The sequence below is a fragment of the Heptranchias perlo genome, chromosome 3, assembly GCF_035084215.1.
Source record: "Heptranchias perlo isolate sHepPer1 chromosome 3, sHepPer1.hap1, whole genome shotgun sequence".
Lineage (NCBI taxonomy): Eukaryota > Metazoa > Chordata > Chondrichthyes > Hexanchiformes > Hexanchidae > Heptranchias > Heptranchias perlo.
Window position 1 is genome coordinate 7,662,739 of NC_090327.1, and position 101,859 is coordinate 7,764,597.

Here is a 101,859-nt window from a genome sequence, read left to right on the forward strand (position 1 = left end):
TCAAATTTTGCATCAACAAACGTAGGCTTAAATATCACTCTAACACTGCTATAAAACTCCGAGACTGTATTCAGGGGGGATTTTTTTTGTTGTTGTTGGAATTTCGATTAAATAACCTTTTCTTTGAGTTACTGATTCTCCTGCTGTTTGCTAAGACAATAATCCGAGTCAGCAGTTTGGAGGTCAGAGACCTGGTGACCCTCTGCGGGACTGAACTATAAAATAACCCCAATCCAAAAAAAAACTTTTACCTTCCCGCACTGACCAACGGAGGAAAGAGCAGAATGCTGCGGCCAACTTTGCTACTCGTCTTGGCTCTAGTGGCCTATGACGAAGTAACAGGAGTGGTAAGTGTTTATAATGGTTTTTTTGGGGGGAGGGGGAGATAGTATCAGCTTCTCTTATTATTTTTTTTTCTTTTTGCATTAGGCTGTAAGAAGCAAACACATTTTGTAAGACATATCCGGGATGAAATAAGTAGAGCAAGACGACATTCGTAGGGGCTATTCCAGAGAGTTACAACTGATGGTGGCCATTTTGGTTTTCCAAATTTACTAAATGTACAGTGCAATACTTTTTAACAGTGTCAGCTGTGGCGCAGTGGGTAGCACTCTTGCCTCAGAGTTAGAAGGTTGAGGGTTCAAGTCCCACTCCAGAGACTTGAACACAAAATCTAAGCTGAGGGTCCAGCGCAGTACTGGGGGAGTGCCGCACTGTTGGAGGCGTCGTCTTTCAGATGAAATGTTAAACCGAGGCCCCGTCTGCCCTCTCGGGTGGATATTAAAAGATCCCAAGGCACTATTTCAAAGAAAAGCAGGAGAGTTCTCCTGGTAATGGGAAAAAGAACCAGAGGACTGAGACTTTTTTCCCCTGGAGAGTAGGAGGTTAAGGGGTGATCTTATAGAAGTCTATAAAATAATGAGGGGCATAGATAAGGTCGATAGTCAAAATCTTTTCCCAAAGGTAGGGGAGTCTATAACGAGGGGGCATAGATTTAAGGTGAGAGGGGAGAGATACAAAAGGGTCCAGAGGGGCAATTTTTTCACTCAAAGGGTGGTGGGTGTCTGGAACGAGCTGCCAGAGGCAGTAGTAGAGGCGGGTACAATTTTGTCTTTTAAAAAGCATTTGGACAGTTACATGGGTAAGATGGGTATAGAGGGATATGGGCCAAGTGCAGGCAATTGGGATTAGCTTAGTGAGATAAACTGGGCGACATGGACATGTTGGGCCGAAGGGCCTGTTTCCATGTTGTAAACTTCTATGATTCTATGATTCTAGGAAGAGATGAAGAGAATTTTATTTTGCGCTGCGAGTTGTTATGATGTGGAATTCACTGCCTGAAAGGGTGGTGGAAACAGATTCAATAATAATGTTCAAAAGGGAATTGGATATATATATTTGAAAAGGAAAAAAATTGAAGGGCTATGAAGGAGCAGGGGGGTGGGACTAATTGGATAGTTCTTTCAAAGAGGCTGAATGGCCTCCTTCTGTGCTGTATGATTCCATGCTGTGTCCATTCATGCTCTTAAAAAAGCAGCCACATCAATATATGGTTAGGGATTTGTTAAAAGACTAGGTACAGATAGAAATGATGGAATGCTGTGTGGAACTGCTGGGATTGTAAAAATGTCACTCCACATAATTTAAGCTGACGCTCCAGTGCAGTACTGAGGGAGTGCTGCACTGTCGAGGTGCCATCTTTCAGATCAGACCCTTCCGCCCTCCCAGGTAGACGTCAAAGATCCCAGGGTACTATTCGAAGAATGGCTAATATTTATCCCTCAACCAACACCGGTAAAAAAGATGATCTGGTTATTATTACATTGCTGTTTGTGCAGAAAGGTGGCACGTCCAACAGTGTCGGCCGAGATGTTGTGCCCAAGTCTCTGGAGTGGGATTTAAACCAACTGAGCCATGGCTGACACCGTCCAATAACAATTGTGCAAAAACAAAATGACATGGAATTCAATGAAGGGTTAATGCTCTTGGACTCAGTTCCCATTTCATATTTTTCAGCGTAAGATTAGATAGATTTTGCACTGAGAGCCACTGTTGTGCTTTCTGGGCCAATTTAAAATGTTTACGACCACACAAAGCATAAACAGTACAACTATTTCAATATTTGTGTGAATTTTTGGGAGAACCTCCTACAGATAGCGATAGATTCTTGCACGTCCCTTGTGGCAACTTCCAGAATGACTAGCGGCTAAAGATATTGCCGATATTCAGCAGACGATTGCTCAACACATTCCTATGTCAGCAACTCAAAGATGAGTACCGACGAAATGTCATCGGCCTGAAACGTTAACTCGGTTTCTATCTCCACAGATGCTGCCTGACTTGCTGAGCTTCTCCCAGCATTTTCCGTTTTTATTTCAATGAAGATTACAACCCTGTTTAATTTTCTGGCCATTCCATTGCCGGTGAATCAGTGAAGCAGGGCTTTTAGTGGTTAAAAGATAAATTGTAACAATTCTAAATGCTGCTTTAGACCCATCCATAGATCTAGAATCTCTGAACACTGAGTGGGTAGAAGCTGTGGCTTCGTTCAGGCATTCTGATGACAGAGCCCTATTTACATTCACTGCTTTTGTTACCCTTTGCTCAAAAAAATTATAAAATCCAATTTTCTTAAATAGTACTTTTCTTAAATAGTAGTTTTTCCTCACTGTAAGGTGGGAATAAAGTGAAATACATTGACGATCACACAAAGCGTAAAGCACTACTTTATTACATGCAGGGTAATTCAAGAATCTTTCAGTGCCTCATTAAAGTCATATTTTTGTAAAATGTGAAATGAGGAATTCTTGAAAAACCTTTCATCTTATTTAATGAAATCCGCTTTTCTCTCGCATGTTTGCCTCTACTAACCTTTTTTAATTCGTCGTCTCTGATTTGTTTCTGTTCAATTTAGGATCATGGTGGCAGTAATCGCAAATGCCCTATCGTCGTCAAAGTCCTTAACGCTGTCAATGGGACACCGGCTGCAAACCTTAATGTGCAAATCCTCAGACAAAATGAGGACCTCAGCTGGCACCAGTTCAACACCGGGTGAGTAAAACAACTGGGTGTAGGCTGCTCAGACTCCTCCACATCTGGACCTACCTCCTACTGGGACTCCATTTCCTGTCCTTTTTGACGAGCAAAGTTTTTTTTTTGAAGAGCTCATCGAGCGACCGTAATCCAAGAGCGCAGTGTAGTGCTCATCCAAGTCTAACAAGGCAGCGGAAAATGTTGCCTCCAGGACCCTTGCAGCCTTCTCAATGACCAGCAACGTGATAGAAATGAATTGCCCTGCCTTGCTGCTGCCTAGGAGTCATCCCAAAATGGATGAGTTACCCAGCTCTTTCCGGAGATGGTATCGGTGACCTGTCAAGTGCAGGCCTGGACAGCACAAGTTCTCGTTGCAGCTTAGAAGGTGCCGTGGCATAAATTTTGAGAGCCACTGGTAAAACTATTTAGGCACTTCATCTGGGCTACAGGTCATTGTGCAGAAGTTGGTATGATTCATCCAGGACTTTCTTAGTAATATAAATTAAATGGTACATTTTTAAAAGGAGTGCAGGAACAGAGAGACCTAGGGGTCTATGTACACAAGTCTTTGAAGGTGGCAGGACAAGTTGAGAAGGCTGTTAAAAAAGCACACAGGACCCTGGGCTTTATTAATAGAGGCATAGGAAGTTACGCTAAACCTTTATAAAACATTGCTTAGGCCTCAGCTGGAGTATTGTGTTCAATTCTGGGCACCACCCTTTACGAAGGATGTCAAGGTCTTAGAGAGGGTGCAGAAGAGATTTACTATAATGGTGCCAGGGATGAGGGACTTTGGTTATGTGGAGAGACTGGAGAAGCTGGGATTGTTCAGTGGCAGAAGGGTCAGTGACCAGAGGACACAGATTTAAGGTGATCGGCAAAAGGGCCAGAGGCGACATGAGGAAACATTTTTTTACGCAGTGAGTTGTAATGATCTGGAATGCGCTGCCTGAAAGGGCGGTGGAAGCAGATTCAATAGTAACTTTCAAAAGGGAATTGGATAAATACTTGAAGGGAAAAAAATTACAGGGCTGTGAGGAAAGAGCAGAGGAATGGGACTAATTGGATAGCTCTTTCAAAGAGCTGGCACAGGCACGATGGGCCAAATGGCCTCATCCTGTGCTGTACCTACTATGATACTATGATAAGGGAAGCAAAGTCAATGAAGGCACAGGTCCTCCCTCAGTCCCTCATCAGATCTCCGAAGCCCATCGATTCATTGTGTGGGGTTAGAGCATGTTGTCTTCACCCTCCTTCAGTGCTGCCTTGCTCTCTTCCGTTCTCCTAATCCTCCATCATGAGTGCAAACAGGGGAATCCCCATAAGGAAACTCACTGCCACATTACGGTATCCCTTACTGTGAGTTGCCAGTCAAAAATGTGCTGGCAATTAAGAAAGCCCCTCACGCTGGCAGCTTGAAAAGCAGCTCAGTAACTCCCCAAAGCAAAAAAAAAAATCAAAAAATCCTGAAATATTGAAAGTAACCTGAGATATGAGCCAATGTTGTCCAGGCTGTCGGGACCTTCAAATGGATCACCTCTGCCGGTCAAGTCTTACACCCTCTTTTATCCGCTTGTAAGTTACACCCATGGAAATGATATCGCATGGGAGCAGACATGACAGGAATTCTGACACCTTACGCCATCCATCTCATTTGCATGTTCGCCCCGACGACGGGGTGGGTGCGGGAAATGGCCCCTCCCACCTGCGTTGGCGGAATGAAAAGGGGGCGTAACATTGGTGCAAACGGGTCCTGTCTGAAAATCCTATTCTCAAAATAGAGATGCGCCCATGATTATGTCCCCCATCTTACCAAACAGATCACAAGACTTTCAGTCTCCCCCCCACCCCCTTAATCTCGGGCAGAGGCATTTTAAATCAAAATGGTAGAAAATACCCTATCGTGTGGCATCCTGGGGAAATAAACGCTCTTTGCTCTTCGCCTGTTCCACATGTGGCAATGCAAAATACTTACAGACAAATGTTCGTGTGCCTCTCCTTTTCTAAGTTTCTAGCGTTTAAGCATTTTAAAATAAGCAGTGACTGACAAGTAAAATGGATTTTGCAAAAAGTAAAAGTAAAGAAAATGTGATTTTTATTCAAGGTGAATACATCTGATGTTTTTGGTCCCTCCAATTGGATGTCCATAATTATAAATCAATTTCCATGGTAGAGTCAAAGGTGTTGGGGCTGGGGTGGCGGGGTAGTGTCTAGCCATGAAGTGGCTAGACATGATGTTTCAGCCGTCAGGAGGTGTGGGCCAGGATCGATGGACCAGCTGGCCTTTTCCTGCCCGTCAATTTCGTATGTTCCTATGTGCTCATTTCTTTTGGACAGTATGGAAGACCTGTCAGATACATCAGTCTCTCTGGTCATCCAGGGGCGTAGATCCATCCACGAAACCATAGAAGTTTACAGCACAACAGGAGGCCTTTCAGCCCATCATGTCTGTGCTGGCTCTTTGTTAGAACAATCCTAAACCGATCCCTGCCCTGTTCCCTCCTTATAGACCTCTGCTTCAAATATTTAGCGACTTTTCCCTTAAAAGAAGCACTAGTTTCTGCCCCAACTGTTCCCTGTGACAAAACATCCCGTGCTCTTTCTCTATATAAAGTGATTTCTCCTATTCTCTCTCCTCAGTGCCTTTGTGAGAGTTTTAAATTGGTGATCAATGGTCACTGACCCCTGAATAAAAGAAAACACTGTTTTCCCTATTCACCCATTCAACCTTTTGGAGATTTAGTGAGGATATCTTTCTGGAATGGTTTTCCTGACAGTTTAGGCAGGATCCCTCAATTGGCTCCCTCATTCACTAGCAATTTGTTTTAAAACTAGAGCACAATGAAAATATGCCAGCTTTTAACATGTCAATGGGGCCAATTTTCCTTGCTTTTGCCCCCAGGAAAGGCACAGGCCCAGCATGGATGTGGAATTAAGGCGGGAGGAGGCCTTCTTGCCTCTCTTTCCCGGACTTGCCCGTGAGACGCCCTGGCACAGGAGCACATCGAAATGCTGGGTATTAGGCACATGCCAGCAACCGCCCTCCCATCAGAATGGGCCCACCAGCAAGTCGAAGAAGAGCCCAAAAGCCAAGTTTTTAAATAAAAAACTTACTTACTCATCAAATCTTCAGGTCTTAGACCTTTCTGATTGTTGCTTTCCTGTTTCCTGCCCCGGGGCCTCCAGTGCTAGGTCCAGCTAGGGGCAGATACGTTCTTAGGGGTGTCTCGGGTCAGAAATGTCTGCACTCCTGGGCCTGGACAGAAGCAGCACCCTTCAGTTGTGCTGCTCCAGATCAACATTAGGAAAATTGGCCCCGTTACATTCACTGCATGGAAATTGAACAATAAACAAATTGATTGACAGATAAAAAGCCAGGGTTAAATTATTCACTGTGATTCCAGTTGCCAGTTTTGCACATCTTTCGCAACAATGTTATATGATCTCGTGATAGGATCAGACTGGCCTGGAAGTCCTTTGGTATTGAACAACATAGCAGCAGGAGTAGGCCATTCAGCCCCTCAAGTCTGTTCCGCCATTCAATTAGATCATAGCTGATTTGTATCACAACTCCATCTACTAGGCAAGTTAAATTAACTTCAGAATAGGAAGGCTTTGCCTTGGTTTACCCCAAGCACTTAATTGCTGGCTTATACACAATTTACACTTCATATATTAATTGTAAAGCCACTTCAAAATCATGAAGGGGCTAGACAGAGTAGATAGAGAGAAACTGTTCCCACTGGCAGAAGGGTCAAGAATCAGAGGACATAGATTTAAGGTGATTGGCAAAAGATCTAAAGGTGACATGAGGCAAAACTTTTTTACGCAGCAAGTGGTTAGGTTCTGGACTGCACTGCCCGAGGGGGTGGTGGAGGCAGATTCAATCATGGCCTTCAAAAGGGAACTGGATAAGAACTTGAAAGGAAAAAATTTGCAGGTCTACGGGGATAGGGAGGGGGAGTGGGACTAGCTGGATTGCTTTTACATAGAGCTGGCACGGACATGATGGGCCCAATGGCCTCCTTCCATGCTGTAACCTTTCTATGACTCCATGATTCGTTGATTCTAAAATCTTTACTTCACTGGCTTTTTTGTAGGGTGACAGGAATAAATGGAGAAGTCCACAATCTTACCTCTGAGGAGAACTTTGTTGCAGGACTGTACAAGGTTCACTTTGACACTGGTGTTTACTGGAGGAGTCTCGGGTTCACACCCTTTCACGAATGCGCTAATGTAAGTCCCGTTTCAATTATTTTTTTTAATCAGCACAAAAGAGTAATTTTGTACAGTGAAACATTAAAGGCTTCAATTCTACAATAACCTTTACAGTTTTGAAAAGAGAAACCCAGTCACATCAGTTCTGGAAATAGATTTCAGTTAACTGTGTTGCTGAGCAACAGGAAAGATAAAAGGCCACAATTTCCTGAGATTCACTCTGTGGGAGCACCAGTCCCCACTGGGAACTCTGGATTGTATAATCATCCGATATCTCTTGCATAGAATTTTACAACACAGAAACAGGCCATTCGGCCCACCTTCTCAAGGGCAATTAGGGATGGGCAATAAATGCCGGCCTCGCCAGCGACGCCCACATCCCATGAACGAATAAAAAAAAAACTGGCCCATGCCGATGTTTATGCTCCACATGAGCCTCCTCTCTCCCCTTTTCATCCACCCCTATCAGCATATCCTTCTATTCCATTCTCTCTCGTGTGTTTATCTGGCTTCCCCTTAAATGCGTCTATGCTAGTCGCCTCAACTACTCCATGTGGTAACGAGTTCCACATTCTAACCACTCTCTGGGTGAAGAAATTTCTCCTGAATTCCCTATTGGATTTATTAGTGACTATCTTATATTTATGGCCCCTGGTTCTTGGTGTAAGAACATAAGAAATAGGAGCAGGAGTAGGCAAATCGGCCCCTCGAGCCTGCATTCAATAAGATCATGGCCGATCTGATCCTAACCTCAAATCTAAAGAACACAAGAAGTAGGAGCAGGACCCGGCCACTTAGCCCCTGGGCCCGCTCCGCCACCCACAGGGCCTTGACCGATCCGAACTCAGCTTCATGTCCAATTTCCTGCCCGCTCCCCGTAACCCCTAATTCCGTTTACTTCTAGGAAACTGTCTATTTCTGTTTTAAATTTATTTAATGATGTAGCTTCCACAGCTTCCTGGGGCAGCAAATTCCACAGACCTACTACCCTCTGAGTGAAGAAGTTTCTCCTCATCTCAGTTTTGAAAGAGCAGCCCCTTATTCTAAGATTATGCCCCCTAGTTCTAGTTTCACCCATCCTTGGGAACATCCTTACCGCATCCACCCGATCGAGCCCCTTCACAATCTTATATGTTTCAATAAGATCGCCTCTCATTCTTCTGAACTCCAATGAGTAGAGTCCCAATCTACTCAACCCCTCCTCATATGTCCACCCCCTCATCCCCGGGATTAGCCGAGTGAACCTTCTTTGTACTGCCTCGAGAGCAAGTCTCCCCCACAAGTGGAAACATCTTCTCCACGTCTACCCTATCTTCTATTACATGCATATTAAAATGAATTTTCAAGTGTTTACAAACAGATTGAATGGTGTTTGAGAGTGCATCAATATTTTAGGGTTTTTGCTACGGTCGTGCGCATGTTAAGGTTAAGCGTAGTTCAAGGTTGACAATTGATTTTGATCCCTGGGATCCAGTTGGCTGGGGCCCCATCCAAACAGTAATCCTGTTGGTTGAGGTTTTTTCTGATAAACACTTTCTTCCTCCGAGTTTGGATGTGGGCAGAGGCTTGTGCCAAGTGAGCCTCCAGCAAAGGACTCCAGAATGAGTAGAATTTCCTCGGCCTCGGATGAAACATCACTCTTTTTATCTCTATTAAAAGTCCCACATTGTACAAGAGTTAAACATGAATCCTCACGTCCCTTTATTCATTATGTACGAATGATTTAGGAGCTGCAAATGTTAAAATATTGGCATACAGCACTGTAGTCCATTAGGATATCAGTACAATACTCAAAGTGGATTACTGATTAACTAGACCTCAAATAGCAACAACAAACAGCGTTATGGATATAAGAAGCTTATCAAGCATTCAAAGTTTACTGCACACTGGAACTGAGCAGTTTCATGGAATCATATAGCACAGAGGGAGGCCATTCAGCCCATCATGCCTGTGCCGGCTCTTTGAAAGAGCTATCCAATTAGTCCCCTGCTCTTTCCCCGTAGCCCTGCAAACGTTTTCTCTTCAAGTATTTATCCAATTCCTTTTTGAAAGTTACTATTGAATCTGCTTCCGCCCTGCTTTCAGGCAGTGCATTCCAGATCATAACAACTCACTGCATTAAAAACATTTCTCCTCATCTCCCCCTTGGATTTTTTGCCAATTACCTTAAATCTGTGTCCTCTTGTTCCCAACCCTCCTGGAAACAGTTTCTCCCTATCTACTCTATCAAAACTCCTCATAATTTTGAACACCTCCATTAAATCTCCCCTTAGCCTTTTCTGCTCTAAGGAGAACAATCCCAGCTTTTCCAGTCTCTCCACATAACTGAAGTCCCTCATCCCTGGTATCATCCTGGTAAATCTCCAAGGCCTTGACATCCTTCCTAAAGTGTGGTGCCCAGAGTTGGACGCAATACTCTAGCTGAGGTCTAACCAGTGATCTATAAAGGTTTACGATCACTTCCTTACTTTTGTAATCTATGCCTCTATTTATAAAGCCAAGGACCCCATATGCTTTTTAACAACTTCATCAATGTGCCCTAACACCTTCAAAGATTTGTGTATGTGAACCCCCTCTGCAACTCTTTTAAAATTGTACCATTTAGTTTATACTGCCGCTCCTCATTTTTGCTTCCAAAATGCATTGCTTCATACTTCTCTGCATTAAATTTCATCTGCCATGTGTCCGCCCATTTCACCAGTCTGACTATGTCCTCCTGAACTCTGTTACTATCCTCCTCATTGTTCACTACATTTCCAAGCTTTGTGTCATTCGCAAACTTGAAATTTATACCCTCTATACCCATGAACAGGTCATTAATATATATCAAAAAAAGCAGTGGTCCCAATACTGACCCCATGGGGGATACCACTATATAAAAAAACTTTAGTGTTTCCTTTTATGTTACCTGCTAATCTTTTCTCATGCATTCTCTGTGCCCCTCTTATTTCCTTTTTCAGTTCTCCTCTGCATTCTTTGTATTCAGATTGATTCTCTATTGAATTAGGAAACTATCATTTATCATAAGCCTCCTTTTTCTGTTTCATTGTAATTTCAATTCCTTTTGTCATCCAGGGAGCTCTAGCTTTGGATGCCCTTCCCTTTCCACCTCATAGGAATGTGTCTAGTTTGCACCCAAACTATCTCCTCTTTGAAGGCCTCCCATTGCTGTTTATTGTTTTACTTGCCAATCTTTGTTTCCAATCCACCTGAGCCAGATCCTTTTTCAACTCACTGAAATTAGCTCTCTTTCAATTGAGTATTTTCACCTTTAATTGTTCCTTGTCCTTTTCCATAACTACTCCAAACCTAATAATATTGTGATCACTGTTTCCTACTGAAACATGCTTCACCTGCCCCACTTCATTCCCCAGAACTAGATCCAGCACTGCTTCTTTCCTCATTGGTCTGGAAACATACTGATCAAGAAAGTTCTCTTGTACACATTTCAGGAATTCCTCCCCCTCTTTGCTTTCAATAATCTGGGATTATTTAAATGGCAATATTTCTTGATCAGTAAAAAATATTTCTTAAGATTATAACATTGTGCTATCCATATGAACATTTCCTGGGAGGTTCTTAAACTAAAATGTCTAATATTCTTTTGATGATCTTGAGATCAACTCTGTTACCATGAACAACAGAATATTCTTTTTATTGCAATTCTGCTTTACATCTTTGTTGCGTTTTTGGGGGGTAATTTTGACTTTGCAGGATAGTGTAAAACATGTATTAGCAAATCGGCAGTCTGTTATATATCTCTCCCAATATTTATTTCCATTGACTTTAAGATGTCCATCAAGGGAAAGATGTAAAATGGGCTTCCGATTCGCTATTGCACTATCGCACAATCTTCATCGGTAAAATATAATAAAGAGCTGTGTAAAAAATTACCCCTTGATTTAAAAAAATATATAAACCTCAAAAAGAATGGTACAAAATTTGTTACTTCTAGTTCACAGACTTACTGATAAATATACATTTTACAAACCGGGGGCATAGAAACTGAGTAAAATCCCAGATGCAAAATCGAAATTCTACCTGCTGTAAGGAAAAACTGTAAAGTAGTTTCAGGCTCAATCTAATCTCGGGGTTCAAACGGTCATAAACGACTCACATTTTCTGTTCTCAGTTTATGGCATTGTGCAAAGGTCTTCAATAGATCACTACTTTGTAATCACCAGCCCCCAGACTTCACCTGCATTTCATTCTTATGGTTATATTTTGTTGACAAGTAATAAATCGGTAGCAAGCAGAAAACATAAGAACATAAGAAATAGGAGCAGGAGTAGGGCATCCGGCCCCTCGAGCCTGCTCCGACATTCAATAAGATCATGGCTGATCTTCTCCCTCAATGCCATTTTCCTGCACCATCCCCATATCCCTTGAGAAATCTATCGATCTCTGTTTTGAATGTACTCAATGACTGAGCCTCCACAGCCCTCTGGGGTAGAGAATTCCAAAGATTTACCACCCTCTGAGTGAAGAAATTTCTCCTCATCTCAGTCCTAAATGGCCTACCCCTTAATCTGAGACTGGGACCCCCAGTTCTAGACTCCCCAGTTAGGGGAAACTGTCACAATTGTATGAAAATATCATACAATTGTGATAGGGGATGCTTGGCTAAGGTTGGAGCTGGAGCATAAGAAACTATGTAACAGAAAAGCCCATTTCTTCCAATATACCATAACCACCAATTAATCAAACCCAAAGTTTCGGATGAACTTCCAACATGCTCAAATAATCAGCTTCTTCCACATTTTCTTACCGTGTACTGAATAACCCACCACAACTGTTTCATACAGAAGCAAAATACTGCGGTTGCTGGAAATCTGAAATAAAAATAGAAAATGCTGGAAAACACTCAGCAGATCAGGCAGCATCTGTGGAGAGAGAAAAAACAGAGTTAAGGTTGCAGGTCGATGAACATAAGAAATAGGAGCAGGAATAGGCCATACTGACCCTCGAGCCTGCTCCGCCATTCAATAAGACCATGGCTGATCTTCAACTCCACTTTCCCGCCCTATCCCCATATCCCTTGACTCCCTTAGAGTCCAAAAACCTATCGATCTCAGCCTCAATGACTCAGCACCTCTGGGGTAGAGAATTCCAAAGATTCACAACCTTCTAAAGTGAAGACATTTTTCCTCATCTCAGTCCTAAATGGCCGACCCCTTATCTCGAGACTATGACCTCTAGTTCTAGACTCTCCAGCCAGGGGAAACAGCCCTTTCACCAGACCAGTTGTGAGATTTTGTTTTCTCTTGTTTCAGGTGGTTTTTCGTGTGAAGAGTGATACTCATCATCACTATACTCTTGCGCTTCTTTTGAGTCCCTATTCCTACTCCAGCACAGGAGTTGTCAGCAACCCACACTAGACGGATTAAACAGCAGCAAATTCTGCTCATCTTCCATCTCCAATGAAAAGAAATTACAAAGTATTTAACAAGTAGTCAAAATTTTGTTTGTGAGAATCAAAATTAAGCTAAATATTTGGTAACTATTGGCTTGAATTTCAATTATCTTTGCAATTGATCAAAAATTGTGTGCAATAAAAGCATTTCTCCCTACCCAAAGTTTTATTTATTAACAAAAGTTGTGTCAATTAACCATTTGTTAACACTTATGGTTTAACTCTCCCGGTCACATCGACGAATTTATCAAAATAAACAGAGTAAGTGGTGAACATGCATAACTACAGGTGAGATAACTGTTACCAATCATATGTAAGTGAGACAGCGCCTCTCAAACTCGACCACCTAGAAGGACAAGGGCAGCAGGCGCATGGGAACACCATCCCCTCCAAATCACACACCATCCTGACTTGGACATATATCGGCCGTTCCTTCATCATCGCTGGGTCAACATCCTGCATCTCCCTACCTAACAGTATGGTGGGAGCACCTTCACCACATGGACAGCAGTGATTCAAGGCGGCAGCTCACCACCACCACCTTCTCAAGGGCATGATGTGGAGATTCCGGTGATGGACTAGGGTTGACAATTGTAAACAATTTTACAACACCAAGTTATAGTCCAGCAATTTTATTTTAAATTCACAAGCTTTCGGAGGCTTCCTCCTTCCTCAGGTGGCTTCCACATTCACGTGAGGAAGGAGGAAGCCTCCGAAAGCTTGTGAATGTCAAATAAAATTGCTGGACTATAACTTGGTGTTGTAAAATTGTTCTCAAGGGCAACTAGAGATGGGAAATAAATTCTGGCCTTGCCAGCAATGCTCACGCATTGTGTGCAGGTGTATATTTGTGTAAGTAATTGTATTCATACGAGTGCGCACTGGCAAGCAACATGGAAATGAAAGGTAAACATTGGAAGGGGCGGCTTATACGTGAGGCTTGTGAGAGGAGGTTCATGTGCAGGTAGCAGTTGGGAGAGAATGCAGGGGAACCACAGTACACATTGCACGACTTGGTTGCAACCCATGAACATGACACAAAGGTAGGTAGGAAGGAAAGCAAGTTGTGAAGAGGATATAAGGAGTCGGCAAAGGGATATAGATAGGTTAAGTGAGTGGGCAAAAATTTGGCAGATGGAGTATAATGTGGGAAAATGTGAACGTGTCCACTTTGGCAGGAGGAATAGAAAAGCAGTATATTATTTAAATGGAGAGAGATTACAGAACTCTGAGGTACAGAGGGATCTGGGAGACCTAGTACATGAATCACAAAAAGTTAGTATGCAGATATAGCAAGTGATTAGGAAGGTGAATGGAATGTTGTCATTTATTGCAAGTGGAATGGAATATAAAAGTAGAGATGTTTTGCTACAGTTGTAGAGGGCATTGGTGAGACCACATCTAGAATACTGTGTGCAGTTTTGGTCTCCTTATTTAAGAAAGGACATAATTGCTTTGGAGGCGGTTCAGAGAAGGTTCACTCGACTGATTCCTGGGATGAGGGGGTTTTCTTATGAGGAAAGATTGGACAAGTTGGGCCTGTATACATTGGAGTTTAGAAGAATGAGAGGTGATCTTATTGAAACATACAAGATCCTGAGGGGACTTGAAGGGGTAGATGCTGAGAGGATGTTGCCCATTTTGGGAGAGACTAGTACTAGGGGCCACAGTTTCAAAATAAGGGATCTCCCATTTAAGATGGAGATGAGGAGAAATTTTTTCTCAGAGAGTCGTGAGTCTGTGGAACTCCCTTCCCCAGAGAGGGGTGGAGGCAGGGCCATTGAATATTTTTAAGGCTGAGTTAGATAAATTCCTGATTAACAAGGGAGTCAAAAGTTATAGTAGGTAGACGGGAAAGTAGGGTTGAGGTCACAATCATATCAGCCATAATCTTATCAAATGGCAGAGCAGGCTCGATGGGCCAAATGGCCTACTCCTGCTCTTAATTCATAGGTACGAATTAAGAACATTGAAGGTAAGGATTGAACCGGCACACAATGCAAAACTGAATTTAGGGCGGAAGGGTGGGGCAGCATTTTTTTTCTTGCCCTTATTAGGTCATTGAACTTCTTGTGGCATTGTACTGTCATCCTGGATTAGCAAAGTAGCATACTACTCTCTCCACAACACTTGAGCCACCATCGAACAGTCCATCCCTCCTTTGCCTCATCTGTTTCAAGAGGGGCATCAGCTCATCAAAATGGGCTGCCTGGCGCTTGGAGGCTGGACTTCCTGCCATCCCCTTAGCTGCCCTGTCGAGTCCCTTAGATGGTACTAGCATCAGTGTGGAACCTCACTTCCACTTTGCCACAAGGATCGCCTTTGACAAAACGGTTATCAACTCATCATTCACCCAGGCAAATCTTTGCAATATTGCAAAACGAGAAGAAAATACCATTATTTTCTTCTCTTCCATAGTGCTGCTGGCTCCTTTAATCTACTGCAGGCTTGTAAATGCTAACTAGACATTTCCACCCCTCCCCTCCCCTCCCCTCCCCAGTATAACTATCCTTAGGCAAACTGTTGTGCTCCTGTAAATATTCAGCCACCTGTAAATATTCAAAAGTGTTGGCGCTGGGAATTCAGACAGGGTCAATGATACAACTTACGGCAGGTCAGGACCAGAGGAAATTCAGGGCTCCCATTTATGGAATGCAATGCATATTATAAAATTAGATCAATAGTCCAGAACGCAGCTGATTACCTCTGAGAATCAGAACAAAACATCAACAGCTTTCACTTTTTGCTAGTTTTACCTGCAGTTATTCACAGTCCTCAGATTAAATGAGCAAGTGTCAACCACGGTTATGATTATTTAATGACTATTTCTGTCCCATCATTCTATGATCCAGAAGGCAATGTACATTGTGATTTTAGTGCAGCCACAAAAGTACCTTAAAGCACTTTCTCCACCTTTGTCTACCAGGTACAGAGGGTAAAACTAAAACATTAGTGAAGACAGCCTCATCAAGCTTCCTATACACTGAGATAGAATTGTGTAGAGATGTGTGGAAAGTTCAACACAAAGCCTTTGAGTGCTGGTATTGTTTATTTCCATAAAAGAATGATACAAAAAGTACAAATATTATCACAAACACACAAGACAACAGAAATCCTTAGAAATAACCTAATACAGTTAACTGTGTATTGTACTGCTTATCATGCCTTTAATTCTTCCTGCAGCATGCTAAAATAAATTATTTTTGCCTATGAATTGACTTCATACTGTATTTTAAAAGGATGTAAAGTGTGATTATACAGTTCCTTACAAACATGTGCTGTTATATGATTGGCAACTCAGCAAGTTCTACCATTGCAATTTGAACTAAAAACTTAATTATTGCTGTCACCATTACATGCTTTGACTGCAAAGGCAGTTTCTTCCCCTCTAATTTAGGATCCAATACATATACAGATAAATATATATAAAAAATAAATATGTATATGTATAGAGAAAAGTTAAAGTGCACAATCTTTTCAGTTAATACTGAAAAATAAAAGCATCGAAGATACATGAAAAAGGCAAATAGTGTATACTAACAAAGTTCTATAGGATTATAGTAAGATAATGTTAGCAAATCTCAAAGTTGTGTCAAAATTTAAGAAAAACACAAAATAAGGAAATAGCACATATGTTAAAGTTTCCTTTAAGCTCAAAATTTTAAACCAACTCAACTAGATTTTAGGATGTAGTCTTTTTAAAAAAATAATAATCTGCCTTTCCATTCAGAGAAATTTAACTAAATGCACTAGACGATAAATGTAATTTAAGGGAGCAGAACATATACAGGGCTGGATTTGACATCTATAGTTTAACAATTAATTATTGGTGGTTCAAAAATTAAAGACTTTTGTAAAATTGTGTGGTAGAATAAGGTTAGTGAGACATTACTGTACTTTTAATTTTCAGCCTCATTAAATTATATCAAAAGATTCTTCAATGTTTTTATTTACAGAAGTGAATCAATCACAGACATTTGATGCCAATTTATTTTTCCCCCCCAGTATCCCTTCAGGTATCTTGGTATCACTCACCAGCTGAGAGGGTGAGCATTCAACTTTTGTCTAAGCCTCTGTCCATTTTGCTCTACAAGAGCACATAGTCTGGAACAACAGCTTCCAAATTACTTTTTTCCTTCTCTGTGGAGAAGCTTGCAACTTCCACTGTGTTTCTCAAGACCTGGTTGAGACTGGGAACTTGTCATGCAATGAACTGCAACTATGACACAGCACTTTACCAATCAGTTCACACAGGACGTTGGCGTACAAAAACATTGTAACACTGAATCATCACTGGGAAGAGGGAGATTTGTTTGAGAAAATTAATTTTATTGATGTGTGAATTTTTAGAATTCAGTATTTAATACCTGAGGCAAAAGCCTCTGGCCTTCATTCCTTCCTCGGGAAGTTTACCGCAAAGTGTGGAGAAGCCCAGAAGCAGAAAGTACTCAAAGAGCCTCAATGTAAATTAACTAGATTCTAAAGCCATTCTAAATTGTTTTGTGATACCTATTCTACAGAAACTAGGAATAGTCCGATACTGGCAGGACCAACCAGCATTACGTTCCGTAACACCCCTGTTTGCAGTGAATTCAGCTGTCCCACATCTCATGTTTTGCTCCATGTTCCAAATGCCACCCTTAAGCCGAAAAAGCCCAACTGAACTCAAAATATTTACTTTTCAGAGTGGACCTGGTGAGGTGAAACCAATTGTGAGAGTGGGACAACTGAAATGAAGGCGAGTGATGTGGAGGTGGGAGGGGGCAAAGGAGGGGCAGAAACTAAAAGCAGTCTAAACTGACGATCAGAATAGCTGTAGGAATCCCAGCCTACAACAAAGGTTGGCGAGATGATATTAAAGAAAGAAAAAAGTGAACCACCATTATAATGAGTAGAAGGTTTATTAGCACACTTCTGTCAGATATTTCAGCTCCTGCTCCTCTGGACTCTTCTCTCTATTCTTTAGTGTTTGCATAAGCACAAGCTTCCTTTCTATCCAGTAGACAGTTACAGTTAAGGCCATCAGGAAAAACAATACTGAAAAGTTTGCAATTGGCAGACAACCAAAGCCAGAACTGCACACTCACTAGTGACAACAGCTTAAGGTATTCTAAGCCATTACCACATGTGCTTTTCTTCCTCTCAGGATGCTAGTGTCCTTTTCAGGTAAATCATCCAACCTTACAGTAAGGAAATTTGCTCTTGTTTTTCTTGAAACATCTGTGGTTTTTCTTCTAGCTCTATTGAAGCACCATCCTTCTATTCATCAACACTTGTTCAATCTAATTTAATACAAAACGACTCCCTTTTACTACTTGTTATTAGACTTTTTAAACCAGTTGCATGGTTTCTTTCTTCAAGTGCATTGCTTTCTTCAAGTGCATTCAGGAATATAATGTACAGCTGACAAAAGTACAGACTTTAAATCAAAAATAGCAAAAAGTTCTCAAGTGTGGTTAGTGACGATTATGACAAGTTACGTAGAAAAAAGATTTGCAATATACAACAATGAAAACAAACAATACCAGGCTCATCCACAACTGAACAATTGCTGCATTAATCCACAAATGAGTCAAGAATACATTTCTTGGGCTCCTCAATGAAACAGCAGATTTTGAACAGACAAATGAGGAAACAGCGAGATTATTTTCTGCCTTTGAAGGATGATGGATAGTTGCCCTTCCCTTATTAGTGGAGTCTAGCAGTTATATCGATTTCCATCAGATTAAATCAGAGTAAAGGCAGGTTCTTAAAGACACAATCAACAAATCCCAACTTAAAATCAAAGGAATGGAACATTATCTGAAAGGAAGCTATTTGCACAGAATCAGTCTGGCATTTCAGTAGTACGGGCATATAGACAGCGCTCCAATGGAATTTTAAAAAAATTGTATACAGTTGCTACATGCTTTTACAACTATTGGCATACGCACATTAGTGTTAGAATGCTTGTTTTCTTTTCTAGGTGAAAAGATTATAGAAAACAGGATTTCACTTCCCAAATATGGATCCAAGTATGGCAAGTTTATAAATGCCGAGCTTCTAAGCATGCAGGAAATCTGTAGGGTAATAAGAATGGTCAAACTGCTCCTAGTCAGAACAGGGTGGCAGAAAATAGATTTGGTTGGGCAATGAGAAAAGTCAGTAGTTTCTGAACAGCTGATGCAAACACAAGTCAGCACACCCAAAACCCCACAAGATGAAATTTTGGTTTAGCTAGTAGTTTATCTTCACTTCTTTAAAAAAAAACACCTTCCACCTTGGCTTTAAACTCCTCTTCCCCACTTACACAAATGCATCAGATAGCATTGTACCAAGCATCAGAAAATAAGACCAAGCTAATCTAATTTTACTTTCATAAAGAAAGTACATTTCAAATCATAACTGGAAGGTTAAGTGACTTGGCAGTTAATAACACTACTGTAAGGTATGATTTTAGCTACCAGAAACCAGACAATATATTGCAACTCTTTCCATTATTCAGTATGGAAAGTAAGTGATGTGTCTTAGAGTATTTACATTTTGTTCTTACATGCCAAGATACATACATACATATATATATATATACTTTCCTTTTTAAAAGGAACATCACACAAATGCATCAATTCAATAGTATAAAAAAAGAAGTGGCAAAGTGCACAATTTTACAGTATATTTACAAATCCATAGCATTATTTCAAATGGACCATGAGCCTTCATTTTAGCTAAAAATACAATGTTATGCAATACCTACAAATGGGAATTCTATTGGCTTTAACATCTTTGTACCGGAACAGCCAATCATGACAAGAAAGCTAATACAATAATGCGAGGACTTAATAGTTTGATTAGCCCTGCTGTAAACCTCTTGATTTCAGAATGAAGGCATGTTTGTCTTTCAAAATGCAGGATGAATTCATTAGCAAAGCTAGTGCGCACACATGCAGATACAATCAGCTGTTCAGAATTCGGGACTCAAGCCGTCATTAAATCATCCACAGCTGAGGTGGTCTGGCTGTTCCTCAAGACCCTCAAGTCCTTCACTGAACCGCCATGAATAAAATACTCTGAAATCCATAATACTCCAGGGAAGCTGCTAAAATTCAAGATGGTCCCATCCTCTTTAATCTTCATCTACAGGAGCCAACTCTGGTGTAAGGTACACAGTTATATTTTTGTACAAAAAGTGCAGAGTTACATTTGGAGTATACTTCAAGTTGTTCAACCCATCCAGGGGTTGGCGTTCTTTAGAATACCTCAACAATTTGTATCTGTAAAGAACAAAAAAAAAAGCTGTAATGGTTAAATGAGCAATGAAGTAACCCAACATGGGCCAACAAAGATAATTTTTTTAAATATAGATTTATAGGGCTAAGGGGAAAGAGCAGGAGAATGGGACTAATTGCATAGCTCTTTCAAAGAGCCAGCACAGGAAAGATGGGCCGAATGGCCTCCTCTTGTGCTATACCTACTATGATACATAATAAGAATACTTCTAGAACTTTATTTGTGTCAGATTGTGTGGTGGAAGGTGGTGTGTTTCTTTTGGTGAGTGTCTGACAGTTCATAGAATCATACAGCACAGGAGGCCATTCGGCCCATCGTGCTGTGCCAGTTCTCTGAAAGAGCTACCAATTAGTCCCACTCCCCTGCTCTTTCCCCTCGCCCTGCAAATTTCTCCTTTTTAAAGTATATATCCAATTCCCTTTTGAAAGTTACAATTGGATCTGCTTCCACCAGCCTTTCAGCCAGAGCATCCCAGGTCATAACTTGCTAAGTAAAAACATTTCTCCTCATCACCCCGCCCCCCGGCATTTTTGCCAATTATCTTCAATCAGTATCCTCTGGTTACTGACCCTCCTGCCAGTGGAAACAGTTTCTCCTTTTCTACTCTATCAAAACCCTTCATAATTTGAATCACCTCTATTAAATCTCCCTTTAACCTCTGCTCTGAAGAGAACAACCCCAGCTTCTCCAGTCTCTCCACATAACTAAAGTCCCTCATCCCTGGCACCATTCTAGTAAATCTCTTCTAGGCCTGTAAGTTGGCGTACAAACTTAAAAATTATTCAGAAAAATGATATGTACACTCTATACTGCCTCAACAGTAGCCTCACACAGTCAGCTTCTGCTGCATTGGTGATTTATCTTTTCCTGCTCCCTCCTCTAATTCCAACAGCAGCCTATTTTATGGCCTCCAAATGAGATGACTAATTAGTGTCAAGTATTGGTAGTTTTGGCCTCATGACCGCTAAGAACTGGGTTCAGACCTCTGAAATCCTTTTAACCAGCAGGTAGTGATTTTCATCCCATTGAGTCTAGACTAGATTTAAACGCAGATTCCAGAAGAGAAGGTAGAATATGCTAATCTATTAAACCTTTCAAGTCTCTAATCATTTTTAGTTTCAAACCCAAATGCATGCATGAGCAAACTCCCAGAATGATTTGAAATGTACTTTTAAAAAACTCATACTTTATCAATTAAATACTGAACTCGAAAAAAGTTAAAAAGGAGATTTTCTAATAGATCTGCAAGTCTAAATCTACAATACAGTTTAAAAATGTGTGCAGCAAGTTGAATACTTGCCTGCCTAGAAACTGTACTTCCCCTCGATGATGGTGGGGTATAGACTTGTACTTTCCCAGATCTCCTTCTGGTCTGGTCACATTGTATCCGGCATAAAGAACTCTACAAGGTAAAGGAGGAAGAGAATTAATAAATCAAATCAATCGACCCCCAACTTCATAGAATGCATTCAGTTGGTGCATTTGGTGAATTTAAATGCAATATTGGTTTAAATCAATACAAAAACATGAAGAAAAATGTAACTGTGCATCACAATGTCACCAATTAGAGAGGCTAATAATGCCACGGTCATGGGTTTGAACTATTTCCTCAGGTGGGGGAGTCCAGAATAAGAGGGCATAACCTTAAAATTAGAGCCAGGCCATTCAGGGGTGATGTTAGGAAGCACTTCTTCACACAAAGGGGAGTGGAAATCTGAAACTCTCTCCCCCAAAAAGCCGATGAGTCTAGGGGCCAATTGAAAATTTCAAAACTGAGATTGATAGATTTTTGTTAGGCAAGGGTATTAAGGGTTATGTAACCAAGGGAGGTAGATCAAGTTAAGATACAGATCAGCCATGATCAATTAAATGGCAGAACAGGCTTGAGGGGCTGAATGGCCTACTCCTGTTTCTATGAAGGCAATTTCCCCATCCCTTAAATGAAGGGCTAACTATTTTGTGGCAACTAGTTCTGCTGCAATTCGACTTATAATGAAAGGTTAGGTTTTGGCAGGACAAGGACTATACCACAGGAAGCTAGAATGTCCAAGGGAGTGCATTTTGGAGCAGGACTTCTCAACTATATGCTGCAGACACCTCAATCATTTATAGGAGCTCAATGCCTCCTGATGCAAAACAGAAATTTTAATTAGGATGTACCAACATCAAATTTACTTGCGAGGATATGTCTAATGCAGTGCACAGTCTTGGAAAGATAAAAGCTGTGGACTCAGTAAGAGTACATAATGAACCTAATATACAAGCTACAATAACCGTAGCAAGCAGTTTATGGGTTAGTCTTGCTGATGGAAATTTCCAGTGGAAGAAGAAAATGAGAAATTAACTCAAATTGGCCTTGAAGTGCAGAGCAACCTCTCATGGTCAATCAATGGGACCTGCCTGATTGATTTTTTTTATAGACACTACCTTGTCAATCACATGAGGAATGAAGGGTAACTACACTAGCACATTTTTTTTTACAATTAACAAAGCAACCAACTTCAAAATTAAACATACTGAACTGCAAGTTCTCACTCTGATGCAATTGTACTTTTAACGTTAAAGTTTAACTTTTACGAGAGCTTTACCAAACAATTTAGTTTAACCAAACAATGAATGACCATAACTTGAGTGTTTTTAAACAAAGCACAAACCATCATATTTGCATTTATAAACTGGTACATACATTCCCCAGCTCAGTTTATACAGTTGAAAGCCTCATAATAGTTGCCAATATTTCAGTTTCCTTCTGCATTAGAGGGGAAAAAAACACTGAAATTTTCCATTGTTTTGTCACCAAATATTAAGTCTGGAGATGTGCATGCATTGCATCCATGATGTCTGCATGCTGGTTGAGAGCTGTATGTGCCATTGCTGCTGCTCAACTCCCTCTTCTGCAGTCTTGTCTCTATTCTAGGCCTGCTCCCACCTGGGGACTCTGATCTATCTGCACTCCACACTGCTCCAGCCACCAACTCCTATCCATTTGCTGCCCCAGCCTCAGATGATGTTGTCTAACTTCAAGCCCCACAGCAAACTGCAGGAGGTTGTTGGCAGATTCTATCCGAGCAGCTCTGCTGGTTTCCTTAGGATGAATTTCATTGCTCCACCGGTTTCCTGAGCTGTGCTTTGCTGGCTTTTGGGCTGTTCTTTGCCCCTCTACTGGTTTTGTGGGCCTGACCCTTCTCTCCTCTGCTGGCTCCTGCCCTTCAGTCTGCTCTGCTTTTCTGCTGTGTCTTAGACCGAACTCTACTCCTAAACTGGCTCCTGGCCCAGACCAGACTCCTGCATTGGCTATTAGATCAAACTCTGTTCCTCTGCTGGTTCCTGACCTGGACTTTACCCCTCACTGGGGATGAATTGAGCACACTCCCGCTGGCTTCCAGAACAAACTATGTTCCTCCAATGCCACCTGTCTTGAGACTTCCCTTAAGACAGAAGCTCAAGATATTACATTGGTTGCCTCCTTTAACTAAGCTCCTGTTCCAAATTTTCTCTCGCCAAGTCTCTGCCATTGGTCCACGTTCCTGTGTCCACTGGTGTGCATACTGGCCATCACTCAAACCCAGTGCCCCTACCTTCCCTTTTCTCCCCCAGCTATTTTCTGGCTTGTTCTGCTTTCTCCTCCACTTCTTCTTTCACCTCTCCTTTCTCCAACACCATGCCCGCCCCCCACAGTCCCTGTCTCCAGTTCACGCTATTTCCCAGCCTAACTCCTCCTCTCCAGTCATCGTAGGTTCGAGTCCCTGTAGAACGAGTCCAAGGCCTCACACACTGCTCCTACCTTCGTGTGCTTCTCTTAGCCTGTTGTGGCACCAGTTACTGGCTGTTCCAGAGCAGCAGCCCCAACTGTCTGATCCTCCATTGCTGGTTACCATCTCAACCCTCGGGAGTTAACCGTTCTAACCTCCACCCTATACCCACTATCTCTTACTGTGCTCCTAACCCCAACGGTGATTCATCAACCACTCCCCCATTTTGTGTCACCCACTAGAAGGCTTCCTTCCTTCTTTGCCAGCAGAGCCTGCACCATTAAAGACTCAGTGGATAAATCTATTTATTTCCTGGCCCTAACCAAACCCTGATATACAGGCACCAATTTCTCCCTCCCACCCCTTCAAAGCCGAAGCCCTCCCCACATGGCTGCAGATTACATCAACGGTCCTGTCCACACAACCATGGTGGTGGCATAGCTCTTACTGCTCAGTCGCATCCTGGCATCAGGCCCCATCTCTTCCGGCATCTTCAATCCCTCTTGCCACTCATAACAAAATCTCCGAGACCACCCTTCCAAGCCACATGGTGACTTAGAACCATAGACGTTTACAGCACCGAAAGTAGTCATTCGGCCCATTGTGTTAGTGGCAAATCTTTGCTAGTCTTCCAAATCTAATCCCACTGCCCAGTGCTTCCCCATAGCCGCCCTGCATCTTCCACTGCTTCAAATATCATCTGCTTCTCCCTTAAAATGATGCAATGGGCTCTGCTTCAACTATTCCCAGTTGCTAAATCATTCCATGATCCAGGAACTTCCTAAATAAATTTCTCCTAACGTCTCACTTCACACACTGACAATTCTAAATTGATGACCCCCTTGTCACTGACTCCCTAAACAGAGGAAATAGTCTTTCCCTATTCACACTATAAAAACTTTCATAATTTTCAGAAATCACCTCTTAGCAGTTTCTGTTCCAGAAGAAATATTCCAGAATCTCAAAACTCACCTCAACTTTTCTAAGGCGGGGAACTGACGCACAATATTGGAGGCAGAATAAAGGTAAAGCCCTCTCTAATTGCGCTCTAGTTAACCTGTGAGCGCTGCACGTGAACGCCGTTTAATATCTTCCATCTCCAATTCAAATTATCCTCTATCTTTGGTATAAAAATGCAGCAAAATGCAAACTATTTTACAGAAAAAGTTAGCTCAGCCCTATTCATCTTTGAGTCACCGGCTCCAGCCATAAATCTGTACCTCTGAACGGGTTCTTACCTACGCCACAGATCATCATCCTCTCCACCCCATCCCCAGAAAGCATTGGGAAAGCCATTGACTTTTTTGTACTGCTCCACTGTCAGACCACTGACTCCACCAAAGAATTCGTTGTATGGTAGACTAGAAAGTAAGAGGAAAAAAAAAAGTCATCCATGGACTGTATGATATGAAAGTTTAAAACAAAAAAGAATCCAAAAGAAAATGGAAATACAAAACTCACCCATTTAGTTTGTTAGTGCATTAAAAAAGATGTTTAATACGTTAAACAGAACATAAAATATACAGGTCAAAGCAGCAACTTGTTAAAAAGAAATCAAACATAGCAGCTGTGTTTCAGCTTAAACAAACTATTAAGAAAATTATTCCACTCAATTAACAGAATGCAGCGACAGAAAAGGGTTCTGGATGATTATTTATGTTCCCAGGTACAACTGAAGATAAAAGCATCTACAAAGTTACTGGTGAATCAAAGTACATTTAACGGGAAGCTGATGATGGTGAAAGGAATAGAAGGATATGCTGATAGGGTTAGATGAAGTAGGGTGGGAGCAGGCTCGTGTGGAACATAAACACCCACATAGACCAGTTGGGCCGAATGGCCTGTTTCTGTACTGTAATTTCTATATAATTCTATGCATTTTCTCCTAATAGCAGCAAGGTATCCTGGATGTATGACACTGCAAATAATCGCAGATTACAGAGAAATGTTTATGTCCTGACTAATCCAATTTCCATTCAATAGGTTATAGAAATAAGGACGAGCAAAAGCCAAAATTTAGCTCTTAAATTCGTAAGAATGGTGCAAAAGTAGAACTTAACCGTACAATTTCAGAACCTGCACTGTGCAGGTTCCTCTGCTTCCCTCCGCCACCCCCTCCCCCCAACCCAAACATGGAAAAATTTCAGAGGAATACATCCAAACTATAGGAGCTGCAAATGGATGGCGCAGGTACTTACATGTACATGTACTTATCCAGCTTTGATGCAAAATGTCGTGGCATTTGCCCACATCCATAGTAGTTTCGATCACTTTCTGGTATGTGATCAACATCATGGAAAACGAGACAGTCCCAATCCAGATCCTTCATAGCTTCCATAAAGCCAACATTAAATAGCATTGCACGATTAAAGGGATAGTTACCAGCCTGGGGTGAGAAAAGGAAGAGGAGCACATTTAATTACACATAATAGTACTGCACTCAAACAATTTCAGAATTATACAGCTACAGCATATGAAGTTTTAAACCATTATACATGGTTGCTTTTCTTTCTGGACTACTTCAAGGAAATATGGAACTGAGTAAATAGGCAACAAAAAAGGCCAACCGAAAAATAGAAATTGGATGCCAGAAAACAACTTGAAGTTATAGTGTCTTTAATGTAGAAAAACGTCCCAAAGTACTCCAAAGAGGAGAAAAGGAGTAGGTGCTGAGCATTGTGGAATGATTAGGAGACCTGACCAAAAGCTTGGTCAAAAAAATGTGTTTTGAGAAGGAGGGAGGATGGTGGGAGCAGAGATAGATGAGTAAAAGATAGACGAGAGAGATGGAGATAAGAGAAAGAGAGAAGAAAGGTAGGCGGAGGGAGGGAGAGGAAGAAACAAATGGTTGCATTTAGAAAATGCCTTTTATGACCTCAGGACGTCCCAAAGTGCTTTACAGCCAATTAAGTACTTATGACGTGTAGTCACTGTTGCAATGTACGGTAGCATAGTGGTTATGTTATTGGCTAGTAGTCCAGAGGCCTGGACTAATAATCCAGAGTCATGAGTTCAAATCCCGCCACGGCAGCTGTGGAATTTAAATTCAATTAATTAAATAAAATCTGGAATAAAAAAAACTAGTATCAGGATTGGTGGCCATGAAACTACTGGATTTTTGTAAAAACCCATCTGGTTCACTAATTTCCTTTAGGGAAGGAAACCTGCAGTCCTTACCCGGTCAGGCCTATATGTGACTCCAGACCCACAGCAATGTGGTTGATTCTTAATCACCCTCTGAAATGACCAAGCAAGCCACTCAGTTATACAATCTTGTGCCAAAATTGGGAGAGCTGTCCCACAGACTAGTGAAGCACTCACAATCATACCATTCAGCCATAGTTCCAGACTCTTCCATCACCATCCCTGGGTATGTCCTGTCCCACCGGCAAGACAGACCCACCAGAGGTGGGGGTACAGTGATATACAGTCAGGAGGGAGTGGCCCTGGGAGTCCTCAACATTGACTCCGGACCCCATGAAATCTCATGGCATCAGGTCAAAAGTGGGCAAGGAAACCTCCTGCTGATTACCACCTACCGCCCTCCCTCAGCTGATGAATCAGTCCTCCTCCATGTCGAGCACCACTTGGAGGAAGCACTGAGGGTAGCAAGGGCACAGAATGTACTCTGGGTGGGGGACTTCAATGTTCATCACCAAGAGTGGCTCCGTAGTACCACTACTGACCAAGCCCTGAAGGACGTAGCCGCCAGATTCGGCCTGCGGTAGGTGGCAACACGAGGGAAAAACCGACTTGACCTTGTCCTCACCAATCTACCAGTCGCAGATGCATCTGTCCATGACAGTATTGGTAGGAGTGACCACCGGACAGTGCTCATGGAGACGAAGTCCCGTCTTCACACTGAGGATACCATCCAACGTGTTGGGTGGCACTACCACCGTGCTAAATGGGATAGATTCAGAACAGATCTAGCAGCTCAAAACTGGGGATCCATGAAGCGCTGTGGGTCATCAGCAGCAGATTTGTATTCCAGCACAATCTGTAACCTCAAGGCCCAGCATTACCAACAAGCCAGGGGATCAACCCTGGTTCAATGAGGTGTGTAGAAGAGCATGCCAGGAGCAGCACCAGGCGTACCTAAAAATGAGGTGCCAACCTGGTGAAGCTACAACTCACGACTACATGCATGCGAAACAGCAGAAGCAACATGCTATACACAGAACTAAGCGATTCCACAACTGACAGATGAGATCAAAGCTCTGTAGTCCTGCCACATCCAGTCGTGAATGGGGGTGGACAATTAAACAACTAACGGGAGGAGGAGGCTCTGTAAACATCCCCATCCTCAATGATGGCAGAGTCCAGCACGTGAGTGCAAAAGGCAAGGCTGAAGCCAGGAGTGCAGAGTAGATGATCCATCTCGGCCTCCTCCCGATATCCTCACCATCACAGAAACCAGTCGTCAGCCAATTCGATTCACTCCACATGATATCAAGAAATGGTTTGATATCGTTGATATTGCACTCGATAAAACAAAGGCTTTGGGCCCCGACAACATCCCGGCTGTAGTGCTGAAGACTTGTGCTCCAGAACTAGCTGCGCCTCTAGACGAGCTGTTCCAGTACAGCTACAACACTAGCATCTAACAGACAATGTGGAAAATTGCCCAGGTATGTCCTGTCCACAAAAAGCAGGACAAATCCAATCCGGCCAATTATCGCCCCATCAGTCTACTCTCGATCATCAGCAAAGTGATGGAAGGTGTCGTCGACAGTGCTATCAAGCAGCACTTACTCACCAATAACCTGCTCACCGATGCTCAGTTTGGGTTCCACCAGGACCACTCGGCTCCAGACCTCATTACAGCCTTGGTCCAAACATGGACAAAAGAGCTGAATTCCAGAGGTGAGGTGAGAGTAACTGCCCTTGACATCAAGGCAGCATTTGACTGAGTGTGGCACCAAGGAGCCAGAGTAAAATTGAAGTCAATGGGAATCAGCGGGAAAACTCTCCAGTGGCTGGAGTCATACCTAGCACAAAGGGAGATGGTCGTGGTTGTTGGGAGGCCAATCATCTCAGCCCCAGGACATTGCTGCAGGAGTTCCTCAGGGCAGTGTCCTAGGCCCAACCATCTTCAGCTGCTTCATCAATGACCTTCCCTCCATCATAAGGTCAGAAATGGGGATGTTCACTGATGATTGCACAGTGTTCAGTTGCATTCACAAACCCTCAGATAACGAAGCAGTCCGTGCCCGCATGCAACAAGACCTGGACAACATCCAGGCTTGGGCTGATAAGTGGCAACTAACATTCGTGCCAGACAAGTGCCAGGCAATGACCATCTCCAACGAGAGAGAATCTAACCACCTCCCCTTGACATCCAACGGTATTACCATCGCCGAATCCCCCACCATCAGCATCCTGGGGGCCATCATTGACCAGAAACTTAACTGGACCAGCCACATAAATACCGTAGGTACAAGAGCAGGTCAGAGGCTGGGTATTCTGTGGCGAGTCACTCACCTCCGGACTCCCCAAAGCCTTTCCACCATCTACAAGGCACAAGTCAGGAGTGTAATGGAATACTCTCCACTTGCCTGGATTAGTGCAGCTCCAACACTCGAAACTCGACACCATCCAGGACAAAGCAGCCTGCTTGATTGGCACCCCATCCACCACCCTAAACATTCACTCCCTCCACCACCGGCGTACAATGGCTGTAGTGTGTACCATCCACAGGATGCACTGCAGCAACTCGCCAAGGCTTCTTCAACAGCACCTCCAAAACCCGCGACCTCTACCACCTATAAGGAAAGGGGCAGCAGGCACATGGGAACACCACCACCTGCACGTTCCCCTCCAAGTCACACACCATCCCGACTTGGAAATATATCGCCGTTCCTTCATCGTCGCTGGGTCAAAATCCTGGAACTCCCTCCCTAACAGCACTGTGGGAGAACCTTCACCACAGACTGCAGCGGTTCAAGAAGGCGGCTCACCACCACCTTCTCAAGTGCAATTAAGGATGGGCAATAAATGCCGCCTTTGCCAACGACGCCCTCATCTCATGAATGAATAAAAAAAACTGCAGCAGCCAATTTGCAAACAGGAAGGTCCCACAAACGATGAGATAATGACCAGATAATATGATTTTAATGATATTGGTTGATGGATAAATGTTAGCCAGATAACAGGAGAATTCCCCTGCTTTTCAAATAGTGTTATGGGATATTTTACACCCAACTGAGGGCAGATCGGGCCTCGGTGTAAAGGTCTCATCGAAAGACAGTACCAACAGTGCAACACTCCCTCAGTAATGCACTGAAATATCAGCCTGCACTATGTGCTGGAGCTCAGGTTTCTGGAGTGGGGCTTGAACCTGAATCAGAGCAGAGTGCTACCTCTCAGAGGGAGAGAGCACAAGAGGAAGAAAGAGAATGAAAGGGTTACAAGAGAGAAAATTAATGAGAGCGCAGTTACAAGAGACCACGAGAAACTAACCCATATTTACAGATATTGCCAAGGGGAAATACATAAATGACAAAAAGGAGGGGGCCAAGGATGGAACCTTGAAGGATACATCAGAGGTAATCTGTGGGCAGGAGAACAAGCAGTTCTGGACATAACGTGGGTCAGGTAGGAGTAAAACACAATGGCAGTCACACAGATAAGAGGCCATGGAGAAGGCTGCGGTGACTGACTACATTGAATGCCACAGGTGAAAAAGGGATGGAATACTGCAGTCAGAGCCAGAGGATGTCACTAGTGACTTTGACTAAGGGGATTCATTGCCTTTGGCAGGATAGAAACTAGATTCGAACTGGGAATTATGAATGAAATGAGCATGGAATTGATTGTGAATAACATCCTCAAGGATATGAGAGGAAAGTGAGCTGGACTTTATAAGGAGGGGTGATGACGGCTTTTTTGAAGAAAGTAACTGCCAGAACAAAAGGGCCTATTAACAATTTCAGCGAGCACTGGGGCAAAGGAAGGTAGTTAAATGGTCAGGAGTTGGGGGAAATCGAGGGAGAAGGAGGTGAGTCTCATGGAAAAAAGTGAGCTTGGATAGCTAGGGTGGAGCAGGGTTTGAGATAATCTGGGATGGGGGCAGGAATGAGGAGGCAGCAGCAGAGACAGTTGCATGGATAGTCTTAATATTTAAGAAAAAGACCATAAGCTTCTTGCATTTGGTATTAGAAGTGAGGGTGAATGAGGTTCAGGGAAGGTGATCAGAGGAAGTGGTTTGTTGTTGTGTGAGATTGTCCTTACTTGCCAGATGACCCTGGAATAGGAGAAGTTGGCTGTAGACAGGGAGGTGCGTTATTGTTCAAGATGGTAAAGCCATATGTGGTGTTGTATGACAAGGCCTCAATCATATGCCAGGTGTGCAAGACGCCAGAGGGCCTCAGGCATGAGGATGCAAAAGTGTGAACTCTCATCAGGGGTCAGAAACTGTGAAGGACTTAGTGTGGATGAGGACATCAAAAGGAGGACCAAGTGAGATGTTGAGCCATGGCATGGCAAATGAGGTCAAAGAGGAAGTTGGGAGTTAGAAAGTGCCTCGATGGGGTTGCCAGGGCTTTGAAGGCAGGTGAATGTCCCTACTCCCAAGGCTAGAGGTTGAGCAGAGGGTTGGAGTTAGGCTGGGGGATATGGATGGTGAGAAAGCCAAGGACGTGATCAGAGATGGCTTAATCATTGATCAAATGCTGTTTGGGTGCCCCAGTAGAGAGATGAAATCAACACCAGAGAGACAACATATGATGGATTCACCAGGATGATGCCAGAGATGGGAAAATATAAAGGAGACTTGAAATACTGTGGTTATTTCCTCAGAGCAGGGAAGGTTAAGAGATTTAGAATCATAGAATCATAGAAGTTTACAACATGGAAACAGGCCCTTCGGCCCAACATGTCCATGTCGCCCAGTTTATACCACTAAGCTGGTCCCAATTGCCTGCACTTGGCCCATATCCCTCTATACCCATCTTACCCATGTAACTGTCCAAATGCTTTTTAAAAGACAAAATTGTACCCGCCTCTACTACTGCCTCTGGCAGCTCGTTCCAGACACTCACCACCCTTTGAGTGAAAAAATTGCCCCTCTGGATCCTTTTGTATCTCTCCCTTCTCACCTTAAATCTATGCCCCCTTGTTATAGACTCCCCTACCTTTGGGGGGATTGGGAGAGGTTTTTAAAATTGTGAACAAAAATTTATATAGCACCTTTAACATAGAAAAATGTCCCAAGGTACTTCAGAGGCATGAGGTGAAAAAAAGCCAAGTTACAAGGAGAGATTAGGATAGGTGACCAAAAGCTTGGCTAAAGATGTGGATTTTTAAGGAAGGTCTTAAAGGAAGAGAGGCAGATAAAAACGCAAGACAAGTTTAGAGAAAGAATCCCGGAGAGTGGGACCCAGGGGGGTGAAGGCCACCAATAATTGGACAAAAAAAGAGGGGTAATGCACAGCAGGCCAGTGTCAGAGGAACAGGGAGTTGTGGGGCTGGAGGAGGTTAGAGAGGATTGAGGTCATGGATTGATTTAAACACAAGGATAGACGAGGAAAGAGGGATGGAGGAGAAAATTAATTCTAGAAAGTCAACTGGGCAGGATGATTTGTTAGAATATGGCAATTAGGGACTAGTCTTAGCTATAATGCCTGCACTATTCATCATGATATTGGGTATGTTATTTAATACAGGGCTGCCGGTGCCTTCAAGCGTAAAATAAATTGGAGACAAAAAAAACTTGGAATGTAATAAAAGGCTAACATTTCTCATCAATGCTTCTTTTCCACTCACAAATGGTCTAAATTCAATTGTAGTTTCATCACTTGTGTTTAGTCAGGCCAGCAAAAATGAGACTACACTGATCAGCTGTATTTTATATAACCACCAAAATACTAGGCGGTATAATATTTAGCACCATCTAGCGAGTCAAAATGATATCTATACTATTCAAGTAATCCATACTTAAATTCTACTCATTAAGAGTAATGCACTCCAGTATAACTGCAAAATAAAATTCTGTTGTCATTTAAAATCCTCAATTTCCAACTTTTCTCCACTCAAATTCTATGCATCATTCCCTGGTTGGGGCAGCAACCAGATGATGCACTCCCAGGTCTCTAACAATATTCTAAAAACAGTCTAGGTAGCTCATTTTCTTTTCCCAATAATGAAGGGATAGGGATAGGGATATAGCACTACCACATCTATCATGTGAGAAATAACAGCTCAAACTTGTTGCAACTTCACATCTATTACATCACCCAAATAGAAAAGTTTTTAGCTGCGGTCCGATTTCCACCTTCTTTAAAAAAAAACTACTTGGGATCTGGTTGGCTCCTACAAACTAAATTGTAAAAAATGTTACCTGCTCAATAACGTAGAAGCCAAACTGCACATGTTGTCGTTGAAGCATAGGAATCAAGTGCCGAAAAAGAATTGGTAGATGTTCATGGCGGTTGCGGAATGGAATAAGGATTGCCACCTGTAAAATACAACTAACTTAGAATTTTATCTTCTGTTCAGAATGAATATTTTCCAGAAATGCTATGGACATATGATCAACTGGAGATGTTTTGAAACTCTACCCTATTTAAGACGGTTAGATAAGGGTTGAATACACCAACTCTTTGGATACATCCAGTGTCCTCAAAAAACACATGCCTGACTGCCCCCCCCCCCCCCCCCCCCCCGCTATTTCTCCCTTATGCTAAAGGCATCACCTTTCTTCACTGCAGTGCACTTTATATAAAATGGCATCATTGCCAACTTATGTTCTGTGCTACACAATTTTATAGAATTTATGATTGATCAAGAATGTCTCATTTCTGATACAAATGTTTTGGAACGTTACATAGGAACGATAAAGACAATAAACTGACCATAATTACAGTATCCTATTAGAAAAGTCTGTAAGCTGTAGTTTCTTATTGTGTTATACCGCATCATTTTTATTAAATTATTTAAGGGGCCTCTCAATGATTCAGCTAGTTACGACAGTGAGAAGCTAAACTATAAACCATAAAAATCAATGTTCAATCCATGGTATGAAATTCCTCCCACTCTGCTGAGATTTGCAATCTCAGTTGCATTGCAGTGTAGAGTGGAATCTCACTAGCTCATGTGGAACTAATTGATGGGGTGCAATAAGACAGGCAATTTTCTTGTAAAAGATTTGTTTTCATAGTGTTTTCTGTAAAGCTCCACAGTTTTAGTTCACAATTTGATACCTCACCTTCCAGCGAGGTTTGCAATCCTTTGGCTTCCAGTGGCCTCCATATTCGATTTCTAAATCTTGTGAAAATAAGCGCTGGATTTCTTCCATGCCGATTTCACTCATGTTAACATCAATAAACCCTTCTGAAAAGAAAAAAATAGCAAAACAGGAGATGAGGAGAAATTTCTTTACGCAGCAAGTTGTTCTGATCTGGAATACGCTACCTGAAAGGGTGGTGGAAACAGGTTCAATAGTAACTTTCAAAAGGGAATTGGATATTTACTTGAAAAGCAAAAAATTGCAGGGCTATGGGAAAAGAGCAGGGGTGTGGGACTAATTGGATAGCTCCTTCAAAGAGTCAGCACAGGCATGATGGGCTGAACAGCCTCCTTCTGTGCTGTATGATTCTATCATATGCATATTCAGAATGACCATTGGACTACTCATTAAGAGTAATGCACTCCAGTATAACTGCAAAATAAAATTATCGGGGCGATTTTGTGAGGCATGCAACATTGCCAGACAGGAGCGTTTGGGTTAGGGCTAGAGCTATACATAACATTATAGAGCAGATTCTGTTCACAGTACTGTCTAGGCAGGGTCCACACTAGGAACCTGGCTAGTTACTAAATTACGTACATCTTAGCCGATCATCCATAGCATTGTTCACCGTAAATCAGAGGATACGCTCAAGTGTGACGTCAGAGAGAATTAATTTGAGTAGGGATGGCTCATTACTGTAGAATAGGGCAGGGGAATATTGTAATGTAGGCTATAGCAATCTTGTGCTGTTATAATTAGTAGTGGGAGTGGGGGGGGGGGGGTAAGAGAAAAGAAACAGTTTCACATGATCAAACTGGAGTATTAAAAATTAAATGGTTCTCCAGTATTAAAATACCCTACCTCCACGACAAAACAAGCACAAGGGACCCACTGGTGCATGGAAATAGGAAGAGTACTCTCCTACCATGACATTCATAGTCCCAGTTCTCTAAATAAAGGCTTCCTCCACATATTAACCTTTCCTTTAACTCCCCCCACTGCTCTCATTATTGACAATGATTGCCTTCATGCATTACATGGTGTTGCAAAAATAGAGTAGGCATGGAAGCAAAGGTAAGCCTTGCCTTGAGCAGTACTATTTCTGTGTTGCTTATTCTTAATATGACCTCAGCCACACAAAATATTGCGAATTTAAAATGGACTTCAATTAGCTGTATTCTTAAAAGGGTTCCTTTATTTTTTTGGGTAAGGGGACTAAAAGACCATACAAGAATACTGTCTAGGGAAATCTACATTTCTGTGAGGACTATCTGGTCCAGGTGGTTTCCTGGAGTGATGGCATTGCATGTATATTACTACATATATTCACAAGTTAATTGCTTCAAAAATTGCCTCATGTTTTTGAAACATAAGGTAGGATCTTCCTCTGAAGTTATCGGATTTTCTGCCTTAACTTGTGTGGGCAGTTTGGAAAGTTGGACACGGTGCCATACAGTCAAATTCTCCCCCATTTGCTGGTCAGTATTGTTATTTCAGCATCGCTTGCAGCAGATGCACCAGACCATTGGACAAAAAAAGGCAGTAACAGTGGATGTCAGAATGCATATTTTCCTGTGGATGTGTTACTATGTTAAAGGCGCTATATAAATGCAAGTTGTTGCTGTGTTTAAGGTATTGGGAGAGTGTGTCGGAATTGTACCAGTATATTTGATTAGATCAACCTGCTTAAGTAACATTGTGCTAGTAGTTATTTCTCCATTGCAAAAAAAAGACCAGAATTAATGAACAGCAACTAATATAGAGGCATCTGTGGTGCCCCAAAAGTCCAGCGGGCAGCTCATGTGTTCACTAAAAAAGCACTTGTCTGAGAGTAGAATCACTGTATGCAAAGGAAATGGTTGGAGAACTGGAACAAAAACTACTGTAAGCAGATACAGATTGGTAATTGCTTTCAGTTACTACAAGTTTATTTATATGACTTACTCATAGAAGGTAGTTTTTCTGGACAAGGCAGGCCAGGAGAATATGTGAAATCTTCTGGAAGATATGTTGCACCTTGACCAAGGTATTCACTTGAATTATACCCTTCAAGATAATCTAGAGGGGGGAAAAAAGATAGTGTGGCATGGTCAATGAATGCAACACAACACAACTGGCACTGATACTATGGGCCGAATGATTCTCTGATTCTAAATGAACTTCTAAATGTAATTTAGTTTTAAAAATGGTATATAAAAACAAAAGATACTTGCTGATCTGCACACTAAACATTTTATTCCCTTTTCAGAAGCACTTCTTTCCCACATGTAATTAGCTTACTGCTCTTGAACCAATGTTTCTTTCCTTAGGATTAAACATTTTAATATCTTTATAGCCCAAAAGTGACAATTCTCCTTTGCGTGAACATGTGTGTGTATTCGGTCGCACATCAAAGAATAGCCAAAAGGAAACTAGCAATGACAGATGTAACATAAGTTTAATCCTGGTAGCTGCTGGGAGCATAGAAAGATGAAAAAATTTGTATTGTAAGAGCATAGCTTTTGTGATCCCGAGATTAATAATTTTGAAGGCCCGTTTCATCTGATCCACTCTGAGGTTACCTTCTCTAACCTGCTTGTCAACTTGGCTCACTGGTAGCATTCTCACCTGAATTAGAAAGGTGTGGGGTCAAGCCACACTCCAGGACTTGAGCACACAATTTAGACGGATACTTCAGACCAATACAGAGGGTGTGCTAGATTGCTGGAGGTTCTGTCTTTGAGACATTAAACTGAGGCCCTTTCTGCTGATTCAGGTGGACATAAATGATCCCATGACACTATTCAACAAAGAACAGGGAGCTCTCCTGGCCCACATCTCCCAACCGACACCAGCAAAACAGTTTAGCTGGTCAATTATCTCACTGCTGTTTATAGGACCTTGCTGTGCATAATGGTTGTTGCATTTGCCTACATAACAGTGATGAAAAGTATTTATTTGGCTGTGAAGTACTTTGGGACATCCCATGGACATGAAAGGTATGTTAATGTTTTCTCTTCCTTTACTTCCCTTTCTTAAATAATAGGCCACATGAGCCTCCCTCCAATCCATTGGAACTAGTTCATAGATTACACAGAATGAACAACAGGCCATTCAGCCCAATAGGTCCATGCCAGTGTTTATGCTCCACATGAGCCTCCTCCCACCCTTCTTCATCTAAACCCATCAACACATCCTTCTATTCCTTTCTCCCTCATATGTTTATCTAGCTTCCCCTTAAATGCATCTATGCTAGTCGCCTCAACTACTCCTGGTGGTAGCGAGTTCCACATTCTAACCACTCTCTGGGTAAAGAAATTTCTTCTGAATTCCCTATTGGATTTAGTAGCGACTATCTTATATTTATGGCCCCTAGTTCTTATCTCCCCTGCAAGTGGAAACATCTTCTCTACGTCTACCCTATTAAACCTTTTCATAATCTTAAAGACCTCTATCAGGTCACCCCTCAGTCTTCTTTTCTAGAGAAAAGAGCCCCAGCCTGTTCAATCTTTCCTGATAGGTATAACCTCAGCATCTTCCTAGTAAATCTTTTCTGCAACTTCTCCAATGCCTCTAACTTTTTTTAATACTAGAGACCAGAACTGTTCACAGTACTCCAAGTGTATAAACTTGTCTAGAACCTTGAAGTTTAACATAACTTCTCTGCTTGTCAATTCTATCCCTCTAGAAATGAACCCCAGTACATGGTTTGCTTATTTTTTTAAATGGCCTTATTAACTTGCATCACTACTTTTAGTGATTTGTGTATCTGTACCCCAGAGCCCTCTGCTCCTCTACCCATTTAGACGCTATTTTCCAAGGAGTAGGGGCCTCCTTATACTTCCTACCAAAATGTGGTACCTCACACTTATCTATATTGAAATTCATTTGCCAATTACACGCCCATTCTGCAAGTTTATTAATGTCTTCCTGTACTTTGTCGCAGTCCTCCTCAGTATTAACTATACTCCCCAATTTAGTAGAAATTGTACTTCTGATACCAGAGTCCAAATCGTTTATGTAAATGGTGAACAGTGGTTCTAGCACCGATCCTTGTGGACCACCACTTCCCACCTTTTCCCAGTCTGACTAACCACCTTTAACCCCTACTCTTTTTTCTGTTTTGTAACCACCTTGCTATCCATTCTGCTACTTGTCCCCTGACTCCACATGCTCTGATCTTAGTCATGAGTCTACTATGCAGTACCTTATCAAAGGCCTTTTGAAAATCCAAATATGTTACATCTACTACATTACCCCTCCCTACTCTTTTTGTGACTTCCTCAAAGAATTCATTAAGGTTGGTCAAGCATGACATACCCTTTTGAAATCCATGCTGACTATTCTTATTGTATTTTTGGTTTCTAGATGTTTTTCTATTATATCTTTGAGTAAGGATTCCACTATCTTTACTACCACCACTGGTCCCAGCCTAGTTTAAGTGCAGCCCACCCCAATGGAACAGTTCCCTCCTTACTCAGTACTGGAGCCAGCGCCCCATGAATTGAAACCCCTGCTTCCCACACCACTCTTTCAGCCACGCATTTAACCATCTGAGCTGTTTGTCTCTACGCCAATTTGCGTGTGGTTCAGGTAATAATCCAGAGATCATCATCTTTGAAGTTCTGCTTTTTAATTTGGACCTTAGCTCCTCAAACACTCTCAGCAGAACCTCATTCTTAGTTCTACCTACGTCGTTGGTTCCTATGTGGACCACGACAACTGGATCTTCCCCCTCGTGCTCCAAGTTCTTTTCCAGCCGCAAGGAAATATCCTTAACCATGGCACTGGTCAGGCAACACAGCCTTCGGGACTCCCCCTGACCATACTATCCCTTACCACATTCCTTTTTACACCCCCCACTTGAATGCCCTCCTGTACCATGTGCTGTGGTCAGTTTCAGGTAGCAAGTACCTCGTACCTGTTCGACAAGGGCAAAGGCTCCTCCATCACTGCATTCTGGGCCCCCATACCTGCCTGTCTCGCAGTCACATCCTCCTGTCCCTGACCAAATCTAAACAACTACTAACCTAAGGGGTGTGACTGCCTCCTAGATCAACATGTCCGGATGACTCTCCTCCTCCTTGATGCATTGCAATGTCTGCAGCTCGGATTCCAGTTCAACAACTCTGAGCCGAAGTTTCTTGAAAGACTGGGGAAGCTGGGGTTGTTCTCTTTAGAACAGAGGTTAAGGGGAGATTTGATAGAGGTGTTCAAATCATGAACGGTTTTGACAGAGTAAATAAGGAAAAACTGCTTCCAGTAGCAGAAGGGTCAGTAACCAGAGGACACAGATTTAAGGTGGTGATCTGCAAAAGGGCCAGAGGCAACATGTGGAAACTTTTTTTTTATAAACGCAGCACGTTATGATCTGGAATGCACTGCCTGAAAGGGTGGCTGGAGCAGATTCAATAGCAACTGGATAAATACTTCAAAGAAAATATATTTTTTTAAAAAACAGGGCTATGGGGAAAGAACAGGTGGGAGTGGGATTAATTGCATAGCTCTTTCAAAGAGCCGGCACAGGCACGATGGGCCAAATGGTCCGTACTATTGTACGTCATAAATAAAAATACTTCCTCTAATAGTATATATGTAGCTCATCTGCTATATCTTTATCCTCATGCCTAACCTGCCCAATAAATCTCCTTAATTGTTTTCTAACTTCTAGCTTTGTCATCGCTGATATAATTGTCAATGATCCTTTTAGTATTAATTATCAGCTTTGGTTACCTTCAGCTTAAACACGTCACTACACTGTACGTGATTATTCCCTTTATACCCAGTGAAATACTTCAGTTAATTTCTCAACGAATCTCTTGACTGTGCCATTTAGGTTTCACGTCACCATGAACCCTTCTTTTAATCTTATGGACATACGAAAGTTTCTACATCCATCAGCACAGATTTAAATAAACTCCATTATTCTTCAGTATTGCAGTTATTTTTGCCTAGCAGCATATCACAATGAACCTTCCCTAAATTTTCTTTCCAAGTAATACTCTCATTAAGTATGACCTTGAGGTACAGAAATGGAAAAGAATTGTATATAGCCAAGGCTTAGGAAACTGTCTGGTAGACCCAACTCCACATTCATCAATTGCTGAAAGGATCTGTTCAATAGCAGTCCTAATAAAATAGTCATGGCAGTCCTAATAAAATAGTAACCGCTCACAGCTCATAATCTGCTATGAAAAGTTTAACTAGTTGAGCACAGAGTATGTATTCAAGATACCCACAGTCTAACAGAAAGGCAGAAAATACTGTGGAGAAGTTGAAAAATTTGCTGAAGGAAACCAAAGCCAATGGCCAAAATTTATATTTCGCCTTGCCTGACTATAGTAAGTTACAAAGCGAATTTGGAACATCTGTTAAGCTACTTTTAGATTACTACAAAAGTAGGAATCTTATACAATCAAAAGGAATAAAACAAGTAAAAAAAAAATTAAAAGGGATTTGAAGGGGAAAAATTTGCAGGGCTATGGGGAAAGGGCAGGGGAGTGGGTCTAATTGGATAGCTCTTTCAAAAAGCCAGCGAGGCACGATGGGCCAAATGGCCTCCTTCTGTGCTGTATCATTCTATAAGAAGCTATGACAGATGATTGAACTATTTGTTCTTACTAATAGCAACTCCCTTAGATACTTGAATAATACAACATAAATGCATAATATTTCATTTGATTCTGCTGAAAAAAAACCTATGGATCTAGAATATCTTTTGAAGAAAAAAATAGGACTATCCTCCATGGGGATTTAAGCAGGGATTTTTTTTTTGGGGGGGGGGGGGGGGGGGGGCAGGGGGGATTTCTTTGGTTCTAAGATGATGCAATTGATAGTGAAATATTTGAATCAAGTCAAGTTTCTATGGTAATCCAATGCCTCAGTTGGACAGGCAGTACTTCAAGACAATGTTGATAATTAACCAACCAATTAATGAGACTGGGAGGGGTAGATCGGCCACTGGGGGCTGAAGTTCTTTCCACTTAGCTCCAAATAACCCTGGACGATTTCCACTGGATAAGAAAAGGCTGAGAAATTATTTTTTAAATTATGAAGGCTTTTGATAGAGTGAGATAGAAAGACCAACAAGGGGTCATAAATTTAAAATAGTCACTAAGTGAGAATGTTTAGGAAAAATTATTTATGCAGAGTTATTGAAGTATGGAATGCTGTGCTGGAGGAAGTAGTTGAGGCATAGACCATTGAATCTTTTAAGGTGAAAGTGGATAAATGGTTGAAGGAGAAATAGATTCAGAGACAGAGCAGGGCTGTGGGATTCATTTTAAATTGCTCTAGCAAGAGAGCAGGTAAAGACACAATGGGCCAAATGGTCCCCTTCTGTGCTGTAAATGCCTATGGTTCTATAAACTTGCAAGCCAATAGCATAACAGATAACGTGGTCCTGGCTGGGCAAGCAGTGGGATGCTTTACACTGCTGTGCTGGTAAGCCGCATAGTTTCAGCTGGTTAAAATCAAGCAGTACCCTTGTGCACGTGTTGTGGTCCTGAAACCTTGACACTTACCGCTGAGCTCCTAAGCTCTCAGGACTTATGAAAATGGGGTGTATCCATAAGAGTGGAAGCGAGTGTGTATCCCACACCACGCAAAGAGAAACCTTACTTGAGAATGGATTTCTCAATAGCTTGATTTGGAGTCCGCGTAAGCATAGTAATGGGCTTCCACGCAGGTCAGATACCTGGCTGACTGAAGCAAAGTGTAATGCATCGTTCATCCACTAGATAGAGTGCTGGCCAATTGAATGCTCAGAAGCAACAACAGAAAATGCTGGAAATACACAGCGAACAGATGGTCAGCATCCATAATGAAAAAAGACAAGTTAATGTTTCAAGTGTAGCATAACATAAGAAATAGGAACAGGAATAGGCCATATGGCCCCTCCAGCCTGCTCCGCCATTCAATAATGCAGGGATGTCTTACTGCAGTTACACAGGGCCTTGGTGAGACCACATCTGGAGTATTGTGTGCAGTTTTGGTCTCCTTACCTGAGGAAGGATGTCCTTGCCATAGAGGGAGTGCAACGAAGGTTTACCAGACTGATTCCTGGGATGGCAGGGCTGACGTATGAGGAGAGATTGGGTCGACTAGGCCTATATCCACTAGAGTTTAGAAGAATAAGAGGTGATCTCATTGAAACATATATAATTCTAACAGGACAAGACAGAGTAGATGCAGGGAGGATGTTCCTGATGGCTGGGGAGTCCAGAACCAGGGATCACAGTCTCAGGATACGGGGTATGCCATTTAGAACCGAGATGAGGAGAAATTTCTTCACTCAGAGGGTGGTGAACTGTGGAATTCTCTACCACAGAAGGCAGTGGAGGCCAAGTCATTAGATGTATTCAAGAAGGAAAGAGATATATTTCTTAATGCTAAAGGGATCAAGGGATATGGGGAAAAAGCGGGAACAGGGCACTGAGTTAGACGATCAGCCATGATCATTTTGAATGGCGGAGCAGGCCCGAAGGGCCGAATTACCTACTCTTGCTCCTATTTTTTATGTTTCTATGTAACAAGATCACGACTGTTCTTCGTCCTCAACTCCACTTTCCCGCCCAATCCCCATATCCCTACATTCCCCTTGAGTCTAAAAATCTATCTATCTATCTCAGCCTTGAATATATTCAACGACTCAGCATCCACATCTCTCTGGGGTACAGAACTCCAAAGATTTACCACCCTCAGTGAAGAAATTCCTCCTCATCTTGGTCTTAAATGGCCAACCCCTTATCCTGAGACAATGCCCCCTAGTTCTAGACTCTCCAGCCAGGGGAATCAGCCTCTCCGCATCTACCCTGTCAAGCCCTTCATCAGAACAAATTTAGCTCTCATCTTCTGGTCTGAGTAAAGCTGCTGTGGGAATGGTAGCCAGAGCTAAGCAAGTAGGTACAAGCCAGAATCATGAATTTGCTGTCCACTATAAAACAATGATCGCTCTGGCAGGTTTTACCATATTTTGAAAGCTGCAAGGGAAATGTAACATTCAAATTGTTTTACAAAATGGGTCAAGATAATAAAGATGGCCCACCTGTGCCATTAAGAGTGCTATTCCTTTTCGTGTAGCGGTCTCGAATCAGAATTCCTAACGTTCGCACATTGTCCTTCAACATTTTGCCTTGCGCTTGCATCATGAAGAGGTAGGTATTTGCTGAAAGAAAATCAGATAGCATGGTTAAACAAATTACTTGATACTGACAGTCAAACAGTGCTGTAAAACTGCAAATTACTGAAAACAATTTTGCAAACAGTGGCTCATATTCTATATTATTGAAAAAATTGGTCTGTATGTTGCTTTTCTGCAATCTGATTAGTCCATTAGGTGAAATCAACAATGGATCCATGTAAGATTGTTAAGAACACAATGTGCTTGTTTTTAAATGTCTGGGTTGTATTTTGTGCTGTCAAAGACACAGATATACACACACATTCTAGAGTATTAATAATTACAAACAGATGTAATGACAGTTTTATTCTTAAGCCCCTGACTTCAGAACTGTCCCACACCCTTGTGTTAGCTGGCCCAACCCATCTGGGAACAGTCCCAGACCCTTGCTTTAGTTGGACCACCTCAGCTGGGAACTGTCATTAGGAGCTGTGTGTTGGACCCCTTTTCAGGAACTGGTTACAAAGGAGCATAGCAGAAACCTCAGTGGGAAGATGATTTCCTGGCCACCTGTCTGATGAGGAATGATGCACATCACCAGGACACTTTCAAAAAGCAGTATATTATTTAAATGGAGAGAGATTGCAGAACTCTGAGGTACATATGGATCTGGGTGTCCTAGTACATGAATCACAAAAAGTTAGTATGCAGGTACAGCAAGAGATTAGGAAGGCAAATGGAATGTTGTAATTTATTGCAAGGGGAATGGAATATAAAAGTAGAGATGTTTTGCTACAGTTGTACAGGACATTAATATGAGACCACATCTAGAATACTGTGTACAGTTTTGGTCTCCTTATTTAAGAAAGGACATATTTGCTTTGGAGGCGGTTCAGAGAAGGTTCACTCGACTGATTCCTGGGATGAGGGGGTTTTCTTATGAGGAAAGATTGGACAAGTTGGGCCTGTATACATTGGAGTTTAGAAGAATGAGAGGTGATCTTATTGAAACATATAAGATCCTGAGGGGACTTGAAGGGGTAGATGCTGAGAGGATGTTTCCCCTCGTGGGAGAGTTTAGAACTAGGGGCCACAGTTTAAAAATAAGGGTCTTCCATTTAAGACGGAGATGAGGAGAAATTTTTTCTCTGAGGGTCGTGAGTCTGTGGAACTCCCTTCTCCAGAGAGCGGTGGAGGCAGGGCCATTGAATATTTTTAAGGCTGAGTTAGATAGATTCCTGATTTACAAGGGAGTCAAAGGTTATAGTTGGTAGACAGGAAAGTAGGGTTGAGGTCACAATCAGATCAGCCATGATCTTAGCCAATGGCAGAGCAGGCTCAAGAGGCCGAATGGCCTACTCCTGCTCTTAATTAGTATGTAGTTATGTAAAAGTTACTTTCCCTAACAGGAACAGAAAATCAATGTAACTTTAAATCTACATCACCTTGCCATGTGTAAATTGATTGATGTAGTAGAAAACAGCTAAGCTTTTTTATCCCCCCACCCCCCGGAGGCACTGAGTTTTTGTTGTAGTTACACATGGTGTAATGTATAAAATACACAAGTGTTTTTGATCAATGAAGAATAGTAAATTCAGTAACTTTCATAAGTGTGTTTTTTGTAACAGGTGACTTACTGAATGAACATACTGTGTACCAGCCCAGGCTTTGTGGTGTAAGGCTGTGGGTTCAAGTCCATTTCCAGACTTGAGCACACGATCTAGGCTGATACTCCACTGCAATACTGAGGGAACACTGTTGTCGGAGTACAACTGTAGAAGATGTTAAAGCAAGACCCAGTGTGATCAAGATCCCATGACTCTCAAAGTAATGCAGGGAGTTCTAGAAACATAGAAAATAGGAGCAAGAGTAGGCCCTTCGGGCCTGCTCCGCCATTCAAAATGATCATGGCTGATCGTCTAACTCAGTACCCTGTTCCCGCTTTTTCCCCATATCCCTTGATCCCTTTAGCATTAAGAAATATATCTCTTTCCTTCTTGAATACATCTAATGACTTGGCCTCCACTGCCTTCTGTGGTAGAGAATTCCACAGGTTCACCACCCTCTGAGTGAAGAAATTTCTCCTCATCTCGGTTCTAAATGGCATACCCTGTATCCTGAGACTGTGACCCCTGGCTCTGGATTCCCCAGCCATCAGGAACATCCTCCCTGCATCTACTCTGTCTTGTCCTGTTAGAATTTATACGTTTTGATGAGATCACCTCTCATTTTTCTAAACTCTAGTGAATATAGGCCTAGTCGACCCAATCTCTCCTCATACGTCATCCTAATGTTTTGGCACTGTAAGCTGTCCAAGGCTAGAGGGAATCCCTTCTGTTATCATTTCCTATGTGTATGGAGTTTTTTTGGATAACAGTGTTGTCAGAGAGCCTGCTAAATAACGTAAATCTTTGCACATTTACCTGAAAATGGGTGCCAGCTGGGGTGGGCCAGCTAAAGCAAAGGTCTGGGATTTGCCTTATTCTTTCACTCCTTCATTGGAGACACGCCTAGCTTCCACTCTACTTCCTAGCTAACCTAACCAATGCAAGAACATAAGAAATGTCAAGGCTGGAAAAGGCTATTGGCACAACAAAGCTCAACTCTCTGGGACATTATCTAAGCATTGTGCCTTGGTTACTAACTTCCTACTTTGTCTCAAAACTCATTTTCCCTCAAGTGAGACATAATAGGCAGAAAAAATTAAGATGGAAAAAGGTAAATGAAGTATATTAAAGAAAAACTTGTCAAGAATGTAATGGATAAAGAAAACTAATGAACAAGTTAGTTTGGAGCAGTCTTTCATTACAAGAAAGTCAGCCCCAACAAGTGATTACAAAAACGTTATTTGCAGCTAAATATGTAAGCAGTAACTAAAGATGCACCTATAACAATCAGCATGGTCATGCCAGAAGAAAAAAACACCACTGGCATAGTAAAATGCAAAGATACATGGAGTTTATTATTGCCATTAAATTTCAAATATCAAAATATCTTATAGTATAAAAAATTAATACAGTTTCATGACTGTCATCTAAACTTCACACGTATTGCATAGAATCATAGAAAATTTACAGCACAGGAGGCGGCCATTCGGCCCATCATGCCCGCGCCAGCTAAGAAACGAGCCGCCCAGCCTAATCCCACTTTCCCGCATTTGGTCCGTAGCCCTGCAGGTCATGGCTCTTCAGGTGCACAACCAGGTATTTTTTTTTAAAAATGAGTGGAGGGTTTCTGCCTCAACCACCCTTTCAGGCAGTGAGTTCCAGACCCTCACCACCCTTAGGGTGAAAAACTTTTTCCTCATTTCCACTCTAATCCTTCTACCAATCACTTTAAATCTATGCCCCCTGATTATTGGCCCCTCCGCTAAGGGAAATAGGTCCTTCCTATCCACTCTATCTAGGCCCCTTATAATTTTGTATACCTCAATCAAATCATCCCTCAGCCTCCTCTGTTCCAAGGAAAACAACCCCAGCCTATCCAATCAATCACAGCTAAAATTCTCCAGTCCTGGCAACATCCTCGTAAATCTGCTCTGCACCCTCTCTAGTGCAATTATGTCCTTCCTGTAATGTGGTGACCAGAACTGTGCGCAGTACTCAAGTTGTGGCCTAACTAGTGTTTTATACAGTTCCAGCATAACATCCCTGCTTTTGTATTCCATGCTTCAGCTAAGGAAATCATTCCATATGCCTTATCATCTACCTGCCTGCTACCTTCAGGGATCTGTGGACATGCTCTCCAAGGTCCCTCACTTCCTCTACACCTCAGTATCCTCCCATTTATTGTGTATTCCCTTGCCTTGTTTGCCCTCCCCAAATGCATTACCTCACACTTCTCCAGACTGAACGCCATTTGCCACTTTTCTGTCCATCTGATCAGCCCACTGATATCTTCCTGCAGTCTACAGCTTTCCTCCTCATTATCAACCACACGGCCTATCTTTGTGTCATCCGCAAATTTCTTAATCATGCCCCCTATGTTTAAGTCCAAATCGTTAACGTATACCACGAAAAGCAAAGAACCTAGTACCGAGCCCTGCAAGACCCCACTGGAAACAGCCTTCCAGTCGCCAAAACACCCGACCATTACCCTTTGCTTCCTGCCACTGAGCCAATTTTGGATCCAATTTGCCACATTCCCTTGGATCCCAAGGGCCTTTACTTTTGACCAATCTGCCACGTGGGACCTTGTCAAAAGCCTTGCTAAAATCCATGCAGACTACATCAATTACGATACCCTCATTGATCCTCCTTGTCACCTCCTCGAAAAATTCAATCAAGTTAGTCAGACACGACCTCCCCTTAACAAACTCATGCTGACTGTCCTTGATTAGTCCGTGCCTTTCTAAGTGACAGTTTATCCTGTCCCTCAGAATTGATTCCAATAATTTGCCCACCACCAATATTAGGCTGACTGGCCTGTAATTACTTGGTTTATCCTTCGCTCCCTTTTTAAACAACGGTACGACGTTAGCAGTCCTCCAATCCTCCGGCAATACGCCTATATCCAGTGAAGTTTGGAAAATGATTGTTAAAGCCTCCGCTATTTCCTCCCTGGCTTCTTTTAACAGCCTGGGATACATTTCATCCGGCCCTGGTGATTTATCTACTTTCAAAGATGCTAATCCCCTTAATACTTCCTCTCTCACTATGTTTATCCCATCCAATATTTCACACTCCTCCTCCTTAACTACAATCCCTCTCCTTTGTGAAGACAGAAGCAAAGTATTCATTAAGAACCATCTTCTGCCTCCACACATAGTTTACCTTTTTGGTCTCCAATAGGCCTTTCTCTTTCCTTAGTTATCCTCTTGCTCTTAATGTATTTATAAAACATCTTTGGGTTTTCTTTGATTTCACCTGCTAATATAATACCTGCATCTCATTATAAAGTCCTTGATTTGGTAACACTATCATACCTGGTAGAGTGACGTATTTATTTTTTATCTTTGCTATAAACAGAACACAAAGTAGTGGAAGACTACTGTGGAGCCCTGCAAGACCCCACTGGAAACACTGAAATCTGGAGCTCACCATAATTTGCAACTTTGTTATCAAGTTAACACAATGATACATCATCTAGCCTCTATATTCTGAATTCACTGGCAGTAGTTATAAGGTTCAACTGCTTGCAAAATGTACTTGTGGTTTGCGTGCCCAGTGTTCCATCTGTACCACACATTGAGCTTACAACACTCAGAACTTCATAATACTGGTAATTCAGTATCCAATGCAGTCTAGCAATTCCTAAGGCTGGATTTAGGCCTCCATCAGCCACATTCGTTTGTTTTGAATTAGGAGTAGCTTCAGAGAAAAGTCAAAATATGTACATTTGAGACAAACCAGCCCTTACACTCATTTTCAACATTAAACTACCAAGATTATTAATATTCATTGATATTTTTTAAACAAATGTTATTTGCCACATTGCAACTGGCAATGTAAACATAGTTGGAATACTGCTAGGTTTAATGTGAATTGTAACACACAGTTAAGAACTTGCTATAGAAAAAGCAGAATCCTATGCCTGATTGAGGAATTGGTCAAGGAGAGATGTACATTTATGCAGATTGCTAGTGAAAGGCTATGTAAACCAGTTCAACTAAAATAACAACTTGCATTTATATGTAGGCAAAATTCTGAAGTGCAAAAACAATAAGGCAGTAATAGTAGGGGATTTCAACTACCCTAACATTAACTGGGATTCAAACAATGTGAAGGGTATAGAGTGCACAAATTTCTTAAATTGCATCCAGGAGAACTTTTTTTAAGCCAATCCATAGCAAGCCCAACAAGAGAGGGGCAGATCTGGAGTTAGTTTTAGGAAATGAGGCTGGGCAGGTAGGAGTATCAGTGGGAGAGCAGTTTGGTGGTAGTGATCATAATTCAGTTAGATTTAGTATAGTTATGGAAAAGGACAAAGATAGAACAGGAGTTAAAGTTCTCAAATGGGGAAAGGCCAGTTTTACTAAGCTGAAGTGATTTAGCAAAAATGGACTGGAAACAGCTACTTGAAGGTAAATCAATGTCAGAGCAGTGGGAGGCATTCAAGGGGTTCAGAGAAAATATGTACCCACAAAGAAAACGGGTAGGACTGCCAAATCGAGAGCCCCCTGGATGTCAAGGAGCATACAGGGGAAGATCAGGCAAAAAAAAGGAAAGCTTATATCAGACGCCAAGAACTCAATACCACAGAAAGCCAAGAGGAGCATAGAAAGTGCAGGGTTGAAATTAAAAAGGAAATTAGGAAAGCAAAGAGGGCATGAAAAAATATTGGCAAGTAAAATCAAGGAAAACCCAAGGATGTTTTATAAATACATGATGTGGAGATGCCGGTGATGGACTGGGGTTGACAATTGTAAACAATTTTACAACACCAAGTTATAGTCCAGCAATTTTATTTTAAATTCACAAGCTTTCGGAGACTTCCTCCTTCCTCAGGTACATTTACCTGAGGAAGGAGGAAGTCTCCGAAAGCTTGTGAATTTAAAATAAAATTGCTGGACTATAACTTGGTGTTGTAAAATTGTTTAAAATTATAAATACATTAAGAGCAAGAGGATAACTAAGGAAAGAGTAGGGCCTATTAGCCTCCATATCTTTTTGGTCTCTATGCGTGGAGGCAGAAGATGTTGGTATGGTTCTGAATGAATACTTTGCATCTGTCTTCACAAAAGAGAGGGACGATACAGACATTGTAGTTAAGGAAGAGGAGGAGTGTGAAATATTGGATGGGATAAACATTGTGAGAGGGGAAGTATTAAGGGGATTAGCATCTTTTGAAAGTAGATAAATCACCAGGCCCGGATTAAATGTATCCCAGGCTGTTAAATGAAGCAAGGGAGGAAATAGCGGAGGCTCTGACCATCATTTTCCAATCCTCCCTGGATACAGGCTTGGTGCCGGAGGATTGGAGGACTATTAACATTGCACTGTTGTTTAAAAAGGGAGAGAGGGGAATAGACCGAGTAATTACAGGCCAGTCAGTCTAACCTCAGTGGTGGGCAAATGAATGGAATTAATTCTGGGGGACAGGATAAAACTTCACTTCGAAAGGTACGGGTCAATCAAGGACAGTTAGCATGGATTTGTTAAGGGAAAGTCAAGTCTGACTAACTTGATTGAATTTTTTGAGGCGGTAACAGGGAGGGTCGATGACGGTAGTGTGTTCGATGTAGTCTACGTGGATTTTAGCAAGGCTTTTGACAAGGTCCCACATGGCAGACTGGTGAAAAAAGTACAAGCCCATGGGATCCAAGCGAAAGTGGCAAGTTGAATCCAAAATTGGCTCAGTGGCAGAAGCAAAGGGTATTGGTCAACGGGTGTTTGTGTGACTGGAAGGCTGCTTCCATTTGGGTTCCATGGGGCTCAGTACTAGATCCCTTGATTTTTGTGGTATATATTAATGATTTTGGATTTAATTGTAAGGGGCACGATTAAGAAGTTTGCAGATGATTAAAAAATTGGCCATGTGGTCAGGAGGAAAGCTGTAGATGACGATCCGGATTCATTCCCCTCAGTCTGGTTCAGTAAAATCTGAAGTCGAGTACATTTTAAAGTTCATCACAACTTTAATAGCAGGGTTCTTAGTCTGCAGCATTGATTTGGACTCCTGATAAGAGTCCCTCTATGCTGGCAGAGCAAGAACAAAAACATACAGAAATCCACACGTTTTTATACAGATGAATAGGGTTGGAACATACTTAACGAGGGTCAACACCAATCATAAGCCGGGCATAGGTTGCCATGCGAGGTTACATTATTTCCGGCCAATCATAAATAATCATGTGCTGACCATGTTGCTGTTAGACATCAAAGGGGATACTTCCTCACCTTCCAACTTGGAATGTTCTTCCTTGTCCCTTCTGTTCCTTATCTCCCAACCTGGAATGTCTTTCAACTTTGGCTAAGCTCGTTACCTATATTGATCTGCCATAAACATGGAGACATTCAGACCAGTCCTTGAATCACATCAAAGACTCTACATTGATAAGACCATGCAAACCTGCTGACTACGCAAACATATGGCCCAGCAGGAGGCCAGGCCACCTGTACCAATCTCAGTTACTAACTAATTAACCCTTTCTAACCATTTTGCATTCTGCTTCTTTGCCACGTAGGAATTTTAATATTTTACTGAAAACTGACCACGTAGGGATTCTCAGACTGCAGGAAGATATCAATGGATTGGTCAAGTGGGAAGAAAAGTGGCAAATGGAATTCAATCCAGAGAAGTGTGAGGTAATGCATTTGGGGAGGGCAAACAAGGCAAGGGAATACACAATAAATGGGAGAATACTGAAAGGTGTAGAGGAAGTGAGGGACCTTGGAGAGCACGTCCACAGATCCCTGATGGTAGCAGGACAGGAAGATAAGGTGGTTAAGAAGGCATATGGTAAACTTTCCTTCATTAGCCGAGACACAGAATATAAGAGCAGGGAGGTTATGCTAGAACTATATAAAACACTAGTTAGGCCATCGCTGCATACAGTTCTGGTCACCACATTACAGGAAGGATATAATTGCACTTGAGAGTACAGAGGAGATTTACAAGGATGTTGCCAGGATTGGAGAATTTTAGCAATGAGGAAAGATTGGATAGGCTGGGGTTGTTTTCTTTAAAACACAGGAGGCTGAGGGGTGATTTAATTGAGGTGTACAAAACTATGAGGGGCCTAGATAGAGTGGATAGGAAGGACCTATTTCCCTTAGCAGAGAGGTCAGTAACCAGGGGGCATAGATTTAAAGTGATTGGAAGAAGGATTAGAGGGGAGCGGAGGAAAAAGATTTTCACCCAGAGGGTGGTGGGGGTCTGGAACTCACTGCCTGAAAGGGTGGTAGAGGCAGAAACCTTCATCACATTTAAAATGTACCTGGATATGCACCTGAAGTGCTATAACCTACAAGGCTATGGACCAAATGCTGGAGTGTGGGATTAGGCTGGGAGGCTCATTTTCAGCCAGTGCGGTCACGATGGGCTGAATGGCCTCCTTCTGTACCGTAAATTTTCTATGATATTCTATATAGCACTTTTAACATAGTAAAACATCCCAAGGCGCTTCACATGAGCGCTATGAAAAAGAGTGTGCAAGATGGTATGCCGGCCATAAGGTCATTGGAATAGTCGTGTCTAGAGGTAACAAAGTCACGGATGAGAGTTTCAGCAGCAGAGACAGACGATGTTACAGAAGTGGAAGTAGGCAGTCTTGGTGATGGAGCAGATATGGAGACAGAAGCTCATCTCGGTTAAATAGGGCACCATGGTTGAGAATGGTCTGTTTCAGCCTCAGACAGTGGCCAGGGAAAGGGATGGAGTCGGTGGTGGGGACCGAAGACAATGGCTTCGGTCTTCCAGATATTTAGTTGGAGAAATTTTTGCTCATCCACTACTGGATGTCGGACAAGTAGCATGACAAAATCAGAGGAGGTGGAGGGGTTGAGAGGTGTAGAGCTGGATGTCGTCTACATAAATGCAGAACCTGGTGATGTGTTTTCGGATGACATTGCCGAGGGGCAGCATGTAGATGAGAAATAGGAGGCAGCCAAGAATAGATCCTTGGGGGAATCCAGTGGTAATGGTGTGGGAGTGGGAAGAGAAGCCATTGCAGAAAGATGATGAAAGCAGGCAAGTTCAGGTAGTAATGCTAACTAACAATTGCAGATCTTTTCTACTCTTTATGCAAGGAAAGCAGATTTTATGCGATACAAAGTGTTTTAACATTGATTCAAAACAGCACAAAATACAGCTCGTCAAAAGAAACTACGATCTACCTCCTGGACTGTGGGGCAGCACTTTAATAAGTCAATAGGAATAGTTATGTCAAGTATTTGCTAATTTTGCATTCTCAAGTCACTTTTTAAGTAGACCCATTCACCAATCATCTTTATTTTGTTTGTCATCTTCCAGGTTAATGAGTGGCTCTGGAGTCACAATTTGAGATTTTGAGGAAGGCGCTCTATTTCCTGCTATTTTGAATATGTCCAGTTCTACCTGTATTCACTTATTCTGTGATACCAAAGACTATATCAAAGTTAATATATAACATTTGTTTAATATTGAAAATTGGAGGGAAAAGTAATTACATAGAATGTACAGCACAAAAACAGGCCATTCGGCCCAACAGGTCCATACCAATGTTTAGCTCCACATAAAATCATAGAAAGTTTAAAGCATGGAAGGAGGCCATTCAGCCCATTGAGTCCGCGCCGGCTCGATGCAAGAGCAATCCAGTTAGTCCCATTCCCCACAGCCCTGCAAATTTTTTCCTTTCAAGTTCTAATACAGTTTTGAAGGCCATGATTGAATCTGCATCCACCACTCCCTCGGGCAGTGTATTCCAGATCCTAACAACTCTGTGTAAAAAAGTTTTTCCTCATGTCACCTTTGGTTCTTTTGCCAAATCTGTGTCCTCTGGGCGGTCCTTGACCCTTCCTCCACTGGGAACTTTCTCTCTATCTACACCCTTAATGATTTTGAATACCTCTATCAAATCTCCTCTCAACCTTCTTTATTCCAGCTTCTCCAGTCTATCCACGTAACTAAAGTCCCTCAGCCCTATTCTAGTAAATCTCTTCTGCACCCTAACCAAGGACTTCACATCTTTCCTAAAGTGCAGTGCCCAGAACTGGACACAATATTCCAGTTGTGGCCGAACCAGTGTTTTATAAAGGTTCATTATGACTTCCATACTTTTGTACTCTATGCCTCTATTTATAAAGCCCAGGTTCCCGCATGCTTTTTTAAACCACTTTCTCAACCTGCCCTGCCACCTTCAACGATTTGTGCACATATACCCCCAGATCTCTCTGTTCCTGTACCCCTTTTAGAATGGTGCCATCTAGTTTATATTGCCCTGCCTCATTCTTCCTACCGAAATGTACCACTTTGCATTTTTCTGCGTTAAATTTCGTCTGTCACGTGTCCGCCCATGCCACCAGCCTGTCTATATCCTCTTGAAGTCTATCACTATCCTCCTCACTGTTTACTACCCATCCAAGTTTTGTGACATCTGAAAATTTGGAAATTGTGCCCTGTACACCCAAGTCCATGACATTAATATATATCAAGAAAAGCAGTGGTCCCGGCACTGATCCCTGGGGAACAACACTGTGCCCCCTCCCTCCAGTCCGAAAAACAACCGTTCACCACTACTCTATTTCCTGTCCCTTAGCCAATTCTGTATCCACGTTGCTACTGCCCCCTTTATTCCATGGGCCGAAATCTTTATAAGCCTACTATGCGGCACTTTATCAAAAGCCTTTTGAAAATCCATATACACCACATCAACTGTATTGCCCTCATCTACCCTCTCCGTTACCTCATCAAAAAACTCAATCACGTTAGTTAAACACGATTTGCCTTTAACAAATCCGTGCTGGCTTTCCCTAATCAGCTTCAGACCTCATTACAGCCTTGGTCCAAACATGGACAAAAGAGCTCAATTCCAGAGGTGAGGTGAGAGTGACTGCCCTTGATATAAAGGCAGCATTTGACAGTGTGGCACCAAGGAGCCCTAGTAAAATTGATTGCAGTGTTCAGTTCCATTCGCAACCCCTCAGATAATGAAGCAGTCTGTGCCAGCATGCTGCAAGACCTGGACAACATCCAGACTTGGGCTGATAAGTGGCAAGTAACATTCGCGCCAGACAAGTGCCATGCAATGACCAGCTCCAACAAGAGAGAGAGAGAGAAAAAGAGAGAGAGTCTAACCACCTCCCTTGACGTTCAACGGCATTACCATCGCCGAATGCCCAACCATCAACATTCTGGGGGTCACCATTGACCAGAAACTCAACTGGACCAGCCATATAAATACTGTGGCTACAACAGCAGGTCAGAGGCTGGGTATTCTGCAGCAAGTGACTCACCTCCTGACTCCCCAAAGCCTTTCCACCACCTACAAGGCACAAGTCAGGAGTGTGATGGAATACTTTCCACTTGCCTGGATGAGTGCAGCTCCAACAACACTCAAGAAGCTCGACGCCATCCAGGACAAAGCAGCCCGCTTGATTGACACCCCATCCACCACCCTAAACATTCACTCCCTTCACCACCAGCGTACCGTGGCTGCAGTGTTTACCGTCTGCAGGATGCACTGCAGCAGGCACATGGGAACACCACCTGCATATTCCCCTCCAAGTCAAACACCATCCCGACTTGGAAATATATGACCGTTCCTTCATCGTCGCTGGGTCAAATTCTGGAGCTCCCTACCTAATGGCACTGTAGGAAAACCTTCACCATACGGACTGTAGCGGTTCAAGGGGGCAGTGGCTCACCACCATCTTCTGAAGGGCAATTAGGAATAGGCAATAAATGCTGGCCTTGCCTGCAAAGCCCACATCCCATGAACGAATAAAAAAAAAAATCCACCCTCATCCAAGTGACTTAATTCTGTCCCGGATTATTGTTTCTAAATTTCCCCACCATTGAGGTTAAACTGACTGGCCTATAGTTGCTGGGTTTATCCTTACACCTTTTTTTGAACACGGGTTTTACATTTGCAATTCTCCAGTCCTCTGGTACCACCCCCCGTATCTACAGACTTTTGGAAGATTATGGCCAGTACCTCCGCAATTTCCACCTTTACTTCCCTCAGCAACCGAGGATGCATCCCATCCGGACCGGGTGACTTATCTACTTTATGTACAGCTTGCATTTCAAGTACTACTTCTTTATCAATTTTTAGTCCATCCAGTAAATCGACTACATCTTCCTTTACTGACACTCTGGCAGCATCTTCTTCCTTGGTAAAGACAGATGCAAAGTGCTCATTTAGTACCTCAGCCATCCCTTCTTCCTCCATGAGTAGATCTCTTTATTGGTTCCCTAATCGGACCCACCCCTCCTTTTACTACCTGTTTACTTGCCTGTAGAAGACTGTTGGTTTCCCTTTTATGTTGGCCGCCAGTCTATTCTCATACTCTCTCTCTGTCCCTCATTTCCTTTTTCACTTCCCCTCTGAACATTTTATATTCAGCCTGGCTCTCACTTGTGTTATCAACCTGACATCTGTCATACGCCCCTTTTTTCCGTTTCATCTTACTCACTATCTCGTCACCCAGGGAGCTCTGGCTTTAGTTATTTTTACTTTAGAGTGGTCCGTGTCCTTTTCCATAGCTATTCTAAATCTTATGATTCTATGATTGCTGCTCCATAAAAGTATGAGCCTCATCCCTCCCTACTTCACCCAACCCTAACAGCATATCCCTCTATTCCTTTCTCCCTTGTGTTTATCCACCTTCCCCTTGAATGCATCTATGCTAATCACCTCAATTACTCCTTGTGGTAGCAAGTTCCACATTTAACCACTCTCTGGGTAAAGGAGTTTCTCCTGAATTCTCTATTGGATTTATTAGTGGCTATCTTATATTTATGGCCCCTGGTTCTGGTCTCCCCCGCATGTGGAAACATCTTCAACCTCTGCCCTATCAAACCCTTTCATAATCTTAGAAGACTTCTATCAGATCACCCCTCAGTCTTCTCTTTTCCAGAGAAAAGAGCCCCTGCCTGTTCAATCTTTCCAGATAGGTAGAAGCTCTCAGTTCTGGCATCATATTAGTAAACCATTTGTGCACCTTCTCCAGTGCCTCTATATCCTTTTTATGATATGGAGACCAGAACTGTTCACAGTACTCCAAGTGTGGTCTAACCAAGGTTCTATATAAGTTTAACATAACTTCCCCGCTTTTCAATTCTCTCCCACTAGAAATGAACCTCAATGCTTGGTTGCCTTTTTTTTAAAAAAAATGGCCTTATTAACCTGCGTCGTAACTTTTAGTGATGTGTCTCTGTACCCCCAGATCCCTCTGCTCCTCTGCCCCATTTAGACTATTATCCAAGCAGTATTTTGTCGCAGTCCTCCTTGATATTAACTATACCCCTCAATTTGGTGTTGTCCGCAAATTTTGGAATTGTACTTCCAATACCCGAGTCCAAATTATTTATGTGAATGATGCATACTAGTGGTCCCAGCACCGATCCTTATGGAACACCACTTCCCACCTTTTGCCAGTCTGAATAACTACCTTTAACCCCTACTCTGTTTTCTGTTTTGTAGCCAGCTTGCTATCCATTCTGCTACTTGTCCCTGACAGGAGGAGGTCAGGAACAGAGGGATCTGGGGGTATATGTGCACAAATCATTGAAGGTGGCAGGGCAGGTTGAGAAAGCGGTTTTTAAAAAAAGCATACGGGATCCTGGGCTTTATAAATCGAGGCATAGAATACAAAAGTATGGAAATCATGAAGAACCTTTATAAAACACTGGTTCGGCCACAACTAGAGTATTGTGTTCAGTTCTGGGCACCGCACTTTAGGGAAGATGTGAAGGCCTTAGAAAGGGTGCAGAAGAGATTTGCTAGAATGATTGCAGGGATGAGGGGCTTTAGTTACGTGGATAGACCAGAGAAGCTGGGGTTGTACTCCTTGGAACAGAAATGGCAGCAAGGAGATTTGATAGAGGTATTCAAAATCATGAAGGGTCTAGACATAGTAGAGAGAAACTGTTCCCATTGGTGGAAGAGTCAAGAACCTGAGGACATAGATTTAAGGTGACTGGCAAAAGACCAAAGGTGACATGAGGAAAAGCTTTTTTTAAAAAAAACACAGCAAGTGGTTAGGATCTGGAATGCACTGCCCGAGGGGGTGGTGGAGGCAGATTCAATCATGGCCTTCAAAAAGGGAACTGGATAAGTACTTGAAAAGGAAAAATTTGCAGGGCTACGGAGATAGGGCGGGGGGAGTGGCAGTGGGACTAGCTGGATTGCTCTTGCATAGAGCCGGCACGGACTTGATGGGCCAAATAGCCTCCTTCCGCGCTGTAACCTTTCCATGATTCTATGACTGCAGTCATGGTTCTACTATGCAGTACCTTATGAAAAGGCCTTTTGAAAATCCAAATATATTACATCTACTACAATACCCTTGTTTACCCTTTGTGACTTCTTCAAAGGATTCAATAAGGTTGGTCAAGCATGACCTTCCCTTTTGCAATCCATGCTGACTATTTTTAGCTTTTTGGTTTCTAGATGTAACTCTAGTATATCTTTGAGTAAGGATTCCATTATGTTTCCTACCACTGACGTTAAGCTAATTGGTCTATATATGGAATGGTTCTACCTCCTGTTTTAAATATAGGAATCACAGTAGCTGTCTGCCAATTCTCTGCCACTATTCCCTTTTCTAATAAATTTTTATATACGTAATAGTGCCTCTGCTATCTCTTCTCTAACTTCTTTTAATATGCCCAGATGCAATCCATCCAGACCAGGGGTTTTATCCTCTCTAAGTTTGACGAGTTTATCAATTATCTCCCTCCATTCTATCTTAAATGTCTTTACATCCTTTTTGACCTCTTCTAATGTCATGCTCACCATGTTAGTATCCCTGGTAAATACTGAGGCAAAGTAATTATTTAACATTTCTGCCATTTCACTATTATCTGTGAGTTTATCATGTGTATCCCTTAGTGGTCCTATCCCTATCTTTCTTTTGTTATTTATGTGTCTGTAGAATATTTTACTATTTCATTTTATTTTCCTTGAGAATTTAATTTTGTAGTCACTCTTTGCCTTCCTAATTGTTTTTTTTTAAACTTCTTTCCTAACCTTTTCATATCCCCTTTTGTCATCCTCTCTCTTGTCTATATACCTAGTGTGTGCCTTTTTCTTTAGTTTCAATTTTGCCCTTATTTCTTTATACATCCATGGCATCTCATTTCTGGCTAGTTTGTTCTCGCTTTTTAGTGGGATATATTTCTCCTGGACTCTACTGATCAACGTTTTAAATGTTTCCCACTGCTGTTCTATTTCTTTATCAGTAAATGTTCCCAGTTTATTTTTCCTAGTTCCATTCTCATCCCCTTAAAACCAACTATTTCCCAATTTATTACTTTGGTATTTGACTTATGTCTTTCTCGATCTTTATCTTGACTCTTATGTTCTAAATGGTTATTGCCTAGATGTGCCCAATGCTCACTTCTCTTATCTGTGCTGGTTCATTTCCCATTACCAGATCCAGCAGTGCTTTCTCTCTTGTTGGGCATGAAAGGAGTCCTGCACACTCTAAAAACTCCATTCCCTGTACCCCTTTACCTATCTTTTTGCCAGTTTAGTTGGGGATAGTTAAAATCGCCCATCATTATTATTCTATGTCCTTTACTCATTTCACCTATTTGCTTACATATTTCTTCCTCTACCTCCTTTCCACTATTAGGTGGTCTGTAGTATACCCCTATTAGCATGATCGATCCCTTATCTTTTATTTCATTCCATATGGATTCTGTTTCTATCCTTCTCTGTTAGTTATATCCCTTTTTTCTACTGCTATTATGTTATCTCTAATTAGTACAGCTACACCATCCAGCCCCATCATAAAATGGTTACAGCAAAAAGGCGGCCATGCCAGCTCTTTGTAAGAGCAATCCAGTTAGTCCCATTCCCCCGCTCTTTCCCCGTAGCCCTGCAAATTTTTTCCTGTTCAAGTATTTATCCAATTTCATTTTGAAAGCCACAACTGAATCAGCTTCCACCACTCCTTCAGGCAGTGCACTCCAGATCATAACTATTCGCTGCATAAAAAAGTTTTTCCCCCATGTAGTCTTTAGTTCGTTTGCCAATCATCTTAAATCTGTGTCCTCTGGCTCTTGACCCTTCTGCCAATGGGAACAGTTTCTCTTATTTACTTTATCTAAACCCTTCATGATTTTGAACACTTCTATCAAATCTCCTCTTAACCTTCGCTGCTCTAAGGCAAACAACCCCAGCTTCTCCAGTCTATCCACGTAACTGAAGCCCCTCATCCCTGGAACCATTCTAGTAAATCTTTTCTGCACCGTCTCTAAGGCCTTCACATCCTTCCTAAAGTGCGGTGCCCAGAATTGGACTCCAGTTGTGGCCGAACCAGTGTTTTATAAAAGTTCAACATACCTTCCTTGCTCTTGTACTCTATGCCCCTATTCATAATGCCCAGGATCCCATATGCTTTTTTTAAAACCCACTTTCTCAACTTGTCCTGCCACCTTCAAAGATTTGTGCACATATACCCCCAGGTCTCTGCTCCTCAAGCCCCTTTAGAATTGTACCATTTAGTTAATATTGCCTGTCATCGTTCTTCCTGCCAAAATGTATCACTTCGCACTTCCTTGCATTAAATTTCATCTGCCATGTGTCTGCCCATTCCACCAGCCTGTCTATGTCCTCTTGAAGTCTATCACTATCCTCCTCACTGTTTATTACCCTTCCAAGTTTTGTGTGATCTGCAAATTTTGAAATTGTGCCCTGTACACCCAAGTCCAAGTCATTAAATATATCAAGAAAAGCAGTGGTCCTAGTACAGACCCCTGGGGAAGACCACTGTACATTTCCCTCCAGTCCGAAAAACAACCAACCATTCACCACTACTCTCTGTTTCGTGTTATTTAGCCAATTCTGTATCCATGTTGCCACTGTCCTTTTTATTCTATGGGCTTCAATTTTGCTGACAAGCCTATTATGTGGCGCTTTATCAAACGCCTCTTGAAAGTCCATATCCTTTCTGATTATGTTATAACCTGTAATATTTAGTTGCCAATCCTGTTCTTTATGTAGCCATGTTTCAGTTATTCCAACTACATCTGGTTCCTCACTACAGATTACTGCCTCCAGCTCCTCAGTTTTATTTTGAACGCTGTGTACATTGCTATACAGGCAGTTTAATTCATCTTTAATAGTTGTTCCTTTTATACTTCTGTTTTATAACTGTATTTGTTCCTTGACCGTTTGCTCTCTTTATCGCTTACTCTAGGCTGACCTTTACACTCATCACCTGTTTCTTTTATCTTTAAGATTTTGTTATTGCTAGCAGATCCCTCCCCCCATCTTGCTAGTTTAAAGCCTTATGCACCACCCTATTTTTTTTATTTTATTCGTTCACGGGATGTGGGCGTCGCTGGCGAGGCCGGCATTTATTGCCCATCCCTAATTGCCCTCGAGAAGGTGGTGGTGAGCCGCCTTCTTGAACCGCTGCAGTCCGTGTGGTGACGGTTCTCCCACAGTGCTGTTAGGAAGGGAGTTCCAGGATTTTGACCCAGCGACAATGAAGGAACGGCGATATATTTCCAAGTCGGAATGGTGTGTGACTTGGAGGGGAACGTGCAAGTGGTGTTGTTCCCATGCGCCTGCTGCCCTTGTCCTTGTCCTTCTAGGTGGTAGAGGTCGCAGGTTTGGGAGGTGCTGTCGAAGAAGCCTTGGCGAGTTGCTGTAGTGCATCCTGTGGATGGTGCACACTGCAGCCACAGTGCGCCGGTGGTGAAGGGAGTGAATGTTTAGGGTGTTGGATGGGGTGCCAATCAAGCGGGCTGCTTTATCTTGGATGGTGTCGAGCTTCTTGAGTGTTGTTGGAGCTGCACTCATCCAGGCAAGTGGAGAGTATTCCATCACACTCCTGACTTGTGCCTTGTAGATGGTGGAAAGGCTTTGGGGAGTCAGGAGGTGAGTCACTCGCCGCAGAATACCCAGCCTCTGACCTGCTCTCGTAGCCACAGTATTTATATGGCTGGTCCAGTTAAGTTTCTGGTCAATGGTGACCCCCAGGATGTTGATGGTGGGGGATTCGGCGATGGTAATGCCGTTGAATGTCAAGGGGAGGTGGTTAGACTCTCTCTTGTTGGAGATGGTCATTGCCTGGCACTTATCTGGCGCGAATATTACTTGCCACTTATGAGCCCAAGCCTGGATGTTGTCCAGGTCTTGCTGCATGCAGGCTCGGACTGCTTCATTATCTGAGGGGTTGCGAATGGAACTGAACACTGTGCAGTCATCAGCGAACATCCCCATTTCTGACCTTATGATGGAGGGAAGGTCATTGATGAAGCAGCTGAAAATGGTTGGGCCTAGGACACTGCCCTGAGGAACTCCTGAAGCAATGCCCTGGGGCTGAGATGATTGGCCTCCAACAACCACTACCATCTTCCTTTGTGCTAGGTATGACTCCAGCCACTGGAGAGTTTTCCCCCTGATACCCATTGACTTCAATTTTACTCGGGCTCCTTGGTGCCACACTCGGTCAAATGCTGCCTTGATGTCAAGGGCAGTCACTCTCACCTCACCTCTGGAATTCAGCTCTTTTGTCCATGTTTGGACCAAGGCTGTAATGAGGTCTGGAGCCGAGTGGTCCTGGCGGAACCCAAACTGAGCATCGGTGAGCAGGTTATTGGTGAGTAAGTGCCGCTTGATAGCACGGTCGACGACACCTTCCATCACTTTGCTGATGATTGAGAGTAGACTGATGGGGCGGTAATTGGCCGGATTGGATTTGTCCTGCTTTTTGTGGACAGGACATACCTGGGCAATTTTCCACATTGTCGGGTGGATGCCAGTGTTGTAGCTGTACTGGAACAGCTTGGCTGGAGGCGCAGCTAGTTCTGGAGCACAAGTCTTCAGTACTACAGCTGGGATGTTGTCGGGGCCCATAGCCTTTGCTGTATCCAGTGCACTCAGCCGTTTCTTGATATCACGTGGAGTGAATCGAATTGGCCGAAGACTGGCTTCCGTGATGGTGGGGATATCGGGAGGAGGCTGAGATGGATTATCCACTCGGCACTTCTGGCTGAAGATGGTTGCAAACGCTTCAGCCTTGTCTTTTGCACTCACGTGCTGGACTCCGCCATCATTGAGAATGGGGATGTTTGCAGAGCCTCCTCCTCCCGTCAGTTGTTTAATTCTCCACCACCATTCACGACTGGATGTGGCAGGACTGCAGAGCTTTGATCTGATCCGTTGGTTGTGGAATCGCTTAGCTCTGTCTATAGCATGTTGCTTCCGCTGTTTAGCATGCATGTAGTCCTGAGTTGTAGCTTCACCAGGTTGGCACCTCATTTTTAAGGTGCGCCTGGTGCTGCTCCTGGCATGCTCTTCTACACTCCTCATTGAACCAGGGTTGATCCCCTGGCTTGTTGGTAATGGTAGAGTGAGGAATATGCCGGGCCATGAGGTTACAGATTGTGCTGGAATACAATTCTGCTGCTGCTGATGGCCCACAGCGCCTCATGGATGCCCAGTTTTGTGCTGCTAGATCTGTTCTGAATCTATCCCATTTAGCACGGTGGTAGTGCCACACAACACGTTGGATGGTGTCCTCAGAGCGAAGACGGGATTTCATCTCCACGAGGACTGTGCGGTGGTCACTCCTACCAATACTGTCATGGACAGATGCATTTGCGACAGGTAGATTGGTGAGGACGAGGTCAAGTAAGTTTTTCCCTCGTGTTGGTTCGCTCACCACCTGCCGCAGGCCCAGTCTCGCAGCTATGTCCTTCAGGACTCGGCCAGCTCGGTCAGTCGTGGTGCGACCGAGCCACTCTTGGTGATGGACATTGAAGTCCCCCACCCAGAGTATATTTTGTGCCCTTGCTACCCTCAGTGCTTCCTCCAAGTGGTGTTCAACATGGAGGAGGACTGATTCATCAGCTGAGGGAGGACGGTAGGTGGTAATCAGCAGGAGGTTTCCTTGCCCATTTTTGACCTGATGCCATGAGATTTCATGGAGTCCAGAGTCAATGTTGAGGACTCCCAGGGCCACTCCCTCCTGACTGTATATCACTGTACCGCCACCTCTGGTGGGTCTGTCTTGCCGGTGGGACAGGACATACCCAGGGATGGTGATGGAAGAGTCTGGGACGTTGGCTGAAAGATATGATTCTGAGAGTATGGCTTTGTCAGGCTGTTGCTTGACTAGTCTGTGGGACAGCTCTCCCAATTTTGGCACAAGTCCCCAGTAAGGAGGACCTTGCAGGGTCGACTGGGCTTGGTGTTTTGCCGTTGTCGTGTCCGGTGCCTAGTGGTCCGATGCCGGGTGGTCCGTCCGGTTTTATTCTTATGACTTTTCGTAGCGAGATTTTACAACTGAGTGGCTTGCTAGGCCATTTCAGAGGGCAATTAAGAATCAACCACATTGCTGTGGGTCTGGAGTCACATATAGGCCAGACCGGGTAAGGACGGCAGGCTTCCTTCCCTAAAGGACATTAGTGAACCAGATGGGGTTTTACGACAATCCGGTAGTTTCATGGCCATCATTACTGATACTAGTATTTTAAATCCAGATTTTTATTTAATTAACTGAATTTAATTAATTAATTGAATTTAAATTCGCCAGCTGCCGTGGCGGGATTTGAACTCATGACTCTGGATTTTAGTCCAGGCCTCTGGATTACTAGCCCAGTAACATAACCACTATGCTACCGTACCTATCTGCTGGGACTCTGGTCCCATTCCGGTTCTGATGGAGCCAATCCCAGCGGTACAGCTCCATCCTGTCCCAGTACTGGTGCCAGTGTCCCATGAATTAGAACCCCCCTCCCCCACTTCCCACCCCACTATTTCAGCCATGCATTCACCTTTCTGATCTGCCTATCCCTGTGCCAATTAGCACGTGGCTCAAGTAGTAAACCTGAGATTACCATCCACGAGGTCCTGCTTTTTAAATTTAGTTCCTAGCTTCTGATATTCCTTAGCAGGACCTCCTCCTCGTTCTTCCTTATGTCACTGGTGCTGACATGGACCACAACAATTGGATTCGCCCCCACCAGTTACTCAGATTTCCTTTACCCTTCCACCAGGTAGGCAACACACCCTCCATTCTCGGTCCAAGGGGTAAGTAGACATACTAGGATGTGCCAATTAATTAAAATACTTTGATAAGAACACAAGAAATAGAAGCAGGAGTAGGCTATGCAGCCCCACAAGTCTGCTCCACCTTTCAGTAAGATCATGGCTGATCTACTTCAACTCCATTTTCCTGCCCGATCCCCATATCCCTTGATTCCCCTAGAGTCCCAAAATAGAGGACCACTAATTTGAGTAACTCAGTGCAGTACCAAGGGAGCATTGCACAGTTGATGTTATATTTCAGATGAGTCGGGAAAAACCAGGGAACTACAGGCCAGTGAGCCTAACATCAATGGTAGGAAAATTATTGGAAAAAATTCTGAAGGACAAAATTAGTCTCCACTTGGAGAAGCAAGGATTAATCAGGGATAGTCAACATGGCTTTGTCAAGGGAAGATCATGTCTGACTAAATTGATTGAATTTTTTGAGGGGGTGACTAGGCGTGTGGAAGAGGGTAACGCAGTGGATGTGGTATACATGGATTTCAGTAAGGCCTTCGATAAAGTCCCCCACAGGAGACTGGTCAAGAAGGTACGAGCCCATGGAATCCAGGGTGCCTTAGCACTTTGGATACAAAACTGGCTTAGTGGCAGAAGGCAGAGGGTGATGGTCGAAGGTTGTTTTTGTGACTGGAAGCCTGTGGCCAGTGGGGTACCACAGGGATCGGTGCTGGGTCCCTTGCTGTTTGTGGTCTACATTAATGACTTGGATATGAATGTAAAAGGTATGATCAGTAAGTTCACTGATGATACAAAAATTGGTAGGGTGGTAAATAGCGAGGAGGATAGCCTCAGTCTGCAGGACGATATAGATGGGTTGGTCAGATGGGCGGAACAGTGGCAAATGGAATTTAACCCGGAAAAGTGCGAGGTGATGCACTTTGGAGGGACTAACAAGGCAAGGGACTACACAATGAATGGGAGGACCCTAGGCAAGACAGAGGGTCAGAGGGATCTTGGTGTGCAAGTTCACAGATCCCTGAAGGCGGCAGAACAGGTAGATAAGGTGGTAAAGAAGGCATATGGGATACTTGCCTTTATTAGCCGAGGCATAGAATATAAGAGCAAGGAGGTTATGATGGAGCTGTATAAAACACTGGTTAGGCCACAGCTGGAGTACTGTGTGCAGTTCTGGTCGCCACACTACAGGAAGGATGTGATCGCTTTGGAGAGGGTGCAGAGGAGATTCACCAGGACTGGAGCGCTTCAGCTATGAAGAGAGACTGGGAAGATTGGGTTTGTTTTCCTTGGAGCAGAGGAGGCTGAGGGGGGACATGATTGAGGTGTACAAAATTATGAGGGGCACAGATAGGATAGATATTAAGGAGCTTTTTCCCTTCGTTGAGGGTTCTATAACAAGGGGACATAGATTCAAGGTAAAAGGCGGGAGGTTTAGAGGGGATTTGAGAAAGAACTTTTTCACCCAGAGGGTGGTTGGAGTCTGGAACTCACTGCCTGAAAGGGTTGTGGAGGCAGGAACCCTCACAACATTCAAGAAGCATTTGGATGAGCACTTGAAATGCCATAGCATACAAGGCTACGGACCAAATGCTGGAATATGGGATTAGAGTAGACAGGGCTTGATGGCCGGCGCGGACACGATGGGCCGAAGGGCCTCTATCCGTGCTGTATAACTCTATGACTCTATGACTCTGACATTAAATCAAGGCTCCATCTGGCCTCTCAAGTGAACGTAAAAGATCCCCACTACTGGAAGAGATGGAGCATTCTCCCAGTGTCCTGGCCAACATTTATCACTCACCAAAACCACAAATAGATTATCTTGTCATTTAACTCAAATGCCGTTTGCAGGGCCTTGCTGTGCACAGATTGGCTGTTGTGTTCCCTACATTGCAACAGTGGCTGCACTTCAAAAGTACTTAATTGGCCGTGAAGCACTTTGGGATGTCCGGACATAAACGGCACTATACTAATGCAAATTCTCTCTTATTTGGAGGAATACATTAGAGATTTATCCTAGGTTCAGACAATAGATAGGAAATGTACAAGATTTGAATATGTAGTTCAGAATGGGCAGCAGCTTGGAGGGTGCAGCGATGGAAGCCAATAAATCTTTTCAGTTTAGCCATGAATCAGAGAGCTTCGAGGGAGTTTTTCTTTTATTCGTTCATGGGATGTGGGCGTCGCCAGCGAGGCCAGCATTTATTGCCCATCCCTAATTGCCCTTGAGAAGGTGGTGGTTAGCCACCTTCTTGAACCGCTGCAGTCCATGTGGTGAAGGTTCTCCCACAGTGCTGTTAGGAAGGGAGTTCCAGGATTTTGACCTAGCGACGATGAAGGAACGTTGGTATATTTCCAAGTCGGGATGGTGTGTGACTTGGAGGGGAACGTGCAGGTGGTGTTGTTCCCATGTGCCTGCTGTCCTTGTCCTTCTAGGTGGTAGAGGTCGCGGGTTTGGGAGGTGCTGTCGAAGAAGCTTTGGCGAGTTGCTGCAGTGCATCCTGTGGATGGTACACACTGATGCTGGAGTTCAGGAAATGCAAGTGTTTTTTTTAAAACCAGCAGTAGATGTTAAAAAAAATTGTTATTGGGATGTGCACAACATGGGCAAACCAGGATTTATTGCCCATCCCTGACTGCCCAGAGGGCATTGCCTCAACTACAGCGTGAGAATGGAAGTCAGATTAGAGAGGGATGGCAGGTTCCCTTCCCTAAAAGGCATTAGTGAATCCAGGTCCTTTAAAATAATCTTATTCAGTGATAGTGGTCTTCCTATTTTTTTCCCTCTTTCCTCACTTATTTTCATTTCCCCTTAAAGTAATTAGATGCCAACATAGACATGTGTTACGAGCTGGTTCTTTGATTCATTCATAAATAAATTTGCAGAAAGGTTAGCCCCATAATCTCATTGGTACTCCAAAGTATATCTCGAAAAGTTCTGGACATTTGATAAGAAAAACCAAACATGGCAATCAATCCTCCTCAACACACTTTTTCCTCAGCCAGATTGCAAGAGGAAACTCCCTCTCCCTTCGAGATATGGGCCCATGTCCAATCTATCCATCCTGGGCATAACCTCCAGCTGACTGTTGTACACAACACCCTGCTTAGGTACAATTATGACTCCCTTCAACCTTCAATGCAATCAGGTGGTTCTCCAACTGGCTGGGGGTCTTTTCTCTAGAAAAAAGGCTGAGGGGTGACCTGGCAGGTCTTTAAGATTATGAAAGGGTTTGGTAGGGTAGTCATAGAGAAGATTCTTCCAATTGTGGGGGCAACCAGTGTCGAGGCCATAAATATAAAGGTAGTTACTAATAAATCCAATTGGGAATTCAGGAGAAACTTCTTTACCCAAAGAGTGGTTAGAAAGTAGTTGAGGCGAATAGAATAGATGGATTTAAAGGGAAGCTATATAAATACGTGATGTGGAGATGCCGGTGATGGACTGGGGTGGACAAATGTAAGGAGTCTTACAACACCAGGTTATAGTCCAACAGATTTATTTGAAATAAATCTGTTGGACTATAACCTGGTGTTGTAAGACTCCTTACATATAAATACGTGAGGGAGAAAGCAATAGAAGGTTATGCTGATAGGGTTAGATAAAGAGGGGTGGGAATAGGCTCATGCAGAGCTTAAACACAGACATCGACCTGTTGGGCCAAATGGCCTGTTTCTGTGCTGTACATTCCATGTATTTCTATGTAATGTTTCATGACTCTCAATTATGTTTTCCCCCTTGAATAAAGTATGCTATTAAGCACTCATTAGCTTTGGGGAATACTGGTCATTTGTAGTGCTTATTTGGGGTACTCTGAAATTTGATAATATACAATAAGCTTGTTATAACTGCACATGAAAAAAATATTTTTGTAAAATTCCCAGGGGGATGGAAGAGTCCTGGTACATAAACAGCTTCACAGTACAGAACAAAATAATGCCATATACTGATAATAATTCATATTAGTCACCCAGTGAGATAAAAGATGGTGACATGTAACTCAAGTTTTTTTTAAATTTGCTCTTAGAAGGCTAGGATTACTGTTGTCGATATTTCCCGATATATGATTTTGTTAGCAGAATGAGCAATATTAAACTACTTTAATGGGTATGAAACAGGCTTGCTAAGCCAAAACAACACTTTCCAGTTTCTAAACATTCTTCTGTTCAAAATTGGCAAGTTACTGGCACATTTTTCATTGTTACATTATGGTAGTATTATTCAAATCATATTACAATAAGGTATATTGGGCAAGGGGGAGGTATAGTCAACTGTTTAAAATTTCTATAAATGGACTGCAATACTTGCAAAAATGCATTAGTTGAAATCTTGATTCTATAATCACTATGATGTAAAATATTCAGTAGAAGTACATACTTTATTGTATTATGAAGATTGCTATATTTTCTGTATTGAAATCAGCGTTGACACTATTAGCAACTTCAGGTTATATGTTAAATATATTATCTACTTTGCAGTTCTACTTCACTTTTCAAATAGCATGCATCTTCCCCACACTGTAGGAATGTAAGGAATCTTACAACACCAGGTTATAGTCCAACAATTTTATTTTAAAATCACAAGCTTTCGGAGATTATCTCCTTCGTCAGGTGAGTAGTGATTCACTACTCACCTGACGAAGGAGATAATCTCCGAAAGTTTGTGATTTTAAAATAAAATTGTTGGACTATAACCTGGTGTTGTAAGATTCCTTACATTTATCCACCCCAGTCCATCACCGGCATCTCCACATCACACTGTAGGAACACACCCTAGCTTGAAAAGTTCCGAGGAAACCATAAAAGAACTTGGATTTATAAAGCACCTATCACAACCTCAAAGCGCTTTACAGCCAATGAAGTATTTTTGATGAGTAGACACTGTTATAATGTAGAAAATGGCACAGCCAAGTTGTGCACAGCAAGGTCCCAAGAACAACAATGAGATAAATGACCAGATAATCTGGCTTTTTTTTTTTAAGTAATGTTAGTTGAGGGATAAATATTGGCCAGGACACCAGAGAGATCTCCCATGCTCTTCAAAATAGTCATGATGTGGAGATGCCGGTGATGGACTGGGGTTGACAATTGTAAACAATTTTACAACACCAAGTTATAGTCCAGCAATTTTATTTTAAATTCACAAGCTTTCGGAGATTTTCTCCTTCCTCAGGCAAATGTTTTGAAAATAGTGCCATGGGATATTTTATGTTCACCCGTGAGTGCACACAGAGCCTCAGTTTAATGTGTCATCTGATGTGCTGGGCATGCACATAAAAATGTCATATTAGACACGTGGTGTTGCACTTTATCTCCCACAACTGCAAGGCCTAGGATGTCTGCTCCAGGTGAGAGTTGACAGCTGCGAAATGTTCCAAAAAATATATTTCAAATGTCTGTCGGTTAAACCTACTCCGGGGGCAACGTGTTTGCGCAAGAGGTCCTGTCATTTCTCAGGAGAGCAATAGAACATGCGCTGCTCTGACTCATGGTTTGCCCTTATGGACAGTGTTATATGACCACCAGGATGTGAGGATGAGATCCCTCCAGATGAAGGAAGTGTAGAGGCTGTTGAGGGTCCAATAAGAGTAGCCCCCCACCCTCCTCGTAGTCATTGTAGACTCTCCACTAAATTTGTTAACCTAGGTTGTGTGGCATAACCATCGCACGTGACATTAGGTGGCCCCTAATTTGATGAGCTGGCAGTAGCCACAACAGAGAGACTCCTCCTTCCTTGGGTAAATTCAGCTATTTGCTGGCAGAGGTATTGCACCTCCTGGGCCACTTTGTTGAACTGGGTCTGGTCTCTTGCAGCCTTCGATTGCTGAATTTCTTGCAGTTACCAGTTGCTCTCTCCCCTGCAGGTCTGCTTCCATGTTCTGGATGCTGTTTCTGCATCATTATTTCCCCAACTTGGAAAATCTCAAGACCATGCGGACTCGGAGGTCAACTTGGACTCCTTACTGTTCTGCCTTCATTAAGAGCTTGGGGAACGGCTAGTTCCGAATTGAAGTTTTAGAAAAGGTGACCCCCTCCCCTCCTCCTCCTGGGAAAATTCTTCATCATCCCTATCTTTGTCTTCCTCCGATTGGAGATATGACTTGGGGAACAGGAAGCCTGCCAGTGGGAATTTAACTTGCTTTTTCTGTGACTGCAAGTGGGAAGCCATCATTCTTTCATTACTTGGTATTTTTAGCCTGCTCCATTGCGCCTTTTTGATTTGCCTTGTTTGTTACTCTGCAGGTTTCTTATTGAGGCTTCTACTTCACCATGTCGCCGACCCTCTGTTTTTGAGCTTTTTAAAACTTCTTAACCTCAGCTTGGGCTATTATACTCCTTTCTTCCACATCACTCAAACTTTCCTAGAGGTAGTTATTTTCCGAGACCCAAGCCCTCAGTTCCCCAACAGTACTCTTGTATTGTTGACCTAACTTGCCTCCCGTATCCAAAGACACTACTTTTCCAGTCCCTGATGTCAACTTGGTTTGTGTTCTATCTAGCTTCTATTGTTATTCCCCAACTTCTTCCTGTACGACATCACGCACTTTTTCTACCTCAAGACTTTTCTTCCTTACAGCAGTCGAGCTCCGTTTGGGTTTGCACTAATGCCTTCTGACTCTCTACACTTTATTTTTTTCTCAGCTAGTCTTTGCTTGACCTCTTCTAGTAATGTTCCTTTGTGTAGAACTGCCAATGTTTTTTTGGGCTAACTGTGATCTTGCCTCCTGTATGGCTAGCTCTTTTTGGCTCAACAGTTGTGTGAACTTCAGTACTTTCTGGCTTAATTGATGCCAAGTTCTAGCTCCTGCTGGGCTAGCTACTGTCTAAGTTCCTTCAAAGCTCTTTCTTTAGCCTGAACTATGTCCCCTAGTTACTCATCGTAGAATACAGCATTGTGAGCTTTGTATTTTTTGCTTTTATCTGATCAAACCTGTTTAATATGTCCTGTTGTGCCACTAAAGTTGCTTCACCCACCCTGGCTGCCCATTCTTTTCTATTACCCACTCTTCTAAAGTAGCACATCTTGGAGTAAGTTCATATAATATCAGATGGAGCTTTTCATCCCATTGGTTGGCAGGAATGCAATTCTATTACAGGATTCTAATCCTCCTCAAACTTCAGGATTGGGTTTTTAATTTCTAAGCTGCTTGTTGTAACTACCTCCACCTCAGTTTTCACAGACAACTCTACAGGGTACTAGTAATAATTAACCCTTTTTTCCCCTATAGGTAGCTTCTGGCTTAACTAGCACATCCATATATCGGGAAACAACAAAATTGTGCAGTTATTTCAATCCTTGATTTCCAGCAGGATTTAATTCACTCACAGTTATACTTATTTAGTTTATGAATGATGGAAAAAGGCTAATCCTATCTTAATAGTGCCCCAAATCTTGGGAGATTCAAATCTTTGCCATGAGCCTCCAATAAATATAAGAACATTGGGATATATATGCTGACAAGAATATTCAGCAAGGGCACCAGGTGAATCCTGAATCCACCACCTTAACTCCTCCTAAAGGAACCATCTGGGTTTACCATCCAGTTTATTCCTAGGAGTGAATGATGCTCAAATTTGGCACACCAAACTGTCTTACATCAATCAGCTCGGAATACATATTAGCATTTACACCAATCTTCCATTTTGTGGAAAAGAAGTTTGATGAGCTAATTCTTTCAATAAGGATAGAGAAGAAATCCTGTAGCAATGAAAAGAATTTCCCAAACATTTCTGCGCTCCACCATTGGCGGCAGTGCCTTCAGCTGCCTAGGCCCTAAACTCTGGAATTCCCTTTGTAAACTTCTCCGCCTCTCTATCCTCCTTTAAGATACTTTTTAAAACCCAACTCTTTCACCTGTCCTAATATCTCATGAGGCTCGGTGTCAAATTTTTTTTGATAATTGCTCCTGTGAAGCGCCTTGGGGCGTTTTAGTGTTCAAGGTGCTATATAAACGCAAGTTGTTGCTGTTGGTGGTGGTAAATGGGTCCTTGTTAGGTTTGAGATTATACCATCACACTAGGGAGGTTTTCTTCACCCAACTGACTTTGCTGCACAATTTCTGAAGTATAATTATGAATCCCAAGGTCATCCTTGAGTTGGCCCATAACTTGAGACCTCTAACATCCTTGCCAAACAGACCTTTGTTATTAAACACACTTCAAGTAGCTTCATTCACAGCTGCACTGAGGCCACAAATTCATAGCCAGTCATGTCCGTATTAAGCACATCTTAAACAGAAACTCATACATTTAACTGAAAAGGCATTAGCCATAACTTGTTGCTGGAAGGGGATGTTGGAAGTGCTTTTAGTACAAGGTCAGTGTTCATCACACTAAGCATTACGTGCATTTATTATTCATGATGCAATTTGTAAACATGAATGTTTCCACAAAGCTCAGTTTACAGATAGTATCAACTCCACTGACTACCCTCCTCCAAAGCAATTGCTTGCACATTAATTACCCCTTAAATGGATTCTCAGACTTTTGATAGTTCACAATCTGTAAAAATTTGTTTTCAGTAGACTCAGAAGGAAAGCATTAAACAGTGATGATGGTAATCTGATCTTGATCAAAGTTACAGAATTAAACACACTGACTTTTTAATCCTCTTCTAATTTCTCCCCACCATTCCTGAAGGCATCAATTCACAGCAGAATCTGGGTCCAAGAGTGCTGCCTTTTAAACCTAGCCAACAATTGTCAGGAGGCGATTCATCCAGGGCCCCTACTAGCACCCCACACAAACGCCAAACAAACCAACGATCGAATCTGGGAACTAACTGGTCTCTATGACTTAATTTCACACTCATTAGTGTCTGTACCAAGTGACCCATCAGAGGAACAATTTATACTTTATTAGATTGCTGTCTCCCTTCCCACTCCACATACATCTCAACTCCAAGTAGAAGTTTTTTTTTAAATTCATTCATGGGATATGGGCATCACTGGCGAGGCCAGCATTTATTGCCCATCCCTAATTACCCTTGAGAAGGTGGTGGTGAGCCACCTTCTTGAACTGCTATAGTCCATGTGGTGAAGGTGTTCCCACAGTGCTGTTATGGGCAGGGAGTTCCAGGATTTTGACACAGCAACAATGAAGGAACAGCGATATATTTCCAAGTCAGGATGGTGTGTGACTTGAAGGGGAATGTGCAGATAGTGGTGTTCCCACACGGCTGCTGCCTTTGTCCTTCTAGTCATGATGTGGAGATGCCGGTGATGGACTGGGGTTGACAATTGTAAACAATTTTACAACACCAAGTTATAGTCCAGCAATTTTATTTTAAATTCACAAGCTTTCAGAGGCTTCCTCCTTCCTCAGGTAAGGAAGGAGGAAGGAGGAAGGAGGAAGCCTCCGAAAGCTTGTGAATTTAAAATAAAATTGCTGGACTATAACTTGGTGTTGTAAAATTGTTTACATTTGTCCTTCTAGGTGGTAGAGGTCACGGGTTTGGGAGGTGCTGTTGAAGAAGCCTTGGAGAGTTGCTGCAGTGCATCTTGTAGAGGGTACACAATGCAGCGGTGGTGGAAGGAGTGAATACTTAAGGAGGTGGATGGGGTGCCAATCACGTGGGCTGCTTTGTCCTGGATGGTGTTGAGCTTCTTGAGTGTTGTTGGAGCTGCACTCAACCAGGCAAGTGGAGAGTATTCCATCCAGCACTCCTGACTTGTGCCTTGTAGATGATGGAAAGGCTTTGGGAAGTCAGGAGGTGAGTCACTCGCCACAGAATACCCAGCCTCTGACCTGCTCTTGTAGCCACAGTATTTATGTGGCTGGTCCAGTTTAGTTTCTGATCAATGTGACCCCCAGGATGTTGATGGTGAGGGATTCAACGATGATAATGCCATTGAATGTCATGGGGAGGTGGTTAGACTCTCTTTTGCGCGAATGTTACTTGCCATTTATCAGCCCAATCCTGGATGTTGACCAGGTCTTGCTGCATGCGGGCACGGACTGCTTCATTATCTGAGGGGTTGCGAATGGCGCTGCAATCATCAGCGAACATTCCCACTTCTGACCTTATGATGAGGGAAGGTCATTGATGAAGCAGCTGAAGATGGTTGGGCCTAGGACACTGCCCTGAGCAATGTCCTGGGGCTGAGATGATTGGCCCTCCAACAACCACTACCATCTTCCTTTTTGCTAGGTATGACTCCAGCAAATGGAGAACTTTCCCCCTGATTCCCATTGACTTCAATTTTAGTAGGGCTCCTTGGTGCCACACTCGGTCAAATGCTGCCTTGATGTCAAGGGCAGTCACTCTCACCTCATCTCTGGAATTCAGCTCTTTTGTCCATGTTTGGACCAAGGCTGTAATGAGGTCTGGAGCCGAGTGGTCCTGGCGGAACCCAAACTGAGCATCGGTGAGCAAGTTATTGGTGAGTAAGTGCCGCTTGATAGCACTGTCGACGACACCTTCCATCACTTTGCCGATGACGGAGAATAGACTGATGGGGCGGTAACTGGCCAGATTGGATTTATCCTGCTTTTTTGTGGACAGGACATACCTGGGCAATTTTCCATTTTGTCAGGTAGATGCCGATGTTGTGGCTGTACTGGAACAGCTTGGCTAGAGGCACAGCTAGTTCTGGAGCACAAGTCTTCAGCACTACAGCCAGGATATTGTTGAAGTCAGCAATAATGAAAATAAGACAATACAGCGGCAGGTAGGTTTCTATCTTCATGTATACAAGGGAAAGAAATAGCTCCCACGGGAAATATTACATTGCAATAATGTGCCTACTAATGAAGTTGACAGCTCTGTTACATTAAATGTGACCTGGCTAACTAAACAGAAACGTAATTAGCTTGTGTCATGAGGCACAAATAGCCCAGTGATCATCAGTGCTGATCTCAAGAGAATTCTAATAATTCTACAACTTTTCTTTAAGTCCATAGGCCATTTCTCCAACACCTAGGTTCTCTGATCAAACTTGGTTGATAATTTTAAAATGTTTAAAAGTATTTAGACAAAATATGGGTTGAAAGGTTTCCCTCATCCTTAATTATCTTGTGTACTTGGATATAGGAGCACTGTATCAAGATTTGCACTCGACAAGAAGTAGGGAGTGTGGCTAACTGTATGCATGCTCAGGGAGCTATGGGCAGCTTAGAAAATTGGCAGAAAGATGTCAGATGAAGTTTAATACAGAAAATGTGAGGTGATATATTTCCTCTCATTCTTCCTCCCAAAATGCAACAAAATGGTAAAACTTGGGAGAATAGAGACTTAGGTGTTCAGATATACAAGTCTTCAAAACTGGGAGGACAAGTTGATAAAGCTGTAAAAAAAACAAGCCTGAGTTTTATAATTAGGGACATTGAGTATGAAAGTGACAGTCTGAATGCTTAACCTACACACATGGAATACTGTGTCTAGTTTTAGATTCACTAAGATTATAGAAATTACAGGTTTTAGTTATTAGGAGAGATTAGAGAAACAGAGGCTCCTTTCTTTATAGCAGTGAAGTTTAAGAGTGGTCTTTTAGGAGGTGTTCAAAATTATGAAAGGCCAATGAATCAGTAACTAGAGGACCTAAATTTATGACCAAAAAAGGATGGTTAGAATTATTATTTATTTTACATTAAGGGTTTTTAGGCCATGTAATATCCTACAAGAACAATGGTTAAAGAAGAATCCATAAGTTTTTAAAAGGGAAGTGGATAAATACTTGAAAAATAAAAAATTAATGGGGAAAGGGCAGAGGAATGGGACCAAGTGGATCGTTCTTTCAGACAGCCGACAAGCACCGTGGCTTGATTGGTCTGTTTTGTGCTGTAAAATTCTCAGACGCTAACTGATCTGCTGAAACTCCAAATTTCATTTTCTTGATCCTTTGTAAAAATCTATAGTATAAAAGTATAAAAATGCTTGAAATTAACCTGAATACATCATTCTCTCAATCCCTCCACTGCCTCTGTGCTGTCAAACTACTCATCTGACATTGTGCCTTGGATTAGCTGAATATCAGCCATCGTCTTGGGCTCCTACCGCAAAACTCTGGTCCAATGCCACTGATTCCATCCCCCTGCCTGGCCATTCTCTCAGGCTGAAGGAAACCGTTCATAATCTTGACATTCTGATCGACCCTGAGCTGAGTAGTTTTAAACCCCTTATCCTATCCATCACAAAACCACTTATTTCCACCTCCAAAGTAGTGCCTGGCTCTGCCCTTTGATTCTGAAACCCATAGACATAACATCCATGCATTTGCCTTTTTCAGAGTCCACTATTCAAATTCTGTCCTGGCCAGCCTCCCATCCTCCATGCTCTGTAAATTTCAGCTTATCAAAACTCTGCTGTCCATATCCTATCCTGCACACCCATCTTTTTGACCTACATTGACCCTCAGTCCCCAATACCTCCAATCTAGAAGTTATTATCCTGGTGTTTAAATCCCTTCATGGCCTTGCCCCTCCCTTATCTCTGCATCCTCCTCCAGCCTGAGAAACCACCCCCCGCAAAGAACTCTCCACTTTGACTCTGGCCTTGTGCATCCCCCTCCCTTTTCCTCACCATTGATGACTACACCTTCTGCCACCATGCCCAACACTCTGAAATTATCCATCTAAACCCTTCCACTTCTCCAGCCTACCTCTTCTCTTTTAAGACCTTCCTTAAAACCAACCATTTTGTCAAGCTTTTGGTCACCAAATCTCTCCCTCTTTGGCTCATGGGCCATTTTGTCCAATTATGCCTCTGTGAAGCACCTTAGGATATTTTTCTATGTTAAAAGGTATTTATATAAATGCAAGTTGTTGTTGCTACTGCTGCGTTACCTTCAAACTCAACTACTCTAATGCTCACTTTGCTAGCTTTCTCTCCTCCGCCCTCCATAAAATACTTGTCCAAAACTCTGCTGTACATCCTGTCTCGCTCCAAGTCCCATTCATCCATCACCACCTTCTTGGTGACCTACAGAAGCTCCCCGTTTTTCAATGCATTCATGTACAAATCCTTGCCCATGTTTACAAATTCCTCAATATTCTTGCCGTATCCTATTTCTGAGCTATGCTTCAGCCCTATTTCCTGTCCACCACTCCGTTCTTCTGTCTCTAGCCGTTTCTGAATCATTCCCTCCTTTCGCCCCACCATTGATCACAGAACACCACAGAATATACCTACAACTTAAAATTACAAAGCCTATACAACTGCCTGCTTTTACATTTGTTTGCTGCTTGCTTTTTACATCAGGACCATTCTTGAATTTTTTTTTTAAAAAAGGGATGTTCCAGCATTTGAAGCTATTGGTCAGCTTTTGCTAGTTTTCTGGGTTGGCACGGATACACACATATATGTATAAACACATATACATCTGTATAAACACACACACCTGTATCCTCTGGAAACACAGTGGCTATGGTTAAAGCATTTGATAAGGTGCCTCATAAGAGACTTACGGCAAGGTAACAGTACATGGAACTGAGGAAAATGTGGCCCGTGGATGGAGGCCAGAAAACAAAGAGTTGAGATAAACAAAGGTTTCTTGGATTGGAAAATGTGGTGAGTGTTCCACCAGGGTCTTTGCTGGGGACACATTTAATATATACCTAAATCATCTGGTCTTAGATATTAAGGGAACAATACTGAAATATTCTGATGACACCAAATTAAGAGGTACAGCAAATTGTGACAAGGAGTGCAAAAAACTGCAGGAGATAGACTAGCAGAATGGGCAGAGAAGTAGCAGATTCAGTTTAATCTTAAAAAGGTAAAGAATACATTTTGAAAGAATAAGGAAAGCAAATGCATTTTAATGGGTGATATTTCAAAAGAAGTAGAGGAGCAGAGGAATCTTGATATGCGGATACATAGGTCATTAAAAAGGTACTGCGTAGATCGACAAGGGCATAAAAAAAAGACAAGCAGAATTTATTTTGCATCAAGAGACAGAATATAAAAGCAGAGGTAATGCAGAACTTGTACAAGACCTTAGTTAAGCTGAAATTGAAGTGTTTTGTGTGCAGTTTTGGGTACCCCATTATAGAATGAATATAAAGTAAGAGAAAAGTTGCAGCATCTATTCACTATCAGAGATGACAGACTTGAAAAATGAGGGCTTTTTAAAAAAGAGCTGAGAAAGTTAAGTGTGACCTCATTGAGGCTTTCAAGGTTAGGAAGGGCTATAAGGTAAATAGTGATTGATTATGTGTCTGCTAAGCAGAAACAATCAGAGGGCACAAATTAAAGAGGAATGTTAGAAGAAAGTGTCTTTACACGGAAGATAAATTTTGAAATTTTCTGATAGACTGTTGAAGTATCCATAAATCCTCTTAAGAGAATTAGACAGTTGTTTGAAAAATAGGAATACTAAAAGGATATGAGGGGAGCAAGAACATACACCTCCCCACTCCCAAAACAAAACTGCTACCTCACAGAATTGGCAGACCATGTCCAAAGCTAGGAAGAGACATATAGACATGGTCGCAAACACACAGTACATCATTGGTGACTTAATTACAGCAGTCTTGGTGCTGTTGGGGTGGGACAGACACCAGACTGAAGGGATTCACAGTCATTGATGGGGCAAGAAGTTGAGTGGCAATAATACATTTTAGAAACTTGGGGGAGAGAAATAGGAAATTACAAACATACGAATTAAGAGCAGGAGTAGGCCATTCGGCCCCTCAAGCCTGCTCTGCCATAGTTGGAGATGGGGTGGGAGCTGAAAGATGGGAAAGAGAGAAAGAATGGACTTTTAAAAAGGAAAAGGTAATCAGCAGTTTTGGTACAATGCCAGAGGACAGTGAATTGTTAATGAAGTTGGTGAGCAATGGGCCAAAGAGAGGTAGTTGAGCAATTAGGAACGGAGTTAGGAGGGGGCCAAGGGACTAGGTGGTGGATCTCAAGAGACAAGTTTGGTGAGGGCTCGAAGAGAGAGAGGGGGAAAGGCAAAAGCATTGAGGTGGAAGCTGGAACAGCAGATAGTGGGACAAGAGTAAGAACATAAGAAATAGGAGCAGGAAGCCATTCGGCCCCTCGAGCCTGCTCCGCCATTCAACAAGATAAGGGCTGATCTTCTACCTCAATGCCATTTTCCTGCACTATCCCCATATCCCTTGATGCTTTTAATATCTAGAAATCTATCGATCTCTGTTTTGAATGTACTCAATGACTGAGCCTCCACAGCCTTCTGGGGTATAGAATTCCAAAGATTCACCACCCTCAAAGAAATTTCTCCTCATCTCAGTTCTAAATGGCCGACCCCTTATTCTGAGACTGTGACCCCTGGTTCTAGACGCCCCAGCCGGGGAAACATCCTCCTTGCATCTACCCTGTTGAGCCCTGTAAGAATTTTGTATGTTTCAATGAGATCACCTCTCATTCTTCTAAACTCTAGTGAATACAGGCCTAGTCTACTCAATCTCTACTCATACCACAATCCCGCCATCCCAGGAATCAGTCTGGTGAACCTTCGTTGCACTCCCTCTATGGCAAGTATATCCTTTCTTAGGTACGGAGACCAAAATTGTACACAATACCCCAGGTGTGGTCTCATCAAGGCCCTATATAATGGCAGTAAGACATCTTCATTCCTGTACTCAAATCCTCTTGTAATAAAGGCCAACGTACCATTTGCCTTCCTAATTGCTTGCTGCACCTGCATGTTAGCTTTCAGTGACTCATGTACAAGGACACCCAGGTCCCTTTGAACATCAACATTTCCCAATCTCTCACCATTTAAAAAATACTCTGCATTTCTGTTTTTCCTACCAAAGTGGATAACTTCACACTTTTCCACATTATATTCCATCTACCATGTTCTTGCCCACTCACTTAGCCTATGTCCCCTTGAAGCCTCTTTGCATCTTCCTCACAACTCCCACTCCCACCCAGTTTTGTGTCATCTGCAAACTTGGAAATATTACATTTGGTCCCCTCATCCAAGTCATTGATAAAGATTGTGAATAGCTGGGGCCCAAGCACCGAGTAGAAACAAAGAAATCCATGAGCTTCTTGCACTTCACATCAAATGCAAAGATGGCAGAGTTTTGGAAGAGGGAGATTATAGGAAGCTATTTATGGAGAAAGGAGAACTGAGGGGTTTTTCTTGCCTTTTAAATGTCACTGGAATAAGAGATGGTTTTGGTAGACGAGAGGGAGAGGCATTACATCAGAAGTGAAAACTCAGCAGGTTGCGTACATGGCAGAACGCAAGAGGAAAGCAAAAATCACTTTTCTCTTTTACCCATAAAATATAGAACTATGCATCACAGAGGCCAACTGGATTTACAGATGAGTTTGCCAATTTTTATGATTAAAATAATATGGTCAAATTCTGGACTGAACATCCGAGAAACTACGTTTAAGATTATATATGATTTTAACAGCTCTCTCATCTTTTAGACAGAATTCCATTTTGCATAATGGAACCAATACTGTAGTTTAATTGTAACACTATTCATGAAATTAATAAGCTAGTCAGCAGTTTCAAATAAAGAAAACAAGTCAGATGGGCTTCCATTGGCAAATGCGGAAAGGAAACAGCAGCAAGAGTTATTACTGACAATTAAACAAATGTATCCATTTAAAATTATGCCATCAGCAAAAGGAATCATTAAGGTACTGGGATGCATCTCAATGGTATCCAATTGCAAATTGAAACAAATTACTTTTAAACATGCCTGTATGGCTTGTTGATAAAATTATATTGAAACACTGACACTTTACCTTCAAAAGAACATTGATATACAATGTGATGGTTTTGAAGAACAGCAAAAAATATAGCTCAGGAACTTAAATCTAAAGTTATAAAGACAGCCACACAGAACTGAAGCAAATCAAATGAAGGCTAGTAATCCAAAATAAAAATACAAAATGCTGAACCAACGTAATGAGTCAGTCAGCATATGAAATAGAAGAGACAGGTTAACAGGTTTTGGGAAGGCTTTTCATCAGCTTTGATGAAAAGCCTTCCCAAAACATTAACATTTCACAGAAGTGAAATTATTTCAACTGGAGTAACAACTGAAATGAGCATAGCCTAGTTGTATAAAATACAAGGATAATATTGATAGTTTAAGTTAAATAACCCGTTTCTGTGAACACAGAGCGAGAAGGTACATTTACTAAATTAACCAGTCTCAATTGAGCTTCAGGATATTCTTTTGCATGAGCAGTATTATTTAATTTGATGGGTCAGGGAGATATTTCAGAGCATTTCCAATTTCTTGGAAATTTGGTTAATAGCCTCTTTCGAAGAAATTAAATTATTGATTATAGTCTATAACGCAGCAAACTGGACATGGTTTGTTGGAAACAGGCATGATGGACCATTTGTTTTTTTCTCATTCCACACATCTGTGTATCGATTTGACCAGCAGCTACAAACCAAAGAAAGGAAAGAACTTGCACTTATATAGCATTTTTCACAACCTGAGGACATCCCAAAGCACTTTACAGCCAACGACATACTTCTGAAGTATAAACACTGTTGTAATGTAGGCAAATGTGATACCCATTTGCACACAGCTAGGGCCCACAAATAGCAACAAGATAATGACCAATGTGTTTTAGTGATGTTGATTGAGGGATAAATATTAGCCAGGACACTGGAAAACTCTCCTTCTTTTCTTCGAATAGTGCCATGGGATTTTTTACGTCCACCTGAGAGGGCAGAAGGGGCCTCAGTTTAACATCCCATCCAAAAGATGGCACCTCTGACAGTACAGTACTTGTACAGTACTGCACTGGAGCGTCAGCCTAGATTATGTGCCAAAGTGTCTGGAGTGGAACTTGAAGTCACAATCTTTTGACTCAGAAGCGAGAGTGCTACAAACTGAGCCACAGTTGACATTTATTATACAAATTTGTTCCATCTATATTTTTTCCACCTAGTCACTCCTGCACTATTAAATTCCTGTCAAGCTAAAACTTTAAATGCACTTGCATGTTCAAGATTCACTCCCCAATCTGTATTCAACAGACCTGAATCACTTGTAAAAAGCCTCGGAACACTTTCTTACACTGAGATTTTCTCAATAAAGTAGATAACTTTTAAAACACATATAAACCATTGAACAAGTTACATAACTTACTCATATACATTAGGTTTTGAATCAATTAGTAAATAGTGAAAACAATTCCATCAAGAAACAATTTTGTAATGAAATGAATTGACTATTTTGACACAGCCCATTTGAGCTGGTAATTCTGTCCCTATATGGCATGCTGTCTGGGAAGTGGCATCAAACCATAAATGGCCAGAGACATGCACAAGAACATTCAGCTTAAGGTATCGCATTCTGAGATATGGATAAGTACTTCAACTAGGTAGATTAATAATATGGTCAGAAAACTGCTTTAAAAAAGTACATCTTAGCCATCCTATTTTGCTATTAAAATACACAAGTATTAAAAAAAATTCAATGCAAAAAAAAGGACTAAAAAAAGCAAAGCAAAACATAAGGACTACTTTATGGCTGCCCTTGCACTCGCTTTCATGTTGTTTTCTCCCCTGTGACGTATGCACTTTACCAAAGGAGAGGTGACCACACAGAAGCCAGGGTATCATATGAATTCGTTAATTTCAAAAGCTTTTACTTGTCCCGGCACTAGGCTAATCATTTTCTGCTAGATGCACAAAGGGTTATATATTGCAGTATTTGAGCATACTTCAGAAATTTCACTTTGGAATGAATCAGGCCTACTTGCGATGCCAACTGGAAGCACTGTTGGCCGCTGTGAAGAAGTGTCTTGAAGAATGTTAATCACTTAGTGCAGTACAAAACCTGCAGTAACAGATCGTAAACCAGCTAGACATGCAAGAATGATGGGAAAATACACTAATCATCATAAACCTTTCAATAAAATCAAAAATATGTTTTACAATGTCCTTCCTTGCACAATCTCACCTGACATGTCTCCCAGTAGGTTTAGAAATAAACATTAAAAACCTAGTGCAATATCTAGGGCCAAATGTTGCCATGCCAGTACAAAGATAGCAATTTACAGGTGACCTCAATTCCAGAAAAATAACCATTAAGAATTGTCACATTTTCTGCAAAACATCAGATCGATTTGATTTCATAGCTGGATACAAATAAAAGCGTATGTTTCCCCTTGTGGAAGTGCATGAAGGGATACTTGACCATATTAACTCTTTATTAATTCACTTAACTCACATAATAGACAAGTACACATAGAAGCACAATTGTGTAATTACTTTTGAGTTTCTCACGTTGATAATTAATTTAGTTGAGCAAGTTGCCTAGCACAGCCTGTCTTTCCCCGAGATAGGGATGTTACTAACTACAGGAATAAATGGCCATATAGCCTTGAGACTAGCTACAGCCCTACTGATAATGAGACACAGGAATGTAGGGAGAAAGCAGATAACTAACACTTTCTCAGGCCTACGTGCAAGGTAACAAGATGGCTATGGATGTTCGAGGGCAGGCTCACTATTTGATTGACCAACTACCTGAGCCAATAAAGAATGCACGTGTATGCCCATATTCTATAAACAGGTGGGGCGTTTTTTACTGAATTGTATAAACGTGAGCTGTTTCTTTAACTTGACGAAGTTGTACCCTCAACCATTGTTTTGAGGTGCTCTTCCACTTGTATACAAGTTAAGGTTCAATAAGGTTTCTCTTTGTACTACTTGTTTGGGTGTTAATATTACTTATTACTATACAAATGCATTAAGTTTTGACAGTTTCTTGGAGGTCCCACCGAGATCGCTTGTGACCCCCGGTAAGTACGGACACAGGTTGTTATTACAACTAGGTGTTCTGTGCAAGCCGCGGACGCACTGCGATTAGTAAGTGTATGCATTAACTGACGTGACTAATTCTTCTGTTTGCCTTTAGGAATCGAAAGGCAATCATAGGAAATGTGTTTCGTATAGACAAGGAGAAAGAAAAAAAGGACCTTGTCAGATTGCTCGATATTGTCAGCTGCGTTGTTGTAGTAACGGGCTGAGAGAACACAATACCGGTGTAGATCTGTGAAACCGGTAAAGTAACTAGAGTGACGTTGAGGCTGCTGTATAAGGCCAACAGACAGGCACTACTAGAGAGGCGCCAGAGAAAACGGTAACGAGGTTACAGACGATTAAAGTAAAATTAATATTCCGAACGGAGTGAAATTGTAATTTGAACAAGTCTGTAGTGGCGACAAATGCAGACTGGTGTTAATGTCGCGTAGTGTTAAAGTATACAAGAATCTTATGTAAGTCAGCTGATCCAACCAATTGCAGACGTTTCTCTCACGCACCTAGCCTGAGCTGGTTATTAAGAGGGTTTTAACCCCACGTGAAGGCCAGGACCCTAAAGCAGGTGTAGAGAACATGACGTCTTGTCCGATCAGCTGAATTATCAAGTATAGAATTGCGATAGTTAAGATAGGCCTTGATTGTTGTGCAATTACAGTGTGAAGGATTGTATAAACTATAAGCCATGGATGCCAGCGCAAGCAAAATCCCTCCAAAGGGAACACCTGCTGCTTACATGTACAAAAACTTTGGGAAAGAAATGACTGACGAGTTGATAGTTTGGTCAAAATGGACCAAAACTAGGAAATATCCCTTTCCCGAAGACGGTACATTTAATATGGATAGAATGAAGTGTTTAGAGGACAGAGACCCGAGAAAAAAAAAGGTGAAAAAGGGGTTAAGTGGGCGGCATTCTCAGATTGGAAGAAAGAAGCCGAATCAAGGCACGAACGAAGTAAGGCAGCCAGTAAAGCCAATACTAAACATGATATAAAAATTAAACAAATGTTAATGAAGAAACAGCCACCGTTAGCTGTGCCATTATACCCTGCCATACCCACAGCCCCAGACGAAGATGACGATTATTTCATAGGACAGACGCAAGCCCCACGAAACCCTCCGGCTTATCAGGAGGAGGCACTCGCACTGCCAGAGGACGAGGGGGACCCTGTTAACCCTTTGGATCCCCCACCTCTATTTAATCCTGAGGACGCGCCACTGGCGGGACAGCTGCCCAGACCCCCTCCCAGACTGCGGGCCCAAGCCAGGGTACCCGGGGTGCCAGGGAAAGAGTCCGTAAAGAAACTAAGGGGATGGATGAAGGGGAACCTATGCCCCCCCCAGCTATAAAACAACTACCCCTAAGATGTTTCCCCAATGTCCATGCTGCAGACGGAGACCCAGTTTCCGTCCACCGTCCATGGACAGCCACCGAATTGAGAGGAATTCTTCAGGACTTACCGGACCCCTCTAAAGACTTAGAAAAGTCTATCGACCAATTGAAAACGATAGTCATTTGTCACCAACCATAGTAGATATGGATCAGTTATTACGCGCATGGTTGAAAGATAATAAATATAAAAGACTGTGTGAGGGCGATGAAAGTTTTGACCTTGTCCGAAACCATAGGGCAGCCAACAGACCGGACGAGACAGTGGCAGATGATGTATTCTGCCAAAATTTGTATGATGTAATGCACGTAAAATTCTCCAAGAAAACAAATTGGACTAAGATTACAGAAACAAGTCAAAAGAAAGATGAGGATGTTGAGGATTATATAGAAAGAATGGAGAATATTTTTGACCAGTGTTCTGGTATGACCAAAGATGCATACAAAGTGCCACTCGTTAACACCCTCGTTAATGGACTCAGAACAGAATTAAAAGACTCACTGGATTTGATATGCCGAGATTGGAGACACAGAACTATGCCCCAATTGATGTCCATTCTAAAGAACGTCCAGGATCATAGTAGAGAAAGCAAAGAGAATAAAAGTAAAACTTCAATGTACGCAGAAACAAAAATGACTCAAAATGACCCGCTCACCTTGTATTATATGGGACATAATAGAGGGAGGGGATGCCCACAATGCGGACACGGATCAGGCCCACCTCAATCAGGTTTTGGGCATCCCGGTGTTGGAAATCCTCAAAAACCTTTTTATGGTCTGTGTTTTAATTGTGGAAAAAGTGGACATTGGCGATCGAATTGTCCTCAGCCCAACAGAAGGTCTGCCAATGGGCCACCGCAAAATTATGCTGATCAACCCACTACTCGACCCCTAGCTCAATTTTCGACTGGGCATCCATGGGGTAATTCAAGTCGTAATGATCCCGGAAATTATCCCACGTGTTCATGCGAGCGAGTGAGGTGAAGCCCTCTTACAGGAACTCCATCGCCATCCCCTATAAAGCCAAGTTCGGCAGCACTTTCAGCAAGTACGCAGAGGAGATGAAGGAGATCCAGGACAAACATCGGGACAAGGAGGAAAAAGCAGGAACTAAGTGTCACAAAACATATTTGAAAGTTCTTTATCTGAATGCACGTAGCATTCGTAACAAAATGGACGAGTTAACAGCACAAATAACTACGTATGGGTATGATCTTGTGGCCATTACAGAAACATGGCTGCAGGGTGACAACGACTGGGAATTAAATATGCCAGGGTATTTAACAATCAGGAAGGACAGGCAGGAGGGAAGGGGAGGTGGGGTGGCTATGTTGATAAAGGAAGGAATCACTGTAATACAGAGAAATGATATTAGGACAAAGGATCAGGATAATGAAACAGTTTGGGTAGAGATAAGGAATAATAAGGGGAAAAAAACACTAGTGGGCGTAGTATATAGGCCTCCTAATAGTTGCAACTCTGCTGGAAGTAGTATCAATCAGGAAATAGTTAGGGCATGTAATAAGGGAACAGCTATAATTATGGGGGATTTTAACTATCATATTAACTGGACAAATCAAATTGGGCAGGGCAGCCTTGAGGAAGAGTTTATTGAGTGTATTAGGGATGGATTTCTTGAGCAGTATGTAACTGATCCTACAAGGGGGCAAGCAACCTTGGACCTGGTCCTGTGTAATGAGCCAGGATTAATTAATAATGTCCTAGTTAAGGATCCCCTTGGAGTGAGTGACCATAACATGGTTACATTCCATATCTAGAGGGTGAGAAGGTTGGTTCTCAAACAAGCGTACTGAGCTTGAATAAAGGAGACTATGATGGTATGAGGGCGGAATTGATTAAAGTGGACTGGGAAAATAGATTAAGGGGTAAGACAGTACATGAGCAGTGGTGTTCATTCAAGGAGTTATTTTACAACTTTCAAAAAATATATATTCCACTGAGGAGAAAAGGGTGTAAAAGAAATGACAGCCATCCGTGGCTAAGTAAAGAAATTAAGGATAGTATCCGACTAAAAACAAGGACATATATGGTAGCCAAACTTAGTGGGAGGATAGAAGATTGGGAAGTTTTCAAAAGACAGCAAAAAGTAACTAAAGGATTGATTAAGAAAGGGAAGACAGATTATGAAAATAAATTAGCAAAAAATATAAAAACAGATAGCAAGAGTTTCTAAAGTTATATAAAAAGAAAAAAAGGGTGGCTAAGGCAAACGTAGGTCCCTTAGAGGATGAGACCGGGAAATTAATGGTGGGAAACATGGAGATGGCAAAAATGCTGAACAAATATTTTGTTTCAGTCATTACGGTAGAGGACACAAAGAATATCCCAACACTGGACAAACAGGGGGCTCTGGGGGGAGGAGCTAAATACGATTAAAATCACTAAGGAATTGGTACTCAGTAAATTAATGGGACTCAAGGCGGATAAATCCCCTGGACCTGATGGCTTACATCCTAGGGTTTTGAGGGAAGTGGCAGTGGGGATTGTGGATGCTTTGGTAATAATTTTCCAAAATTCTCTGGACTCGGCAAAGGTCCCGGCAGATTGGAAAACTGCTAATGTAACACCCTTATTTAAAAAGGGTAGTAGGCAGAAGGCTGGAAATTATAGACCAGTTAGCCTAACATCTGTGGTGGGTAAAATTTTGGAGTCTATTATTAAGGAGACAGTAGCAGAACATTTGAACAAACATAATTTAATAGGACAAAGTCAGCATGGCTTTACGAAGGGGAAGTCATGTCTGACAAATTTGCTTGAGTTCTTTGAGGACATGACGTACAGGGTGGATAAAGGGGAACCAGTGGACGTAGTGTATTTAGACATCCAGAAGGCATTCGACAAGGTGCCACATAAAAGATTATTGCTCAAGATAAAGAATCACTGGATTGGGGGGTAATATTCTGGCATGGGTGGAGGATTGGTTATCTAACAGGAAGCAGAGAGTTGGGATAAATGGTTCATTCTCGGACTGGCAACCAGTGGCCAGTGGCGTTCCGCAGGGGTCGGTGCCGGGTCCCCAACTCTTTACGATCTATATTAATGATTTGGAGGAGGGGACCGAGTGTAACATATCAAAGTTTGCAGATGATACAAAGATGGGAGGGAAAGTAGAGAGTGAGGAGGACATAAAAAACCTGCAGGGGGATTATAGACAGGCTGGGTGAGTGGGCGGAGATTTGGCAGATGAAATAAAATATTGGAAAATGTGAGGTTATGCACTTTGGCAGGAAAAACCAGAGAGCAAGTTATTTTCTTGATGGCAAGAGACTGGAAAGTACTGCAATACAAAGGGATCTGGGGGTCCTAGTGCAGGAAAATCAAAAAGTTAGTATGCAGGTGATCAAGAAGGCCAACGGAATGTTGGCATTTATCGCTAGGGCGATAGAATATAAAAACAGGGAGGTATTGCTGCAGTTATATAAGGTATTGGTGAGGCCGCACCTGGAATACCGCATACAGTCTTGGTGTCCATACTTAAGAAAAGACATACTTGCTCTCGAGGCAGTACAAAGAAGGTTCACTCGGTTAATCCCGGGGATGAGGGGGCGGACATACGAGGAGAGGTTGAGTAGATTGGGACTCTACTCATTGGAGTTCAGAAGAATGAGAGGCGATCTTATTGAAACATAAAAGATTGTGAAGGGGCTTGATCGGGTGGATGCGGTGAGGATGTTCCCAAGGTTGGGTGAAACTAGAACTAGGGGGCATAATCTTAGAATAAGGGGCTGCTCCTTCAAAACTGAGATGAGGGGAAACTTCTTCACTAAGAGGGTGGTAGGTCTGTGGAATTTGCTGCCCCAGGAAGCTGTGGAAGTTACATCATTGAATAAATTCAAAGCAGAAATAGACTGTTTCCTAGAAGTGAAGGGAATTAGGGGTTACGGGGAGCAGGCAGGAAAGTGGACATGAATTTAGATTTGAGGTTAGGATCAGATCAGCCATGATCTTATTAAATGGTGGAGCAGGCTCGAAGGGCCGATTGGCCTACTCCTGCTCCTATTTCTTATGTTCTTACACCCTCGAACTCCCATCAGAAACCTGATTGTCAAATGCCGATAGTCTGTGAACGCTGGTCAAGAACCATGCCTCTATCTGCACATGGGGGGAAAACAAGTGCCCTTCCTTGTTGATACGGGTGCTATTGTCCAAAGAAATGGCAAAAGAAGCCCCCAAAATGGATAAAAGCGTACAATGTGTTGGCCTGTCAGGAGTTACACAAACCATGCAATGGTCAGAACCATTAGACATAAAATCAGAAGTATTCCACGGACAACATGCATTCCTACTATCAGAGGACACACCCGTTAATTTACTTGGATGTGATCTCTTATGCAAAATGAGAGCCGCCATCATATGTACAGATAAGGGATTAGAAGTGTCTATCCCCGAAGAAACTTATGGAATGTACTCCCTTCGAGAATTTGAGTCACCCGTCCTATTCACTACCACCCACCTTTTCAGCGCAACAGGCAGAACTATTCGCCCTCACACGAGCCTATATTGTTGCTACTGGGAAAACAGCCACCATTTACACAGACTCACGATGTGCATTCAGCGTTGCACATGATTATGGACAGATTTGGAAATTGCGTGGATTCCTGACATCAAATGGAACAACCATTAAAAATGCTGAACATCTCTTGCTAGCACTAATGGAACCCGTTTGGTGGCTGTGGTAAAATGTAAAGCCCATACCGGAGGACGAGACCAAGTCTCCTTGGGCAATGAAAGAGCTGATCTAGTGGCAAAACAAGCAGCACTTTCTGACACAGGACCTCTGGTCTCCCTTATGGTTTCCAGAGAGAAAGATCCAGAATCGGTACCCCCATCATTAAAAGATGTCATTGAACATCAGCCCAGGGCAGGGGAAAATGAAGTGGTGGAATGGGTTAATCATAACTGTACAAAGAACCGGGAGGGTTTATGGGTCCACCACGACGGCCGCATGGTGGCCCCTCGCCAACTTTTACCCTGGCGCGCGCTAGATGCGTTCATACCTTTACGCACGCTGGCAAGACCGGAATGACCGACTATGTGAATCAAACATGGTTTGCGCCAGGTCTAACCAAGGCTCTCGCTCAAATTAGTGACCAATGTACCATCTGTCACCGAATGAATCCTGGAAAAACTGAAAAGGCAGTATGTAATGTGCATCCGGGTCCTGAAGGACCCTTTACACACTTGCAAATGGATTTTATTGAATTATCCCCATGTATGGGATATAAATGTGTTAGTAATAATTGACATGTTTTCTAGATGGATTGAAGCTTTTCCATGTAGAAAGAATGATACTACTGCTGTTGCTAAATGTCTGCTTAGAGAAGTTATACCGCGCTTCGGTATACCCCATAAGTTGTCAAGTGACAACGGGGCACATTTTACAGGGATTGTTGTAAAGGAACTGTGTAAAGAACTACAGATTGATCAACACTTTCACTGTAGTTATCACCCACAGTCATCAGGCACAGTTGAGCGATACAATGGCATGTTAAAAAACAAATTGTCTAAACTTTGTGAGGAAACGGGACTCAAGTGGGTCGATGCATTGCCTTTAGCCCTCATGGTCATGAGGTCCTCAACCAGCAGGGTGACGGGACTGTCACCACATGAGATTGTAATGGGAAGGCCACAGCGTCTGCCATTCTCAGCACCCGTGTCCGTAAAACAGATGGATAAACACACAATGGAGGAGGACATGCTACAGTATTGTGTCACGTTAACTAACTGTATTTCTAGTTTTCACCGACAGGTCAAACAAGCACAGCTTGAACCCACAGGAGAGAGGTGTCACAGTATCGAGCCAGGAGATACTGTCTACATAAAGATCTTTAAGCGAAAGAACGGACTCCAGCCGTTGAAGGACCCTATCAAGTGCTCCTCACAATGAGCACCGCCGTGAAAGTGAAGGAACGACCTATGTGGATACACGCTTCCCACTGTAAGAAATCCCCATACAAGGACCCCGGCAGCGGTGAACCAGCCGAACCGAAGGAAAGACGGATTAATCAAACTATAAGAGACTGTTGCAGCATGGCATGTCCTAAACAGTTAAATAATTTGGGAATGATTGGCTTAGCATGCCTGATCCGATGGGTGGGAATTAGCATAGGACCTGCTACAACCCCTGCTGCAAGTAGAACCAATCGCGTTTCAAGGGAACTGCACGTCAATACTTTCTTATACATGTCCTATATTTATGCAAAACGTCAAGGTATCTCTAGTTGCTGGGTGTGCTCCCATATCCCCATCCACTCCAAGGGAGGCATTCTCCTCAGACCAGTCCCCTTAACTTCCCCAGAAATAGCGGAATGGGTAATAAATCAAAATGAAACTGACGGGAACGGAATGAGAGATAACGGCTGGGTGAACGTGGAGACAAGTAAGGCAATACCTGTGGGAGAACAATGGAAGGAGTAGACAAACACAACAAAATGTGAAACCAAACTTCAGGGGTGGTACCAACCCAATTATAATCGGACCCATAAACCCCCGTTTTTAATCCTCACAAATACATCAAGACCTAATGGAACAATATGTTTGAGTAAGAACTCAACAGGGGGAGATACGGTAGGATGGAGCAATTGCACTCAGTATATAAATATGACAGAAACCAGCGACAGTAGTACCATCAGATGGAAGCCTTGCATAGGCGACCAAATTTACATGGACAGAATACATGTAGAAAGTTTTCCTCCAATAACTGCGTATAATGAAACTTACTTTATTTGTGGCCACAAGGCATACCCGTGGTTGCCTCAAAATTGGACAGGATCATGTTACTTGGGATATGTAATACCATATGTCCGACACTCATCGTCTCCGCCCCAACGTCCCACTGGGCAATGAGTGAAAAGGGTAATTACCGAGACCGACCGGTTCTGGGCCACTGCTTTCCCTTGGTGGGGAGTGGGTAAGACCACCAGAGAAATCATTAATTTGACCAAAATCTGGGAAGTAGTTGCTAATGATACGGCAGAAGCCTTAAAGGAAACGAGCGCAGAGATGATAGCCATTCGTATGGTCACTTTACAGAACCGTATGGCCCTTGATTACCTATTGGCAGAGAAAGGGGGATCATGCGCACTAATTGGATCCAAATGTTGTACCTACATACCTGATAGTTCAGAGAAGATTACTAATTTGGCCGATCACGTCTAAAAGGAAATTGAGAAACTCAAGCAGCCCCCTTCGTTCACTCTTTGGGGCTGGGCAACAGGATGGCTGGGTTCTATTGGGACTTCTCTAGTTCAAGGGTTAGTCATATTCTTTGTTATAGTTCTTATAGTTTATTGCTTACTCAAATGTTGCTGTGTTATGATGTCTAAATGTGGTACAAATATAGCACCCACAAATTTAATGGCGCAAGTAGAGACGGAAGGAGATGAGTTGCAGGAAGAGTTTGAACGCCTAGCTAGGGTAATGCTCCACTAGGACATTGTCCTTTATGAAGGACAAAAGGAATGTGGAAGTGCATGAAGGGATACTTGACCATATTAACTCTATTAATTCACTTAACTCACATAATAGACAAGTACACATAGAAGCACAATTGTGTAATTACTTTTGAGTTTCTCACGTTGATAATTAATTTAGTTGAGCAAGTCGCCTAGCACAGCCTGTGCAGCCTGTCCTTCCCCGAGATAGGGATGTTACTAACTACAGGAATAAATGGCCATATAGCCTTGAGACTAGCTACAGCCCTACTGATAATGAGACACAGGAATGTAGGGAGAAAGCAGATAACTAACACTTTCTCAGGCCTATGTGCAAGGTAACAAGATGGCTATGGATGTTCGAGGGCGGGCTCACTATTTGATTGACCAACTACCTGAGCCAATAAAGAATGTACGTGTACACCCATATTCTATAACAGGTGGGGCATTGTTTACTGAATTGTATAAACGTGTGCTGTTTCTTTAACTTGGCGAAGTTGTACCCTCAACCATTGTTTTGAGGTGCTCTTCCACTTGTATACAAATTAAGGTTCAATAAAGTTTCTCTTTGTACTACTTGTTTGGGTGTTAATATTACTTATTACTATACAAATGCATTAAGTTTTGACACCCTACAGTACAGTGCAACATTTAGGAACATTAAACATCTACAGATATTTTACACAGTATCCATTGCAAAAATTGTAAATATTAGGATTACCAAATAATAGGAGAATGAAAATAAATCCAGTAACTGATGACATTCAGTGAAATGGGTCATGAGCAATTACTGAATCATAGAAAGTTACGGCACAGAAGGAGGCCATTCAGCCCATCGTGTCCATGCCGGCCAAAAGAGCCATCCAGCTTAATCCCACTTTCCAGCACTTGGTCGGTAACCCTGTAGGTTACAGCACTTCAAGTGCACATCCAAGTACTTTTTTTTTTAAAGAGTTAAGGGTTTCTGCCTCTACCACCCTTTCAGGCAGTGAGTTCCAGACCCCCACCACCTCTCTGGGTGAAAAAATTTCTCCTCAGCTCCCGTCTAATCCTTCTACCAATTACTTTAAAATCTATGTCCCCTGGTCACTGACCCCACTGCTAAGGGAACGAGGTCTTCCCAGTCCCTTCATAATTTAATACACTTCAATTAAATCTCCCCTCAGCCTCCTTTGTTCCAAAGAAAACAACCCCAGCCTATCCAATCTTTCCTCATTCTGTACAACCACACAGTAAGGTTTCGTGCCTTTGCAATGTAAACAGCTAAATATGTACCATTTTAAAACTGACAGATCGGTTGTTTTAACAGAACTGCCGCTTCACCTGTTCACACTGAAGCTTAAATATTTTATCCCCCCCCCCCCTCGATCTCTTACCTATTCCAGGTGCCACATAGATGAAGTAGAGGCATGATGAAGACAAGGAGAAGAAGAAGATGAAGGCCAAGAAGGAGCGGTTGGATATACGCAGGACTTTCTTCAACATCCTGATTATTTTAAATTGACTAATCACTAAAAAAAATCCTTTCCATCCTCCCCTCCCCACCCACCCAAAAAAAAAACTGATTTTTTTTTTTGCTTTTTTAAAAAAACAATCTTTGAAAGGGGGTCTTTTCTTTTTGAAATGAAAAAATACACAATTACACAAAAGCGTTAGGCCGAATGAGGAAGAGTTAAAAATGCAGAAAACGTGAAGCCGAAAGAGGCAGCAGGAGCAGCATCCGCATCCTCATCCTCCACCACTTGACGGCTCTCCTAACCCCCTTCTTGTTTTAAGTCAGTCAGTCAGTCAGTCAATGGAGGCCGGTCGCGGCTCGGGGAGGGGGAGAGGGGAAGTGAAGAGGTTCCAGATTCCCACAACCCCCCCCAATTACGGTACTTTTTTAAAAAAAAACCTTGGGAATTTGCAGTGACAACGCCTGTTCACAAAAAAAAATTAAATTATATTATTTATATATATATATATTTTTTAAAAAACACACACATCCTCTTCCGCCTACTGACGCCGCCCTCCGCCGGGCGAGAATGGAAGGGGAGGAGGAGGTGACGGCGAGAGAGGTGGGTGGGAGGGAGGGAGGGAGGGGGCTAGCTTGTAACCATGGAGATCTCGTGAGCCGATGATCTCACAGAGCGCGCACGCTTTCCCTCCCCTTTACTCCCGGGCGCGCGCCAACTCCCCAGCCCGTGCGTGCTGACGCACGAAGCTCCTGGTTAAAAAGCCGTTGAACTCTCTGTCTGTTTTGAATGGAGCGGCGCGAGCTCTGCGGGAGCGGGGCACGTGCTGGGCGGTTTTGGCGGTTGGCGGCCGCCCGCCCGCCATTCGGCGGATAAGCCGCGCACGGCCGTTGTGGAGATAACCATTCTGTCGCCTGGGGAAGAAGAAAATCAAGCAGGCAGTAACTCCCTTTTCTTGTTTTTAAGTGGGCAGGGGGTGAGGTTGTGGGTGGGGGTTCACAATCCATATTTCTTCCACGTTTGCAGATCTTGAGTAGCCGGCAAGTGTTTACAGACATAGAATGTTACAGCACGGAAACAGGCCATTCGGCCCAACAGGTCCATTTTGTTTTTATTCGTTCACGGGATGTGGGCGTCGCTGGCGAGGCCGGCATTTATTGCCCATCCCTAATTGCCTTTGAGAAGGTGGTGGTGAGCCGCCTTCTTGAACCGCTGCAGTCCGTGTGGTGAAGGTTCTCCCACAGTGCTGTTAGGTAGGGAGTTCCAGGATTTCGACCCAGCGACGATGAAGGAACGACCGATATATTTCCAAGTCGGGATGGTGTGTGACTTGGAGGGGAACGTGCAGGTGGTGTTGTTCCCATGTACCTGCTGCTCTTGTCCTTCCAGGTGGTAGAGGTCGCGGGTTTGGGAGGTGCTGTCGAAGAAGCCTTGGCGAGTTGCTGCAGTGCATCCTGTGGATGGTACACACTGCAGCCACAGTGCGCCGGTGGTGAAGGGAGTGAATGTTTAGGGTGGTGGATGGGGTGCCAATCAAGCGGGCTGCTCTGTCCTGGATGGTGTCGAGCTTCTTGAGTGTTGTTGGAGCTGCACTCATCCAGGCAAGTGGAGAGTATTCCATCACACTCCTGACTTGTGCCTTGTAGATGGTGGAAAGGCTTTGGGGAGTCAGGAGGTGAGTCACTCGCCGCAGAATACCCAGCCTCTGACCTGTTCTCGTAGCTACAGTATTTATATGGCTGGTCCAGTTAAGCTTCTGGTCATTGGTGACCCCCAGGATGTTGATGGTGGGGGATTCAGCGATGGTAATGCCGTTGAATGTCAAGGGGACGTGGTTAGACACTCTCTTGTTGGAGATGATCATTGCCTGGCACTTGTCTGGCGCAAATGTTACTTGCCACTTATGAGCCCAAGCCTGGATGTTGTCCAGGTCTTGCTGCATTCGGGCTCGGACTGCTTCATTATTTGAGGGGTTGCGAATGGAACTGAACACTGTGCAATCATCAGCGAACATCCCCATTTCTGACCTTATGATGGAGGGAAGGTCATTGATGAAGCAGCTGAAGATGGTTGGGCCTAGGACACTGCCCTGAGGAACTCCTGCAGCAATGTCCTGGGCTGAGATGATTGGCCACCAACAACCACTACCATCTTCGTTTGTGCTAGGTATGACTCCAGCGACTGGAAAGTTTTCCCCCTGATTCCCATTGACTTCAATTTTACTAGGGCTCCTTGGTGCCACACTCGGTCAAATGCTGCCTTGATGTCAAGGGCAGTCACTCTCACCTCACCTCTGGAATTCAGCTCTTTTGTCCATGCTTGGACCAAGGCTGTAATGAGGTCTGGAGCCGAGTGGTCCTGGCGGAACCCAAACTGAGCATCAGTGAGCAGGTTATTGGTGAGTAAGTGTCGCTTGATAGCACTGTCAACGAAACCTTCCATCACTTTGCTGATGATTGAGAGTAGACTGATGGGGCGGTGATTGGCCGGATTGGATTTGACCTGCTTTTTGTGGACAGGACATACCTGGGCAATTTTCCATATTGTCGGGTATTTTCCACATTGTCACATGCTGGTATTTATGGTGCAGAGGTGCCTCCTTCCGCATCCCCTTCCTCTCACCCCATCAGCATATCCTTCTATTCCTTTCCAGGGTGTCTCTTGACACCACTGTGTCAGCCAATGAGTTGAAGACCAAAGGGGACTAACTGCAGGACTCCTAGCAAACAGTCTTTTTACAGCAAGCCTGAGTCTATTTAAAATAGCACACTACAGCAAACAGTTATGCAGAGTCTATTTAAAATGAGTCTGCCAACTACAGCAAACAGAATTCATGACCAAAACTACAGCAACGTCTCCCGATAAAAGCAGGGTGATTTTTTCCCAGTAAAATGCAATGAGTCGTGGATAGTTACATACATATCATGTGCATAAAATCAATCTCAGTCACTCCAGGCGTGATTGATGAGGGACATCTCCATTCTGGCTGGAAATAGTGGTGTGCATATATAAATGCAACCATTCCTTTCTCCCTCATGTACTTATCTAGCTTCCCCTAAAATGCTTCTACACTATTTTCTTTTTTTATTGCCCATCCCTAGCGAGATTTTTACAACTGAGTGGCTTGCTCGGCCATTTCAGAGGGCAATTAAGAATCAACCACATTGCTGTGGGTCTGGAGTCACATATAGGCCAGACCGGGTAAGGACGGCAGGTTTCCTTCCCTAAAGGATATTGGTGAACCAGATGGGTTTTTATGACAATCAAATTAATTAATTGAATTTAAATTCACCAGCTGCCGTGGTGGGATTGGAACTCATGACTCTGGATTTTAGTCCAGGCCTCTGGATTACTAGCCCAGTAACATAACCACTATGCTACCGTACCTCACTATGCTAAGTACTCAGGTACTTACAATATGCTACAAAGTACCTCACATTACTACCCCCGGCCAGGTTCCCTTTCAGATTGCAGGCTCCCTCTTTACCACCCAGCCACAATAGTGGCAACTGAGCAGAGGCTAGAGATTTTTCCATGAGGTGACATTATGGGGTAGGTATAAATTGTTGTTAAGGCGATAGGCTGTTAGTTCCCGTCGCTCACCAAGGTCCCAGATGCCCCCCGCCCGTCTTCCCGTTATCAGCTCGCATCTTCCAGCGAGGTGCAGCGCAAACAATTTTCAAGCTGAAGGGTGCAGAGAAAAGTCTAACTAAAGGCCAGCAAGGTCGGGTCCGTCGCATCGTCCCAGCCAGATAAACATCCTGAATTTTCTAGCAGGATTCTTCCCATCTCCTGTCGTTACTTCTATGGGAGTTTGTCGGAACGCTTCTAAGAATTTCTGGCCATTCTCCCGACTGTTCCGCTGAGCATCCCAGCCAGAGAATGTCAGTGAAAGGTCAAGGCTATAGGTGTTCTGACCCTGTTACTGGTACGATACACAGGCAGGTCTTAAACTGAGTTATGTGAAATATCCCATTCTTCATTATCCAGGCAGCAGTAGAGGGCCTAGTTGGTTGTTAGCAAATCCCAAACATATCACGTAAAACCCCAATAATCACGTCTTCAGGCTTTTTTTTATTTGTTCATTAGATGTGGGCATCATTGGCAAGGCCAGCACTTATTGCCCATCCCTAATTGCCCTTGAGAAGGTGGTGGTGAGCTGCCTTGAACAACTGAGTAGCAGAGGGCAATTAAGAATCAACCACATTGACCTCCACTGGGTCTGGAGTCACATGTAGGCCAGACCAGGTTTCCTTCCCTAAAGGACATTAGTGAACCAGATGGGTTTTTACAACAATCTGGCAGTTTCATGGCCAATATTAATGATACTAGTTTTTTTTATTCCAGATTTTATTTAATTAATTGAATTTAAATTCTCCTAGTTACCATAGCAAGATTTGAACTCAGGACTCTGGATTATTAGTCCAACAACATAACCACTATGCTACCATACCCATCAGGCTAAAACGATTGATTTTAATTTTTATCCACATCGGTAGCAGAACAGGTCCAGGTCAAGTAAATGAGATTTTGTTCGAAGACTTTATATTGCTTAGAGTATTGTAACTTTCATAACAGCATCGGTTGCCTGTTTTCATCATTGCCCAAACGTAAACTCCAGCATATCTATCACCACAGCCTCGATCAGTTCAAATGTGCTTTTAATAAAAGCAGAGGGAGAACTCCTTTACTCCCTGGGGTTTCAGGGATCTGCTTCTGTTTTGGGCCAATTACTCACACATCACATGTTATAAATCCAAATAGCATCTTCAAATTAATGGGACGAGAATGAACCGTTTATCCCAACTGTCTGCTTCCTGTTAGATAACCAATCCTCCACCCATGCCAGAATATTACCCCCAATCCAGTGATTCTTTATCTTGAGCAATAATCTTTTATGTGGCACCTTGTCGAATGCCTTCTGGAAGTCTAAATACACTACGTCCACTGGTTCCCCTTTATCCATCCTGTACGTTATGTTCTCAAAGAACTCAAGCAAATTTGTCAGACATGACTTCCCCTTTGTAAAGCCATGCTGACTTTGTCCTATTAAATTGTGATTATCCAAATGTTCCGCTACTGTCTCCTTAATAATAGACTCCAAAATTTTACCCACCACAGATGTTAGGCTAACTGGTCTATAATTTCCAGCCTTCTGCCTACTACCCTTTTTAAATAAGGGTGTTACATTAGCAGTTTTCCAATCTGCTGGGACCTTTGCCGAGTCCAGAGAATTTTGGAAAATTATTACCAAAGCATCCACAATCCCCACTGCCACTTCCCTCAAGACCCTAGGATATAAGCCATCAGGTCCAGGGGATTTATCCGCCTTGAGTCCCATTAATTTACTGAGTACCAATTCCTTAGTGATTTTAATCATATTTAGCTCCTCCCCCCCAGAGACCCCTGTTTGTCCAGAGTTGGGATATTCTTAGTGTCCTCTACTGTAAAGACTGAAACAAAATATTTGTTCAGCATTTTTGCCATCTCCATGTTTCCCACCATTAATTTCCCAGTCTCATCCACCCTTTTTCTTTTTATATAACTGTAGAAACTCTTGCTATCTGTTTTTATATTTTTTGCTAATTTATTTTCATTATCTATCTTCCCTTAATCAATCCTTTAATTACTTTTTGCTGTCTTTTGAAGACTTCCCAATCTTCTATCCTCCCACTAAGTTTGGCTACCATATATGTCCTTGTTTTTAGTTGGATACTATCCTTAATTTCTTTACTTAGCCACGGATGGCTGTCATTTCTTTTACACCCTTTTTTCCTCAGTGGAATATTTTTTTTTTGAAAGTTGTAAAATAACTCCTTGAATGAACACCGCTGCTCATGTACCGTCTTACCCTTTAATCTATTTTCCCAGTCCACTTTAATCAATTCCGCTCTCATACCATCATAGTCTCCTTTATTCAAGCTCAGTACGCTTGTTTGAGAACCAACCTTCTCACCCTCTAATTAGATATGGAATGTAACCATGTTATGGTCACTCATTCCAAGGGGATCCTTAACTAGGACATTATTAATTAATCCTGGCTCATTACACAGGACCAGGTCCAAGGTTGCTTGCCCCCTTGTAGGATAAGTTGCATACTGCTCAAGAAATCCATCCCTAATGCACTCAATAAACTCTTCCTCAAGGCTGCCCTGCCCAATTTGATTTGTCCAATTTTATTGGTGACTATCTTATATTTATGGCCCCTAGTTTTGGACTCAAAACAAAATCATGAAAATTAATAACTTGTAAAATAAGTTACTGTAGTGGAGTTGTCTACTAATAAGTCAGAAGGTTGAGGGTTCATTACATTACTTAGAACGTACAGCACAGAAACAGGCCATTCGGCCCAACAGGTCCATGCCGGTGTTTATGCTCCACACGAGCCTCCTCCCTCCCTACTTCATTTAACCCAATCAGTATATACTTATATTCCTTTCTCCCTCGTGTTTATCTGGCTTCCCCGTAAATGCATCTATGCTAGTCACCTCAACCACTCCTTGTGGTAGCGAGTTCCACATTCTAACTACCCTCTGGATAAAGACGTTTCTCCTGAATTCCCTATTGGAATTATTAGTGACTATCTTATATTCAAGCTCCCTAGTTCTGGCCTCCCCCGCAAGTGGAAACATCTTCTCTACGTCTACCCGATCAAACCCTTCATAATCCTAAAGAACTATATTTTCTAGAGAAAAGAGCCCCAGCCTGCTCAATCTTTCCTGATAGGTATAACCTATCCGTGCTAAATGGGATAGATGCAGAACAAATCTAGCAAGTTCAAAACTGGGCATCCATGAGGAGCTGTGGGCCATCAGCAGCAGCAGAATTGTATTCCACCACAATCTGTAACCTCATGGCCTGGCATATCCCTCACTCTACCATTACCATCCAATCAGGGGATCAACACTGGTTCAATGAGGAGTATAGAAGATGTAAGGAGTCTTACAACACCAGGTTATAGTCCAACAGCTTTATTTGAAATCACAAGCTTTCGGAGCTTTCGTCCTTCGTCAGGTGAGTGTAGGGTTCCATAAAGGCACAGCATATATAGTCAGAGAACAATGCCTGGTGATTACAGAAAGTCTTTCCAACTGTAATTACCAGGCATTGTTCTCTGACTATATATGCTGTGCCTTTATGGAACCCTACACTCACCTGACGAAGGAGGAAAGCTCCGAAAGCTTGTGATTTCAAATAAAGCTGTTGGACTATAACCT

General features: G+C 42.7%; 2 protein-coding genes across 2 annotated transcripts; one reads left to right on the top strand and one right to left on the bottom strand.

Annotated features, from left to right (window-relative positions):
• Positions 1-240: 240 nt before the first annotated feature.
• Positions 241-12,821, top strand: ttr (transthyretin (prealbumin, amyloidosis type I)). Its single transcript, XM_067974847.1, has 4 exons — positions 241-347; positions 2,915-3,051; positions 7,134-7,269; positions 12,525-12,821. The coding sequence occupies exons 1-4, from the start codon at positions 285-287 to the stop codon at positions 12,627-12,629; spliced, it is 441 nt and encodes a 146-aa protein (XP_067830948.1). The 5' UTR covers positions 241-284; the 3' UTR covers positions 12,630-12,821.
• Positions 12,822-15,694: 2,873 nt separating this feature from the next.
• b4galt6 (UDP-Gal:betaGlcNAc beta 1,4- galactosyltransferase, polypeptide 6) lies at positions 15,695-94,711 on the bottom strand. Its single transcript, XM_067977984.1, has 9 exons — positions 94,565-94,711; positions 42,939-43,058; positions 35,858-35,971; positions 33,890-34,014; positions 33,023-33,139; positions 25,881-26,068; positions 24,921-25,043; positions 21,231-21,332; positions 15,695-19,914 (listed from the first exon to the last, which is right to left on the bottom strand). Exons 1-9 carry the CDS (start codon positions 94,671-94,673, stop codon positions 19,767-19,769), a joined length of 1,146 nt encoding a protein of 381 aa, XP_067834085.1. The 5' UTR covers positions 94,674-94,711; the 3' UTR covers positions 15,695-19,766.
• Positions 94,712-101,859: the final 7,148 nt, after the last annotated feature.

What these genes read in the sequence shown, in the direction of transcription:
- ttr (XM_067974847.1), top strand. Translation starts at nt 285, where the DNA reads ATGCTGCGGCCAACTTTGCTACTCGTCTTGGCTCTAGTGGCCTATGAC. An exon ending in TGGCACCAGTTCAACACCGG is followed by an intron (nt 3,052 to 7,133) that starts GTGAGTAAAACA and finishes GCTTTTTTGTAG; the next exon opens with GGTGACAGGAATAAATGGAG. An exon ending in CCTTTCACGAATGCGCTAAT is followed by an intron (nt 7,270 to 12,524) that starts GTAAGTCCCGTT and finishes CTCTTGTTTCAG; the next exon opens with GTGGTTTTTCGTGTGAAGAG.
- b4galt6 (XM_067977984.1), bottom strand. Translation starts at nt 94,673, where the DNA reads ATGTTGAAGAAAGTCCTGCGTATATCCAACCGCTCCTTCTTGGCCTTC. An exon ending in AGAAAAACTACCTTCTATGA is followed by an intron (nt 34,015 to 35,857) that starts GTAAGTCATATA and finishes TTTTCTTTTCAG; the next exon opens with AAGGGTTTATTGATGTTAAC. An exon ending in GATGATGATCTGTGGCGTAG is followed by an intron (nt 21,333 to 24,920) that starts GTAAGAACCCGT and finishes TTTACCTTGTAG; the next exon opens with AGTTCTTTATGCCGGATACA.